Here is a 112,108-nt window from a genome sequence, read left to right as displayed (position 1 = left end):
CTGAAACCCTATTGTAGGAAGCAGAAGATTCCAGGAGACATTCTACAAATGAAGGACTCTAAACCCTGTGGTTGGAAAAGGAATTCTGGAAGGAAGGTATCCTCACCCAAGGAGAGCAGGTTCCTATACTTCTCTAACATCACACCCCTGTACAATTCCCATTGATCTTGGTCCAGGCATTGTCACTCCTCTTGAGAGAAATCTATGGCCACATCCTGGAATGGCAGCAGTCCCTGAAATTAAAAGTACACATGCCATGTGGCCACGGGAAGAGTTCATAATGTGACCCAAGAAGAAAACAGCAAGTTAAGAGAAGTGCTTTTAATTTAGAAGACTGTCTTCAATTATCCACTAATATATATATATTTACAAAGTAACTTTCTCTACCTTATTTGTAACTACAAGAAAAGAGTATGGCATGTGATCCACAAAACCAGTGTAGAGACTATACTTATCTGGAAAAGAAATGATAAAATGATGGTTTCAACACAGGCATATGCATTTTTGAGTGTTTTATTTATATCAAACTGGATAAAATGTGTGTATTTCTCAGACAGAAAAGACATGTCGAGGTAGAAATGTACCTTTCAACTATTCATGGGTACCCAAGTACACTGGGGAGATTGTAAAAGTGCAGATCGTGATTCAGTAGGTCTGGTGGGCCTGAGTTCTATTTTTTCCTCAAGCTCATTTTTAACTAGTGATGCCACAGTCTCTGATTCATTAACCACAGTTGGGAATAGCAGAGACATAATTAGAAAGGTAAAAATTCGTATTTAACTTTGAACTTAAAGTGTTTTATGGATTTTACACCTTTAATAGAATAGTAAGCACAGCAGCAACAATCATTTGTGAATATTTACTATAGACTGTATCTTTCTTTCTTGTGTAGGATTCCAGGAAAAAGGCCTGGGCTGCGGCCACAGTGGGCGGGGCCCCCAGGCCGGGCCGCCCCTCCAGGACCCCCGGAAGGGCTCCTGGAGGCTCCAGGCGGCTCCTCCCCCGGCGCCGCCCTCCCTCCCGGAAGGCCTGGGGGCAGAGCGGTCCCACCTCCTCGCCCAGAACGATCCCGCGTTTCCGCAGAGCTGGAACTCCCGGCTCGGGGTCTCTTGCCTCCGCCGTCACTAAAGTGCCCCGGAGCCCGAGGGGAGGGCGGCCTCACTGAGGCTGCCGGCTCTGGAGGGGCCCCGGCCGCCAAAGCCGCGACAGTCCTGGGGACCGCGGGCCGGGTAAGTGGGCGCCAACCCTCCTCCTGGTCTGGTGCCCGGGCGTCAGTGCAAGACCAGCTTCTGAGGGGCAGGGGTTCGCTGCCACCCACCGCTGCTGTGCAGAAAGAGCAGCCCCTAGCGTTCTGGTCCCGGGGAACGTCGGTCCCTTCTCTCGCCCCTGCCCTCGGCCTGGCTCGCGGGGCCTGGTGGGCGTGGGGAGTGGGTCGGCCTGAGCGTCCTGAGGGGAAACGGGGAAAGGGAGGCCCAGGGTCCGGTTGGAGCGTCAGCGCCCCTCCTCCTGACTGCGGGGAAAGCGGCTGAAAACGCATCCCCAGGCTCGGAGGTCCCTTGTTCAGCCGAGTCTCTCTGCGCTCCTTCCTCCCTGAGCTAAAGTACTGGGGGGAGGGGACAGGGGAGGGGAATGGCGCAGGTAATGGGGAACATCAAAAGGTGATTGTTAACTAAGGAAAACCAGCTCTCCCAAGGTGAGGAATGTAGCGCTTTTCTTTGTATGGGAAGATGCAAGCGTCTGGGCTCACTGAAATCCTTCCTTTGATATGCACCTCAGCTCTCTGGGGCCAGCATTCTGTATTTGCATATCCTGAGTTCCTCAGGGCCCACCGGCTCACATTGGAGGGCTGCAAGTGCTGATGACTGTGACATCCTTTTTTTACTGATATGGCAAGAAATATTCCATTTCTTACAGGCTTGAGGGGCAGAGAGTGAAAAAGAGTAGGAGAATCTCACTCAGCATGTAATTTGGCATATATATATATATATATATATATATATATATATATATATATATATATATATAAAATATTTATATTTAACTGTGCTAATAGAGGCTCTCAATTCCAATCAATTTGTACTACTGCCCTCTATGTATTAATTTCATCAATATCATATGATAAATGCCTATAAAGTTGACGTAATCCATTTAAACAGGATAATGATTTTTAAAGGAAACATAATAGAAATATAACAACAAAACCCTTACCACCAAAGGCTGTGTGTGGAACAACCTAAATACATGTTCCATTGTTAAAATATTGAAAGATGTATTCAGTAGAAATATCAACAAAATGAAAAATAATAAGGGCAACGGAATGCTGAAATGTTGTATCTTTATCATTAAAGTGGCAGAAAATCATTTATTAGTAGGCAGTGAGGGCAGAGGATGCCTGATTTTTATATCTTTTTCATATTTGTGCAGTTGTTTCAGCAAGTAACTTAAAGACAAAATGGAAAAACAAGGAGGTTTGTGCCTGAGATCATGTTGATGTGAAACCAGGGATGGCCACCTTGTGCCAGGTGCGTGAAGTTTACCTGGCCAGGTAGACCGCAGAGCTCCTGAGAAGCCAGGGTTGGAATTCTTCTGCTGGGTGCCCCTTAGCTTCTGTGACTTGATTGATTTTGAGTCATGTTGGGGGATAGACCTGATCACAGGAAATGGGTGGAAATAGAGTGATTTGGGGAGCAGCTAACGACATTCATCACAGCTCATGGCCTGATTGAATTTTAAAGAAACAGGAAAACAAATGCTTCTTATGGAATCAGAGAATGTGAGGGCTGGACAATCCCAGAAAATGAGAAACACCCATCCCATTTTCCAGATGAGAAAACAGAGGCCCAGCAAGGTGAAATCCCTCACCTAAGTTGCACCTGTCTCTCCTCCCCACTACATGGTTCATGAAAGTAGGACTCTTCCTGTCTTGATCACTGCTGAACTCCAAACAGGGCCAGGCATCTAGCAGCTGCTTCAAAAATTTTGGTTGGGCTTCCCTGGTGGTGCGGTGGTTGAGAATCTGCCTGCCAATGCAGGGGACGCGGGTTCGAGCCCTGGTCTGGGAAGATCCCACATGCCGCGGAGCAACTCGGCCTGTGAGCCACAATTACTGAGCCTGCATGTCTGGAGCCTGTGCTTGGCAACGAGAGGCCACGATCGTGAGAGGCCCGCGCACAGCGATGAAGAGTGGCCCACGCTTGCCACAACTAGAGAAAGCCCTCGCACAGAAACGAGGACCCAACACAGCCATACATACATACATACATACATACATAAAAAGAATGTAAGCAGACAAGAATAGCATTAAAAAAATAAAAAATAAAAAAAAAATTTTGGTTGACTGGATGAACAACGCTATTTCTTTCTTTCTCACTCTTATTCAGGACTGTGCCAAGAACTCCCCAGGTTGCAATGTAATTTGATAAATGTAAATATTAATTGAGTTTTGTTGTGATGAGGGCTTAGGCTTTGAAGGTTACAGACTTGGTTCAGATCCTGGTTCTGCCACTCAATAGCTGTTTGGCTTTGGGAAAATTACTAAACCTCTCTGAGCTTACTTCCTCCTTTGTAAAGTGGGGATAAAACTATCTGAGCCAGCAGAGCACCTGCATCAGGGATGTGTACTAAGTATTGGTCTTTCTCACTCTCCCACTCCTTCCCTCTGTTCTTCCCCAAGAAGATGTATAGAAGGATATAGTAGTTTTTTAAAAAAATTAATTATTTTTGGCTGCGTTTGGTCTTCGTTGCTGCGTGTGGGCTTTCTCTAGTTGCAGTGAGCGGGGGTTACTGTTTGTTGCGGTGCGCGGGCTTCTCATTGTGGTGGATTCTCTTGTTGCGCTTGTTGTGGAGCACCGGCTTTAGGCACGCAGGCTTCAGTAGTTGTGGCCTCCAGGCTCAGTAGTTGTGGCACATGGGCTTAGCTGCTCCGCAGCATTTGGGATCTTCCCTGACCAGGACTCGAGCCCAGGTCCCCTGCCTTGGCAGGCAGATTCTTAACCACTGCGCCACCAGGGAAGTCCAATATAGTACTTTTTAAAAAGGGGTTTTAATTTATTTCAGAAAATATACATTTTTCTTGTAGAAAAGTTTATTCCCCTATAGAAACATAAACACGCAAACCACTCCAAATGCTGTATTCTATGGGTTAGATATTATCAGTCACATTTTATAAGTAATTGGGCAAATGCCAAAGCACTAGCTACTGGGGAGTAAGAAGACTCAAATCTGGGGTGCCCCCCACCCCAATTTCAAGAGCATGGTGTGTTTTTCAAATCCATGTTTCATCTGGTCTTTGTTTCTCATCCATATTCTGTGTCTGCCTTTCTCCAGAAGGCTCAGATCCTCCTCTTTCACACCCTCCCGGCTGGCTGTGCCCCAGCTCCCGCCCTGGAACCTCTGCATGCCTGGGTGTGCCTGCTCCCCCTGTGCATCACCAGCTTTGCCAGGGAGCTGCTGTATCGTGCACTGCTTGCTGTGCCCAGAGTACCTGGACCCTTCTGGTACATGAAGTACACCCTCATCACCATGTGTGCACGCCCATCCCCTTACCTTATATCCTGCCTCTAAGCCAGGGTTGGGGGTGACTACAGTGTGCATTCAGCTGTGTGAGGTGCTGGGATCAAAGTGAAGTTCCCAACTTTTGAAGTTGCAGGCTTGAGGGGCATACAGTGATTTAAAATCAGGTCACCTGACTTAAAGGGGGGACTGATTGATTTAAAGCCAAGGCAGCTGACTTAAAGCCTGCGTCCCTCAGCTGCAAGACGAGACCAGCTTTGGCGGTGCACGGGTTCGCTCCAAGCCAGGACTGCTGTTCAGGAAGAGCTTCCAGTAGTGCCTTAGTGCAGGGGGACTTGGTCCGTGGTCTTGCCCCTGCCCTCAGAGGGGGGCCACCTGCTCTTCTGGAGAATCAGGGAGGGGGAAGTGCAGAGTCCCAGCTGGAGTTGCGTCACCCTTGTCTGATGGCAAGGAAAGGGGGGCGGGGCTGTGTGGTGTCCTGGGGCTGGACTCACCAGGTTGACTCAGCCTCTCAGCCCCCTAACCTCCCCTCACACACCCCACAAGAGTTTTCAGTAATATGTAATTGCGCCTTAGGTTCTCCGTCTTCAAACTCATACCCAGGCTCCCAGATCCCTTGATTCAGCCTATTCCTCTGTGCTCTTTCTTCTATTACATACAGTCCGAGAGGGAGGGGCTGGGGGATGGGACTGGAGCGATCCCGGCAGCACTGGCCTCAGCTGACTAAAGAGATCCGGGGCCTGCGCTATCACACGTGTGCGAGGACCCTTAAGGCGGAATCGAGGGGGCCAGTTAGAGGCAGTGCTTGCTGCCTCAAGTGAGTATGGATCACCGTCGGGTGGGGAGCACGCTGACCCCTGAGAAGTACTGTTAGGAGGATGTGTTCCTCCTTCGGCTTCAAGGACGTGGGTGGGCTTCAGGGCTCCAGTTCCTCTCCAGGCCTCCAGGTCCGACTGCACCGCAGCGGGCTTGCAGACCTGTCTTCCTGTCCCAGAACTTGCCAGGCTCCAGGAAGAATCCAGACTGCAGAAATGGTGCCTGAGCACTCCAGCGTAAGAAGTGCTGTCCCTGGGGACCCAACAGTGGAGGGAGGAAGGGTGAAGGGACTGGGGGTTAGGGTCGGGAGGGGTGGCTGCCCTGGGAGACATTGAGAGAGAAATATCGCCCCCCACACCCCTGCCCCTGCAACTGACCCATTGATGCCATAGGATCTCAGGGCCTTTTAGTCAGAGATGCCTCTGCTTCTTTACTCCTGTGTTCAAAACTATGCAAAACCAACTCTTCATCCTCTTGCTGCCTTGCCAGGACTTTTAAAGCACTGTTCTTTTGAAGCACTCGTTCCCTAAACTGCAGTTTGGAGCTGTCCCAGCTATTTAAAAGTGTTCTCCTTAAACTGAGACTAAATCCTACTCTTTTGGGAAAATGTCCTTAACTTCATTGGAGATCATCTTTTCTGCCCATTTCTTCCTTCTACTGCCCTCTTAAGAACCCCTGTGCTCAAAGAGCTTGGTGATTTATTTTTTGCTTGATGTCAAAAAGAAACCTTCCCCATGCACCCCAAAAAGCTTTCCTGGATCATAGGTGTTTCACAACCATGACAGTGTTTTGCAGTTAGTATACACTGGGTAGAGTGCCTAGCAATCCCTCCAAGAGCCAGAGGTGAGCAACACCTTTGCTTAGTTGATTGGATGTCCTTCAAGTTTAGGAAGGTACCATTCTTATGACCCAGGAGATAAGACAGAGCCCTGGATGGCTGTGGCTGTGATTAGATAACTTCTGATGATTTTATTTCCCTTACTGAGCTGCTGCTTCTAGGTTAATTTCATTTCATTACCTGTCCATTTTTAAAGAAAGACTGACAAAGTCACTGGAATAGGTCAGGAGTCTGAGCTCAGGGTTGGTCAAAGGTACTCACAGGGAGGAAGGTGGATAAAAATAGGTGGGTAAATAGGAGGGTTGGCAAGTACAGCCAGGACACCCGTGTTCATCGTGCATACTAATAAAGGCCAGAATCTCCTCATTTATCTCTGGTGGGAAGTTCTGATGGTTTCACAGGATCAAATTCAAGTCATATTCAAACTAGGGGCTTTCCCTGAGCATAAAAGGAAGTATCCATCCCTAGCAGGAGTCGCTGCAGAGGAATAAAGACGTAGCTGTAGAGAATGGACTTAAGGACACAGGGAGGGGCAAGGGTAAGCTGGGATGAAGTGAGAGAGTGGCATGGACATATATACACTACCAAAGGTGAAATAGATAGCTATTGGGAAGCAGCTGCATACAGCACAGGGAGATCAGCTCAGTGCTTTGTGACCACCTAGAGGGGTGGGTTAGGGAAGGTGGGAAGGAGACACAAGAGGGAGAGGATATGGGAATATATGTATACGAATAGTTGATTCACTTTGTTATACAGCAGAAGCTAACACAACAAGGTAAAGTAATTATACTCCAAGAAATATGTTAACAATAGCAACAACAAAAAAACCCAAATCTAAGTCAATCAAGCCAACGGAGACATTGTATGTGTTTATAGTTCAAGAAATCCACAAGAGAATCCTTTATTCTGTAGGCAATGAATTGTCCATTCGAAAAGAAAAAAACTTTCTAAAATGTTGTTTTTCCATTTATTGTTCAGAACATCCTTTTTATACCTCTGAATTTCTTACTATTCAAAGCCAAGTCACGTGAGTTACAGGGAAGCAGCTGATTGATTTAAAGTTGGGTCATGTGATTTAAAAACCAGTGGCAGTTGTTTGATTTAAATCCCAGTTAAATGACATGAGGAAGGGGTGCTAGAAACTGCTTTTTCATCTCTGGCTCAGAATATCATATTTACCTTGGTTCTTCTTATGATTTAGAAAACTTGTGCTGTCTCTCCTTGGAATCATCAGGAGAAAAATACAGTATTTCAGGTTCATTCTTGATACCAACTTCTCACAGTTAAGGTGTATTGACTAAAAGATCTTCCTTCTTCAAGAGATTCCAAACTTCTGTAAGACACTTCATTGTAATTGGAGAAAAAAGAAGAATGAAATCAGGCCAGCAGCTGCAGGAGACCAAGGCAGCCCTCATGACTAGGGAAGGAGAAGGAAGGGCTGAGAGTTGGCTTTAGAGCAGACAACCTCCAGAGGGCGCTGAAGCACGGGCAGAGCCCAACTGCCACTCCCAGTTTGGCACTCCAGGGTCAGATTTGGGTTTGGAGATGGGGTTGCTGTAACCCCAAGGAGGTGAGCAGAGAGGAGGAGTTGATTACCTCTGATTATCCTCTGACTCTCTGATTTGATTATCCTCTGACTCTCTGGCCCAAATTGCCTGACGTCACAGGGGGGGGGCAGAGTTTTGCTTTCAGCAACTGATGGGACACTTCCAGGCTGGTCGGGTCGCCCAGTGGCCCGACAGCCTGACAGGCTGACTGCGGTATGATCGCCCTTCTTTTCTCCAGAATCTGTACATCAGGAGGTGCATGGGTGTGGGAGCCCATTCACCGCCACCCCCCACCCCCAGGGGGGATGGCACCTTCCCTGGCTGTACCCTATGATCACCAGGTGCTTGAAATGAATGCAAGATTTTTGACTTCAAGGAAAAGCTCACGTAACCACTTCTGCCTCATAATGTGTGGGATTTACTATAATGGAAGGACATTATAAAGAACAGGTAGAAAACTCACCTGTTGGTCTCCATGTAGGAGTTAATTTTGCATGAATCCCTCCTACATGAGTAGATAGCAGAGGTTTATTTTTGTTCCCGTGTGTGTAGTTGTGTCAGAGGATGTAGGTATGGTGATTTGAAGCCGTCAAAGAAATATTCTCAGAACTCTCAAGACTTCTCTTGATTGGAACCGAAAGAGACCTGGAAAAGGAGGAAAAGAAAAGGAGGAGGGAGAAAGAATGACTGTTTCTCAGTAAATTCACCTTCCTGGTTGATTGTTCTCTCTTCTCATTTCTTTTAACTTCCATGTATGTCTAGTGGAATAATGTAGAAAGGCTGATTTTTATGCTTTAAAAGATTTTACATCACAAAGAAACTAGAAGTGGCTAACAGAACTTATTCAAATCAATTTTACCTAGAGACTTTGATATTAAATTTGTATACTGAAATGGGTTTATCCAAATTTTCTCTTTCTTTTTGAGTGAATATTTGTAACATATTTTTGTAGATAATAATTTATCCTAGATATACAAAATTGTGAGAATGGGTACCATTTTTTACCACTTAAATGATTTCTTTTAAATGAATAGATTGTACACTTTAAATGCCAATGTTGTGTCTTACATGTTGTGTTTTAATTCCTGATTTCCAAAACTTGTGTTTATTTAATTGATTTCTATCTAATAATCTGTCTCCCCTTTATTGTTTCTTACTTTATATTTTATTGATCTATAGTTAATTTACATTATTATATTAGTTTCAGAGGTACAACAGTGATTCATAAATGTTTAGGTTCTTCTCCATTTATAGTTATTATAAAAGAGTGGCTATATTCCCCATGCTATACAGTACACCACTGTAGATTATTGATTTTATACATAGTGGATTGTACCTCAAAATCTCCTACCACTATTTTGCTCCTCCACCCTATCTCTCCCTGCTGGTAACCACTAGTCTGTTCTTTAATCTGTGAGTCTGTTTTTTTGTTGTTGTTGTTTGTGTTGTATTCAAATTTTTAGATGCCACGTGTAAATGATAACATACCATGCTTGTTTTCTCATAACATACCATGCTTTTTTTCTCATAACATACCATGCTTGTTTTCTCTGCGGCTTATTTTACTAAGCATAATACCCTCCAAGTCCATCCATGTTCTTGCAAATGGCAAAATTTCATTTTTTGCTGAAGTCATCATAAAAAATCTTTTTTATCCACTAAGCTATTGATGAACACTTACTTTGACTCTGTATCTTGGCTATGGCAAATAACACTGTTATGAACATTGGGGTGCAGTTATTTTTTTGAAATAGTGTTTTTGTTTTCTTCTGATATACCCAAGAGTGAAACGGCTGGATATTATGGTAGTTCTATTTTTAGTTTTTTGTGGAACCTCCATTCTGCTTTCCACAGTAGCTGCACTAATTCACATTCAAATCAAGAGTGTACAAGAGTTTCCCTTTCTCCACATCCTCACTAACCTTTGTTACTTGTGATCTTTTTGATGACAGCCATTCTGACAAGACTGAGGTGATATATCTCATAGTTTTGATTTGCATTTTACTGCCGATTAGCTATGTTTAGCATCTTTGTGAGTTCTGGCTGTCTATCTGTATATTTTCCTTGGAAAAGTGTCTATTTAGGTCTTCTCATTTAAAAAAAAAGATTTTGGGTGTTTTTTTGATACTGAGTTGTATGTGCTCTTTCTGTAGTTTAGCTATGAACCCTTGCTTAGTCATCTTTTTGGTGTTAACCTCTTATCATGTGCAAATATTTTCTCTCCTTCAGCAGGTTGTCTTTTCATTTTGTCTTTGGTTACCTTTGCTGTGCAAAATCTTTTAAGTTTAGTGAAGTCCCATTTTTTTAGTTTTGCTTTTGTTTCATTTGCCTTAGTAGATTGAACTTAAAACTGTTGCTATCATTTATGTTGAAGAATGTTCTATATTTTCCTCTAGGGGTTTTATGGTTTCTGGTCCTACATTTAGGTGTTTATTCAGTTTTGCATTTATTTTATATATGGTGTTCTAAAATAATCTAATTTTATTCTTTTCCATGTAGCTGACCAGTTTTCCTAGTACCACTTATTGAAGAGACAGTTTTTTCTCCATATTGCCTGCTTTGTCATAAATCAATTAAATATAAGTGTGTGGGCTTATTTCTGGGATCTCTGTTCTCTTCCAGTGATCTTTGTGTCTGTTTTTGCTCTGGTACGATTCTCTCTGATTACTGTCACTTTGCAGTATAGTCTGAAGTCAAGGTGCGTGATGCCTCCAGCTCTGTTCTTTCTCAAGATTGTTTGGCTATTTGGGGCCTTTGTGTTTCTATACAAATTTTAAAATTACTTTTTCAAGTTCTGTGCAAATGCTTTGGTATTCTGATAGGGATTGCATTAAATCTGTTGCATTAAGACTGTCTTTGGTAGTATGGTTATTTTAAGAGTATTAATTCTTCCAGTCCATGCACATGCTATGTTTTTCCATCTTTTTGTGTTGCCTTCAACTTCTTTCACCAATGGCTGATAGATTTCTGAGCACATGTCTTTTTTTTATAGTGATTTCTTTAATTTATTTATTACTTATTTATTATTTATTTTTTGGCTGTGTTGGGTCTTCGTTTCTGTGCGAGGGCTTTCTCCAGCCGCGGCAAGCGGGGGCCACTCTTCATCGCGATGCGTGGGCCTCTCACTATCGTGGCCTCTCCTGTTGCGGAGCACAGGCTCCAGACGCGCAGGCTCAGTAGTTGTGGCTCACGGGCCCAGCTGTTCCGCAGAATGTGGGATCTTCCCAGACCAGGGCTCGAACCCGTGTCCCCTGCATTGGCAGGCAGACTCTCAACCACTGCGCCACCAGGGAAGCCCTGAGCACATGTCTTTTACCTGCTTAGGTGTGTTTATTCCTAGGTATCTTATTCTTTTTGATGTGATTGCATATGGCATAGTTTTCTTAATTTTTCTTTCTGACAGCTTTGGGTTTTGTTTTTTCTTCTTTTTCTAATTCCTTCAGGTGTAGTGTTAGGTTGTTTATTTGATATTTTTCTTGTTTCCTAAGAAAAAGCTTGTATCACTATAACTTCCCCCGTGAACTGCGTTGGCTGTGTCCCATAGATTTTGGATCATTGTGTGTTCATTTTCATTTGTCTTGGGTATTTTTAGAATCCCTCTTTAATTTCTTCAGTGTTCCTTTCTTCCCTGTTTATTCCCTTCATCTGTGACGTGAGGACTATCTTTAATATTATGTTTGGATTTCTTTCAGTTTTGTGTGAGTGTGTATGTGTGTGATTATTTAAGTTGCTGAGCTCTTAATTTCACATGGACACTACCAACCATGCATTGTTACTCTCCTCCCCCACAGTTACTGAATTTGACCTTATATTTTACATCTACTTGTTTTGTGTGTCCCTTAACTTCTTATTGTGAATATAGATGGTTTTATTGCTGTTTTCTTTCATCCTTCCTATTAGCTGTGTACATGGTTGATTTACTACCTTTGTTGAATATTTGCCTTAACCAATGAGGTTTTTCCTTTAGTAAGTTTCCTTTCCTAATTTTTATGTTTCAGTCGTGGCCTTTTCTTTTTCACTTAGAAAAGCCCCCTTAAGATTTCTCATAAAGCTGGTTTGGCGATGCTGAGCTCTTTTAGTTTTGCTTCTCTGTAAAACTTTAGATCTCTCCATCAAATCTGAAGGAGAGCCTTGCTGGGTAGAGTATTTTTGGTTATGGGCTTTTCCCTTTCATGACTTTAAATATACCATGCCACTCCCTTCTGGCATGCAGAGGTTATCCTGAAAAGTCAGCTGATAACTTTATGCAAGTTCCCATGTTTGTAACTTGTTGCTTTTCCTTTGCTCCTTTTAATAGTGTCTTTTTATCTTTATTTTTTTTGCCATTTTAATTACAGTGAGTCTTGGTGTGGTCCTCTTTGGGTTGATCCTGTTTTGGCCTTACTGTGTTTACTGGCCTTGGATGTCTGTTTTCTTTCCCAGGTTACGGAAGTTTTCAGCTCGTATGTCTTCAGGTAGGTTCTACACTGCTTTCTCTTCCCTTTTGCTTCTGGGACCAGTATAATGCAAATATTAGTACACTTGATGTTGTTTCACAAGTCTGTTCAACTTTCCTCATTTCATTTTAATCTATTGTTTTACCGTTCATCTTCAGTGATTGCCAGTGCTCTGTCCTTCAGTTTTCTGATTCATTCCTCTGTATCATTTAGTCTACAGTAGTTTCCTTTTAGTGTATTTTTCATTTCAGTTATTGCATTCCTCATCTCTGTTTTGTTGTTCTTTAATGGTCTAACTCTTTTTTAAAAACTTCTAACTTCTTGCTCTGGTCGTCCATTCTTCTCCTGAGTTCTTTGATCATCTTTACCGTCATTACCTTGAACTCTTTCTTGAGTAGATTGGCTATCTCCACTTCACTTATATCTTCTTCTGAGTTCTTATCTTGTTCCTTCATTTGGATCGTGTTTCTGTGTCACCTCATTTTTCTTAACTTGCTGTTTTTATTGCTATGTATGTAGTAGGTTCGTTACATTTCCTGACCTTGGAGAAGTGGCCTTTTGTAGGAGAGGTCCTATGTGTCCCAGCAACCCAGTGTCCCCTGGTCACTAGAACTATATGTTCTAGGTGTACCCCCTATGTGGGCTGCTTGGGCTCTTCTGTTGTGGTGGGCTGACTACTGTGGGTGGTCTGGTAGGCTTGGCTGCCCCCAGACTGCTCGTTTGCCAGGCTCTGCCTAGTATGGAGGCTGTCTGTGCTGCTTGGTGAGACTAAATCATAAGGCAGCTGGCTGCACAACTCTGGGGGACACCAAATCTAGTGCTGGTTCACTTATGGGTAGAACTGCAGTCCAGGTGATAATCAGGGCTAGTGCCCAGTCACTGGTCCTGGGGCTATGCTGGCTACTGGGAGGAAGAGACAGGTCCTGAGTTCTGGCTGCAGGGCCCAGGAGTCGCAAAGTTGGTGTTGGATCACTGTTCCTGACACAGCTATCTCCAGGGTCTGGGGTATCCCTAATCTTGTGTTGGCATTCTGGTGGGCAGGGTCAGGACCCAGCTGAGTCCATGGCTGCTTCTGGCCTGCAAGTGAGTGTTCTGGTCACACAGGCTGCTGAGCTGTGGTATTCCTGGAGCTGGTGTGTGCCTGTTGGTGTATGAGGCTGATCCCAATGCTAGAGCAGGTTTGCTGTTGGGTAGGTCCAAGCTCCATCCAGTCCCTGTGCAGTTATCACCTGCCGATGGTGAGGCTGACTCCAAGGCCAGAGTAGGCTCACTTGTCAGAGGGGCCAGGGACTCTGGGGCTGGTGCCTGTCCACTGAGGTGTGGAGGCTGGTCCTGGGGCTTTTGGTGGCTGGGCCCATGTCCAGGGGCAGCTGTGCATTGAGAGGGTCTGAAGGCAGCCTGTTTGCCGGTGGGTGGGGCTATGCCCCTGCTCAGTTAGTTGCTTGGCCTGCAGCATCCTAGTACTTGTGTCTCTAGTCTGGTGGAAATGGGTAGGGCTAGGTCTTGAGGCTAAAAAGATAGAGGGAGGATTCTGAAATTATGCTTGCTGGTACCAGTGTCCACGAGGTAGAAGGAGCTCCCCCGAATGGCTGCTGCCAGTGTCTCTGTCCCTGAGGCTGTGCTGTAGTTGCCTCTTGCCTCTCTGGGAGACTCTCCAAGATCAGGAGGTAGGTGTGACCCGGGATCCTTTCAAATGACTGCTTCTGTTCTGATTCTCGGATCATGTGGGATTTTGTGAGCATCTTTTAAGAGTGGAATCTCTATTTCCCACAACCCTCTGGCTCTCTGGAAAATAAGTACTACTGGTCTTCAAAGCCCAACTTTCTAGGAACTCTTCTTTCCAGAACAGGATCCCTGGGCTTGGGAGCCTGATGTTGGCTTCATACCCCTTGCTACCTGGGAGCACCTCTGAAATTGTAATTATTCTCCCATTTGTGGGCCACCCACCTGGTGGTATGGGTCTTGACTCTACTGAGATTTTGCCCTTCCTTCCTGTCTTGTCGAGGTGCCGTCCTTATGTCTTTAGCTGTAAAACATCTTTTACGGTAGGTCCCGGTTTTTTTCATCAATTGCTGTTCTGTAAACTGTTGTGACTTTGGTGTGCCCATGAGAGGCATCAAGCTCTGGGTCTTTGAATGCTACCATATTGGACAATCTGTCCACTTCATTCTTAAATCATATTATTTAATTTTTCTTAGTATCTTATTTGATTAGCGACAGTTTGAAATTTATTATCACTCATGTTTACTTCGCCTGTTTAAAGAAATTGAATAGTGCATTCATTCATTTTGAAATGAAGGTAGTGACCTGTGAATTTCCATACCTCAAAAATCAAGGATAGGACAAAAGCCTTTTCTACCTGTGTTACCCTCAAACTCTGCACCCCACCCCAGCCTGGGGATTAACCTCTTGCACCCATGCTCACTTTCTTTTTTTGGACCATTAACCATCATTGCATCTGTATGTGTGTTGACAAAGTGAACTCTAGTCTTTCGAGTTTTTGAGTTTTGTTTTTTGGTTTAGGGAAGAGTCCTACTATGAATGTACATTTAGTGGTCTGCTGGAGTTCATATATAAACCTGTCAAGCACATTACTAGAATTGGAATTGCTTGTATATACACTTTGATAAATTTTAGAGACAATGGTAGAACAGAAGTGAATTGTATTTCAAATCCCACAGTATTTTCACACCATGAAAACCCTTCCCTGTTTAATATATTTGTGTGTAGTTTATCTTTATGCCCATACTATATTTCCCAGAGATGGGTAAGTGTTATGTTTCTTGCTAGCACATTTACCGTATTGTTCAAAGTCAGGCGTTTAGTGGTTTTAGCATGATCCTATTTCCATGAACTCGCAAATACAAGACCTTCTCTCACACTGTCTTTTACTCCCTGCTGTTTTATATTGCCCTCCTAATTCTCAGTCCTGGTCTTTCTTTATGTTCTTCATCAACCTGGATAGGTTATACTATTTTCTCCCTTATTTAAGACCAATAGAATAGAATAGAACACCCAGAAATAAACCCTGATATATGGCCATATGATTTTTGACAAGTTGCCAAGACTTTTCAAAGTAGAAAGGATAGTATTTTCAACAAATGGTGCTGAGAAGTCATGTTGTCAACATGCAAAAGTAGGAAGATGGACCCATACCTAACATCATATGCAAAAATTAATGAAAACGTATCAAGAAACTAACTATAAGACCTAATAAAATAAAAAGTCTTATTAGAAGATACAGGACAAGGGCTTTATGACATTGGATTTGGCAGTGTTTTCCTCAATATGAAACGACGGAACAACAAAGGTACAGCTAACAAAACAATTAAAAATGTGCAGTACATAATTTAAAAAAAAATGTGTATCAAAGAAATGTAAACAGAATAAAATGGCAACCCACAAGATGGGAGAAAATATTTGATAGCCATGTATCTGACAAGAGATTTCTATTCAGAATATACAGAGAATTCCTACATCTCAACAAAAAGCAAACACCCTGATTCAAAAATGGATAAAAGACTTGAATGGATGGTTCTTCAAAAAGATGTACAAATGACTAAGCACTTGAATAGATGCTCCATATCACTAAATGCATGTTTATATATTTGTGTGCATGCATACACACACAAGCACACACACGCATACACAAGCAGAAAGCAAGTATTGGTGAGGATGTGAGGGAGTTGGAACCATTGTGCTATGTCAGTGGGCATGTAGAATGATACAGCTGCTTTGCAAAAGAATATGGCAATTTTTCAGATATTGAAAAATAGAATTACTACATGATCCAAGAATTTTACTATGAGGTATACCCAAAGGAATTGAAATCAGAGTCTTAAATATTTGTACTCCAGTGTTTAGAGCAGTAATAATCACAGTAGCTAAAATATGAAAGCAACCTAAGTGTTCATCCACTAGTTCCTGGATAAGCAAAGTGTGGTATAACCATATAACACAATATTATTCAGCCTTAAGAAGGAAAAGATCTAGGAATATGCTACAACATGGATGAATCTTGAGGAAATTTAGCTACCAAAAATGCCATTTTTTGTGACTTTTAGTGAGTCATAACAATATAACTACTTATTTCAATTATATGGGGTACTTAGTGTAGTCAAAACCATAGAAATTGGGGGGGTAATGATGCTTTTCAGGTGGTTATGGAACAAAAAGGAAAGTTATGTTTAAAGGATACAGAGTTACAGTTTTAAAACGTAGAAAAGAATTAGAAAGATAAATGGTGATGTTGATCACCCAATAATATGAATGTATTTAATATAACTGAACGGTGCACTTTATAATAATTAACATGTTATATTTTATGTTATTTGATTTTACCAACATACACAATTGGGAAAGAATGTAATATCAGGAAAGGGAGTGGACCTGGGGTAGAGCAGAGAGTAATCAGAAGGGTGAGACCCTGCATATGTTGAAGAAGAAGAACTGAGAGTCTTCATTGGCCAGAAGAGACTTTATAAAAAAAAATTACTCTGAGGGTGTATTAAATAGATATCTATGGGTACACTGCTATCTCCCATGGGTTATCTTAAAGAGTCTTTAATAAAGTCCATAAGGCTTGCTGAGGCTTTTTTAAAAACTGGATTCCCTAGGAGATAATTAGATGGTGGTACTTAAGTCTATGTCTAGGTTGACAGATTTTGCAGGGAAGACGAACTTGAGAACAGTGAAGGTCCTGAGAGTGTAAGTACATGGAAATTAGAAAAAAATAATAAAGGGAATTAGGAAAACTGTGGACTTCGAAGGTCATGTATTAGTGAGTCAGACCTGAGGTTTCTAAGGAGTTATATACACAGTTGCTATTTGGATTACTTGTTGATAAAGATAAGTGGAAAAACTAGAGTCGTTTCCAAGTGTAGGTAAGATATAATGAGAGGATGGAGGTGGAAAGTAGGGAGGCCCAGAGAGAAGTGGGAAGGTCATATTGGGCCAAGATGGTGGTAATATCCAGCAGAACAGATGGTAGGGCAGACTATGGGTTCATCTTTTTCATTTCGGCCCCCCACCTCATCCGTAATAATTCTTTGGGAATATTTCATGGCTCTGTGATGCAGGTACAGAATTCGAGTGAGGAGACTACACCCTCAGTGTCCAGCTGTCTGAGTCCTCAGTGTGCTTCAAATGATGGAGAACTATTGTTTCTTTATGAGAAGAGTTAGTACCTCGTAGCTAAGCTTAAGCTGGAGCTTATGCAATATTGATTCCATTTTATATATACTGTTGGCATGGAGGTTCCTCCTCCTCTTTTCTTGACCATTATGAAATGAATCTATATTTCTCAATATTTGGGTATATCAGGTAAATACATTAAGTAAAGGAATCTTATATATTGCTCCCTGCATAATTTGCTCTTTCTTTTTTATTTTAAAGAAATTCACGTTATTAATTAATTAATTAATTAATTAATTAATTAATTAATTATGACTGTGTTGAGTCTTTGTTTCCGTGCGAGGGCTTTCTCCAGTTGTGGCAAGTGGGGACCACTCTTCATCGCGGTGCGCGGGCCTCTCACCATCGCGTCCTCTCTTGTTGCGGAGCACAGGCTCCAGACGCGCAGGCTCAGTAATTGTGGCTCATGGGCCCAGTTACTCCGCGGCATGTGGGATCTTCACAGACCAGGGCTCAAACCCGCATCCCCTGCATTGGCAGGCAGACTCTCAACCACTGCGCCACCAGGGAAGCCCGTTTGCTCTTTCTTGTTTCTCTTTTACCTTTACTAAATTAGCACAGGGAGAGACCTTGAAATGTTCTAATCAGGAGACATTAGAACATCATATTTCTAGAGAGGTTGGTTGGACAGAGCAGGGGTCCCAGTGAAAATCAAAGCTTCTGTTTCTACTTAGAAGTGTACCTGTATAGAGTAGAGGGCTCCAGGAAATATCCTAGAATATTCCAATGTCCCTGCAGGAGATCATTAACAGAGGTAGGATCTGGTACCAGATCAGTGTACTATGACATGTTTGTCAGTCATCTGATGTGAGATTCTCAGAGCCAATCCCATATGGTAGGGCTGAGTGCAGAATGATGAAGAACCTGTGAAAGCCTTTGATTTCATGTTAAAGATGAAGCTCTGATTTCGGGTAGAATTTTCTTACCTGACTGAATGTCACCCTTCTGTGGTGATGAGATTCTGTGCTTTACCTCCGTTGGTGACCACTGACTGAAAATCATTAGAGAGTCATGTCTAGAAAGCATTCTTTATTTAATTTCTGAAAGAAGAAAACATAGAAAACATTTTTATCCACTTTCAAATTGAGGATCAAAGGGAATGACATCAGTGAAAATGTCAGAGTAAGGAGCTCTGGCTTGTGTCCACCCCCAGAAACACTAACATACGTGGTACAACCTGTCAAAATGATCTTATCAACACATGTAAGTTTTCTTTTCTTTTCGCCCTGTAGATTTATCTTTCATTGAAACTTTGCTTACTAGAGGATGTGGAGAATAAACAGGGAAGTAGAAACTGTATTTCCTGATGAGAGAATCACTAAGTCACATTAGCTGTTCTGAGCTACGTCTTACTCACCGTGACTGTAATTAAAACAAACAAACAAAACACTTTTTTTTGGTAAGTCAGTTCTGACATTTCCTCGTTAAAGACATGGTAACATGGTAACATGGTAACAGATACAGACTTAGACATTTGCCTGCCTCTGTCTTTCCGATTCTTGTGGTCTTAGGTAATAGGCCCAAAAGGTGCCCTGCCGCATCATCTGGTAGCTCAATTTTTACCTTTTCAAGCAGCTCCATTCAGTTTTTGTTAGTGCTGTTACCACTTTACATCCCAGCAGCAGCTAGAAGGTACAGAGTTCTCTAAAACCCCTTCAACATTTATAGTTTGTAGACTTTTGCTGATGGTCATTTGACTGGTGTGAGCTGAAACCTTTTTCGACATTGGATTTGCATATGGCTAATAATTCCTTATACTAAGCTTTAGGCATGTCCTTTTTTTCTTTTCCTTTTTTTTGAAGAGTGACTACAACTTCCCTCTTCTTATTGACTTCTTGAAAAATTTGTCTTGTGTTGAATTTTCTTGCGTATTCCCTACCGCAGAGCATTTTTTGAGGGCAGGTGTCATTTACAGCCCTGCAGTCCTTGTGACTATTAAGCAAACATTAGCACTTTGTTTAAAGCTGCTGTTGTGGGAAACAGCCACAAGGCGGCAGCATCATTACGTTCTCAACTCTTGTTACTAGTGCAAAAGAGTCTTCCTGGAGGTAGTGTTCCAAGGTTGTAAATTAGAGTGGAATGTGCTGGGACAAGCCCCCAGAAGTTTATTTCTCCTTACTTATGTTTGCTTTTTAAATTGAATTTCTATTTCTTATCGGAGTAAACTTGATTAGAGTTTTGTGATTGTCTGGCTGTACAGAATCTGCTCAATGATTCATACATATGTCTGTTCATGTTCGGATCCTGTTACCAGGTATGTTATTACAGAATGTTGAGTAGACCTCCCTTGGTATTTGGTAGGTGTTTTGTCATTATATATTTTATATGTATTGGTGACTATATAATTCATATAGTTTATATGTTACATGTTTATATATATTTAACATATATTAGTATATCTATGTTAGCCCCATAGTCTTAATTTATCCATCCTCCCACCTTTCATTTTGGCTAACCATTAGTTTGTTGTATAAGTCTGTGAGTGTCTGTTTCTGTGGAAATATGTTCATTGGTAGTAATCTTAGGATAACATGTACACATGATATCATAGGATATTTGTCATTCCCTTTTGACTTGCTTAACCTAATATGATTATTTCTAGGCTCATCTGTAGTCCTGAAAACAGCATTGTTCATTTTTTTCCCGAGGCTACTATTCCATTTGGTATGTGTACCACTTCTTCTTTGTCCATTTATCTGTTGATGGACATTTTGTTTGCTTCCATGTCTTGGCTATTGTAAATACTGCTGCAATACACGATTTTCCATCCCGTGTCTTTTTTTTTTTAAGATTTTTTTTAAATTAATTAATTTATTTATTTATTTATTTTTGGCTGTGCTGGTTCCTTGTTTCTGTGCGAGGGCTTTCTCCAGTTGCGGCAAGTGGGGGCCACTCCTCATCACGGTGCGCGGGCCTCCCACCATCGCGGCCTCTCCCGCTGCGGAGCACAGGCTCCAGATGCGCAGGCTCAGCAGCTTTGGCTCACGGGCCCAATTGCTCCGCGGCATGCGGGATCCTCCCAGACCAGGGATCGAACCCGTGGCCCCTGCCTTGGCAGGCAGACTCTCAACCACTGCACCACCAGGGAAGCCCCATCCCGTGTCTTTTTGATTCTGACTTTCACAGGTGAAAGGCCCAATAGTGGGACTTCCGGATCATATGGTGACTCAATTTTTACCTTTAAATGCGCTGCCATTCTGTTCCTATTATTGGCCGTTACCAGTTTACATCCCACTTAGACCGAGAGGTTACGCTATTCTCCACAACTTCTTCAACATCTATTGTTTGTAGACTTTTTGCTGATGGTCATTCTGACTGGTGTGAGGTGATACCTTTGTGTAGATTGGATTTGCATGCGTCTCATATTTCCTGATGTTTTGCGTTTATCAGTGTCCTTTTCACTTTTTTTTTAAGATTGAGCGAAACGTACAACTTCTAACTGCCTTCTTGAAAAATTTGCTGCGTTTGGATTTTTTTGGCCATTCCCTTCCCCAGGACATTTTTTGAGGGCATGAGTCATTTACAGCCCTGCAGTCCTTGTGAATATTAGTGACCATTAGCAGTAGATTTAAAGCTGCTGTTTGAGGAAACGGCTTTTGGGTGGCAGGATTTCTACGTTGCCAACTCTGCTTGCTAGGGAAACAGAACTTCGCTGCAAGTTGTGGTTTTAGGTTGCAGATTAGAGTGGAATGTGCCAGGACAAACCCCCATAAGTTTAACCTCCGTAATTCTTGTCTGTCTCTTTAAGTTGTAGTTTTTATCAGAGCAAATTTGATTGAAAAAAAATTTTTTTTTGTAGGAGTACAGAATCTTGTTCATTTACACATATACCTATATTTATTGATCTTTGGGTCCTTTTCCATGTAGGTTGTTACAGAGTGTTGAGTAGACCACTCTTGGTATTCCATAGGTCTTTGGGGATTATATATTTTATATGTATTAGTATATGTGTGTTAACCCCAATATCCTAATTTATCCATTCCTCACACGTTTTCTTTGGCTTAACCATAAGTTTGTCTTCTCAATCTGAGATTGCCTTTCTCTATGGAAATATGTTCATTTTTATGAATTTTCAGATAACATAAGGGACATCATAGGGCATTTGTCTTTCTCATTCTGACTTACTTCACGTTGTGTGATTATCTCTAGGCTCCTCTGTGGTGCTGCATATGCCATTCTTTTATTTTTTTCCGTGACGGATATTCCATTCTGTCCATATTACCACTTCTTCTTTGTCCATTCATCTGATTATGGACCTTTTTTGTGTTTCCATGTCTTGGCTATTTCAGTATTGCTGCAGTGCACATTTGCCTGCCTCTGTCTTTCCGATTCTTGTGGTCTTAGGTTATAGGCCCAAAAGGTGCCCTGCCGCATCATATGGTAGCTCAATTTTTACGTTTTAAAGCAGCTCCGTTCAGTTTTCGTTAGTGCTGTTACCACTTTACATTCCACCAGCATCTAGAAATTACAGAGTTCTCTAAAAGCCCTTAGCATTTATAGTTTGTAGACTTTTTGCTGATGGTCATTTGACTGGTGTGAGCTGAAACGTTTTCACGTTGGATTTGCATGTGGCTAATAATTCCTTATACTGAACTTTAGGCATGTCCTCTTTTTTCTTTTCCTTCTTTTTTAAAGAGTGACTACAACTTCCCTCTTCGTATTGACTTCTTGAAAAAGTTGTAATGTGTAGAATTTTCTTGCCTATTCCCTACCCCAGGGCATTTGTTGAGGGCAGGTGTCATTTACAGCCCTGCAGTCCTTGTGACTATTAAGCAACCATTAGCACTTGGTTTAAAGCTGCTGTTATGGGAAACAACCACAAGGCGGCAGCATTATTACGTTCTCAACGCTTGTTACTAGTGCAAAAGAGTCTTCCTGAAAGTAGTGTTCCAAGGTTGTAAATTAGAGTGGAATGTGCTGGGACAAGCCCCCAGAAGTTTATGTCACCTTACTTATGTTTGTTTTTTAAATTTAATTTCTATTTCTTATCGGAGTAAATTTGATTAGAGTGTTGTGGTTTTCTGGCTGTACAGAATCTGCTCAATGATTCATACATATGTCTGTTCATCTTCGGATCCTGTTACCTTGTATGTTATTACAGAAAGTTGAGTAGACCTCCCTTGGTATTTGGTAGGTGTTTTGTCTTTATATATTTTATATGTATTGGTGAGTATATAATTCATATGGTTTATATGTTATATGTTTATATACATTTAACATACATTAGTATATCTATGTTAGCCCCATAGTCCTAATTTATCCATCCTCCCACCTTTCATTTTGGCTAACCATTAGTTTGTTTTATAAGTCTGTGAGTGTCTTTTTCTGTGAAAATATGTTTATTGGTAGCAACCTTAGGCTAACATGTATACAAGATATCATAGGATATTTATCATTCCCTCTTGACTTACTTAAGCTAATATGATTATTTCTAGGCTCATGTGTAGTCCTGAAAACGGCATTGTTCATTTTTTTCCCGAGGCTACTCTTCCATTCGGTATGTGTACCACTTCTTCTGTGTCCATTTATCTGTTGATGGACATTTTGTTTGCTTCCATGTCTTGGCTATTGTAAATACTGCTGCAATACACGATTTTCCATCCCGTGTCTTTTTTTTTTTAAGATTTTTTTTTAAATTAATTAATGAATTTATTTATTTATTTTTGGCTGTGCTGGTTCCTTGTTTCTGTGCGAGGGCTTTCTCCAGTTGCGGCAAGTGGGGGCCACTCCTCATCACGGTGCGCGGGCCTCCCACCATCGCGGCCTCTCCCGCTGCGGAGCACAGGCTCCAGATGCGCAGGCTCAGCAGCTTTGGCTCACGGGCCCAATTGCTCCACGGCATGCGGGATCCTCCCAGACCAGGGATCGAACCCGTGGCCCCTGCCTTGGCAGGCAGACTCTCAACCACTGCACCACCAGGGAAGCCCCATCCCGTGTCTTTTTGATTCTGACTTTCACAGGTGAAAGGCCCAATAGTGGGACTTCCGGATCATATGGTGACTCAATTTTTACCTTTAAATGCGCTGCCATTCTGTTCCTATTATTGGCCGTTACCAGTTTACATCCCACTTAGACCGAGAGGTTACGCTATTCTCCACAACTTCTTCAACATCTATTGTTTGTAGACTTTTTGCTGATGGTCATTCTGACTGGTGTGAGGTGATACCTTTGTGTAGATTGGATTTGCATGCGTCTCATATTTCCTGATGTTTTGCGTTTATCAGTGTCCTTTTCACTTTTTTTTTAAGATTGAGCGAAACGTACAACTTCTAACTGCCTTCTTGAAAAATTTGCTGCGTTTGGATTTTTTTGGCCATTCCCTTCCCCAGGACATTTTTTGAGGGCATGAGTCATTTACAGCCCTGCAGTCCTTGTGAATATTAGTGACCATTAGCAGTAGATTTAAAGCTGCTGTTTGAGGAAACGGCTTTTGGGTGGCAGGATTTCTACGTTGCCAACTCTGCTTGCTAGGGAAACAGAACTTCGCTGCAAGTTGTGGTTTTAGGTTGCAGATTAGAGTGGAATGTGCCAGGACAAACCCCCATAAGTTTAACCTCCGTAATTCTTGTCTGTCTCTTTAAGTTGTAGTTTTTATCAGAGCAAATTTGATTGAAAAAAAATTTTTTTTTGTAGGAGTACAGAATCTTGTTCATTTACACATATACCTATATTTATTGATCTTTGGGTCCTTTTCCATGTAGGTTGTTACAGAGTGTTGAGTAGACCACTCTTGGTATTCCATAGGTCTTTGGGGATTATATATTTTATATGTATTAGTATATGTGTGTTAACCCCAATATCCTAATTTATCCATTCCTCACACGTTTTCTTTGGCTTAACCATAAGTTTGTCTTCTCAATCTGAGATTGCCTTTCTCTATGGAAATATGTTCATTTTTATGAATTTTCAGATAACATAAGGGACATCATAGGGCATTTGTCTTTCTCATTCTGACTTACTTCACGTTGTGTGATTATCTCTAGGCTCCTCTGTGGTGCTGCATATGCCATTCTTTTATTTTTTTCCGTGACGGATATTCCATTCTGTCCATATTACCACTTCTTCTTTGTCCATTCATCTGATTATGGACCTTTTTTGTGTTTCCATGTCTTGGCTATTTCAGTATTGCTGCAGTGCACATTTGCCTGCCTCTGTCTTTCCGATTCTTGTGGTCTTAGGTTATAGGCCCAAAAGGTGCCCTGCCGCATCATATGGTAGCTCAATTTTTACGTTTTAAAGCAGCTCCGTTCAGTTTTCGTTAGTGCTGTTACCACTTTACATTCCACCAGCATCTAGAAATTACAGAGTTCTCTAAAAGCCCTTAGCATTTATAGTTTGTAGACTTTTTGCTGATGGTCATTTGACTGGTGTGAGCTGAAACGTTTTCACGTTGGATTTGCATGTGGCTAATAATTCCTTATACTGAACTTTAGGCATGTCCTCTTTTTTCTTTTCCTTCTTTTTTAAAGAGTGACTACAACTTCCCTCTTCGTATTGACTTCTTGAAAAAGTTGTAATGTGTAGAATTTTCTTGCCTATTCCCTACCCCAGGGCATTTGTTGAGGGCAGGTGTCATTTACAGCCCTGCAGTCCTTGTGACTATTAAGCAACCATTAGCACTTGGTTTAAAGCTGCTGTTATGGGAAACAACCACAAGGCGGCAGCATTATTACGTTCTCAACGCTTGTTACTAGTGCAAAAGAGTCTTCCTGAAAGTAGTGTTCCAAGGTTGTAAATTAGAGTGGAATGTGCTGGGACAAGCCCCCAGAAGTTTATGTCACCTTACTTATGTTTGTTTTTTAAATTTAATTTCTATTTCTTATCGGAGTAAATTTGATTAGAGTGTTGTGGTTTTCTGGCTGTACAGAATCTGCTCAATGATTCATACATATGTCTGCTCATCTTCGGATCCTGTTACCTTGTATGTTATTACAGAAAGTTGAGTAGACCTCCCTTGGTATTTGGTAGGTGTTTTGTCTTTATATATTTTATATGTATTGGTGAGTATATAATTCATATGGTTTATATGTTATATGTTTATATACATTTAACATACATTAGTATATCTATGTTAGCCCCATAGTCCTAATTTATCCATCCTCCCACCTTTCATTTTGGCTAACCATTAGTTTGTTTTATAAGTCTGTGAGTGTCTTTTTCTGTGAAAATATGTTTATTGGTAGCAACCTTAGGCTAACATGTATACAAGATATCATAGGATATTTATCATTCCCTCTTGACTTACTTAAGCTAATATGATTATTTCTAGGCTCATGTGTAGTCCTGAAAACGGCATTGTTCATTTTTTTCCCGAGGCTACTCTTCCATTCGGTATGTGTACCACTTCTTCTGTGTCCATTTATCTGTTGATGGACATTTTGTTTGCTTCCATGTCTTGGCTATTGTAAATACTGCTGCAATACACGATTTTCCATCCCGTGTCTTTTTTTTTTTAAGATTTTTTTTTAAATTAATTAATGAATTTATTTATTTATTTTTGGCTGTGCTGGTTCCTTGTTTCTGTGCGAGGGCTTTCTCCAGTTGCGGCAAGTGGGGGCCACTCCTCATCACGGTGCGCGGGCCTCCCACCATCGCGGCCTCTCCCGCTGCGGAGCACAGGCTCCAGATGCGCAGGCTCAGCAGCTTTGGCTCACGGGCCCAATTGCTCCGCGGCATGCGGGATCCTCCCAGACCAGGGATCGAACCCGTGGCCCCTGCCTTGGCAGGCAGACTCTCAACCACTGCACCACCAGGGAAGCCCCATCCCGTGTCTTTTTGATTCTGACTTTCACAGGTGAAAGGCCCAATAGTGGGACTTCCGGATCATATGGTGACTCAATTTTTACCTTTAAATGCGCTGCCATTCTGTTCCTATTATTGGCCGTTACCAGTTTACATCCCACTTAGACCGAGAGGTTACGCTATTCTCCACAACTTCTTCAACATCTATTGTTTGTAGACTTTTTGCTGATGGTCATTCTGACTGGTGTGAGGTGATACCTTTGTGTAGATTGGATTTGCATGCGTCTCATATTTCCTGATGTTTTGCGTTTATCAGTGTCCTTTTCACTTTTTTTTTAAGATTGAGCGAAACGTACAACTTCTAACTGCCTTCTTGAAAAATTTGCTGCGTTTGGATTTTTTTGGCCATTCCCTTCCCCAGGACATTTTTTGAGGGCATGAGTCATTTACAGCCCTGCAGTCCTTGTGAATATTAGTGACCATTAGCAGTAGATTTAAAGCTGCTGTTTGAGGAAACGGCTTTTGGGTGGCAGGATTTCTACGTTGCCAACTCTGCTTGCTAGGGAAACAGAACTTCGCTGCAAGTTGTGGTTTTAGGTTGCAGATTAGAGTGGAATGTGCCAGGACAAACCCCCATAAGTTTAACCTCCGTAATTCTTGTCTGTCTCTTTAAGTTGTAGTTTTTATCAGAGCAAATTTGATTGAAAAAAAATTTTTTTTTGTAGGAGTACAGAATCTTGTTCATTTACACATATACCTATATTTATTGATCTTTGGGTCCTTTTCCATGTAGGTTGTTACAGAGTGTTGAGTAGACCACTCTTGGTATTCCATAGGTCTTTGGGGATTATATATTTTATATGTATTAGTATATGTGTGTTAACCCCAATATCCTAATTTATCCATTCCTCACACGTTTTCTTTGGCTTAACCATAAGTTTGTCTTCTCAATCTGAGATTGCCTTTCTCTATGGAAATATGTTCATTTTTATGAATTTTCAGATAACATAAGGGACATCATAGGGCATTTGTCTTTCTCATTCTGACTTACTTCACGTTGTGTGATTATCTCTAGGCTCCTCTGTGGTGCTGCATATGCCATTCTTTTATTTTTTTCCGTGACGGATATTCCATTCTGTCCATATTACCACTTCTTCTTTGTCCATTCATCTGATTATGGACCTTTTTTGTGTTTCCATGTCTTGGCTATTTCAGTATTGCTGCAGTGCACATTTGCCTGCCTCTGTCTTTCCGATTCTTGTGGTCTTAGGTTATAGGCCCAAAAGGTGCCCTGCCGCATCATATGGTAGCTCAATTTTTACGTTTTAAAGCAGCTCCGTTCAGTTTTCGTTAGTGCTGTTACCACTTTACATTCCACCAGCATCTAGAAATTACAGAGTTCTCTAAAAGCCCTTAGCATTTATAGTTTGTAGACTTTTTGCTGATGGTCATTTGACTGGTGTGAGCTGAAACGTTTTCACGTTGGATTTGCATGTGGCTAATAATTCCTTATACTGAACTTTAGGCATGTCCTCTTTTTTCTTTTCCTTCTTTTTTAAAGAGTGACTACAACTTCCCTCTTCGTATTGACTTCTTGAAAAAGTTGTAATGTGTAGAATTTTCTTGCCTATTCCCTACCCCAGGGCATTTGTTGAGGGCAGGTGTCATTTACAGCCCTGCAGTCCTTGTGACTATTAAGCAACCATTAGCACTTGGTTTAAAGCTGCTGTTATGGGAAACAACCACAAGGCGGCAGCATTATTACGTTCTCAACGCTTGTTACTAGTGCAAAAGAGTCTTCCTGAAAGTAGTGTTCCAAGGTTGTAAATTAGAGTGGAATGTGCTGGGACAAGCCCCCAGAAGTTTATGTCACCTTACTTATGTTTGTTTTTTAAATTTAATTTCTATTTCTTATCGGAGTAAATTTGATTAGAGTGTTGTGGTTTTCTGGCTGTACAGAATCTGCTCAATGATTCATACATATGTCTGTTCATCTTCGGATCCTGTTACCTTGTATGTTATTACAGAAAGTTGAGTAGACCTCCCTTGGTATTTGGTAGGTGTTTTGTCTTTATATATTTTATATGTATTGGTGAGTATATAATTCATATGGTTTATATGTTATATGTTTATATACATTTAACATACATTAGTATATCTATGTTAGCCCCATAGTCCTAATTTATCCATCCTCCCACCTTTCATTTTGGCTAACCATTAGTTTGTTTTATAAGTCTGTGAGTGTCTTTTTCTGTGAAAATATGTTTATTGGTAGCAACCTTAGGCTAACATGTATACAAGATATCATAGGATATTTATCATTCCCTCTTGACTTACTTAAGCTAATATGATTATTTCTAGGCTCATGTGTAGTCCTGAAAACGGCATTGTTCATTTTTTTCCCGAGGCTACTCTTCCATTCGGTATGTGTACCACTTCTTCTGTGTCCATTTATCTGTTGATGGACATTTTGTTTGCTTCCATGTCTTGGCTATTGTAAATACTGCTGCAATACACGATTTTCCATCCCGTGTCTTTTTTTTTTTAAGATTTTTTTTTAAATTAATTAATGAATTTATTTATTTATTTTTGGCTGTGCTGGTTCCTTGTTTCTGTGCGAGGGCTTTCTCCAGTTGCGGCAAGTGGGGGCCACTCCTCATCACGGTGCGCGGGCCTCCCACCATCGCGGCCTCTCCCGCTGCGGAGCACAGGCTCCAGATGCGCAGGCTCAGCAGCTTTGGCTCACGGGCCCAATTGCTCCGCGGCATGCGGGATCCTCCCAGACCAGGGATCGAACCCGTGGCCCCTGCCTTGGCAGGCAGACTCTCAACCACTGCACCACCAGGGAAGCCCCATCCCGTGTCTTTTTGATTCTGACTTTCACAGGTGAAAGGCCCAATAGTGGGACTTCCGGATCATATGGTGACTCAATTTTTACCTTTAAATGCGCTGCCATTCTGTTCCTATTATTGGCCGTTACCAGTTTACATCCCACTTAGACCGAGAGGTTACGCTATTCTCCACAACTTCTTCAACATCTATTGTTTGTAGACTTTTTGCTGATGGTCATTCTGACTGGTGTGAGGTGATACCTTTGTGTAGATTGGATTTGCATGCGTCTCATATTTCCTGATGTTTTGCGTTTATCAGTGTCCTTTTCACTTTTTTTTTAAGATTGAGCGAAACGTACAACTTCTAACTGCCTTCTTGAAAAATTTGCTGCGTTTGGATTTTTTTGGCCGTTCCCTTCCCCAGGACATTTTTTGAGGGCATGAGTCATTTACAGCCCTGCAGTCCTTGTGAATATTAGTGACCATTAGCAGTAGATTTAAAGCTGCTGTTTGAGGAAACGGCTTTTGGGTGGCAGGATTTCTACGTTGCCAACTCTGCTTGCTAGGGAAACAGAACTTCGCTGCAAGTTGTGGTTTTAGGTTGCAGATTAGAGTGGAATGTGCCAGGACAAACCCCCATAAGTTTAACCTCCGTAATTCTTGTCTGTCTCTTTAAGTTGTAGTTTTTATCAGAGCAAATTTGATTGAAAAAAAATTTTTTTTTGTAGGAGTACAGAATCTTGTTCATTTACACATATACCTATATTTATTGATCTTTGGGTCCTTTTCCATGTAGGTTGTTACAGAGTGTTGAGTAGACCACTCTTGGTATTCCATAGGTCTTTGGGGATTATATATTTTATATGTATTAGTATATGTGTGTTAACCCCAATATCCTAATTTATCCATTCCTCACACGTTTTCTTCGGCTTAACCATAAGTTTGTCTTCTCAATCTGAGATTGCCTTTCTCTATGGAAATATGTTCATTTTTATGAATTTTCAGATAACATAAGGGACATCATAGGGCATTTGTCTTTCTCATTCTGACTTACTTCACGTTGTGTGATTATCTCTAGGCTCCTCTGTGGTGCTGCATACGCCATTCTTTTATTTTTTTCCGTGACGGATATTCCATTCTGTCCATATTACCACTTCTTCTTTGTCCATTCATCTGATTATGGACCTTTTTTGTGTTTCCATGTCTTGGCTATTTCAGTATTGCTGCAGTGCACATTTGCCTGCCTCTGTCTTTCCGATTCTTGTGGTCTTAGGTTATAGGCCCAAAAGGTGCCCTGCCGCATCATATGGTAGCTCAATTTTTACGTTTTAAAGCAGCTCCGTTCAGTTTTCGTTAGTGCTGTTACCACTTTACATTCCACCAGCATCTAGAAATTACAGAGTTCTCTAAAAGCCCTTAGCATTTATAGTTTGTAGACTTTTTGCTGATGGTCATTTGACTGGTGTGAGCTGAAACGTTTTCACGTTGGATTTGCATGTGGCTAATAATTCCTTATACTGAACTTTAGGCATGTCCTCTTTTTTCTTTTCCTTCTTTTTTAAAGAGTGACTACAACTTCCCTCTTCGTATTGACTTCTTGAAAAAGTTGTAATGTGTAGAATTTTCTTGCCTATTCCCTACCCCAGGGCATTTGTTGAGGGCAGGTGTCATTTACAGCCCTGCAGTCCTTGTGACTATTAAGCAACCATTAGCACTTGGTTTAAAGCTGCTGTTATGGGAAACAACCACAAGGCGGCAGCATTATTACGTTCTCAACGCTTGTTACTAGTGCAAAAGAGTCTTCCTGAAAGTAGTGTTCCAAGGTTGTAAATTAGAGTGGAATGTGCTGGGACAAGCCCCCAGAAGTTTATGTCACCTTACTTATGTTTGTTTTTTAAATTTAATTTCTATTTCTTATCGGAGTAAATTTGATTAGAGTGTTGTGGTTTTCTGGCTGTACAGAATCTGCTCAATGATTCATACATATGTCTGGTCATCTTCGGATCCTGTTACCTTGTATGTTATTACAGAAAGTTGAGTAGACCTCCCTTGGTATTTGGTAGGTGTTTTGTCTTTATATATTTTATATGTATTGGTGAGTATATAATTCATATGGTTTATATGTTATATGTTTATATACATTTAACATACATTAGTATATCTATGTTAGCCCCATAGTCCTAATTTATCCATCCTCCCACCTTTCATTTTGGCTAACCATTAGTTTGTTTTATAAGTCTGTGAGTGTCTTTTTCTGTGAAAATATGTTTATTGGTAGCAACCTTAGGCTAACATGTATACAAGATATCATAGGATATTTATCATTCCCTCTTGACTTACTTAAGCTAATATGATTATTTCTAGGCTCATGTGTAGTCCTGAAAACGGCATTGTTCATTTTTTTCCCGAGGCTACTCTTCCATTCGGTATGTGTACCACTTCTTCTGTGTCCATTTATCTGTTGATGGACATTTTGTTTGCTTCCATGTCTTGGCTATTGTAAATACTGCTGCAATACACGATTTTCCATCCCGTGTCTTTTTTTTTTTAAGATTTTTTTTTTAAATTAATTAATGAATTTATTTATTTATTTTTGGCTGTGCTGGTTCCTTGTTTCTGTGCGAGGGCTTTCTCCAGTTGCGGCAAGTGGGGGCCACTCCTCATCACGGTGCGCGGGCCTCCCACCATCGCGGCCTCTCCCGCTGCGGAGCACAGGCTCCAGATGCGCAGGCTCAGCAGCTTTGGCTCACGGGCCCAATTGCTCCGCGGCATGCGGGATCCTCCCAGACCAGGGATCGAACCCGTGGCCCCTGCCTTGGCAGGCAGACTCTCAACCACTGCACCACCAGGGAAGCCCCATCCCGTGTCTTTTTGATTCTGACTTTCACAGGTGAAAGGCCCAATAGTGGGACTTCCGGATCATATGGTGACTCAATTTTTACCTTTAAATGCGCTGCCATTCTGTTCCTATTATTGGCCGTTACCAGTTTACATCCCACTTAGACCGAGAGGTTACGCTATTCTCCACAACTTCTTCAACATCTATTGTTTGTAGACTTTTTGCTGATGGTCATTCTGACTGGTGTGAGGTGATACCTTTGTGTAGATTGGATTTGCATGCGTCTCATATTTCCTGATGTTTTGCGTTTATCAGTGTCCTTTTCACTTTTTTTTTAAGATTGAGCGAAACGTACAACTTCTAACTGCCTTCTTGAAAAATTTGCTGCGTTTGGATTTTTTTGGCCATTCCCTTCCCCAGGACATTTTTTGAGGGCATGAGTCATTTACAGCCCTGCAGTCCTTGTGAATATTAGTGACCATTAGCAGTAGATTTAAAGCTGCTGTTTGAGGAAACGGCTTTTGGGTGGCAGGATTTCTACGTTGCCAACTCTGCTTGCTAGGGAAACAGAACTTCGCTGCAAGTTGTGGTTTTAGGTTGCAGATTAGAGTGGAATGTGCCAGGACAAACCCCCATAAGTTTAACCTCCGTAATTCTTGTCTGTCTCTTTAAGTTGTAGTTTTTATCAGAGCAAATTTGATTGAAAAAAAATTTTTTTTTGTAGGAGTACAGAATCTTGTTCATTTACACATATACCTATATTTATTGATCTTTGGGTCCTTTTCCATGTAGGTTGTTACAGAGTGTTGAGTAGACCACTCTTGGTATTCCATAGGTCTTTGGGGATTATATATTTTATATGTATTAGTATATGTGTGTTAACCCCAATATCCTAATTTATCCATTCCTCACACGTTTTCTTCGGCTTAACCATAAGTTTGTCTTCTCAATCTGAGATTGCCTTTCTCTATGGAAATATGTTCATTTTTATGAATTTTCAGATAACATAAGGGACATCATAGGGCATTTGTCTTTCTCATTCTGACTTACTTCACGTTGTGTGATTATCTCTAGGCTCCTCTGTGGTGCTGCATACGCCATTCTTTTATTTTTTTCCGTGACGGATATTCCATTCTGTCCATATTACCACTTCTTCTTTGTCCATTCATCTGATTATGGACCTTTTTTGTGTTTCCATGTCTTGGCTATTTCAGTATTGCTGCAGTGCACATTTGCCTGCCTCTGTCTTTCCGATTCTTGTGGTCTTAGGTTATAGGCCCAAAAGGTGCCCTGCCGCATCATATGGTAGCTCAATTTTTACGTTTTAAAGCAGCTCCGTTCAGTTTTCGTTAGTGCTGTTACCACTTTACATTCCACCAGCATCTAGAAATTACAGAGTTCTCTAAAAGCCCTTAGCATTTATAGTTTGTAGACTTTTTGCTGATGGTCATTTGACTGGTGTGAGCTGAAACGTTTTCACGTTGGATTTGCATGTGGCTAATAATTCCTTATACTGAACTTTAGGCATGTCCTCTTTTTTCTTTTCCTTCTTTTTTAAAGAGTGACTACAACTTCCCTCTTCGTATTGACTTCTTGAAAAAGTTGTAATGTGTAGAATTTTCTTGCCTATTCCCTACCCCAGGGCATTTGTTGAGGGCAGGTGTCATTTACAGCCCTGCAGTCCTTGTGACTATTAAGCAACCATTAGCACTTGGTTTAAAGCTGCTGTTATGGGAAACAACCACAAGGCGGCAGCATTATTACGTTCTCAACGCTTGTTACTAGTGCAAAAGAGTCTTCCTGAAAGTAGTGTTCCAAGGTTGTAAATTAGAGTGGAATGTGCTGGGACAAGCCCCCAGAAGTTTATGTCACCTTACTTATGTTTGTTTTTTAAATTTAATTTCTATTTCTTATCGGAGTAAATTTGATTAGAGTGTTGTGGTTTTCTGGCTGTACAGAATCTGCTCAATGATTCATACATATGTCTGGTCATCTTCGGATCCTGTTACCTTGTATGTTATTACAGAAAGTTGAGTAGACCTCCCTTGGTATTTGGTAGGTGTTTTGTCTTTATATATTTTATATGTATTGGTGAGTATATAATTCATATGGTTTATATGTTATATGTTTATATACATTTAACATACATTAGTATATCTATGTTAGCCCCATAGTCCTAATTTATCCATCCTCCCACCTTTCATTTTGGCTAACCATTAGTTTGTTTTATAAGTCTGTGAGTGTCTTTTTCTGTGAAAATATGTTTATTGGTAGCAACCTTAGGCTAACATGTATACAAGATATCATAGGATATTTATCATTCCCTCTTGACTTACTTAAGCTAATATGATTATTTCTAGGCTCATGTGTAGTCCTGAAAACGGCATTGTTCATTTTTTTCCCGAGGCTACTCTTCCATTCGGTATGTGTACCACTTCTTCTGTGTCCATTTATCTGTTGATGGACATTTTGTTTGCTTCCATGTCTTGGCTATTGTAAATACTGCTGCAATACACGATTTTCCACCCCGTGTCTTTTTTTTTTTAAGATTTTTTTTTAAATTAATTAATGAATTTATTTATTTATTTTTGGCTGTGCTGGTTCCTTGTTTCTGTGCGAGGGCTTTCTCCAGTTGCGGCAAGTGGGGGCCACTCCTCATCACGGTGCGCGGGCCTCCCACCATCGCGGCCTCTCCCGCTGCGGAGCACAGGCTCCAGATGCGCAGGCTCAGCAGCTTTGGCTCACGGGCCCAATTGCTCCGCGGCATGCGGGATCCTCCCAGACCAGGGATCGAACCCGTGGCCCCTGCCTTGGCAGGCAGACTCTCAACCACTGCACCACCAGGGAAGCCCCATCCCGTGTCTTTTTGATTCTGACTTTCACAGGTGAAAGGCCCAATAGTGGGACTTCCGGATCATATGGTGACTCAATTTTTACCTTTAAATGCGCTGCCATTCTGTTCCTATTATTGGCCGTTACCAGTTTACATCCCACTTAGACCGAGAGGTTACGCTATTCTCCACAACTTCTTCAACATCTATTGTTTGTAGACTTTTTGCTGATGGTCATTCTGACTGGTGTGAGGTGATACCTTTGTGTAGATTGGATTTGCATGCGTCTCATATTTCCTGATGTTTTGCGTTTATCAGTGTCCTTTTCACTTTTTTTTTAAGATTGAGCGAAACGTACAACTTCTAACTGCCTTCTTGAAAAATTTGCTGCGTTTGGATTTTTTTGGCCGTTCCCTTCCCCAGGACATTTTTTGAGGGCATGAGTCATTTACAGCCCTGCAGTCCTTGTGAATATTAGTGACCATTAGCAGTAGATTTAAAGCTGCTGTTTGAGGAAACGGCTTTTGGGTGGCAGGATTTCTACGTTGCCAACTCTGCTTGCTAGGGAAACAGAACTTCGCTGCAAGTTGTGGTTTTAGGTTGCAGATTAGAGTGGAATGTGCCAGGACAAACCCCCATAAGTTTAACCTCCGTAATTCTTGTCTGTCTCTTTAAGTTGTAGTTTTTATCAGAGCAAATTTGATTGAAAAAAAATTTTTTTTTGTAGGAGTACAGAATCTTGTTCATTTACACATATACCTATATTTATTGATCTTTGGGTCCTTTTCCATGTAGGTTGTTACAGAGTGTTGAGTAGACCACTCTTGGTATTCCATAGGTCTTTGGGGATTATATATTTTATATGTATTAGTATATGTGTGTTAACCCCAATATCCTAATTTATCCATTCCTCACACGTTTTCTTCGGCTTAACCATAAGTTTGTCTTCTCAATCTGAGATTGCCTTTCTCTATGGAAATATGTTCATTTTTATGAATTTTCAGATAACATAAGGGACATCATAGGGCATTTGTCTTTCTCATTCTGACTTACTTCACGTTGTGTGATTATCTCTAGGCTCCTCTGTGGTGCTGCATACGCCATTCTTTTATTTTTTTCCGTGACGGATATTCCATTCTGTCCATATTACCACTTCTTCTTTGTCCATTCATCTGATTATGGACCTTTTTTGTGTTTCCATGTCTTGGCTATTTCAGTATTGCTGCAGTGCACATTTGCCTGCCTCTGTCTTTCCGATTCTTGTGGTCTTAGGTTATAGGCCCAAAAGGTGCCCTGCCGCATCATATGGTAGCTCAATTTTTACGTTTTAAAGCAGCTCCGTTCAGTTTTCGTTAGTGCTGTTACCACTTTACATTCCACCAGCATCTAGAAATTACAGAGTTCTCTAAAAGCCCTTAGCATTTATAGTTTGTAGACTTTTTGCTGATGGTCATTTGACTGGTGTGAGCTGAAACGTTTTCACGTTGGATTTGCATGTGGCTAATAATTCCTTATACTGAACTTTAGGCATGTCCTCTTTTTTCTTTTCCTTCTTTTTTAAAGAGTGACTACAACTTCCCTCTTCGTATTGACTTCTTGAAAAAGTTGTAATGTGTAGAATTTTCTTGCCTATTCCCTACCCCAGGGCATTTGTTGAGGGCAGGTGTCATTTACAGCCCTGCAGTCCTTGTGACTATTAAGCAACCATTAGCACTTGGTTTAAAGCTGCTGTTATGGGAAACAACCACAAGGCGGCAGCATTATTACGTTCTCAACGCTTGTTACTAGTGCAAAAGAGTCTTCCTGAAAGTAGTGTTCCAAGGTTGTAAATTAGAGTGGAATGTGCTGGGACAAGCCCCCAGAAGTTTATGTCACCTTACTTATGTTTGTTTTTTAAATTTAATTTCTATTTCTTATCGGAGTAAATTTGATTAGAGTGTTGTGGTTTTCTGGCTGTACAGAATCTGCTCAATGATTCATACATATGTCTGGTCATCTTCGGATCCTGTTACCTTGTATGTTATTACAGAAAGTTGAGTAGACCTCCCTTGGTATTTGGTAGGTGTTTTGTCTTTATATATTTTATATGTATTGGTGAGTATATAATTCATATGGTTTATATGTTATATGTTTATATACATTTAACATACATTAGTATATCTATGTTAGCCCCATAGTCCTAATTTATCCATCCTCCCACCTTTCATTTTGGCTAACCATTAGTTTGTTTTATAAGTCTGTGAGTGTCTTTTTCTGTGAAAATATGTTTATTGGTAGCAACCTTAGGCTAACATGTATACAAGATATCATAGGATATTTATCATTCCCTCTTGACTTACTTAAGCTAATATGATTATTTCTAGGCTCATGTGTAGTCCTGAAAACGGCATTGTTCATTTTTTTCCCGAGGCTACTCTTCCATTCGGTATGTGTACCACTTCTTCTGTGTCCATTTATCTGTTGATGGACATTTTGTTTGCTTCCATGTCTTGGCTATTGTAAATACTGCTGCAATACACGATTTTCCACCCCGTGTCTTTTTTTTTTTAAGATTTTTTTTTAAATTAATTAATGAATTTATTTATTTATTTTTGGCTGTGCTGGTTCCTTGTTTCTGTGCGAGGGCTTTCTCCAGTTGCGGCAAGTGGGGGCCACTCCTCATCACGGTGCGCGGGCCTCCCACCATCGCGGCCTCTCCCGCTGCGGAGCACAGGCTCCAGATGCGCAGGCTCAGCAGCTTTGGCTCACGGGCCCAATTGCTCCGCGGCATGCGGGATCCTCCCAGACCAGGGATCGAACCCGTGGCCCCTGCCTTGGCAGGCAGACTCTCAACCACTGCACCACCAGGGAAGCCCCATCCCGTGTCTTTTTGATTCTGACTTTCACAGGTGAAAGGCCCAATAGTGGGACTTCCGGATCATATGGTGACTCAATTTTTACCTTTAAATGCGCTGCCATTCTGTTCCTATTATTGGCCGTTACCAGTTTACATCCCACTTAGACCGAGAGGTTACGCTATTCTCCACAACTTCTTCAACATCTATTGTTTGTAGACTTTTTGCTGATGGTCATTCTGACTGGTGTGAGGTGATACCTTTGTGTAGATTGGATTTGCATGCGTCTCATATTTCCTGATGTTTTGCGTTTATCAGTGTCCTTTTCACTTTTTTTTTAAGATTGAGCGAAACGTACAACTTCTAACTGCCTTCTTGAAAAATTTGCTGCGTTTGGATTTTTTTGGCCGTTCCCTTCCCCAGGACATTTTTTGAGGGCATGAGTCATTTACAGCCCTGCAGTCCTTGTGAATATTAGTGACCATTAGCAGTAGATTTAAAGCTGCTGTTTGAGGAAACGGCTTTTGGGTGGCAGGATTTCTACGTTGCCAACTCTGCTTGCTAGGGAAACAGAACTTCGCTGCAAGTTGTGGTTTTAGGTTGCAGATTAGAGTGGAATGTGCCAGGACAAACCCCCATAAGTTTAACCTCCGTAATTCTTGTCTGTCTCTTTAAGTTGTAGTTTTTATCAGAGCAAATTTGATTGAAAAAAAATTTTTTTTTGTAGGAGTACAGAATCTTGTTCATTTACACATATACCTATATTTATTGATCTTTGGGTCCTTTTCCATGTAGGTTGTTACAGAGTGTTGAGTAGACCACTCTTGGTATTCCATAGGTCTTTGGGGATTATATATTTTATATGTATTAGTATATGTGTGTTAACCCCAATATCCTAATTTATCCATTCCTCACACGTTTTCTTTGGCTTAACCATAAGTTTGTCTTCTCAATCTGAGATTGCCTTTCTCTATGGAAATATGTTCATTTTTATGAATTTTCAGATAACATAAGGGACATCATAGGGCATTTGTCTTTCTCATTCTGACTTACTTCACGTTGTGTGATTATCTCTAGGCTCCTCTGTGGTGCTGCATACGCCATTCTTTTATTTTTTTCCGTGACGGATATTCCATTCTGTCCATATTACCACTTCTTCTTTGTCCATTCATCTGATTATGGACCTTTTTTGTGTTTCCATGTCTTGGCTATTTCAGTATTGCTGCAGTGCACATTTGCCTGCCTCTGTCTTTCCGATTCTTGTGGTCTTAGGTTATAGGCCCAAAAGGTGCCCTGCCGCATCATATGGTAGCTCAATTTTTACGTTTTAAAGCAGCTCCGTTCAGTTTTCGTTAGTGCTGTTACCACTTTACATTCCACCAGCATCTAGAAATTACAGAGTTCTCTAAAAGCCCTTAGCATTTATAGTTTGTAGACTTTTTGCTGATGGTCATTTGACTGGTGTGAGCTGAAACGTTTTCACGTTGGATTTGCATGTGGCTAATAATTCCTTATACTGAACTTTAGGCATGTCCTCTTTTTTCTTTTCCTTCTTTTTTAAAGAGTGACTACAACTTCCCTCTTCGTATTGACTTCTTGAAAAAGTTGTAATGTGTAGAATTTTCTTGCCTATTCCCTACCCCAGGGCATTTGTTGAGGGCAGGTGTCATTTACAGCCCTGCAGTCCTTGTGACTATTAAGCAACCATTAGCACTTGGTTTAAAGCTGCTGTTATGGGAAACAACCACAAGGCGGCAGCATTATTACGTTCTCAACGCTTGTTACTAGTGCAAAAGAGTCTTCCTGAAAGTAGTGTTCCAAGGTTGTAAATTAGAGTGGAATGTGCTGGGACAAGCCCCCAGAAGTTTATGTCACCTTACTTATGTTTGTTTTTTAAATTTAATTTCTATTTCTTATCGGAGTAAATTTGATTAGAGTGTTGTGGTTTTCTGGCTGTACAGAATCTGCTCAATGATTCATACATATGTCTGGTCATCTTCGGATCCTGTTACCTTGTATGTTATTACAGAAAGTTGAGTAGACCTCCCTTGGTATTTGGTAGGTGTTTTGTCTTTATATATTTTATATGTATTGGTGAGTATATAATTCATATGGTTTATATGTTATATGTTTATATACATTTAACATACATTAGTATATCTATGTTAGCCCCATAGTCCTAATTTATCCATCCTCCCACCTTTCATTTTGGCTAACCATTAGTTTGTTTTATAAGTCTGTGAGTGTCTTTTTCTGTGAAAATATGTTTATTGGTAGCAACCTTAGGCTAACATGTATACAAGATATCATAGGATATTTATCATTCCCTCTTGACTTACTTAAGCTAATATGATTATTTCTAGGCTCATGTGTAGTCCTGAAAACAGCATTGTTCATTTTTTTCCCGAGGCTACTCTTCCATTCGGTATGTGTACCACTTCTTCTGTGTCCATTTATCTGTTGATGGACATTTTGTTTGCTTCCATGTCTTGGCTATTGTAAATACTGCTGCAATACACGATTTTCCATCCCGTGTCTTTTTTTTTTTAAGATTTTTTTTTAAATTAATTAATGAATTTATTTATTTATTTTTGGCTGTGCTGGTTCCTTGTTTCTGTGCGAGGGCTTTCTCCAGTTGCGGCAAGTGGGGGCCACTCCTCATCACGGTGCGCGGGCCTCCCACCATCGCGGCCTCTCCCGCTGCGGAGCACAGGCTCCAGATGCGCAGGCTCAGCAGCTTTGGCTCACGGGCCCAATTGCTCCGCGGCATGCGGGATCCTCCCAGACCAGGGATCGAACCCGTGGCCCCTGCCTTGGCAGGCAGACTCTCAACCACTGCACCACCAGGGAAGCCCCATCCCGTGTCTTTTTGATTCTGACTTTCACAGGTGAAAGGCCCAATAGTGGGACTTCCGGATCATATGGTGACTCAATTTTTACCTTTAAATGCGCTGCCATTCTGTTCCTATTATTGACCGTTACCAGTTTACATCCCACTTAGACCGAGAGGTTACGCTATTCTCCACAACTTCTTCAACATCTATTGTTTGTAGACTTTTTGCTGATGGTCATTCTGACTGGTGTGAGGTGATACCTTTGTGTAGATTGGATTTGCATGCGTCTCATATTTCCTGATGTTTTGCGTTTATCAGTGTCCTTTTCACTTTTTTTTTAAGATTGAGCGAAACGTACAACTTCTAACTGCCTTCTTGAAAAATTTGCTGCGTTTGGATTTTTTTGGCCATTCCCTTCCCCAGGACATTTTTTGAGGGCATGAGTCATTTACAGCCCTGCAGTCCTTGTGAATATTAGTGACCATTAGCAGTAGATTTAAAGCTGCTGTTTGAGGAAACGGCTTTTGGGTGGCAGGATTTCTACGTTGCCAACTCTGCTTGCTAGGGAAACAGAACTTCGCTGCAAGTTGTGGTTTTAGGTTGCAGATTAGAGTGGAATGTGCCAGGACAAACCCCCATAAGTTTAACCTCCGTAATTCTTGTCTGTCTCTTTAAGTTGTAGTTTTTATCAGAGCAAATTTGATTGAAAAAAAATTTTTTTTTGTAGGAGTACAGAATCTTGTTCATTTACACATATACCTATATTTATTGATCTTTGGGTCCTTTTCCATGTAGGTTGTTACAGAGTGTTGAGTAGACCACTCTTGGTATTCCATAGGTCTTTGGGGATTATATATTTTATATGTATTAGTATATGTGTGTTAACCCCAATATCCTAATTTATCCATTCCTCACACGTTTTCTTTGGCTTAACCATAAGTTTGTCTTCTCAATCTGAGATTGCCTTTCTCTATGGAAATATGTTCATTTTTATGAATTTTCAGATAACATAAGGGACATCATAGGGCATTTGTCTTTCTCATTCTGACTTACTTCACGTTGTGTGATTATCTCTAGGCTCCTCTGTGGTGCTGCATACGCCATTCTTTTATTTTTTTCCGTGACGGATATTCCATTCTGTCCATATTACCACTTCTTCTTTGTCCATTCATCTGATTATGGACCTTTTTTGTGTTTCCATGTCTTGGCTATTTCAGTATTGCTGCAGTGCACATTTGCCTGCCTCTGTCTTTCCGATTCTTGTGGTCTTAGGTTATAGGCCCAAAAGGTGCCCTGCCGCATCATATGGTAGCTCAATTTTTACGTTTTAAAGCAGCTCCGTTCAGTTTTCGTTAGTGCTGTTACCACTTTACATTCCACCAGCATCTAGAAATTACAGAGTTCTCTAAAAGCCCTTAGCATTTATAGTTTGTAGACTTTTTGCTGATGGTCATTTGACTGGTGTGAGCTGAAACGTTTTCACGTTGGATTTGCATGTGGCTAATAATTCCTTATACTGAACTTTAGGCATGTCCTCTTTTTTCTTTTCCTTCTTTTTTAAAGAGTGACTACAACTTCCCTCTTCGTATTGACTTCTTGAAAAAGTTGTAATGTGTAGAATTTTCTTGCCTATTCCCTACCCCAGGGCATTTGTTGAGGGCAGGTGTCATTTACAGCCCTGCAGTCCTTGTGACTATTAAGCAACCATTAGCACTTGGTTTAAAGCTGCTGTTATGGGAAACAACCACAAGGCGGCAGCATTATTACGTTCTCAACGCTTGTTACTAGTGCAAAAGAGTCTTCCTGAAAGTAGTGTTCCAAGGTTGTAAATCAGAGTGGAATGTGCTGGGACAAGCCCCCAGAAGTTTATGTCACCTTACTTATGTTTGTTTTTTAAATTTAATTTCTATTTCTTATCGGAGTAAATTTGATTAGAGTGTTGTGGTTTTCTGGCTGTACAGAATCTGCTCAATGATTCATACATATGTCTGGTCATCTTCGGATCCTGTTACCTTGTATGTTATTACAGAAAGTTGAGTAGACCTCCCTTGGTATTTGGTAGGTGTTTTGTCTTTATATATTTTATATGTATTGGTGAGTATATAATTCATATGGTTTATATGTTATATGTTTATATACATTTAACATACATTAGTATATCTATGTTAGCCCCATAGTCCTAATTTATCCATCCTCCCACCTTTCATTTTGGCTAACCATTAGTTTGTTTTATAAGTCTGTGAGTGTCTTTTTCTGTGAAAATATGTTTATTGGTAGCAACCTTAGGCTAACATGTATACAAGATATCATAGGATATTTATCATTCCCTCTTGACTTACTTAAGCTAATATGATTATTTCTAGGCTCATGTGTAGTCCTGAAAACGGCATTGTTCATTTTTTTCCCGAGGCTACTCTTCCATTCGGTATGTGTACCACTTCTTCTGTGTCCATTTATCTGTTGATGGACATTTTGTTTGCTTCCATGTCTTGGCTATTGTAAATACTGCTGCAATACACGATTTTCCATCCCGTGTCTTTTTTTTTTTAAGATTTTTTTTTAAATTAATTAATGAATTTATTTATTTATTTTTGGCTGTGCTGGTTCCTTGTTTCTGTGCGAGGGCTTTCTCCAGTTGCGGCAAGTGGGGGCCACTCCTCATCACGGTGCGCGGGCCTCCCACCATCGCGGCCTCTCCCGCTGCGGAGCACAGGCTCCAGATGCGCAGGCTCAGCAGCTTTGGCTCACGGGCCCAATTGCTCCGCGGCATGCGGGATCCTCCCAGACCAGGGATCGAACCCGTGGCCCCTGCCTTGGCAGGCAGACTCTCAACCACTGCACCACCAGGGAAGCCCCATCCCGTGTCTTTTTGATTCTGACTTTCACAGGTGAAAGGCCCAATAGTGGGACTTCCGGATCATATGGTGACTCAATTTTTACCTTTAAATGCGCTGCCATTCTGTTCCTATTATTGGCCGTTACCAGTTTACATCCCACTTAGACCGAGAGGTTACGCTATTCTCCACAACTTCTTCAACATCTATTGTTTGTAGACTTTTTGCTGATGGTCATTCTGACTGGTGTGAGGTGATACCTTTGTGTAGATTGGATTTGCATGCGTCTCATATTTCCTGATGTTTTGCGTTTATCAGTGTCCTTTTCACTTTTTTTTTAAGATTGAGCGAAACGTACAACTTCTAACTGCCTTCTTGAAAAATTTGCTGCGTTTGGATTTTTTTGGCCGTTCCCTTCCCCAGGACATTTTTTGAGGGCATGAGTCATTTACAGCCCTGCAGTCCTTGTGAATATTAGTGACCATTAGCAGTAGATTTAAAGCTGCTGTTTGAGGAAACGGCTTTTGGGTGGCAGGATTTCTACGTTGCCAACTCTGCTTGCTAGGGAAACAGAACTTCGCTGCAAGTTGTGGTTTTAGGTTGCAGATTAGAGTGGAATGTGCCAGGACAAACCCCCATAAGTTTAACCTCCGTAATTCTTGTCTGTCTCTTTAAGTTGTAGTTTTTATCAGAGCAAATTTGATTGAAAAAAAATTTTTTTTTGTAGGAGTACAGAATCTTGTTCATTTACACATATACCTATATTTATTGATCTTTGGGTCCTTTTCCATGTAGGTTGTTACAGAGTGTTGAGTAGACCACTCTTGGTATTCCATAGGTCTTTGGGGATTATATATTTTATATGTATTAGTATATGTGTGTTAACCCCAATATCCTAATTTATCCATTCCTCACACGTTTTCTTTGGCTTAACCATAAGTTTGTCTTCTCAATCTGAGATTGCCTTTCTCTATGGAAATATGTTCATTTTTATGAATTTTCAGATAACATAAGGGACATCATAGGGCATTTGTCTTTCTCATTCTGACTTACTTCACGTTGTGTGATTATCTCTAGGCTCCTCTGTGGTGCTGCATACGCCATTCTTTTATTTTTTTCCGTGACGGATATTCCATTCTGTCCATATTACCACTTCTTCTTTGTCCATTCATCTGATTATGGACCTTTTTTGTGTTTCCATGTCTTGGCTATTTCAGTATTGCTGCAGTGCACATTTGCCTGCCTCTGTCTTTCCGATTCTTGTGGTCTTAGGTTATAGGCCCAAAAGGTGCCCTGCCGCATCATATGGTAGCTCAATTTTTACGTTTTAAAGCAGCTCCGTTCAGTTTTCGTTAGTGCTGTTACCACTTTACATTCCACCAGCATCTAGAAATTACAGAGTTCTCTAAAAGCCCTTAGCATTTATAGTTTGTAGACTTTTTGCTGATGGTCATTTGACTGGTGTGAGCTGAAACGTTTTCACGTTGGATTTGCATGTGGCTAATAATTCCTTATACTGAACTTTAGGCATGTCCTCTTTTTTCTTTTCCTTCTTTTTTAAAGAGTGACTACAACTTCCCTCTTCGTATTGACTTCTTGAAAAAGTTGTAATGTGTAGAATTTTCTTGCCTATTCCCTACCCCAGGGCATTTGTTGAGGGCAGGTGTCATTTACAGCCCTGCAGTCCTTGTGACTATTAAGCAACCATTAGCACTTGGTTTAAAGCTGCTGTTATGGGAAACAACCACAAGGCGGCAGCATTATTACGTTCTCAACGCTTGTTACTAGTGCAAAAGAGTCTTCCTGAAAGTAGTGTTCCAAGGTTGTAAATCAGAGTGGAATGTGCTGGGACAAGCCCCCAGAAGTTTATGTCACCTTACTTATGTTTGTTTTTTAAATTTAATTTCTATTTCTTATCGGAGTAAATTTGATTAGAGTGTTGTGGTTTTCTGGCTGTACAGAATCTGCTCAATGATTCATACATATGTCTGGTCATCTTCGGATCCTGTTACCTTGTATGTTATTACAGAAAGTTGAGTAGACCTCCCTTGGTATTTGGTAGGTGTTTTGTCTTTATATATTTTATATGTATTGGTGAGTATATAATTCATATGGTTTATATGTTATATGTTTATATACATTTAACATACATTAGTATATCTATGTTAGCCCCATAGTCCTAATTTATCCATCCTCCCACCTTTCATTTTGGCTAACCATTAGTTTGTTTTATAAGTCTGTGAGTGTCTTTTTCTGTGAAAATATGTTTATTGGTAGCAACCTTAGGCTAACATGTATACAAGATATCATAGGATATTTATCATTCCCTCTTGACTTACTTAAGCTAATATGATTATTTCTAGGCTCATGTGTAGTCCTGAAAACGGCATTGTTCATTTTTTTCCCGAGGCTACTCTTCCATTCGGTATGTGTACCACTTCTTCTGTGTCCATTTATCTGTTGATGGACATTTTGTTTGCTTCCATGTCTTGGCTATTGTAAATACTGCTGCAATACACGATTTTCCATCCCGTGTCTTTTTTTTTTTAAGATTTTTTTTTAAATTAATTAATGAATTTATTTATTTATTTTTGGCTGTGCTGGTTCCTTGTTTCTGTGCGAGGGCTTTCTCCAGTTGCGGCAAGTGGGGGCCACTCCTCATCACGGTGCGCGGGCCTCCCACCATCGCGGCCTCTCCCGCTGCGGAGCACAGGCTCCAGATGCGCAGGCTCAGCAGCTTTGGCTCACGGGCCCAATTGCTCCGCGGCATGCGGGATCCTCCCAGACCAGGGATCGAACCCGTGGCCCCTGCCTTGGCAGGCAGACTCTCAACCACTGCACCACCAGGGAAGCCCCATCCCGTGTCTTTTTGATTCTGACTTTCACAGGTGAAAGGCCCAATAGTGGGACTTCCGGATCATATGGTGACTCAATTTTTACCTTTAAATGCGCTGCCATTCTGTTCCTATTATTGGCCGTTACCAGTTTACATCCCACTTAGACCGAGAGGTTACGCTATTCTCCACAACTTCTTCAACATCTATTGTTTGTAGACTTTTTGCTGATGGTCATTCTGACTGGTGTGAGGTGATACCTTTGTGTAGATTGGATTTGCATGCGTCTCATATTTCCTGATGTTTTGCGTTTATCAGTGTCCTTTTCACTTTTTTTTTAAGATTGAGCGAAACGTACAACTTCTAACTGCCTTCTTGAAAAATTTGCTGCGTTTGGATTTTTTTGGCCGTTCCCTTCCCCAGGACATTTTTTGAGGGCATGAGTCATTTACAGCCCTGCAGTCCTTGTGAATATTAGTGACCATTAGCAGTAGATTTAAAGCTGCTGTTTGAGGAAACGGCTTTTGGGTGGCAGGATTTCTACGTTGCCAACTCTGCTTGCTAGGGAAACAGAACTTCGCTGCAAGTTGTGGTTTTAGGTTGCAGATTAGAGTGGAATGTGCCAGGACAAACCCCCATAAGTTTAACCTCCGTAATTCTTGTCTGTCTCTTTAAGTTGTAGTTTTTATCAGAGCAAATTTGATTGAAAAAAAATTTTTTTTTGTAGGAGTACAGAATCTTGTTCATTTACACATATACCTATATTTATTGATCTTTGGGTCCTTTTCCATGTAGGTTGTTACAGAGTGTTGAGTAGACCACTCTTGGTATTCCATAGGTCTTTGGGGATTATATATTTTATATGTATTAGTATATGTGTGTTAACCCCAATATCCTAATTTATCCATTCCTCACACGTTTTCTTTGGCTTAACCATAAGTTTGTCTTCTCAATCTGAGATTGCCTTTCTCTATGGAAATATGTTCATTTTTATGAATTTTCAGATAACATAAGGGACATCATAGGGCATTTGTCTTTCTCATTCTGACTTACTTCACGTTGTGTGATTATCTCTAGGCTCCTCTGTGGTGCTGCATACGCCATTCTTTTATTTTTTTCCGTGACGGATATTCCATTCTGTCCATATTACCACTTCTTCTTTGTCCATTCATCTGATTATGGACCTTTTTTGTGTTTCCATGTCTTGGCTATTTCAGTATTGCTGCAGTGCACATTTGCCTGCCTCTGTCTTTCCGATTCTTGTGGTCTTAGGTTATAGGCCCAAAAGGTGCCCTGCCGCATCATATGGTAGCTCAATTTTTACGTTTTAAAGCAGCTCCGTTCAGTTTTCGTTAGTGCTGTTACCACTTTACATTCCACCAGCATCTAGAAATTACAGAGTTCTCTAAAAGCCCTTAGCATTTATAGTTTGTAGACTTTTTGCTGATGGTCATTTGACTGGTGTGAGCTGAAACGTTTTCACGTTGGATTTGCATGTGGCTAATAATTCCTTATACTGAACTTTAGGCATGTCCTCTTTTTTCTTTTCCTTCTTTTTTAAAGAGTGACTACAACTTCCCTCTTCGTATTGACTTCTTGAAAAAGTTGTAATGTGTAGAATTTTCTTGCCTATTCCCTACCCCAGGGCATTTGTTGAGGGCAGGTGTCATTTACAGCCCTGCAGTCCTTGTGACTATTAAGCAACCATTAGCACTTGGTTTAAAGCTGCTGTTATGGGAAACAACCACAAGGCGGCAGCATTATTACGTTCTCAACGCTTGTTACTAGTGCAAAAGAGTCTTCCTGAAAGTAGTGTTCCAAGGTTGTAAATCAGAGTGGAATGTGCTGGGACAAGCCCCCAGAAGTTTATGTCACCTTACTTATGTTTGTTTTTTAAATTTAATTTCTATTTCTTATCGGAGTAAATTTGATTAGAGTGTTGTGGTTTTCTGGCTGTACAGAATCTGCTCAATGATTCATACATATGTCTGGTCATCTTCGGATCCTGTTACCTTGTATGTTATTACAGAAAGTTGAGTAGACCTCCCTTGGTATTTGGTAGGTGTTTTGTCTTTATATATTTTATATGTATTGGTGAGTATATAATTCATATGGTTTATATGTTATATGTTTATATACATTTAACATACATTAGTATATCTATGTTAGCCCCATAGTCCTAATTTATCCATCCTCCCACCTTTCATTTTGGCTAACCATTAGTTTGTTTTATAAGTCTGTGAGTGTCTTTTTCTGTGAAAATATGTTTATTGGTAGCAACCTTAGGCTAACATGTATACAAGATATCATAGGATATTTATCATTCCCTCTTGACTTACTTAAGCTAATATGATTATTTCTAGGCTCATGTGTAGTCCTGAAAACGGCATTGTTCATTTTTTTCCCGAGGCTACTCTTCCATTCGGTATGTGTACCACTTCTTCTGTGTCCATTTATCTGTTGATGGACATTTTGTTTGCTTCCATGTCTTGGCTATTGTAAATACTGCTGCAATACACGATTTTCCATCCCGTGTCTTTTTTTTTTTAAGATTTTTTTTTAAATTAATTAATGAATTTATTTATTTATTTTTGGCTGTGCTGGTTCCTTGTTTCTGTGCGAGGGCTTTCTCCAGTTGCGGCAAGTGGGGGCCACTCCTCATCACGGTGCGCGGGCCTCCCACCATCGCGGCCTCTCCCGCTGCGGAGCACAGGCTCCAGATGCGCAGGCTCAGCAGCTTTGGCTCACGGGCCCAATTGCTCCGCGGCATGCGGGATCCTCCCAGACCAGGGATCGAACCCGTGGCCCCTGCCTTGGCAGGCAGACTCTCAACCACTGCACCACCAGGGAAGCCCCATCCCGTGTCTTTTTGATTCTGACTTTCACAGGTGAAAGGCCCAATAGTGGGACTTCCGGATCATATGGTGACTCAATTTTTACCTTTAAATGCGCTGCCATTCTGTTCCTATTATTGGCCGTTACCAGTTTACATCCCACTTAGACCGAGAGGTTACGCTATTCTCCACAACTTCTTCAACATCTATTGTTTGTAGACTTTTTGCTGATGGTCATTCTGACTGGTGTGAGGTGATACCTTTGTGTAGATTGGATTTGCATGCGTCTCATATTTCCTGATGTTTTGCGTTTATCAGTGTCCTTTTCACTTTTTTTTTAAGATTGAGCGAAACGTACAACTTCTAACTGCCTTCTTGAAAAATTTGCTGCGTTTGGATTTTTTTGGCCGTTCCCTTCCCCAGGACATTTTTTGAGGGCATGAGTCATTTACAGCCCTGCAGTCCTTGTGAATATTAGTGACCATTAGCAGTAGATTTAAAGCTGCTGTTTGAGGAAACGGCTTTTGGGTGGCAGGATTTCTACGTTGCCAACTCTGCTTGCTAGGGAAACAGAACTTCGCTGCAAGTTGTGGTTTTAGGTTGCAGATTAGAGTGGAATGTGCCAGGACAAACCCCCATAAGTTTAACCTCCGTAATTCTTGTCTGTCTCTTTAAGTTGTAGTTTTTATCAGAGCAAATTTGATTGAAAAAAAATTTTTTTTTGTAGGAGTACAGAATCTTGTTCATTTACACATATACCTATATTTATTGATCTTTGGGTCCTTTTCCATGTAGGTTGTTACAGAGTGTTGAGTAGACCACTCTTGGTATTCCATAGGTCTTTGGGGATTATATATTTTATATGTATTAGTATATGTGTGTTAACCCCAATATCCTAATTTATCCATTCCTCACACGTTTTCTTTGGCTTAACCATAAGTTTGTCTTCTCAATCTGAGATTGCCTTTCTCTATGGAAATATGTTCATTTTTATGAATTTTCAGATAACATAAGGGACATCATAGGGCATTTGTCTTTCTCATTCTGACTTACTTCACGTTGTGTGATTATCTCTAGGCTCCTCTGTGGTGCTGCATACGCCATTCTTTTATTTTTTTCCGTGACGGATATTCCATTCTGTCCATATTACCACTTCTTCTTTGTCCATTCATCTGATTATGGACCTTTTTTGTGTTTCCATGTCTTGGCTATTTCAGTATTGCTGCAGTGCACATTTGCCTGCCTCTGTCTTTCCGATTCTTGTGGTCTTAGGTTATAGGCCCAAAAGGTGCCCTGCCGCATCATATGGTAGCTCAATTTTTACGTTTTAAAGCAGCTCCGTTCAGTTTTCGTTAGTGCTGTTACCACTTTACATTCCACCAGCATCTAGAAATTACAGAGTTCTCTAAAAGCCCTTAGCATTTATAGTTTGTAGACTTTTTGCTGATGGTCATTTGATTGGTGTGAGCTGAAACCTTTTTACGTTGGATTTGCATGTGGCTAATAATTCCTTATACTGAACTTTAGGCATGTCCTTTTTTTTCTTTTTCTTTTTTTTTAAAGAGTGACTGCAACTTCCCTCTTCATATTGACTTCTTGAACAATTTTCATGTGTTGAATTTTCTTGCCTATTCCCTACCCCAGGGCATTTTTTGAGGATAGGTGTCATTTACAGCCCTGCAGTCCTTGTGACTATTAAGCAACCATTAGCACCTGGTTTAAAGCTGCTGTTGTGGGAAACAGCCACAAGGCGGCAGCATTATTACGTTCTCAACTCTTTTTACTAGTGCAAAAGATCTTCCTGGAGGTAGTGTTCCAAGGTTGTAAATTAGAATGGAATGTGTTGGGACAAGCCCCCAGAAGTTTATGTCACCTTACTTTTGTTTGTTTTTTAAATTTAATTTCTATTTCTTATCGGAGTAAATTTGATTAGAGTGTTGTGGTTTTCTGGCTGTACAGAATCTGCTCAATGATTCATACATATGTCTGTTCATCTTCGGATTCTGTTACCTTGTATGTTATTACAGAATGTTGAGTAGACCTCCCTTGGTATTTGGTAGGTGTTTTGTCATTATATATTTTAAATGTATTGGTGAGTATATAATTCATATAGTTTATATGTTATATGTTTATATACGTTTAACATACATTAGTATATCTATGTTAGCCCCATAGTCCTAATTTATCCATCCTCCCACCTTTCATTTTGGCTAAGCATTTGTTTGTTTTATAAGTCTGTGAGTGTCTTTTTCTGTGGAAATATGTTTATTGGTAGCAATCTTAGGATAACATGTATACATGGTATCATAGGATATTTGTCATTCCCTCTTGACTTACTTAACCTAATATGATTATTTCTAGGCTCATCTGTAGTCCTGAAAACGGCATTGTTCATTTTTTTCCCGAGGCTACTATTCCATTTGGTATGTGTACCACTTCTTCTTTGTCCATTTATCTGTTGATGGACATTTTGTTTGCTTCCATGTCTTGGCTGTTGTAAATACTGCTGCATTACACGGTTTTCCATCCTGTTCCTTTTTGATTCTGGCTTTCACAGGTGACAGGCCCAATAGTGGGCCTTCCAGATCATATGGTGACTCAATTTTTACCTTTAAATGCACTGCCGTCCTGTTCCTATTATTTGGCCGTTACCAGTTTACATCCCACTTAGACCGAGAGGTTACGCTTTTCTCCACAACTTCTTCAGCACCTATTGCTTGTTGACATTTTTTTTCACACACACACAGTGTATTTTATTTTTACAAGAGATAAATAGACTGACACTAAGCATTGTACATGGATGACCACAACAAAAGCAACAATGATTGCAATTACCAAACCTGAAACACACTCATACTATGTCATAATATTGACATTCAGTCCAGTAATCCTCCACTGTAACAGCTCCTTTACTTTGCAGTGAAAATTGATTTGTATATTCTTTGCCTCTGAGTCCTTGTGGGATTTTTTTTTAAATTCAGACAGAAAGTCACAAAAATTATACTCATCCTCATCAGTTCACTCAGTCCCATGTAATTAAATTTTTTTTCATCTTGATCTTTTGTTAGCACTTTTTTGAGTTCATCAGTTTTTCATTAGAGTTCTGAAAATGCTTATTCATTCAGTTCAGCAGTACAGTCAGTTACCAGAAACCTGTACTTGTCAGAGTCTTTTCCATGAATTTCTTGAAGATGAAACCCTTTAATAGGAACATATTTGCAAAAGCATCAGACTACACCCAGAACTGTCTGTAAATGAGAAAAGATTTAAAAATGACCACACTTAAAGATGTGATGAAAGTTCATAATAATGCAGTTGACAAGAAAATTAGTTATTTCTGAGATATACATTTTAAAGTAATAACTAGGATTATTACTTATAACATTATACCAGAACATATAAGATTTTTAGAAATTTCATGTAATGTCTGAAACATTTATATTAACATATTTCCATACATATTTCCATACAAATACAAATATAAGATTTTTAGAAATTTCATGTAATGTCTGAAACATTTATATTAACATATTTCCATACAAATAACCCAATGAAAGTTTAGTATTAGTTGTTTTGTTTGTTTGTTTTTTTATACTGCAGGTTTTTATTAGGCATCAATTTTATACACATCAGTGTATACATGTCAATCCCAATCGCCCAATTCAGCACACCACCATCCCCACCCCACTGCAGTTTTCCCCCCTTGGTGTCCATATGTCCATTCTCTACATCTGTGTCTCAACTTCTGCCCTGCAAACCAGCTCATCTGTACCATTTTTCTAGGTTCCACATACATGCATTAATATACGATATTTGTTTTTCTCTTTCTGACTTACTTCACTCTGTATGACAGTCTCTAGATCCATCCACTTCTCAACAAATGACTCAATTTCGTTCCTTTATATGGCTGAGTAATATTCCATTGTATATATGTACCACAACTTCTTTATCCATTCGTCTGTTGATGGGCATTTAGGTTGCTTCCATGACCTGGCTATTGTAAATAGTGCTGCAATGAACATTCGGGTGCATGTGTCTTTTTGAATTACGGTTTTCTCTGGGTATATGCTCAGTAGTGGGATTGCTGGGTCATATGGTAATTCTATTTTTAGTTTTTTAAGGAACCTCCATATTGTTCTCCATAGTGGCTGTATCAATTTACATTCCCACCAACAGTGCAAGAGGTTTCCCTTTTCTCCACACCCTCTCCAGCATTTGTTGTTTGTAGATTTTCTGATGATGCCCATTCTAACAGGAGTGAGGTGATACCTCCTTGTAGTTTTGATTTGCATTTCTCTAATAATTAGCGATGTTGAGCATCTTTTCATGTGCTTCGTGGCCGTCTGTATGTCTTCTTTGGAGAAATGTCTATTTAGGTCTTCTGCCCATTTTTGGATTGGGGTGTTTGTTTCTTTAATATTGAGCTGAATGAGCTGTTTATATATTTTGGAGATTAATCCTTTGTCCGTTGATTCGTTTGCAAATATTTTCTCCCATTCCGAGGGTTGTCTTTTCGTCTTGTTTATGGTTTCCTTTGCTGTGCAAAAGCTTTGAAGTTTCATTAGGTCCCATTTGTTTATTTTTGTTTTTATTTCCATTACTCTAGGAGGTGGATCAAAAAAGATCTTGCTGTGATTGATGTCAAAGAGTGTTCTTCCTATGTTTTCCTCTAAGAGTTTTATAGTGTCCAGTCTTATATTTAGGTCTCTAATCCATTTTGAGTTTATTTTTGTGTATGGTGTTAGGGAGTATTCTAATTTCATTCTTTTACATGTAGCTGTCCAGTTTTCCCAGCACCACTTATTGAAGAGACTGTCTTTTCTCCATTGTATATCTTTGCCTCCTTTGTCATAGATTAGTTGACCATAGGTGCGTGGGTTAATCTCTGGGCTTTCTATCTTGTTCCATTGATCTATGTTTCTGTTTTTGTGCCAGTACCATATTGTCTTGATTACTGTAGCTTTGTAGTATAGTCTGAAGTCAGGGAGTCTGATTCCTCCAGCTCCATTTTTATCCCTCAAGACTGCTTTGGCTATTCAGGGTCTTTTGTGTCTCCATACAAATTTTAAGATGATTTGTTCTAGCTCCGTAAAAAATGCCATTGGTAATTTGATAGGGATTGCATTGAATCTGTAGATTGCTTTGGGTAGTATACTCATTTTCACAATGTTGATTCTTCCAATCCAAGAACATGGTATATCTCTCCATCTGTTGGTATCATCTTTAATTTCTTTCATCAGTGTCTTATAGTTTTCTGCATACAGGTCTTTTGTCTCCCTAGGTAGGTTTATTCCTAGGTGTTTTATTCTTTTTGTTCCAATGGTAAATGGGAGTGTTTCCATAATTTCTCTTTCAGATTTTTCATCATTGGTGTATAGGAATGCAAGAGATTTCTGTGCATTCATTTTGTATCCTGCAACTTGACCATATTCATTCATTAGCTCTAGCAGTTTTCTGGTGGCAGTTTTAGGATTCTCTATGTATAGTATCATGTCATCCGCAAACAGTGACAGTTTTACTTCTTCTTTTCCAATTTGTATTCCTTTTATTTCTTTTTCTTCTCTGATTGCCGTGGCTAGGACTTCCAGAACTATGTTGAATAATAGTGGTGAGAGTGGACATCGTGTCTCGTTCCTGATCTTAGAGGAAATGCTTTCAGTTTTTCACCATTGAGAATGATGTTTGCTGTGGGTTTGTCATATATGGCCTTTATTATGTTGAGGTAGGTTCCCTCTATGCCCACTTTCTGGAGAGTTTTTATCATAAATGGGTGTTGAATTTTGTCAAAAGCTTTTTCTGCATCTATTGAGATGATCATATGGTTTTTCTTCTTCAATTTGTTAATATGGTGTATCACATTGATTGATTTGCGTATATTGAAGAATCCTTGCATCCCTGGGATAAATCCCACTTGATCGTGGTGTATGATCCTTTTAATGTGTTGTTGGATTCTGTTTGCTAGTATTTTGTTGAGGATTTTTGCATCTATATTCATCAGTGATATTGGTCTGTAATTTTCTTTTTTTGTAGTGTCTTTGTCTGGTTTTGGTATCAGGGTGATGGTGGCCTCATAGAATGAGTTTGGGAGTGTTCCTTCCTCTGCAATTTTTTGGAAGAGTTTGAGAAGGATAGGTGTTAGCTCTTCTCTAAATGTTTGATAGAATTCACCTGTGAAGCCATCTGGTCCTGGACTTTTGTTTGTTGGAAGATTTTTAATCACAGTTTCAATTTCATTACTTGTGATTGGTCTGTTCATATTTTCTGTTTCTTCCTGGTTCAGTCTTGGAAGGTTATACCTTTCTAAAAATGTGTCCATTTCTTCCAGGTTGTCCATTTTATTGGCATAAAGTTGCTTGTAGTAGTCTCTTAGGATGCTTTGTATTTCTGCGGTGTCTGTTGTAACTTCTCCTTTTTCATTTCTGATTTTATTGATTTGAGTCCTCTCCCTCTTTTTCTTGATGAGTCTGGCTAATGGCTTATCAATTTTGTTTATCTTCTCAAAGAACCAACTTTTAGTTTTATTAATCTTTGCTATTGTTTTCCTTGTTTCTATTTCATTTATTTCTGCTCTGATCTTTATGATTTCTTTCCTTCTGCTAACTTTGGGTTTTGTTTGTTCTTCTTTCTCTAGTTTCTTTAGGTGTAAGGTTAGATTGTTTACTTGAGATTTTTCTTGTTTCTTGAGATAGGCTTGTATAGCTATAAACTTCCCTCTTAGAACTGCTTTTGCTGCATCCCATAGGTTTTGGGTCGTCGTGTTTTCATTGTCATTTGTCTCTAGGTATTTTTTGATTTCCTCTCTGATTTCTTCAGTGATCTCTTTGTTATTTAGTAACGTATTGTTTAGCCTCCATGTGTTTGTCTGTTTTACGTTTTTTTCCCGGTAATTCATTTCTAATCTCATAGCGTTGTGGTCCGAAAAGATGCTTGATATGATTTCAATTTTCTTAAATTTACTGAGGCTTGATTTGTGACCCAAGATGTGATCTATCCTGGAGAATGTTCCGTGCGCACTTGAGAAGAACGTGTAATCTGCTGTTTTTGGATGGAATGTCCTATATATATCAATTAAATCTAACTGGTCTATTGTGTCATTTAAAGCTTCTGTTTCCTTATTCATTTTCATTTTGGATGATCTGTCCATTGGTGTAAGTGAGGTGTTAAAGTCCCCCACTATGATTGTGTTACTGTCGATCTCCTCTTTTATAGCTGTTAGCAGTTGCCTTATGTATTGAGGTGCTCCTATGTTGGGTGCATATATATTTATAATTGTTATATCTTCTTCTTGGATTGATCCCTTGATCATTATGTAGTGTCCTTCCTTGTCTCTTGTAACATTCTTTATTTTAAAGTCTATTTTATCTGATATGAGTATAGCTACTCCAGCTTTCTTTTGATTTCCATTTGCATGGAATATCTTTTTCCATCCCCTCACTTTCAGTCTGTATGTGTCCCTAGGTCTAAAGTGGGTCTCTTGTAGACAGCATATATATGGGTCTTGTTTTTGTATCCATTCAGCCAGTCTGTGTCTTTTGGTTGGGGCATTTAATCCATTCACGTTTAAGGTAATTATCGATATGTATGTTCCTATGACCATTTTCTTAATTGTTTGGGGTTTGTTTTTGTAGGTCCTTTTCTTCTCTTGTGTTTCCCACTTAGAGAAGTTCCTTTAGCATTTGTTGTAGAGCTGGTTTGGTGGTGCTGAATTCTCGTAGCTTTTGCTTGTCTGTAAAGCTTTTGATTTCTCCATCAAATCTAAATGAGATCCTTGCCGGGTAGAGTAATCTTGGTTGTAGGTTCTTCCCTTTCATCACTTTAAGTATATCATGCCACTCCCTTCTGGCTTGTAGAGTTTCTGCTGAGAAATCAGCTGTTAAGCTTATGGGAGTTCCCTTGTATGTTATTTGTCGTTGTTCCCTTGCTGCTTTCAATAATTTTTCTTTGTCTTTAATTTTTGCCACTTTGATTACTATGTGTCTCGGCGTGTTTCTCCTTGGGTTTATCCTGTATGGGACTCTCTGCGCTTCCTGGACTTGGGTGGCTATTTCCTTTCCCATGTTAGGGAAGTTTTCGACTATAATCTCTTCAAATATTTTCTCTGGTCCTTTCTCTCTCTCTTCTCCTTCTGGGACCCCTATAATGCGAATGTTGTTGCGTTTAATGTTGTCCCAGAGGTCTCTCAGGCTGTCTTCATTTCTTTTCATTCTTTTTTCTTTATTCTGTTCCGCAGCAGTGAATTCCACCATTCTGTCTTCCAGGTCACTTATCCGTTCTTCTGCCTCAGTTATTCTGCTATTGATTCCTTCTAGTGTAGTTTTCATTTCAGTTATTGTATTGGTCATCTCTGTTTGTTTGTTCTTTAATTCTTCTAGGTCTTTGTTAATCATTTCTTGCATCTTCTCGATCTTTGCCTCCATTCTTATTCCGAGGTCCTGGATCATCTTCACTATCATTATTCTGAATTCTTTTTCTGGAAGGTTGCCTATCTCCACTTCATTTAGTTGTTTTTCTGGGGTTTTTTCTTGTTCCTTCATCTGGTACATAGCCCTCTGCCTTTTCATCTTGTCTATCTTTCTGTAACTGTGGTTTTTGGTCCACAGGCTGCAGGATTGTAGTTTTTCTTGCTTCTGCTGTCTGCCCTCTGGTGGTTGAGGCTATCTAAGAGGCTTGATGGGAGGCTCTGGTGGTGGGTAGAGCTGATTGTTGCTGTGGCGGTCAGAGCTCAGTAAAACTTTAATCCACTTGACTGTTGATGGGTGGGGCTGGGTTCCCTCCCTGTTGGTTGTTTTGCCTGAGGCAACCCAACACTGGAGCCTACCTGGGCTCTTTGGTGGGGTTAATGGCAGACTCTGGGAGGGCTCACGCCAAGGAGCACTTCCCAGAACCTCCGCTGCCAGTGTCCTTGTCCCCACGGTGAAACAGAGCCACCCCCCGCCTCTGCAGGAGACCCCCCAACACCAGCAGGTAGGTCTGGTTCAGTCTCCCCCAGGGTCACTGCTCCTTCCCCTGGGTCCCGATGCGCACACTACTTTGTGCGTGCCCTCCAATAGTGGGGTCTCTGTTTCCCCCAGTCCTGTAGAAGTCCTGCAATCAATTCCCACTAGGCTTCAACGTCTGATTCTCTAGGAATTCCTCCTCCCGTTGCAGGACCCCCAAGTTGGGAAGCCTGACGTGGGGCTCAGAACCTTCACTCCAGTGGGTGGACTTCTGTGGTATAAGTGTTCGCCAGTCTGTGAGTCACCCACCCAGCAGTTATGGGATTTGATTTTACTCTGATTGCGCCCCTCCTACCATCTCACTGTGGCTTCTCCTCTGTCCTTGGACGTGGGGTATCCTCCTTGGTGAAGTCCAGGGTCTTCCTGTCAGTGATTGTCCAGCAGCCAGTTGTGATTCTGGTGCTCTCGCAAGAGGGAGTGAGAACACGTCCTTCTACTCCGCCATCTTGGTTAATGCTCTGTTTGTTGACATTTTGCTGATGGTCATTCTGACTGGTGTGAGGTGATACCTTTGTGTAGATTGGATTTGCATGTGTCTCATAATTCCTTATGTTTTGCGTTTATCAATGTTCTTTTCATTTTTTTTTAAGATGGAGCTAAAGTTACAAATTCAAATTGCCTTCTTGAAAAATTTGCCACGTTTGGATTTTTTTGGCCATTCCCTACCCCAGGACATTTTTTGAGGGCATGAATCATTTACAGCCCTGCAGTCCTTGTGAATATTAGTGACCATTAGCAGTAGATTTAAAGCTGCTGTTTGAGGAAAAAGCCTTAGGGTGGCAGCATTTCTACGTTGCCAGCTCTGCTTGCTAGGGAAACAGAACCTTGCTGCAAGTTGTGCTTTTAGGTTGCAGATTAGAGTGGAATGTGCCAGGACAAACCCCCATAAGTTTTAGCCTCCGTAATTCTTGTCTGTGTCTTTAAGTTGTAGTTTTTATCAGAGTAAAATTGATTAAAAAATGTCTTTTTTTCTAGGTGTACAGAATCTTGTTCATTTACACATATACATATATCTATTGATCTTCGGGTCCTTTCCCATGTAGGTTGTTACAGAGTGTTGAGTAGACCACTCTTGGTATTCCATAGGTCTTTGGGGATTATATATTTTATATGTATTAATATATGTGTGTTAACCCCAATATCCTAATTTATCCATTCCTCACACGTTTTCTTTGGCTTAACCATAAGTTTGTCTTCTCAATCCGAGATTGCCTTTCTCTAGGAAATATGTTCATTTTTATGAATTTTCAGATACCATAAGGGACATCATAGGGCATCTGTCTTTCACATTCTGACTTACTTCACGTTGTGTGATTATCTCTAGGCTCCTCTGTGGTGCTGCATATGCCATTCTTTTATTTTTTTCCGTGACGGATATTCCATTCTGTCCATATTACCACTTCTTCTTTGTCCATTCATCTGATTATGGACCTTTTTTGTGTTTCCATGTCTTGGCTATTTCAGTATTGCTGCAGTGCACATTTGCCTGCCTCTGTCTTTCCGATTCTTGTGGTCTTAGGTTATAGGCCCAAAAGGTGCCCTGCCGCATCATATGGTAGCTCAATTTTTACGTTTTAAAGCAGCTCCGTTCAGTTTTCGTTAGTGCTGTTACCACTTTACATTCCACCAGCATCTAGAAATTACAGAGTTCTCTAAAAGCCCTTAGCATTTATAGTTTGTAGACTTTTTGCTGATGGTCATTTGACTGGTGTGAGCTGAAACGTTTTCACGTTGGATTTGCATGTGGCTAATAATTCCTTATACTGAACTTTAGGCATGTCCTCTTTTTTCTTTTCCTTCTTTTTTAAAGAGTGACTACAACTTCCCTCTTCGTATTGACTTCTTGAAAAAGTTGTAATGTGTAGAATTTTCTTGCCTATTCCCTACCCCAGGGCATTTGTTGAGGGCAGGTGTCATTTACAGCCCTGCAGTCCTTGTGACTATTAAGCAACCATTAGCACTTGGTTTAAAGCTGCTGTTATGGGAAACAACCACAAGGCGGCAGCATTATTACGTTCTCAACGCTTGTTACTAGTGCAAAAGAGTCTTCCTGAAAGTAGTGTTCCAAGGTTGTAAATTAGAGTGGAATGTGCTGGGACAAGCCCCCAGAAGTTTATGTCACCTTACTTATGTTTGTTTTTTAAATTTAATTTCTATTTCTTATCGGAGTAAATTTGATTAGAGTGTTGTGGTTTTCTGGCTGTACAGAATCTGCTCAATGATTCATACATATGTCTGTTCATCTTCGGATTCTGTTACCTTGTATGTTATTACAGAATGTTGAGTAGACCTCCCTTGGTATTTGGTAGGTGTTTTGTCATTATATATTTTATATGTATTGGTGACTATATAATTCATATAGTTTAGGTACATGTAGCATACATTAGTATATGTATGTTAGCCCCATAGTCCTAATTTATCCATCCTCCCACCTTTCATTTTGGCTAACCATTAGTTTGTTTTATAAGTCTGTGATTGTCTTTTTCTGTGGAAATATGTTCATTGGTAGCAATCGTAGGATAACATGTATAAATGATATCATAGTATATTTGTCATTCCCTCTTGACTTACTTAACCTAATATGATAATTTCTAGGCTCATTTGTAGTCCTGAAAACGGCATTGTTCATTTTTTTCCCAAGTCTACTATTCCATTCTGTCCATATACCACTTTTTCTTTGTCCATTCATCTGTTTATGGAACTTTTTTTTGCTTCCATGTCTTGGCTATTTCAGTATTGCTGCAGTGCACATTTGCCTGCCTCTGTCTTTCCGATTCTGGTGGTCTTAGGTTATAGGCCCAAAAGGTGCCCTGCTGCATTATATGGTAGCTCAATTTTTACCTTTTAAAGCAGCTCCATTCAGTTTCCGTGAGTGCTGTTACCACTTTACATCCCAGCAGCAGCTAGAAGGATGACAGTTCTCTAAAACCCCTTCAGCATTTATAGTTGGTAGACTTTTTGCTGATGGTCATTTGACTGGTGTGAGCTGAAACCTTTTTCACGTTGCCTTTGCATGTGGCTAATAATTCCTTATACTGAGCTTTAGGCATATCCTTTTTCTTCTTTTCCCTTTTTTTTAAAGAGTGATTACAACTTCCCTCTTCCTATTGACTTCTTGAAAAATTTGTCATGTGTTGAATTTTCTTGCCTATTCCCTATCGCAGGGCATTTTTTTTTTTAAATTTTATTTATTTATTTATGACTGTGTTGGGTCTTCATTTCTGTGCGAGGGCTTTCTCTAGTTGCGGCATTGGGGGCCACTCTTCATCGCGTTGCGCGGGCCTCTCACTATCGTGGCCTCTCCCGTTGCGGAGCACAGGCTCCAGACGCGCAGGCTCAGCAATTGTGGCTCACGGGCTCAGTCGCTCCGCGGCATGTGGGATCTTCCCAGACCAGGGCTCGAACCCGTGTCCCCTGCGTTGGCAGGCAGATTCTCAACCACTGCGCCACCAGGGAAGCCCCCCAGGGCATTTTTTGAGGACAGGTGTCATTTACAGCCCTGCAGTCCTTGTGACTATTAAGCAACCATTAGCACTTGGTTTAAAGCTGCTGTTGTGGGATACAGCCACAAGGCAGCAGCATTATTACTTTCTCAGCCCTTGTTACTAGTGCAAAAGAATCTTCCTGGAGGTAGAGTTCCAAGGTTGTATATTAGAGTGGATTGTGCTGGGAAAGGCCCCCAGAACTTTATGTCTCCTTACTTATGTTTGCTTTTTAAATTTAATTTCTATTTCTTATCGGAGTAAACTTGATTAGAGTGTTGCGGTTTTCTGGCTGTACAGAATCTGCTCAATGATTCATACATATGTCTGTTCATCTTCAGGTCCTGTTACCATGTATGTTAATACAGAATGTTGAGTAGACCTCCCTTGGTATTTGGTAGGTTTTTGTCATTATATATTTTATATGTATTGGTGACTATATAATTCATAGTGTTTATATGTTATATGTTTATATACATTTAACATACATTAGTATATGTATGTTAGCCCCATAGTCCTAATTTATCCATCCTCCCACCTTTCATTTTGGCTAAGCATTTGTTTGTTTTATAAGTCTGTGAGTGTCTGTTTCTGTGGAAATATGTTCATTGGTAGCAATCTTAGGATAACATGTATACATGATATCATAGGATATTTGTCATACCCTTTTTACTTACTTAATGTTATATGATTATTTCTAGGCTCATCTGTAGTCCTGAAAATGGCATTGTTAATTTTTTTCCCGAGGCTACTATTCCACTCGGTATGTATACCACTTCTTCTTTGTCCATTTATCTTTGATGGACATTTTGTTTGCTTCCATGTCTTGGCTATTGTAAATACTGCTGCAATACACGATTTTCCATCTTGTGTCTTTTTGATTCTGGCTTTCACAGGTGACAGGCCCAATTGTGGGCCTTCCGGATCATATGGTGAGTCAATTTTTACCTTTAAACGTGCTGCCATTTTGTTCCTATTATTGGCCGTTATCAGTTTACATCCCACTTAGACCGAGAGGTTACGCTATTCTCCACAACTTCTTCAGCATCTATTGTTTGTTGACTTTTTGCTGATGGTCATTCTGACTGGTGTGACGTGATACCTTTGTGTAGATTGGATTTGCCTGCGTGTAATAATTCCTGATGTTTTGCATTTATCAATGTGCTTTTCATTTTTTTTAAGATAGAGCTAATGTTACAACTTCAAATTGCCTTCTTGAAAAATTTGCCGCGTTTGGATTTTTTTGGCCTTTCCCTACCCCAGGACATTTTTTGAGGGCATGAGTCATTTACAGCCCTGCAGTCCTTGTGAATATTAGTGACCATTAGCAATAGATTTAAAGCTGCTGTTTCAGAAAACGGCCTTAGTGTGGCAGCATCTCTACGTTGCCAACTCTGCTTGCTAGGGAAACAGAACCTTGCTGCAAGTTGTGCTTTTAGGTTGCAGATTAGAGTGGAATGTGCCAGGACAAACCCCCATAAGTTTTAGCCTCCGTAATTCTTGTTTGTGTCTTTAAGTTGTAGTTTTTATCAGAGCAAATTTGATTGAAAAATGTCTTTTTTTTCTAGGTGTACAGAATCTTGTTCATTTACAGATATACATATATCTATTGATCTTTGGGTCCTTTTCCATGTACGTTGTTACAGAGTGTTGAGTAGACCACTTTTGGTATTCCATAGGTCTTTTGGGATTATATATTTTATATGTATTAGTATATGTGTGTTAACCCCAATATCCTAATTTATCCATTCCTCACACCTTTTCTTTGGCTTAACCATAAGTTTGTCTTCTCAGTCTGAGATTGCCTTTCTCTATGGAAATATGTTCATTTTTATGAATTTTCAGATAACATAACGGACCTCATAGGGCATTTGTCTTTCGCATTCTGACTTACTTCACGCTGTGTGATTATCTCTAGGCTCCTCTGTGGTGCTGCATATGCCATTCTTTTATTTTTACTCGTGACTGAGATTCCATTCTGTCCATATACCCCTTCTTCTTTGACCATTCATCTTATTATGGACCTGTTTTTTGCTTCCATGTCTTGGCTATTTCAGTATTGCTGCAGTGCACATTTGCCTGTCGCTGTCTTTCCGATTCTGGTCGTCTTATGATATAGGCCCAAAAGGTGCCCTGCCGTATCATATGTAGCTCAGTTTTAACCTTTTAAAGCAGCTCCATTCAGTTTTTGTTAGTGCTGTTACCACTTTACATCCCACCAGCAACTAGAAGGTACACAGTTCTGTAAAACCCCTTCAGAATTTATAGTTTTTAGACTTTTTGCTGATGGTGATTTGACTGGTGTGAGCTGAAACCTTTTTTTTTTAAACATCTTTATTGAAGTATAATTGCTTTACAATGGTGTGTTAGTTTCTGCTTTATAACAAAGTGAATCAGTTATTCATATACATATGTTCCCATATCTCTTCCCTCTTGCATCTCCCTCCCTCCCACCCTCCCCATCCCACCCCTCTAGGTGGTCACACAGCACCGAGCTGATCTGCCTGTGCTATGCGGCTGCTTCCCACTAGCTATCTATTTTACATTTGGTAGTGTATATATGTCCATGACACTCTCTCACCCTGTCACATCTCACCCGTCCCCTTCCCCATATCCTCAAGTCCATTCTCTAGTAGGTCTGTGCGTTTATTCCCGTCTTGCCACTAAGTTCTTCATGGCCTTTTTTTCCCCTTAGATTCCATATATATGTGTTAGCATACTGTATTTGTTTTTCTCTTTCTGACTTACTTCACTCTGTATGACAGACTCTAACTCCATCCACCTCATTACAAATACCTCCATTTCATTTCTTTTTATGTCTGAGTAATATTCCATTGTACATATGTGCCACATCTTCTTTATCCATTCATCCGATGATGGACACTTAGCTTGCTTCCATGTCCTGGCTATTGTAAATAGAGCTGCAATGAACATTTTGGTCCATGACTCTTTTGGAACTATGGTTTTCTCAGGGTATATCCCCAGTAGTGGGATTGCTGGCTCGTATGGTAGTTCTATTTGTAGTTTTTTAAGGAACCTCCCTACTGTTCTCCATAGTGGCTGTATCAATTTACATTCCCACCAACAGTGCAAGAGTGTTCCCTTTCCTCCACACCCTCTCCAGCATTTATTGTTTCTAGATTTTTTGATGATGGCCATTCTGACCGGTGTGAGATGATATCTCATTGTAGTTTTGATTTGCATTTCTCTAGTGATTAATGATGTTGAGCATTCCTTCATGTGTCTGTTGACAACCTGTGTATCTTCTTTGGAGAAATGTCTATTTAGGTCTTCTGCCCATTTTTGGATTGGGTTTTTCGTTTTTTTTGTTATTGAGCTGCATGAGCTGCTTGTAAATCTTGGAGATTAATCCTTTGTCAGTTGCTTCATTTGCAAATATTTTCTCCCATTCTGAGGGTTGTCTGTTGGTCTTGTTTATGGTTTTCTTTGCTGTGCAAAAGCTTTTAAGTTTCATTAGGTCCCATTTGTTTGTGTTTTTATTTCCATTTCTCTAGGAGCTGGGTCAAAAAGAATCTTGCTGTGATTTATGTCATAGAGTGTTCTGCCTATGTTTTCCTCTAAGAGTTTGATAGTGTCTGGCCTTACACTTAGGTATTTAATCCATTTTGAGTTTATTTTTGTGTATGGTGTCAGGAAGTGTTCTAATTTCATACTTTTACATGTATCTGTCCAATTTTCCCAGCACCACTTATTGAAGAGGCTGTCTTTTCTCCACTGTATATGCTTGCCTCCTTTATCAAAGATAAGGTGACCATATGTGCGTGGGTTTATCTCTGGGCTTTCTATCCTGTTCCATTGATCTATATTTCTGTTTTTGTGCCAGTACCAAACTGTCTCGATTACTGTAGCTTTGTAATATCGTGTGAAGTCAGGGAGCCTGATTCCTCCAGCTCCATTTTTCGTTCTCAAGATTGCTTTGGCTATTCGGGGTCTTGTGTTTCCATACAAATTGTGAAATTTTTTGTTCTAGTTCTGTGAAAAATGCCAGTGGTAGTTTGATAGGGATTGCATTGAATCTGTAGATTGCTTTAGGTAGTAGACTCATTTTCACAATGTTGATTCTTCCAATCCAAGAACATGATATATCTCTCCATCTATTTGTATCATCCTTAATTTCTTTCACCAGTGTCTTATAATTTTCTGCATACAGGTCTTTTGTCTCCTTAGGTAGGTTTATTCCTAGATATTTTATTCTTTTTGTTGCAGTGGTAAACGGGAGTGTTTTTTTAATTTCACTTTCAGATTTTTCATCATTAATGTATAGAAATGCAAGAGATTTCTGTGCATTAATTTTGTATCCTGCTACTTCCCCAAATTCATTGATTAGCTCTAGGAGTTTTCTGGTAGCATCTTTAGGATTCTCTATGTATAGTATCATGTCATCTGCAAACAGTGACAGCTTTACTTCTTCTTTTCCGATTTGGATTCCTTTTATTTCTTTTTCTTCTCTGATTGCTGTGGCTAACACTTCCAAAACTATGTTGAATAATAGTGGTGAGAGTGGGCAACCTTGTTTTGTTACTGATCTTAGTGGAAATGGTTTCAGTTTTTCACCATTGAGGACAATGTTGGCTGTGGGTTTGTCATATATGGCCTTTATTATGTTGAGGAAAGTTCCCTCTATGCCTACTTTCTGCAGGGCTTTTATCATAAATGGGTGTTGAATTTTGTCGAAAGCTTTCTCTGCATCTATTGAGATGATCATATGGTTTTTCTCCTTCAGTTTGTTAATATGATGTATCACGTTGATTGATTTGCGTATATTGAAGAATCCTTGCATTCCTGGAATAAACCCCACTTGATCATGGTGTATAATCCTTTTAATGTGCTGTTGGATTCTGTTTGCTAGTATCTTGTTGAGGATTTTTGCATCTATGTTCATCAGTGATATTGGCCTGTAGTTTTCTTTCTTTGTGACATCTTTGTCTGGTTTTGGTATCAGGGTGATGGTGGCCTCATAGAATGAGTTTGGGAGTGTTCCTCCCTCTGCAATTTTTTGGTAGAGCTTGAGAAGGATGGGTGTTAGCTCTTCTCTAAAAGTTTGATAGAATTCACCTGTGAAGCCATCTGGTCCTGGGCTTTTGTTTGTTGGAAGGTTTTTAATCACAGTTTCAATTTCAGTGCTTGTGATTGGTCTGTTGATATTTTCTATTTCTTCCTGTTTCAGTCTCAGCAGGTTGTGCATTTCTAAGAATCTGTCCATTTCTTCCAGGTTGTCCATTTTATTGGCATAGAGTTGCTTGTAGTAATCTCTCATGATCGTATGTATTTCTGCAGTGTCAGTGGTTACTTCTCCTTTTTCATTTCTAATTCTATTGATTTGAGTCTTCTCCCTTTTTCTCTTGATGAGTCTGGCTAATGGTTTATCAACTTTGTTTATCTTCTCAAAGAACCAGCTTTTAGTTTCATTGATTTTTGCTATTGTTTCCTTCATTTCTTTTTCATTTATTTCTGATCTGATCTTTATGATTTCTTTCCTTCTGCTAGCTTTGGGGTTTTTTTGTTCTTCTTTCTCTAATTGCTTCAGGTGCAAGGTTAGGTTGTTTATTCGAGATGTTTCCTGTTTCTTGAGGTAGGCTTGTATTGCTATAAACTTCCCTCTTAGCACTGCTTTTGCTGTGTCCCATAGGTTTTGGGTCGTCGTGTCTCCATTGTCATTTGTTTCTAGGTATTTTTTGATTTCCCCTTTGATTTCTTCAGTGATCACTTCGTTATTAAGTAGTGTATTGTGTAGCTTCCATGTGTTTGTATTTTTTACAGATCTTTTCCTGTAATTGATATCTAGTCTCATAGCGTTGTGGTTGGAAAAGATACTTGATACGATTTCAATTTTCTTAAGTTTACCAAGGCTTGATTTGTGACCCAAGATATGATCTATCCTGGAGAATATTCCATGAGCACTTGAGAAAAATGTGTATTCTGTTGTTTTTGGGTGGAATGTCCTATAAATATCAATTAAGTCCATCTTGTTTAATGTATCATTTAAAGCTTGTGTCTCCTTATTTATTTTCATTTTGGATGATCTGTCCATTGGTGAAAGTGGGGTGTTAAAGTCCCCTACTATGATTGTGTTGCTGTCGATTTCCCCTTTTATGGCTGTTAGTATTTGCCTTATGTATTGAGGTGCTCCTATGTTGGGTGCATAAACATTTACAATTGTTATACCTTCCTCTTGGATCGATCCCTTGATCATTATATAGTGTCCTTCTTTGTCTCTTGTAATAGTCTTTATTTTAAAGTCTATTTTGTCTGATATGAGAATTGCTACTCCAGCTTTCTTTTGATTTCCATTTGCATGGAATATCTTTTTCCATCCCCTCACTTTCAGTCTGTATGTGTCTCTAGGTCTGAAGTGGGTCTCTTGTAGACAGCATATATATGGGTCTTGTTTTTGTATCCATTCAGCCAGTCTGTGTCTTTTGGTGGGAGCATTTAATCCATTTACATTTAAGGTAATTATCGATATGTATGTTCCTATTCCCATTTTCTTAAATGTTTTGGGTTTGTTATTGTAGGTGTTTTCCTTCTCTTGTGTTTCTTGCCTAGAGAAGTTCCTTTAGCATTTGTTGTAAAGCTGGTTTGGTGGTGCTGAACTCTCTCAGCTTTTGCTTGTCTGTAAAGGTTTTAATTTCTCCATCAAATCTGGATGAGATCCTTGCTGGGTAGATTAATCTTGGTTGTAGGTTTTTCTCCTTCATCACTTTAAGTATATCCTGCCACTCCCTTCTGGCTTGCAGAGTTTCTGCTGAAAGATCAGCTGTTAACCTTATGGGGATTCCCTTGTGTGTTATTTATTGTTTTTCCCTTGCTGCTTTTAATATGTTTTCTTTATATTTAATTTTTGACAGTTTGATTAATATATATCTTGGCGTGTTTCTCCATGGATTTATCCTGTATGGGACTCTCTGTGCTTCCAGGACTTGATTAACTATTTCCTTTCCCACATTAAGGAAGTTTTCAACTATAATCTCTTCAAATATTTTCTCAGTCCCTTTCTTTTTCTCTTCTTCTTCTGGGACCCCTATAATTCGAATGTTGGTGTGTTTAATGTTGTCCCAGAGGTCTCTGAGAGTGTCCTCAGTTCTTTTCATTCTTTTTTCTTTATCCTGCTCTGCAGTAGTTATTTCCACCATTTTATCTTCCAGGTCACTTATCCATTCTTCTGCCTCAGTTATTCTGCTATTGATCCTACCTAGAGTATTTTTAATTTCATTTATTGTGTTTTTCATCATTGCTTGGTTCCCCTTTAGTTCTTCTACATCCTTGTTAAATGTTTCTTGCATTTTGTCTATTCTATTTCCAAGATTTTGGATCATCCTTACTATCATTATTCTGAATTCTTTTTCAGGTAGACTACCTATTTCCTCTTCATTTGTTAGGTCTGGTGTGTTTTGACCCTGCTCCTTCATCTGCTGTGTGTTTTTCTGTTGCCTCATTCTGCTTATCTTACTGTGTTTGGGGTCTCCTTTTCACAGGCTGCAGGTTCGTAGTTCCCGTTGTTTTTGGTATCTGTCCCCAGTGGCTAAGGTTGGTTCAGTGGGTTGTGTAGGCTTCCTGGTGGAGGTAACTAGTGCCTGTGTTCTGGTGGATGAGGCTGGATCTTGTCTTTCTGGTGGGCACGTCCACGTCTGGTGGTGTATTTTGGGGTGTCTGTGACCTTATTATGATTTTAGGCAGCCTCTCTGCTAATGGATGGGGCTGTGTTCCTGTCTTGCTAGTTGTTTGGCATAGGGTGTCCAGCCCTGTAGCTTGCTGGTCGTTGAGTGAAGCTGGGTCTTGATGTTGAGATGGAGATCTCTGAGAGATTTTTGCCGTTTGGTATTACGTGGAGCTGGGAGGTCTCTTGTGGACCAGTGTCCTGAAGTTGGCTCTCCCACCTCAGAGGCACAGCCCTGATGCCTGGCTGGAGCACCAAGAGCCTTTCATCCACATGGCTCAGAGTAAAAGGGAGAAAAAATAGAAAGAAAGAGGATAAAATATAGTGAAGTAAAATAAAGCTATTATAAAGCAAAGCTATACAGACAAAATCTCACCCAGAAGTATATACATATACACTCACAAAAAAAGGAAAAGGGGAAAAATTAATATATCCTGCTCCCAAAGTCCACCTCCTGAATTTGGGATGATTCATTGTCTATTCAGGTATTCAACAGATGCAGGCACATCAAGTTGTTCGTGGAGTTTTAATCCGCTGCTTCTGAGGCTGCTGGGAGAGATTTCCCTTTCTCTTCTTTGTTCGCACAGCTCCCGGGGTTCAGCTCTGGATTTCGACCCGCCTCTGCGTGTAGGTCGCCTGAGGGCGTCTGTTCCCCGTCCAGACAGAACGGGGTTAAAGGAGCAGCTGCTTCGGGGGCTCTGGCTCACTCAGGCCGGGGTGAGGGAGCGGTACGGAGGAGGCGGGGTGAGACTGTGGTGGCAGAGGCCGGAGTGACGTTGCAGCAGCCTGAGACGCGCCGTGCGTTCTCCCGGGGAAGTTGTCCCCGGATCACGGGAGCCTGGCCGTGGCGGGCTGCACAGGCTCCTGGGAGGGGCGGTGTGGAGACTGACCTGTGCTCGCACACAGGCTTTTTGGTGGCGGCAGCAGCAGACTTAGCGTCTCATGCCCGTCTCTGGGGCCCGCGCTGATCGCCGCGGCTCACGCCCGTCTCTGGAGTTCATTTAGGTGGCGCTCTGAATCCCCTCTCCTTGCACGCCGCGAAACAAAGAGGCAAGAAAAAGTCTCTTGCCTCTTCGGCAGCTGCAGACTTTTTCCCGGACTCCCTCCTGGCCAGCTGTGGTGCGCTAACCCCTTCAGGCTGTGTTCACGCCGCCAACCCCAGTCCTCTCCCTGCAATCCGACTGAAGCCCGAGCCTCAGCTCCCAGCCCCCGCCTGCCCTGGCGGGCGAGCAGACAAGCCTCTCGGGCTGGTGAGTGCTGCTTGGCGCTGATCTTCTGTGCTGGAATCTCTCTGCTTTTCCCTCTGCGCCCCTGTTGCTGTGGGGTCCACACTGATAGCCGTGGCTCGCGCCCGTCTCTGGAGCTCGTTTAGGTGGCGCTCTGAATACCCTCTCCTCGCGCACCAGGAAACAAAGAGGGAAGAAAAAGTCTCTTGCCTCTTCGGCAGCTGCAGACTTTTTCCTGGACTCCCTCCCGGCTAGCTGTGGTGCGCTAACCCCTTCAGGCTGTGTTCACGCTGCCAACCCCAGTCCTCTCCCTGCGATCCGACCAAAGCCCGAGCCTCAGCTCCCATCCCCTGCCCACCATGGCGGGTGAGCAGACAAGACTCTCTGGCTGGTGAGTGCTGCTCGGAGCCGAGCCTCTGTGCGGGAGTCTCTCTGCTTTGCCCTCCGCACCCCTGTGGCTGCACTCTCCTCCGTGGCTCTGAAGCTTCCCTCCTCTGCCACCCACAGTCTCTGAACACGAAGGGGCTTCCTAGTGCGTGGAAACCTTTCCTCCTTCATGGCACCCTCCCACTGGTGCAGGTCCCGTCCCTATTCTTTTGGCTCTGTTATTTCTTTTTTCTTTTGCCCTACCCAAGTCCGTAGGGAGTTTCTTGCCTTTTAGGAGGTCTGACGTTTTCTGCCAGCGTTCAGTGAGTGTTCTGTAGGAGCAGTTCCACGTGTAGATGTATTTCTAATGTATCTGTGGGAAGGAAGGTGATCTCCGCATCTTAATCTTCTGCCATCTTCTTTACCTCTCTGAAACATTTTTGGAGGTTGGATTTGCATGTGGCTAATAATTCCTTATACTGAGCATTAGGCATGTCCTTTTTTTTCTTTTCCTTCTTTTTTTAAAGAGTGAGTACAACTTCTCTCTTCATATTGACTTCTTGAAAAATTTGTCATGTGTTGAATTTTCTTGCCTATTCCCTAACCCAGGGCATTTTTTGAGGGCAGGTGACATTTACAGCCCTGCACTCCTTGTGACTATTAAGCAACCATTAGCATTGGGTTTAAAGCTGCTGTTGTGGGAAACAGCCACAAGGGGGCAGCATTATTATGTTCTCAATTCTTGTTACTAGGGCAACAGAGTCTTCCTGGAGGTAGTATTCTGAGGTTGTAAATTAGAGAGGAATGTGCTGGGACAATCCCCCAATAGTTTATGTCTCCTTACTTAGGTTTGTTTTTAAAATTTAATTTCTATTTCTTATCAGAGTAAATTTGATTAGAGTGTTGTGATTGGCTGTACAGAATCTGCTCAATGTTTCATACATATGTCTGTTCATCTTCGGATCCTGTTACCGTGTATGTTATTACAGAACGTTGAGTAAACCTCCCTTGGTATTTGGTAGGTGTTTTGTCATTATATATTTTATATGTATTGGTGACTATATAATTCATATAGTTTATATGTTATATGTTTATATACATTTAACATATATTAGTATATGTATGTTAGCCCCATAGTCTTAATTTATCCATCCTCCCACCTTTCATTTTGCCTAACCATTAGTTTGTTTTATAAGTCTGTGAGTGTCTTTTTCTGTGGAAATATGTTCATTGGTAGCAATCTTAGGATAACATGTATAAATGATATCATAGGATATTTGTCATTCCCTTTTGACTTACGTAACCTAATATGATTATTTCTAGGCTCATCTGTAGTTCTGAAAACGGCATTGTTCATTTTTCTCCCGAGGCTACTATTCCGTTCGGTACGTGTACCACTTCTTCTTTGTCCATTTATCTGTTGATGGACATTTTGTTTGCTTCCATGTGATGGCTATTGTAAATACTACTGCAATACACGATTTTCCATCCCGTGTCTCTTAGATTCTGGCTTTCTCAGGTGACAGGCCCTATAGTGGGCCTTCCGGATCATATGGTGACTCAATTTTTCCTTTAAACGCACTGCCATTCTGTTCCTATTATTGCCTGTTACCGGTTTACATCCCAGTTAGACCGAGAGGTTACGCTATTCTCCACAACTTCTTCAACATCTATTGTTTGTTGACTTTTTGCTGATGGTCATTCTGACTGGTTTGACCTGATACCTTCCTGTAGATTGGATTTGCATGTGTCTAATAATTCCTGATGTTCTGCGTTTATCAATGTCCTTTTCATGTTTTTTAAGATTGAGCTAAACTTACAACTTCAAATTGCCTTTTTGAAAAATTTGCCGCATTTGGATTTTTTTGGCCATTCCCTACGCCAGGACATTTTTTGAGGGCATGAGTCATTTACAGCCCTGTGAATATTAGTGATCATTAGCAGTAGATTGAAAGCTGCTGTTTGTGGAAACGGCCTTAGGGTGGCAACATTTCTACGTTGCCAACTCCGCTTGCTAGGGAAACAGGACTTTGCTGCAAGTTGTGCTTTTAGGTTGCAACTTAGAGTGGAATGTGGCCAGACAAACCCCCATAAGTTTTAGCCACCTTAATTCTTGTTTGTGTCTTTAAGTTGTAGTTTTTATCAGAGCAAATTTGATTGAAAAATGTCTTTTGTTCTAGGTGTACAGAATATTGTTCATTTAGACATATACATATATCTATTGATCTTTGGGTCCTTTTCGATGTAGGTTATTACAGAGTGTTGAGTAGACCACTCTTGGTATTCCATAGGTCTTTGGGGATTAAATAGTTTATATGTATTAGTATAAGTGTGTTAACCCCAATATCCTAATTTATCCATTCCTCACACTTTTTCTTTGGCTTAACCGTAAGTTTGTCTTCTCAATCTGAGATTGCCTTTCTCTATGGAAATATGTTCATTTTTATGAATTTTCAGATAACATAAGTGATATCATAGGGCATTTGTAAGTTTAGCTCAATCTTAAAAAAATGAAAAGGACATTGAAAAATGCAAAACATCAGGAAATATTAGACGCATGCAAATCCAATCTACACAAAGGTATCATCTCACAGCAGTCAGAATGACCATCAACAAAATGTCAACAAACAATACATGTTGAAGAAGTTGTGGAGATTAGCGTAAATTCTCGGTCTAACTGGGAGGTATACTGGTAACAGCCAATAATAGGAACAGAATGGCAGTGCGTTTAAAGGTAAAAACTGAGTCACCATATGATCCGGAAGGCCCACTATTGGGACTGTCACATGTGGGAGCCAGAATCAAAGAGACAGGGGATGAAAAATCGTGTATTGCAGCAGTATTTACAATAGCCAAGACATGGAAGGAAACAAAATGTCCATCAACAAATAAATGGACAAAGAAGAAGTGGTATACACACCGAATGGAATAGTAGCCTCGGGGAAAAAATGAACAATGCCGTTTTCAGGACTACAGATGAGCCTAGAAATAATCATATAAGGTTAAGTAACTCAAAAGGGTATGACAAATATCCTATGATATCATTTATACATGTTATCCTAAGATTGCTACCAATGAACATATTTCCACAGAAAAAGACACTCACAGACTTATGAAATAAACTAATGGTTAGCCAAAATGAAAGGTGGGAGGATGGGTAAATTAGGACTATGGGGTTAACATACATATACTAATGTATGTTAAATGTATATAAACATATAACAGATAAACTATATAAATTATATAATCACCAATACCTTTAAAATATACATTCTGTAATCACATACATGGTAACAGGATCCAAAGATGAACAGATATAGGTATGAATCATTGAGCAGATTCTGTACAGCCAGACAATCAAAACACTCAAATCAAATTTACTCCGATAAGAAATAGAAATTAAATTTAAAAACAAACATAAGTAAGGAGACATAAACTTCTGGGGGCTTGTCCCAGCACATTCCACTCTAATTTACAACCTCGGAACACGACCTCCAGGAAGACTCTGTTGCCCAAGTAACAAGAGTTGAGGACGTAATAATGCTGCCGCCTTGTGGCTGTTTTCCACAAACGCAGCTTTAAACCCAGTGCCAATGGTTGCTTATATAGTCACAAGGACTGCAGGGCTGTAAATGAGACACGCCCTCAACAATGCCCTGGGGTAGGGACTAGGAAAGAAAATTCAACACATGAGAAATTTTTCAAGAAGTCAATAAGAGGAGGGAAGTTGTACTCACTCTTTAAAAAAAGGAAAAGAAAAGAAAGGACATGCCTAAAGCTCAGTATAAGGAATTATTAGCCACATGCAAATTCAAATTCAAAAAGGTTTCAGCTCACACCAGTCATTTCCATCAGCAAAAAGTCTACAAACTATAAATGCTGAAGGGGTTTTAGAGAACTGTGTACCTTCTAGCTGCTGGTGGGATGTAAACTGGTAACAGCACTAACACAAACTGAATGGAGCTGCTTGAAAAGGTAAAAATTGAGCTACCATATGATGCGGCAGGGCACCTTTTGGGCCTATAACTTAAGACCACCAGAATCGGAAAGACAGATGCAGGCAAATGTGCACTGCAACAATATTGAAATACGAAGACATGGAAGGAAAAAAAAAGTCCATAAACAGATGAATGGACAAAGAAGAAGAGGTATATCGACAGAATGGAAGAGTAGCCTGAGGAAAAAAATGAACAATGCCGTTTTCAGGACTACAGTTGAGCCTAGAAATAATCATATAAGGTTAAGTAAGTCAAAAGGGTATGACAATAATCCTATGATATCATTCATACATGTTATCCTAAGATTGCTACCAATGAACATATTTCCACAGAAAAAGACACTCACAGACTTATCAAATAAACTAATGGTTAGCCAAAATGAAAGGTGGGAGGATGGGTAAATTAGGACTATGGGGTTAACATACATATACTAATGTTATGTTAAATGTATATAAACATAAAACAGATAAACTATATGAATTATATCATGACCAATACCTTTAAAATATACATTCTGTAATCACATACATGGTAACAGGATCCGAAGATGAACAGACATATGTAGGAATCTTTGAGCAGATTCTGTACAGCCAGACAATCAAAACACTCTAATCAAATTTACTCTGATAAGAAATAGAAATTAAATTTAAAAAACAAACATAAGTAAGGAGACATAAACTTCTGGGGGCTTGTCCCAGCACATTCCACTCTAATTTACAACCTTGGAACACTACCTCCAGGAAGACTCTATTGCTGTAGTAACAAGAGTTGAGAACGTAATAATGCTGCCGCCTTGTGGCTGTTTCCCACAACAGCAGTTTTAAACCCAGTGCTAATGGTTGCTTAATAGTCACAACGACTGCAGGGGTCTAAATGACACCTGCCCTCAAAAATTGCCCTGGGGTAGGGAATAGGCAAGAAAATTCAACACATGAGAAATTTTTTAAGAAGTCAATATGAAGAGGGAAGTTGTATTCACTCTTTAACAAAAAAAGGAAAAGAAGAAAAAGGATATGCCTAAAGCTCAGTATAAGGAATTATTAGCCACATGCGTATCCAACCTCCAAAAAGGTTTCAGCTCACACCAGTCAAATGGCCATCAGCAAAAATCTACAAACTCTAAATGCTGAAGGGGTTTTAGAGAACTGTGTAACTCCTAGATGCTGGTGGGATGTAAAGTGGTAACAGCACTAACAAAAACTGAATGGAGCTGCTTTACAAGGTAAAAATTGAGCTACCATATGATGCGAAAGGGTACCTTTTGAGCCTATAAACTAAGACCACCAGAATCAGAAAGACAGAGGCAGGCAAATGTGCACTGCAGCAATACTAAAATAGCCAAGACATGGAAGCAAAAAAAGGTCCATAAACAAATGAATGGACAAAGAAGAAGTGGTATATAGACAGAATGGAATAGTAGCCTCGGGAAAAAAATGAACAATGCCGTTTTCAGGACTACAGTTGAGCCTAGAAATAATCATATAACGTTAAGTAAGTAAAAAGGGTATGACAAATATCCTGTGATATCATTTATACATGTTATCCTAAGATTGCTACCAATGAACATATTTCCACAGAAAAAGACACTCACAGACTTATCAAATAAACTAATGGTTAGCCAAAATGAAAGGTGGGAGGATGGGTAAGTTAGGACTATGGGGTTAACATACATATACTAATGTATGTTAAATGTATATAAACATATAACATATAAACTATATGAATTATATAATCACCAATACCTTCAAAATATACCTTGTGTAATCTCATACATGGTAACAGGATCCAAAGATGATCAGATATATGTGTGACTCTTTGAGCAGATTCTGTACAGCCAGACAATCGAAACACTCGAATCAAATTTACTCCGATAAGAAATAGAATTTAAACTTAAAAAACAAACATAAGTAAGGAGACATAAACTTCTCGGGGCTTGTCCCAGCACATTTCACTCTAATTTACAACCTCGGAACACGACCTCCAGGAAGACTCTGTTGCACTACTAACAAGAGTTGAGAACGTAATAATGCTGCCGCCTTGTGGCTGTTTCCCACAACAGCAGCTTTAAACCCAGTGCTAATGGTTGCTTATATAGTCACAAGGACTGCAGGGCTGTAAATGACACACGCCCTCAAAAATGCCCTGGGGTAGGGAATAGGCAAGAAAATTCAACACATGAGAATTTTTTCAAGAAGTCAATAAGAGGAGGGAAGTTGTACTCACTCTTTAAAAAAAAAGGAAAAGAAAAAAAGGACATGCCTAAAGCTCAGTATAAGGAATTATTAGCCACATGCAAATTCAAAGTCAAAAAGGGTGCAGCTCACACCGGTCATGACCATCAGCAAAAAGTCTACAAACGATAAATGCTGAAGGGGTTTTAGAGAACTGTGTACTTTCTAGCTGCTGGTAGGATGTAAAGTGGTAACAGCACTAACGCAAACTGAATCGAGCTGCTTGAAGAGGTAAAAATTGAGCTACCATATGATGCGGCAGGGCACCTTTGGGCCTATAACCTAAGACCAACAGAATCGGAAAGACAGATGCAGGCAAATGTGCACTGAAACAATATTGAAATAGCCAAGACATGGAAGGAAAAAAAATGTCCGTAAACAGATGAATGGACAAAGACGAAGTGGTATGTACCATATGGAATAGTAGCTTCGCGAAAAAAATGAACAATGCCGTTTTTACGACTACAGTGGAGCCTAGAAATAATCATATAAGGTTAAGTAAGTCAAAAGGGTATGACAAATATCCTATGATATCATTTATACATGTTATCCTAAGATTGCTACCAATGAACATATTTCCACAGAAAAAGACACTCACAGACTTATCAAATAAACTAATGGTTAGCCAAAATGAAAGGTGGGAGGATGGGTAAATTAGGACTATGGGGTTAACATACATATACTAATGTATGTTAAATGTATATAAACATATAACAGATAAACTGTATGAATTATATAATCACCAATACCTTTAAAATATACATTCTGTGATCACATACATGGTAACAGGGTCCGAAGATGAACAGACATATGTAGGAATCATTAAGCCGATTCTGTACAGCCAGACAATCAAAACACTCCAATCAAATTTACCCCGATAAGAAATAGAAATTATATTTAAAAAACAAACATAAGTAAGGAGACATAAACTTCTGGGGGCATGTTCAAGCACATTCCACTCTAATTTACAACCTCGGAACCCTACCTCCAGGAAGACTCTGTTGCCAAAGTCACAAGAGTTGAGAACGTAATAATGCTGCCGCCTTGTGGCTGTTTCCCACAAGAGCAACTTTAAACCCAGTGCCAATGGTTGCTTATATAGTCACAAGGACTGCAGGGCTGTAAATGACTCAGGCCCTCAAAACATACCCTGGCGTAGGGAATAGGCAAGAAAATTCAAGACATGAGAAGTTTTTCAAGAAATCAATCAGAGGAGGGAAGTTGTACTCACTCTTTAAAAAAAAAGGAAAAGAAAAAAAAGGACATGCGTAAAGCTCAGTATAAGGAATTATTAGCCACATGCAAATTCAAATTCAAAAAGGTTTCAGCTCACACCAGTCAGGACCATCAGCAAAAAGTCTACAAACTATAAATGCTGAAGGGGTTTTAGAGAACTGTGTACCTTCTAGCTGCTGCTGGGATTTAAAGTGGTAACAGCACTAACGCAAACTGAATGGAGCTGCTTGAAAAGGTAAAAATTGAGCTACCATATGATGCGGCAGGGCAACTTTTGGGCCTATAAACTAAGACCACCAGAATCAGAAAGACAGAGGCAGGCAAATGTGCACTGCAGCAATACTGAAATAGCCAAGACATGGAAGCAAAAAAAGGTCCATAAACAGATGAATGGGCAAAGAAGAAGTTGTATATGGACAGAATGGAATGCTAGCCTTGGGAAAAAATGAAGAATGCCGTTTTCAGGACTACAGTTGAGCCTATAAATATTCATATAACTTTAAGTAAGTAAAAAGGGTATGACAAATATCCTATGATATCATTTATACATGTTATCCTAAGATTGCTACCAATGAACATATTTCCACAGAAAAAGACACTCACAGACTTATCAAATAAACTAATGGTTAGCCAAAATGAAAGGTGGGAGGATGGGTAAATTAGGACTATGGGGTTAACATACATATACTAATGTTATGTTAAATGTATATAAACATATAACAGATAAACTATATTAATTATATAATCACCAATACCTTTAAAATATACATTCTGTAATCACATACATGGTAACAGGATCCGAAGATGAACAGACATATGTAGGAGTCTTTTAGCAGATTCTGTACAGCCAGACAATCAAAACACTCTAATCAAATTTACTCTGATAAGAAATAGAAATTAAATTTAATAAACAAACATAAGTAAGGAGACATAAACTTCTGGGGGCTTGTCCCAGCACATTCCACTCTAATTTACAACCTTGGAACACTACCTCCAGGAAGACTCTATTGCTGTAGTAACAAGAGTTGAGAACGTAATAATGCTGCCGCCTTGTGGCTGTTTCCCACAACAGCAGTTTTAAACCCAGTGCTAATGGTTGCTTAATAGTCACAACGACTGCAGGGGTCTAAATGACACATGCCCTCAAAAATTGCCCTGGGGTAGGGAATAGGCAAGAAAATTCAACACATGAGAAATTTTTCAAGAAGTCAATATGAAGAGGGAAGTTGTATTCACGCTTTAACAAAAAAAGGAAAAGAAGAAAAAGGATATGCCTAAAGCTCAGTATAAGGAATTATTAGCCACATGCGTATCCAACCTCCAAAAAGGTTTCAGCTCACACCAGTCAAATGGCCATCAGCAAAAATCTACAAACTCTAAATGCTGAAGGGGTTTTAGAGAACTGTGTAACTCCTAGATGCTGGTGGGATATAAAGTGGTAACAGCACTAACAAAAACTGAATGGAGCTGCTTTACAAGGTAAAAATTGAGCTACCATATGATGCGAAAGGGTACATTTTGAGCCTATAAACTAAGACCACCAGAATGAGAAAGACAGAGGCAGGCAAATGTGCACTGCAGCAATACTAAAATAGCCAAGACATGGAAGCAAAAAAAGGTCCATCAACAGATGAATGGAAAAAGAAGAAGTGGTATATGGACAGAATGGAATAGTAGCCTCAGGAAAAATATGAACAATGCCGTTTTCAGGACTACAGTTGGACCTAGAAATAATCATATAACGTTAAGTAAGTCAAAAGGGTATGAGAAATATCCTATGATATCATTTATACATGTTATCCTAAGATTGCTACCAATGAACACATTTCCACAGAAAAAGACACTCACAGACTTATCAAATAAACTAATGGTAAGCCAAAATGAAAGGTGGGAAAATGGGTAAATTAGGACTATGGGGTTAACATACATATACTAATGTATGTTAAATGTATATAAACATATAACAAATAAACTATATGTATTATATAATCACCAAGACCTTTAAAATATACATTTTGTAATCACATACATGGTAACAGGATCCGAAGATGAACAGACATATGCATGAATCATTGAGCAGATTCTGTACAGCCAGACAATGAAAACACTCTAATCAAATTTACTCCGATAAGAAATAGAATTTAAACTTAAAAAACAAACATAAGTAAGGAGACATAAACTTCTGGGGGCTTGTCCCAGTACATTCCACTCTAATTTACCACCTCGGAACACGACCTCCAGGAAGACTCTGTTGCACTACTAACAAGAGTTGAGAACGTAATAATGCTGCCGCCTTGTGGCTGTTTCCCACAACAGCAGCTTTAAACCCAGTGCTTATGGTTGCTTATATAGTCACAAGGACTGCAGGGCTGTAAATGACACACGCCCTCAAAAATGCCCTGGGGTAGGGAATAGGCAAGAAAATTCAACACATGAGAATTTTTTCAAGAAGTCAATCAGAGGAAGGAAGTTGTACTCACTCTTTAAAAAAAAGGAAAAGACAAAAAGGACATGCCTAAAGCTCAGTATAAGGAATTATTAGCCACATGCAAATTCAAAGTCAAAAAGAGTGCAGCTCACACCGGTCATGACCATAAGCCAAAAGTCTACAAACGATAAATGCTGAAGGGGTTTTAGAGAACTGTGTACTTTCTAGCTGCTGGTGGGATGTAAAGTGGTAACAGCACTAACTCAAACTGAATCGAGCTGCTTGGAGAGGTAAAAATTGAGCTACCATATGATGCGGCAGGGCACCTTTGGGCCTATAACCTAAGACCACCAGAATCGGAAAGACAGATGCAGGCAAATGTGCACTGAAACAATATTGAAATAGCCAAGGCATGGAAGGAAAAAAAATGTCCATAAACAGATGAATGGACAAAGAAGAAGTGGTAAATGTACCATATGGAATAGTAGCTTCGCGAAAAAAATGAACAATGCCGTTTTTACGACTACAGTGGAGCCTAGAAATAATCATATAAGGTTAAGTAAGTCAAAAGGGTATGACAAATATCCTATGATATCATTTATACATGTTATCCTAAGATTGCTACCAATGAACATATTTCCACAGAAAAAGACACTCACAGACTTATCAAATAAACTAATGGTTAGCCAAAATGAAAGGTGGGAGGATGGGTAAATTAGGACTATGGGGTTAACATACATATACTAATGTATGTTAAATGTATATAAACATATAACAGATAAACTATATGAATTATATAATTACCAAGACCTTTAAAATATACATTTTGTAATCACATACATGGTAACGGGATCCGAAGATGAACAGACATATGCATGAATCATTGAGCAGATTCTGTACAGCCAGACAATCAAAACACTCCAATCAAATTTACCCCGATAAGAAATAGAAATTAAATTTAAAAAACAAACATAAGTAAGGAGACATAAACTTCTGCGGCTTGTCCCACCACATTCCACTCTAATTTACAACCTTGGAACACTACCTCCAGGAAGAGTCTGTTGCCCTAGTAACAAGAGATGAGAACGTAATAATGCTGCCGCCTTGTGGCTCTTTCCCACAAGAGCAGCTTTAAACCCAGTGCCAATGGTTGCTTATATAGTCACAAGGACTGCAGGGCTGTAAATGAGACACGCCCTCAACAATGCCCTGGGGTAGGGAATAGGAAAGAAAATTCTACACATGAGAAATTTTTCAAGAAGTCAATAAGAGGAGGGAAGTTGTACTCACTCTTTAAAAAAAGGAAAAGAGAAAAAAGGACATGCCTAAAGCTCAGTATAAGGAATTATTAGCCACATGCAAATTCAAATTCAAAAAGGTTTCACCTCACACCAGTCATTTCCATCAGGAAAAAATCTACAAACTATAAATGCTGAAGGGGTGTTAGAGAACTGTGTACCTTCTAGCTGCTGGTGGGATGTAAAGTAGTAACAGCACTAACACAAACTGAATGGAGCTGCTTGAAAAGGTAAAAATTGTGCTACCATATGATGCGGCAGGGCACCTTTTGCGCCTATAACTTAAGACCACCAGAATCGTAAAGACAGATGCAGGCAAATGTGCACTGCAACAATATTGAAATACGAAGACATGGAAGGAAAAAAAAAGTCCATAAACAGATGAATGGACAAAGAAGAAGAGGTATATGGACAGAATGGAAGAGTAGCCTCAGGAAAAAAATGAACAATGCCGTTTTCAGGACTACAGATGAGCCTAGAAATAATCATATAAGGTTAAGTAAGTCAAAAGGGTATGACAATTATCCTATGATATCATTCACACATGTTATCCTAAGATTGCTACCAATGAACATATTTGCACAGAAAAAGACACTCACAGACTTATCAAATAAACTAATGGTTAGCCAAAATGAAAGGTGGGAGAATGGGTAAATTAGGACTATGGGATTAACATACATATACTAATGTATGTTAAATGTATATAAACATATAACATATAAACTATATGAATTATATAATCACCTATACCTTCAAAATATACATTCTGTAAACAAACACATTGTAACAGCATCTGAAGATGAACTGACATATGTATGAATCATTGAGCAGATTCTGTACAGCCAGACAATGAAAACACTCTAATCAAATTTACTCCGATAAGAAATAGAATTTAAACTTAAAAAACAAACATAAGTAAGGAGACATAAACTTCTGGGGGCTTGTCCCAGCACATTCCACTCTAATTTACCACCTCGGAACACGACCTCCAGGAAGACTCTGTTGCACTACTAACAAGAGTTGAGAACGTAATAATGCTGCCGCCTTGTGGCTGTTTCCCACAACAGCAGCATTAAACCCAGTGCTAATGGTTGCTTAATAGTCACAAGGACTGCAGGGCTCTAAATGACACCTGCCCTGAAAAATGCCCTGGGGTAGGGAATAGGCAAGAAAATTCAACACATGAGAAATTTCTCAAGAAGTCAATAAGAGGAGGGAAGTTGTACTCACTCTTTAAAAAAAAAGGAAAAGAAAAAAAAGGACATGCCTAAAGCTCAGTATAAGGAATTATTAGACACATGCAAATTCAAATTCAACAAGGTTTCTGCTCACACCAGTCATTTCCATCAGCAAAATGTCTATAAACTATAAATGCTGAAGGGGTTTTAGAGAACTGTGTACCTTCTAGCTGCTGGTGGGATGTAAAGTGGTAACAGCACTAACGCAAACTGAATGGAGCTGCTTGAAAAGGTAAAAATTAAGCTACCATATGATGCGGCAGGTCACCTTTTGGGCCTATAACCTAAGACCACCTGAATCGGAAAGACACAGGCAGGCAAATGAGCACTGCAGCAATATTGAAATAGCCAAGACATGGAAGCAGAAAAAAGGTTCATAAACAGATGAATGGACAAAGAAGAAGTGGTATACGTACCAAATAGAATAGTAGCCTCGGGAAAAAAATGAACAATGCCGTTTTCAGGACTACAGTTGAGCCTAGAAATAATCATATAAGGTTAAGTAACTCAAAAGGGTACGACAAATATCCTATGATAACATTTATACATGTTATACTAAGATAGCTACCAATGAACATATTTCCACAGAAAAAGACACTCACAGACTTATGAAATAAACTAATGGTTAGCCAAAATGAAAGGTGGGAGGATGGGTTAACTAGGACTATGGGGTTAACATACATATACTAATGTATGTTAAGTGTATAAAAACATATAACAGATAAACAGTATGAATTATATAATCACCAATACCTTTAAAATATACATTTTGTAATCACATAAATGGTAACAGGACCCGAGGATGAACAGACATATGTATGAATCATTGAGCAGATTCTGTACAGCCAGGCAATCAAAACACTAAAATCAAATTTACTCCGATAAGAAATAGAAATTAAATTTAAAAAACAAACATAAGTAAGGAGACATAAACTTCTGGAGGCTTGTCCCAGCACATTCCACTCTAATTTACAACCTCGGAACACTACCTCCAGGAAGACTCTGTTGCCATAGTAACAAGAGTTGAGAACGTAATAATGCTGCCGCCTTGTGGCTGTTTCCCACAACAGCAGCTTTAAACCCAGTGCTAATGGTTGCTTAATAGTCAAAACGACTGCAGGGGTCTAAATGACACCTGCCCTCAAAAAATGCCCTGGGGTAGGGAATACGCAAGAAAATTCAACACATGAGAAATTTTTCAAAAAGTGAATATGAAGAGGGAAGTTGTACTCACACTTTAACAAAAAAAGGAAAAGAAGAAAAAGGATATGCCTAAAGATCAGTATAAGGAATTATTCGCCACATGCGTATCCAACCTCCAAAAAGGTTTCAGCTCACACCAGTCAAATGGCCATCAGCAAAAGTCTACAAACTATAAATGATGAAGGGGTTTTAGAGAAATGTATACCTTCTATCTGCTGCTGGGATGTAAAGTGGTAACAGCACTAACGCAAACTGAATGGAGCTGCTTGAAAAGGTAAAAATTGAGCTACCATATGATGCGGCAGGGCACCTCTTCGGCTTATAACCTAAGACTACCAGAATCGGAAAGACACAGGCAGTCAAATGTGCACTGCAGCAATATGGAAATAGCAAAGACATGGAAGCAAAAAAAATGTCCATAAACAGATGAATGGACAGAGAAGAAGTGGTATATGGACAGAATGCAATAGTAGCCTCGGGGAAAAAATGAACAATGCCGTTTTAAGGACTAGAGTTGAGCCTAGAAATAATCATATAAGGTTAAGTAAGTCAAAAGGGTATGACAAATATCCTATGATATCATTTATACATGTTATCCTAAGATTGCTACCAATGAACATATTTCCACAGAAAAAGACACTCACAGACTTATGAAATAAACTAATTGTTAGCCAAAATGAAAGGTGGGAGGATGGGTAAATTAGGACTATGGGGTTAACATACATATACTAATGTATGTTAAGTGTATAAAAACATATAACAGATAAACTGTATGAATTATATAATCACCAATACCTTTAAAATATACATTCTGTAATCACATACATGGTAACAGAATCCGAAGATGAACAGACATATGTAGGAATCATTGAGCAGTTTCTGTACAGCCAGACAATCAAAACACTCTAATCAAATTTACTCCGATAAGAAATAGAAATTTAATATAAAAAACAAACCTAAGTAAGGAGACATAAACTTCTGGGGGCTTGTCCCAGCACATTCCACTCTAATTTACAACCTCGGAACACTACCTCCAGGAAGATTCTGTTGCCCTAGTAACAAGAGATGAGAACGTAATAATGCTGCCGCCTTGTGGCTCTTTGCCACAACAGCAGCTTTAAACCCAGTGCTAATGGTTGCTTAATAGTCACATGGACTGCAGGGCTCTAAATGACACCTGCCCTGAAAAATGCCCTGTGGTAGGAAATAGGCAATAATATTCAACACATGAGAAATTTTTCAAGAAATCAATAAGAGGAGGGAAGTTGTACTCACTCTTTAAAAAAAAAGGAAAAGAAAAAAAAGGACATGCCTAAAGCTCAGTAGAATGAATTATTGGACACATGCAAATTCAAATTCAAAAAGGTTTCAGCTCACACCAGTCGTTTCCATCAGCAAAATGTCTACAAACTATAAATGCTGAAGGGGTTTTAGAGAACTGTGTACCTTCTAGCTGCTGGTGGGATGTAAAGTGGTAACAGCACTAACACAAACTGAATGGAGCTGCTTGAAAAGATAAAAATTGAGCTACCATATGATGCGGCAGGTCACCTTTTGGGCCTATAACCTAAGACCACCTGAATCGGAAAGACACAGGCAGGCAAATGAGCACTGCAGCAATATTGAAATAGCCAAGACATGGAAGCAGAAAAAAGGTTCATAAACAGATGAATGGACAAAGAATAAGTGGTATACGTACCAAATAGAATAGTAGCCTCGGGAAAAAAATGAACAATGCCGTTTTCAGGACTACAGTTGAGCCTAGAAATAATCATATAAGGTTAAGTAACTCAAAAGGGTACGACAAATATCCTATGATAATATTTATACATGTTATCCTAAGATTGCTACCAATGAACATATTTCCCACAGAAAAAGACACTCACAGACTTATGAAATAAACTAATGGTTAGCAAAATGAAAGGTGGGAGGATGGGTAAATTAGGACTATGGGGTTAACATACATATACTAATGTATGTTAAGTGTATAAAAACATATAACAGATAAACTGTATGAATTATATAATCACCAATACCTTTAAAATATACATTTTGTAATCACATACATGGTAACAGGACCCGAAGATGAACAGACATATGTATGAATCATTGAGCAGATCCTGTACAGCCAGGCAATCAAAACACTCTAATCAAATTTACACTGATAAGAAATAAAAATGAAATTTAAAAACAAACATAAGTAAGGAGACATAAACTTCTGGGGGCTTGTCCCAGCACATTCCACTCTAATTTACAACCTCAGAACACTACCTCCATGAATATTCTGTTGCCCTAGTAACAAGAGTTGAGAAAGTAATAATGCTGACGCCTTGTGGCTGTTTCCCACAACAGCAGCTTTAAACCCAGTGCTAATGGTTGCTTAATAGTCACAACGACTGCAGGGGTCTAAATGACACCTGCCCTCAAAAAGTGCCCTTGGGTAGGGAATAGGCAACAAAATTCAACACATGAGAAATTTTTCAAAAAGTGAATATGAAGAGGGAAGTTGTACTCACACTTTAACAAAAAAAGGAAAAGAAGAAAAAGGATATGCCTAAAGATCAGTATAAGGAATTATTCGCCACATGCGTATCCAACCTCCATAAAGGTTTCAGCTCACAACAGTCAAATGGCCATCAGCAAAAGTCTACAAACTATAAATGCTGAAGGTGTTTTAGAGAAATGTGTACCTTCTATCTGCTGCTGGGATGTAAAGTGGTAACAGCACTAACGCAAACTGAATGGAGCCGCTTGAAAAGGTAGAAATTGAGCTACCATATGATGCGGCAGGGCACCTCTCGGGCTTATAACCTAAGACCACCAGAATCGGAAAGACACAGGCAGTCAAATGTGCACTGCAGCAATACTGAAATAGCCAAGACATGGAAGCAAAAAAAGGTCCATAAACAGATGAATGGACAGAGAAGAAGTGGTATATGGACAGAATGGAATAGTAGCCTCGGGGAAAAAATGAACAATGCCGTTTTCAGGACTACAGTAGAGCCTAGAAATAATAATATAAGGTTAAGTAAGTCAAAAGGGTATGACAAATATCCTATGATATCATTTGTACATGTTATCCTAAGATTGCTACCAATGAACATATTTCCACAGAAAAAGACACTCACAGACTTATGAAATAAACTAATGGTTAGCCAAAATGAAAGGGGGGAGGATGGGTAAATTAGGACTATGGGATTAACATAAATATACTAATGTATGTTACATGCATATAAACATATAACAGATAAACTATATGAATTATATAATCACCAATACCTTTAAAATATACATTCTGTATTCACATACATGGTAACAGAATCCGAAGATGAACAGACATATGTAGGAATCATTGAGCAGATTCTGTACAGCCAGACAATCAAAAAACTCTAATCAAATTTACTCCAAAAAGAAATAGAATTAAATTTAAAAAACAAACATAAGTAAGGAGACATAAACTTCTGGGGGCTCGTCCCAGCACATTCCACTCTAATTTACAACCACAGAACACTACCTCCAGGAAGATTCTGTTGCCCTAGTAACAAGAGATGAGAACGTAATAATGCTGCCGCCTTGTGGCTGTTTCCCACAACAGCAGCATTAAACCCAGTGCTAATGGTTGCTTAATAGTCACAAGGACTGCAGGGCTCTAAATGACACCTGCCCTGAAAAATGCCCTGGGGTAGGGAATAGGCAAGAAAATTCAACACATGAGAAATTTTTCAAGAAGTCAATAAGAGGAGGGAAGTTGTACTCACCCTTTAAAAAAAAAGGAAAAGAAAAAAAAGGACATGCCTAAAGCTCAGTATAAGGAATTATTAGACACATGCAAATGCAAATTCAACAAGGTTTCAGCTCACACCAGTCATTTCCATCAGCAAAATGTCTATAAACTATAAATGCTGAAGGGGTTTTAGAGAACTGTGTACCTTCTAGCTGCTGGTGGGATGTAAAGTGGTAACAGCACTAACGCAAACTGAATGGAGCTGCTTGAAAAGGTAAAAATTGAGCTACCATATGATGCGGCAGGGCACCTCTTCGGCTTATAACCTAAGACTACCAGAATCGGAAAGACACAGGCAGTCAAATGTGCACTGCAGCAATATGGAAATAGCAAAGACATGGAAGCAAAAAAAATGTCCATAAACAGATGAATGGACAAAGAAGAAGTGGTATACGTACCAAATAGAATAGTAGCCTCGGGAAAAAAATGAACAATGCCGTTTTCAGGACTACAGTTGAGCCTAGAAATAATCATATAAGGTTAACTAACTCAAAAGGGTACGACAAATATCCTATGATAACATTTATACATGTTATACTAAGATAGCTACCAATGAACATATTTCCACAGAAAAAGACACTCACAGACTTATGAAATAAACTAATGGTTAGACAAAATGAAAGGTGGGAGGATGGGTAAACTAGGACTATGGGGTTAACATACATATACTAATGTATGTTAAGTGTATAAAAACATATAACAGATAAACTGTATGAATTATATAATCACCAATACCTTTAAAATATACATTCTGTAATCACATACATGGTAACAGAATCCGAAGATGAACAGACATATGTAGGAATCATTGAGCAGTTTCTGTACAGCCAGACAATCAAAACACTCTAATCAAATTTACTCCGATAAGAAATAGAAATTACATTTAAAAAACAAACCTAAGTAAGGAGACATAAACTTCTGGGGGCTTGTCCCAGCACATTCCACTCTAATTTACAACCTCGGAACACTACCTCCAGGAAGATTCTGTTGCCCTAGTAACAAGAGATGAGAACGTAATAATGCTGCCGCCTTGTGGCTCTTTCCCACAACAGCAGCTTTAAACCCAGTGCTAATGGTTGCTTAATAGTCACATGGACTGCAGGGCTCTAAATGACACCTGCCCTGAAAAATGCCCTGGGGTAGGGAATAGGCAAGAATATTCAACACATGAGAAATTTTTCAAGAAGTCAATAAGAGGAGGGAAGTTGTACTCACTCTTTAAAAAAAAGGAAAAGAAAAAAATGGACATGCCTAAAGCTCAGTAGAATGAATTATTAGACACATGCAAATTCAAATTCAAAAAGGTTTCAGCTCACACCAGTCGTTTCCATCAGCAAAATGTCTACAAACTATAAATGCTGAAGGGGTTTTAGAGAACTGTGTACCTTCTAGCTGCTGGTGGGATGTAAAGTGGTAACAGCACTAACGCAAACTGAATGGAGCTGCTTGAAAAGATAAAAATTGAGCTACCATATGATGCGGCAGGTCACCTTTTGGGCCTATAACCTAAGACCACCTGAATCGGAAAGACACAGGCAGGCAAATGAGCACTGCAGCAATATTGAAATAGCCAAGACATGGAAGCAGAAAAAAGGTTCATAAACAGATGAATGGACAAAGAAGAAGTGGTATACGTACCAAATAGAATAGTAGCCTCGGGAAAAAAATGAACAATGCCGTTTTCAGGACTACAGTTGAGCCTAGAAATAATCATATAAGGTTAAGTAACTCAAAAGTGTACGACAAATATCCTATGAAAACATTTATACATGTTATCCTAAGATTGCTACCAATGAACATATTTCCACAGAAAAAGACACTCACAGACTTATCAAATAAACTAATGGTTAGCCAAAATGAAAGGTGGGAGGATGGGTAAATTAGGACTATGGGGTTAACATACATATACTAATGTATGTTAAGTGTATAAAAACATATAACAGATAAACAGTATGAATTATATAATCACCAATACCTTTAAAATATACATTTTGTAATCACATAAATGGTAACAGGACCCGAGGATGAACTGACATATGTATGAATCATTGAGCAGATTCTGTACAGCCAGGCAATCAAAACACTAAAATCAAATTTACTCCGATAAGAAATAGAAATTAAATTTAAAAAACAAACATAAGTAAGGGGACATAAACTTCTGGAGGCTTGTCCCAGCACATTCCACTCTAATTTACAACCTCAGAACACTACCTCCATGAATATTCTGTTGCCCTAGTAACAAGAGTTGAGAAAGTAATAATGCTGACGCCTTGTGGCTGTTTCCCACAACAGCAGCTTTAAACCCAGTGCTAATGGTTGCTTAATAGTCACAACGACTGCAGGGGTCTAAATGACACCTGCCCTCAAAAAGTGCCCTTGGGTAGGGAATAGGCAAGAAAATTCAACACATGAGAAATTTTTCAAGAAGTCAATAAGAGGAGGGAAGTTGTACTCACCCTTTAAAAAAAAAGGAAAAGAAAAAAAAGGACATGCCTAAAGCTCAGTATAAGGAATTATTAGACACATGCAAATGCAAATTCAACAAGGTTTCAGCTCACACCAGTCATTTCCATCAGCAAAATGTCTATAAACTATAAATGCTGAAGGGGTTTTAGAGAACTGTGTACCTTCTAGCTGCTGGTGGGATGTAAAGTGGTAACAGCACTAACGCAAACTGAATGGAGCTGCTTGAAAAGGTAAAAATTGAGCTACCATATGATGCGGCAGGGCACCTCTTCGGCTTATAACCTAAGACTACCAGAATCGGAAAGACACAGGCAGTCAAATGTGCACTGCAGCAATATGGAAATAGCAAAGACATGGAAGCAAAAAAAATGTCCATAAACAGATGAATGGACAAAGAAGAAGTGGTATACGTACCAAATAGAATAGTAGCCTCGGGAAAAAAATGAACAATGCCGTTTTCAGGACTACAGTTGAGCCTAGAAATAATCATATAAGGTTAACTAACTCAAAAGGGTACGACAAATATCCTATGATAACATTTATACATGTTATACTAAGATAGCTACCAATGAACATATTTCCACAGAAAAAGACACTCACAGACTTATGAAATAAACTAATGGTTAGACAAAATGAAAGGTGGGAGGATGGGTAAACTAGGACTATGGGGTTAACATACATATACTAATGTATGTTAAGTGTATAAAAACATATAACAGATAAACTGTATGAATTATATAATCACCAATACCTTTAAAATATACATTCTGTAATCACATACATGGTAACAGAATCCGAAGATGAACAGACATATGTAGGAATCATTGAGCAGTTTCTGTACAGCCAGACAATCAAAACACTCTAATCAAATTTACTCCGATAAGAAATAGAAATTACATTTAAAAAACAAACCTAAGTAAGGAGACATAAACTTCTGGGGGCTTGTCCCAGCACATTCCACTCTAATTTACAACCTCGGAACACTACCTCCAGGAAGATTCTGTTGCCCTAGTAACAAGAGATGAGAACGTAATAATGCTGCCGCCTTGTGGCTCTTTCCCACAACAGCAGCTTTAAACCCAGTGCTAATGGTTGCTTAATAGTCACATGGACTGCAGGGCTCTAAATGACACCTGCCCTGAAAAATGCCCTGGGGTAGGGAATAGGCAAGAATATTCAACACATGAGAAATTTTTCAAGAAGTCAATAAGAGGAGGGAAGTTGTACTCACTCTTTAAAAAAAAAGGAAAAGAAAAAAATGGACATGCCTAAAGCTCAGTAGAATGAATTATTAGACACATGCAAATTCAAATTCAAAAAGGTTTCAGCTCACACCAGTCGTTTCCATCAGCAAAATGTCTACAAACTATAAATGCTGAAGGGGTTTTAGAGAACTGTGTACCTTCTAGCTGCTGGTGGGATGTAAAGTGGTAACAGCACTAACGCAAACTGAATGGAGCTGCTTGAAAAGATAAAAATTGAGCTACCATATGATGCGGCAGGTCACCTTTTGGGCCTATAACCTAAGACCACCTGAATCGGAAAGACACAGGCAGGCAAATGAGCACTGCAGCAATATTGAAATAGCCAAGACATGGAAGCAGAAAAAAGGTTCATAAACAGATGAATGGACAAAGAAGAAGTGGTATACGTACCAAATAGAATAGTAGCCTCGGGAAAAAAATGAACAATGCCGTTTTCAGGACTACAGTTGAGCCTAGAAATAATCATATAAGGTTAAGTAACTCAAAAGTGTACGACAAATATCCTATGAAAACATTTATACATGTTATCCTAAGATTGCTACCAATGAACATATTTCCACAGAAAAAGACACTCACAGACTTATCAAATAAACTAATGGTTAGCCAAAATGAAAGGTGGGAGGATGGGTAAATTAGGACTATGGGGTTAACATACATATACTAATGTATGTTAAGTGTATAAAAACATATAACAGATAAACTGTATGAATTATATAATCACCAATACCTTTAAAATATACATTTTGTAATCACATACATGGTAACAGGACCCGAAGATGAACAGACATATGTATGAATCATTGAGCAGATTCTGTACAGGCAGGCAATCAAAACACTCTAATCAAATTTACTCTGATAAGAAATAGAAATTAAATTTAAAAAACAAACATAAGTAAGGAGACATAAACTTCTGGGGGCTTGTCCCAGCACATTCCACTCTAATTTACAACCTCAGAACACTACCTCCATGAATATTCTGTTGCCCTAGTAACAAGAGTTGAGAAAGTAATAATGCTGACGCCTTGTGGCTGTTTCCCACAACAGCAGCTTTAAACCCAGTGCTAATGGTTGCTTAATAGTCACAACGACTGCAGGGGTCTAAATGACACCTGCCCTCAAAAAGTGCCCTTGGGTAGGGAATAGGCAACAAAATTCAACACATGAGAAATTTTTCAAAAAGTGAATATGAAGAGGGAAGTTGTACTCACACTTTAACAAAAAAAGGAAAAGAAGAAAAAGGATATGCCTAAAGATCAGTATAAGGAATTATTCGCCACATGCGTATCCAACCTCCATAAAGGTTTCAGCTCACAACAGTCAAATGGCCATCAGCAAAAGTCTACAAACTATAAATGCTGAAGGTGTTTTAGAGAAATGTGTACCTTCTATCTGCTGCTGGGATGTAAAGTGGTAACAGCACTAACGCAAACTGAATGGAGCCGCTTGAAAAGGTAGAAATTGAGCTACCATATGATGCGGCAGGGCACCTCTCGGGCTTATAACCTAAGACCACCAGAATCGGAAAGACACAGGCAGTCAAATGTGCACTGCAGCAATACTGAAATAGCCAAGACATGGAAGCAAAAAAAGGTCCATAAACAGATGAATGGACAGAGAAGAAGTGGTATATGGACAGAATGGAATAGTAGCCTCGGGAAAAAAATGAACAATGCCGTTTTCAGGACTACAGTAGAGCCTAGAAATAATAATATAAGGTTAAGTAAGTCAAAAGGGTATGACAAATATCCTATGATATCATTTGTACATGTTATCCTAAGATTGCTACCAATGAACATATTTCCACAGAAAAAGACACTCACAGACTTATGAAATAAACTAATGGTTAGCCAAAATGAAAGGGGGGAGGATGGGTAAATTAGGACTATGGGATTAACATAAATATACTAATGTATGTTACATGCATATAAACATATAACAGATAAACTATATGAATTATATAATCACCAATACCTTTAAAATATACATTCTGTATTCACATACATGGTAACAGAATCCGAAGATGAACAGACATATGTAGGAATCATTGAGCAGATTCTGTACAGCCAGACAATCAAAAAACTCTAATCAAATTTACTCCAAAAAGAAATAGAATTAAATTTAAAAAACAAACATAAGTAAGGAGACATAAACTTCTGGGGGCTCGTCCCAGCACATTCCACTCTAATTTACAACCACAGAACACTACCTCCAGGAAGATTCTGTTGCCCTAGTAACAAGAGATGAGAACGTAATAATGCTGCCGCCTTGTGGCTGTTTCCCACAACAGCAGCATTAAACCCAGTGCTAATGGTTGCTTAATAGTCACAAGGACTGCAGGGCTCTAAATGACACCTGCCCTGAAAAATGCCCTGGGGTAGGGAATAGGCAAGAAAATTCAACACATGAGAAATTTTTCAAGAAGTCAATAAGAGGAGGGAAGTTGTACTCACCCTTTAAAAAAAAAGGAAAAGAAAAAAAAGGACATGCCTAAAGCTCAGTATAAGGAATTATTAGACACATGCAAATGCAAATTCAACAAGGTTTCAGCTCACACCAGTCATTTCCATCAGCAAAATGTCTATAAACTATAAATGCTGAAGGGGTTTTAGAGAACTGTGTACCTTCTAGCTGCTGGTGGGATGTAAAGTGGTAACAGCACTAACGCAAACTGAATGGAGCTGCTTGAAAAGGTAAAAATTGAGCTACCATATGATGCGGCAGGGCACCTCTTCGGCTTATAACCTAAGACTACCAGAATCGGAAAGACACAGGCAGTCAAATGTGCACTGCAGCAATATGGAAATAGCAAAGACATGGAAGCAAAAAAAATGTCCATAAACAGATGAATGGACAAAGAAGAAGTGGTATACGTACCAAATAGAATAGTAGCCTCGGGAAAAAAATGAACAATGCCGTTTTCAGGACTACAGTTGAGCCTAGAAATAATCATATAAGGTTAACTAACTCAAAAGGGTACGACAAATATCCTATGATAACATTTATACATGTTATACTAAGATAGCTACCAATGAACATATTTCCACAGAAAAAGACACTCACAGACTTATGAAATAAACTAATGGTTAGACAAAATGAAAGGTGGGAGGATGGGTAAACTAGGACTATGGGGTTAACATACATATACTAATGTATGTTAAGTGTATAAAAACATATAACAGATAAACTGTATGAATTATATAATCACCAATACCTTTAAAATATACATTCTGTAATCACATACATGGTAACAGAATCCGAAGATGAACAGACATATGTAGGAATCATTGAGCAGTTTCTGTACAGCCAGACAATCAAAACACTCTAATCAAATTTACTCCGATAAGAAATAGAAATTACATTTAAAAAACAAACCTAAGTAAGGAGACATAAACTTCTGGGGGCTTGTCCCAGCACATTCCACTCTAATTTACAACCTCGGAACACTACCTCCAGGAAGATTCTGTTGCCCTAGTAACAAGAGATGAGAACGTAATAATGCTGCCGCCTTGTGGCTCTTTCCCACAACAGCAGCTTTAAACCCAGTGCTAATGGTTGCTTAATAGTCACATGGACTGCAGGGCTCTAAATGACACCTGCCCTGAAAAATGCCCTGGGGTAGGGAATAGGCAAGAATATTCAACACATGAGAAATTTTTCAAGAAGTCAATAAGAGGAGGGAAGTTGTACTCACTCTTTAAAAAAAAAGGAAAAGAAAAAAATGGACATGCCTAAAGCTCAGTAGAATGAATTATTAGACACATGCAAATTCAAATTCAAAAAGGTTTCAGCTCACACCAGTCGTTTCCATCAGCAAAATGTCTACAAACTATAAATGCTGAAGGGGTTTTAGAGAACTGTGTACCTTCTAGCTGCTGGTGGGATGTAAAGTGGTAACAGCACTAACGCAAACTGAATGGAGCTGCTTGAAAAGATAAAAATTGAGCTACCATATGATGCGGCAGGTCACCTTTTGGGCCTATAACCTAAGACCACCTGAATCGGAAAGACACAGGCAGGCAAATGAGCACTGCAGCAATATTGAAATAGCCAAGACATGGAAGCAGAAAAAAGGTTCATAAACAGATGAATGGACAAAGAAGAAGTGGTATACGTACCAAATAGAATAGTAGCCTCGGGAAAAAAATGAACAATGCCGTTTTCAGGACTACAGTTGAGCCTAGAAATAATCATATAAGGTTAAGTAACTCAAAAGTGTACGACAAATATCCTATGAAAACATTTATACATGTTATCCTAAGATTGCTACCAATGAACATATTTCCACAGAAAAAGACACTCACAGACTTATCAAATAAACTAATGGTTAGCCAAAATGAAAGGTGGGAGGATGGGTAAATTAGGACTATGGGGTTAACATACATATACTAATGTATGTTAAGTGTATAAAAACATATAACAGATAAACAGTATGAATTATATAATCACCAATACCTTTAAAATATACATTTTGTAATCACATAAATGGTAACAGGACCCGAGGATGAACTGACATATGTATGAATCATTGAGCAGATTCTGTACAGCCAGGCAATCAAAACACTAAAATCAAATTTACTCCGATAAGAAATAGAAATTAAATTTAAAAAACAAACATAAGTAAGGGGACATAAACTTCTGGAGGCTTGTCCCAGCACATTCCACTCTAATTTACAACCTCAGAACACTACCTCCATGAATATTCTGTTGCCCTAGTAACAAGAGTTGAGAAAGTAATAATGCTGACGCCTTGTGGCTGTTTCCCACAACAGCAGCTTTAAACCCAGTGCTAATGGTTGCTTAATAGTCACAACGACTGCAGGGGTCTAAATGACACCTGCCCTCAAAAAGTGCCCTTGGGTAGGGAATAGGCAAGAAAATTCAACACATGAGAAATTTTTCAAGAAGTCAATAAGAGGAGGGAAGTTGTACTCACCCTTTAAAAAAAAAGGAAAAGAAAAAAAAGGACATGCCTAAAGCTCAGTATAAGGAATTATTAGACACATGCAAATGCAAATTCAACAAGGTTTCAGCTCACACCAGTCATTTCCATCAGCAAAATGTCTATAAACTATAAATGCTGAAGGGGTTTTAGAGAACTGTGTACCTTCTAGCTGCTGGTGGGATGTAAAGTGGTAACAGCACTAACGCAAACTGAATGGAGCTGCTTGAAAAGGTAAAAATTGAGCTACCATATGATGCGGCAGGGCACCTCTTCGGCTTATAACCTAAGACTACCAGAATCGGAAAGACACAGGCAGTCAAATGTGCACTGCAGCAATATGGAAATAGCAAAGACATGGAAGCAAAAAAAATGTCCATAAACAGATGAATGGACAAAGAAGAAGTGGTATACGTACCAAATAGAATAGTAGCCTCGGGAAAAAAATGAACAATGCCGTTTTCAGGACTACAGTTGAGCCTAGAAATAATCATATAAGGTTAACTAACTCAAAAGGGTACGACAAATATCCTATGATAACATTTATACATGTTATACTAAGATAGCTACCAATGAACATATTTCCACAGAAAAAGACACTCACAGACTTATGAAATAAACTAATGGTTAGACAAAATGAAAGGTGGGAGGATGGGTAAACTAGGACTATGGGGTTAACATACATATACTAATGTATGTTAAGTGTATAAAAACATATAACAGATAAACTGTATGAATTATATAATCACCAATACCTTTAAAATATACATTCTGTAATCACATACATGGTAACAGAATCCGAAGATGAACAGACATATGTAGGAATCATTGAGCAGTTTCTGTACAGCCAGACAATCAAAACACTCTAATCAAATTTACTCCGATAAGAAATAGAAATTACATTTAAAAAACAAACCTAAGTAAGGAGACATAAACTTCTGGGGGCTTGTCCCAGCACATTCCACTCTAATTTACAACCTCGGAACACTACCTCCAGGAAGATTCTGTTGCCCTAGTAACAAGAGATGAGAACGTAATAATGCTGCCGCCTTGTGGCTCTTTCCCACAACAGCAGCTTTAAACCCAGTGCTAATGGTTGCTTAATAGTCACATGGACTGCAGGGCTCTAAATGACACCTGCCCTGAAAAATGCCCTGGGGTAGGGAATAGGCAAGAATATTCAACACATGAGAAATTTTTCAAGAAGTCAATAAGAGGAGGGAAGTTGTACTCACTCTTTAAAAAAAAAGGAAAAGAAAAAAATGGACATGCCTAAAGCTCAGTAGAATGAATTATTAGACACATGCAAATTCAAATTCAAAAAGGTTTCAGCTCACACCAGTCGTTTCCATCAGCAAAATGTCTACAAACTATAAATGCTGAAGGGGTTTTAGAGAACTGTGTACCTTCTAGCTGCTGGTGGGATGTAAAGTGGTAACAGCACTAACGCAAACTGAATGGAGCTGCTTGAAAAGATAAAAATTGAGCTACCATATGATGCGGCAGGTCACCTTTTGGGCCTATAACCTAAGACCACCTGAATCGGAAAGACACAGGCAGGCAAATGAGCACTGCAGCAATATTGAAATAGCCAAGACATGGAAGCAGAAAAAAGGTTCATAAACAGATGAATGGACAAAGAAGAAGTGGTATACGTACCAAATAGAATAGTAGCCTCGGGAAAAAAATGAACAATGCCGTTTTCAGGACTACAGTTGAGCCTAGAAATAATCATATAAGGTTAAGTAACTCAAAAGTGTACGACAAATATCCTATGAAAACATTTATACATGTTATCCTAAGATTGCTACCAATGAACATATTTCCACAGAAAAAGACACTCACAGACTTATCAAATAAACTAATGGTTAGCCAAAATGAAAGGTGGGAGGATGGGTAAATTAGGACTATGGGGTTAACATACATATACTAATGTATGTTAAGTGTATAAAAACATATAACAGATAAACTGTATGAATTATATAATCACCAATACCTTTAAAATATACATTTTGTAATCACATACATGGTAACAGGACCCGAAGATGAACAGACATATGTATGAATCATTGAGCAGATTCTGTACAGGCAGGCAATCAAAACACTCTAATCAAATTTACTCTGATAAGAAATAGAAATTAAATTTAAAAAACAAACATAAGTAAGGAGACATAAACTTCTGGGGGCTTGTCCCAGCACATTCCACTCTAATTTACAACCTCAGAACACTACCTCCATGAATATTCTGTTGCCCTAGTAACAAGAGTTGAGAAAGTAATAATGCTGACGCCTTGTGGCTGTTTCCCACAACAGCAGCTTTAAACCCAGTGCTAATGGTTGCTTAATAGTCACAACGACTGCAGGGGTCTAAATGACACCTGCCCTCAAAAAGTGCCCTTGGGTAGGGAATAGGCAACAAAATTCAACACATGAGAAATTTTTCAAAAAGTGAATATGAAGAGGGAAGTTGTACTCACACTTTAACAAAAAAAGGAAAAGAAGAAAAAGGATATGCCTAAAGATCAGTATAAGGAATTATTCGCCACATGCGTATCCAACCTCCATAAAGGTTTCAGCTCACAACAGTCAAATGGCCATCAGCAAAAGTCTACAAACTATAAATGCTGAAGGTGTTTTAGAGAAATGTGTACCTTCTATCTGCTGCTGGGATGTAAAGTGGTAACAGCACTAACGCAAACTGAATGGAGCCGCTTGAAAAGGTAGAAATTGAGCTACCATATGATGCGGCAGGGCACCTCTCGGGCTTATAACCTAAGACCACCAGAATCGGAAAGACACAGGCAGTCAAATGTGCACTGCAGCAATACTGAAATAGCCAAGACATGGAAGCAAAAAAAGGTCCATAAACAGATGAATGGACAGAGAAGAAGTGGTATATGGACAGAATGGAATAGTAGCCTCGGGAAAAAAATGAACAATGCCGTTTTCAGGACTACAGTAGAGCCTAGAAATAATAATATAAGGTTAAGTAAGTCAAAAGGGTATGACAAATATCCTATGATATCATTTGTACATGTTATCCTAAGATTGCTACCAATGAACATATTTCCACAGAAAAAGACACTCACAGACTTATGAAATAAACTAATGGTTAGCCAAAATGAAAGGGGGGAGGATGGGTAAATTAGGACTATGGGATTAACATAAATATACTAATGTATGTTACATGCATATAAACATATAACAGATAAACTATATGAATTATATAATCACCAATACCTTTAAAATATACATTCTGTATTCACATACATGGTAACAGAATCCGAAGATGAACAGACATATGTAGGAATCATTGAGCAGATTCTGTACAGCCAGACAATCAAAAAACTCTAATCAAATTTACTCCAAAAAGAAATAGAATTAAATTTAAAAAACAAACATAAGTAAGGAGACATAAACTTCTGGGGGCTCGTCCCAGCACATTCCACTCTAATTTACAACCACGGAACACTACCTCCAGGAAGATTCTGTTGCCCTAGTAACAAGAGATGAGAACGTAATAATGCTGCCGCCTTGTGGCTGTTTCCCACAACAGCAGCATTAAACCCAGTGCTAATGGTTGCTTAATAGTCACAAGGACTGCAGGGCTCTAAATGACACCTGCCCTGAAAAATGCCCTGGGGTAGGGAATAGGCAAGAAAATTCAACACATGAGAAATTTTTCAAGAAGTCAATAAGAGGAGGGAAGTTGTACTCACCCTTTAAAAAAAAAGGAAAAGAAAAAAAAGGACATGCCTAAAGCTCAGTATAAGGAATTATTAGACACATGCAAATGCAAATTCAACAAGGTTTCAGCTCACACCAGTCATTTCCATCAGCAAAATGTCTATAAACTATAAATGCTGAAGGGGTTTTAGAGAACTGTGTACCTTCTAGCTGCTGGTGGGATGTAAAGTGGTAACAGCACTAACGCAAACTGAATGGAGCTGCTTGAAAAGGTAAAAATTGAGCTACCATATGATGCGGCAGGGCACCTCTTCGGCTTATAACCTAAGACTACCAGAATCGGAAAGACACAGGCAGTCAAATGTGCACTGCAGCAATATGGAAATAGCAAAGACATGGAAGCAAAAAAAATGTCCATAAACAGATGAATGGACAAAGAAGAAGTGGTATACGTACCAAATAGAATAGTAGCCTCGGGAAAAAAATGAACAATGCCGTTTTCAGGACTACAGTTGAGCCTAGAAATAATCATATAAGGTTAACTAACTCAAAAGGGTACGACAAATATCCTATGATAACATTTATACATGTTATACTAAGATAGCTACCAATGAACATATTTCCACAGAAAAAGACACTCACAGACTTATGAAATAAACTAATGGTTAGACAAAATGAAAGGTGGGAGGATGGGTAAACTAGGACTATGGGGTTAACATACATATACTAATGTATGTTAAGTGTATAAAAACATATAACAGATAAACTGTATGAATTATATAATCACCAATACCTTTAAAATATACATTCTGTAATCACATACATGGTAACAGAATCCAAAGATGAACAGACATATGTAGGAATCATTGAGCAGTTTCTGTACAGCCAGACAATCAAAACACTCTAATCAAATTTACTCCGATAAGAAATAGAAATTACATTTAAAAAACAAACCTAAGTAAGGAGACATAAACTTCTGGGGGCTTGTCCCAGCACATTCCACTCTAATTTACAACCTCGGAACACTACCTCCAGGAAGATTCTGTTGCCCTAGTAACAAGAGATGAGAACGTAATAATGCTGCCGCCTTGTGGCTCTTTCCCACAACAGCAGCTTTAAACCCAGTGCTAATGGTTGCTTAATAGTCACATGGACTGCAGGGCTCTAAATGACACCTGCCCTGAAAAATGCCCTGGGGTAGGGAATAGGCAAGAATATTCAACACATGAGAAATTTTTCAAGAAGTCAATAAGAGGAGGGAAGTTGTACTCACTCTTTAAAAAAAAAGGAAAAGAAAAAAATGGACATGCCTAAAGCTCAGTAGAATGAATTATTAGACACATGCAAATTCAAATTCAAAAAGGTTTCAGCTCACACCAGTCGTTTCCATCAGCAAAATGTCTACAAACTATAAATGCTGAAGGGGTTTTAGAGAACTGTGTACCTTCTAGCTGCTGGTGGGATGTAAAGTGGTAACAGCACTAACGCAAACTGAATGGAGCTGCTTGAAAAGATAAAAATTGAGCTACCATATGATGCGGCAGGTCACCTTTTGGGCCTATAACCTAAGACCACCTGAATCGGAAAGACACAGGCAGGCAAATGAGCACTGCAGCAATATTGAAATAGCCAAGACATGGAAGCAGAAAAAAGGTTCATAAACAGATGAATGGACAAAGAAGAAGTGGTATACGTACCAAATAGAATAGTAGCCTCGGGAAAAAAATGAACAATGCCGTTTTCAGGACTACAGTTGAGCCTAGAAATAATCATATAAGGTTAAGTAACTCAAAAGTGTACGACAAATATCCTATGAAAACATTTATACATGTTATCCTAAGATTGCTACCAATGAACATATTTCCACAGAAAAAGACACTCACAGACTTATCAAATAAACTAATGGTTAGCCAAAATGAAAGGTGGGAGGATGGGTAAATTAGGACTATGGGGTTAACATACATATACTAATGTATGTTAAGTGTATAAAAACATATAACAGATAAACTGTATGAATTATATAATCACCAATACCTTTAAAATATACATTTTGTAATCACATACATGGTAACAGGACCCGAAGATGAACAGACATATGTATGAATCATTGAGCAGATTCTGTACAGGCAGGCAATCAAAACACTCTAATCAAATTTACTCTGATAAGAAATAGAAATTAAATTTACAAAACAAACATAAGTAAGGAGACATAAACTTCTGGGGGCTTGTCCCAGCACATTCCACTCTAATTTACAACCTCGGAACACTACCTCCAGGAAGACTCTGTTGCCGTAGTAACAAGAGTTGAGAACGTAATAATGCTGCGGCCTTGTGGCTGTTTCCCACAACAGCAGCTTTAAACCCAGTACTAATAGTTGCTTAATAGTCACAAGGACTGCAGGGCTCTAAATGACACCTGTCCTCAAAAAATGCCCTGGGGTAGGGAATAGGCAAGAAAATTCAACACATGAGAAATTTTTCAAGAAGTCAATAAGAGGAGGGAAGTTGTACTCACTCTTTAAAAAAAAGGAAAAGAAAAAAATGGACATGCCTAAAGCTCAGTATAAGGAATTATTAGACACATGCAAATTCAAATTCAAAAAGGTTTCAGCTCACACCAGTCATTTCCATCAGCAAAATGTCTATAAACTATAAATGCTGAAGGGGTTTTAGAGAACTGTGTACCTTCTAGCTGCTGGTGGGATGTAAAGTGGTAACAGCACTAACGCAAACTGAATGGAGCTTCTTGACAAGGTAAAAATTGAGCTACCATATGATGCAGCAGGTCACCCTTTGGGCCTATAACCTAAGACCACCTGAATCGGAAAGACACAGGCAGGCAAATGAGCACTGCAGCAATATTGAAATAGCCAAGACATGGAAGCAGAAAAAAGGTTCATAAACAGATGAATGGACAAAGAAGAAGTAGTATACGTACCAAATAGAATAGTAGCCTGGGGAAAAAAATGAACAACGCCGTTTTCAGGACTACAGTTGAGCCTAGAAATAATCATATAAGGTTAACTAACTCAAAAGGGTACGACAAATATCCTATGATAATATTTATACATGTTATCCTAAGATTGCTACCAATGAACATATTTCCACAGAAAAAGACACTCACAGACTTATCAAATAAACTAATGGTTAGCAAACTGAAAGGTGGGAGGATGGGTAAATTAGGACTATGGGGTTAACATACATATACTAATGTATGTTAAGTGTATAACAACATATAACAGATAAACTGTATGAATTATATAATCACCAATACCTTTAAAATATACATTTTGTAATCATATACATGGTAACAGGACCCGAAGATGAACAGACATATGTATGAATCATTGAGCAGATCCTGTACAGCCAGGCAATCAAAACACTCTAATCAAATTTACGCTGATAAGAAATAGAAATGAAATTTAAAAAACAAACATAAGTAAGGAGACATAAACTTCTGGGGGCTTGTCCCAGCACATTCCACTCTAATTTACAACCTCAGAACACTACCTCCAGGAAGATTCTGTTGCCCTAGTAACAAGAGTTGAGAACGTAATAATGCTGCCGCCTTGTGGCTGTTTCCCACAACAGCAGCTTTAAACCCAGTGCTAATGGTTGCTTAATAGTCACAACGACTGCAGGGGTCTAAATGACACCTGCCCTCAAAAAGTGCCCTTGGGTAGGGAATAGGCAAGAAAATTCAACACATGAGAAATTTTTCAAAAAGTGAATATGAAGAGGGAAGTTGTACTCACACTTTAACAAAAAAAGGAAAAGAAGAAAAAGGATATGCCTAAAGATCAGTATAAGGAATTATTCGCCACATGCGTATCCAACCTCCATAAAGGTTTCAGCTCACAACAGTCAAATGGCCATCAGCAAAAGTCTACAAACTATAAATGCTGAAGGTGTTTTAGAGAAATGTGTACCTTCTATCTGCTGCTGGGATGTAAAGTGGTAACAGCACTAACGCAAACTGAATGGAGCCGCTTGAAAAGGTAGAAATTGAGCTACCATATGATGCGGCAGGGCACCTCTCGGGCTTATAACCTAAGACCACCAGAATCGGAAAGACACAGGCAGTCAAATGTGCACTGCAGCAATACTGAAATAGCCAAGACATGGAAGCAAAAAAAGGTCCATAAACAGATGAATGGACAGAGAAGAAGTGGTATATGGACAGAATGGAATAGTAGCCTCGGGAAAAAAATGAACAATGCCGTTTTCAGGACTACAGTGGAGCCTAGAAATAATAATATAAGGTTAAGTAAGTCAAAAGGGTATGACAAATATCCTATGATATCATTTGTACATGTTATCCTAAGATTGCTACCAATGAACATATTTCCACAGAAAAAGACACTCACAGACTTATGAAATAAACTAATGGTTAGCCAAAATGAAAGGGGGGAGGATGGGTAAATTAGGACTATGGGATTAACATAAATATACTAATGTATGTTACATGCATATAAACATATAACAGATAAACTATATGAATTATATAATCACCAATACCTTTAAAATATACATTCTGTATTCACATACATGGTAACAGAATCCGAAGATGAACAGACATATTTAGGAATCATTGAAAAGATTCTGTACAGCCAGACAATCAAAAAACTCTAATCAAATTTACTCCAAAAAGAAATAGAATTAAATTTAAAAAACAAACATAAGTAAGGAGACATAAACTTCTGGGGGCTCGTCCCAGCACATTCCACTCTAATTTACAACCACGGAACACTACCTCCAGGAAGATTCTGTTGCCCTAGTAACAAGAGATGAGAACGTAATAATGCTGCCGCCTTGTGGCTGTTTCCCACAACAGCAGCATTAAACCCAGTGCTAATGGTTGCTTAATAGTCACAAGGACTGCAGTGCTCTAAATGACACCTGCCCTGAAAAATGCCCTGGGGTAGGGAATAGGCAAGAAAATTCAACACATGAGAATTTTTTCAAGAAGTCAATCAGAGGAGGGAAGTTGTACTCACTCTTTAAAAAAAAGGAAAAGAAAAAAAGGACATGCCTAAAGCTCAGTATAAGGAATTATTAGCCACATGCAAATTCAAAGTCAAAAAGGGTGCAGCTCACACCGGTCATGACCATCAGCAAAAAGTCTACAAACGATAAATGCTGAAGGGGTTTTAGAGAACTGTGTACTTTCTAGCTGCTGGTGGGATGTAAAGTGGTAACAGCACTAACGCAAACTGAATCGAGCTGCTTGAAGAGGTAAAAATTGAGCTACCATATGATGCGGCAGGGCACCTTTGGGCCTATAACCTAAGACCACCAGAATCGGAAAGACAGATGCAGGCAAATGTGCACTGAAAGAATATTGAAATAGCCAAGACATGGAAGGAAAAAAAATGTCCATAAACAGATGAATGGACAAAGAAGAAGTGGTAAATGTACCATATGGAATAGTAGCTTCGCGAAAAAAATGAACAATGCCGTTTTTACGACTACAGTGGAGCCTAGAAATAATCATATAAGGTTAAGTAAGTCAAAAGGGTATGACAAATATCCTATGATATCATTTATACATGTTATCCTAAGATTGCTACCAATGAACATATTTCCACAGAAAAAGACACTCACAGACTTATCAAATAAACTAATTGTTAGCCAAAATGAAAGGTGGGAGGATGGATAAATAGGACTATGGGGTTAACATACATATACTAATGTTATGTTAAATGTATATAAACATATAACAGATAAACTATATGAATTATATACTCACCAATACCTTTAAAATATACATTCTGTAATCACATACATGGTAACAGGATCCGAAGATGAACAGACATATGTAGGAGTCTTTTAGCAGATTCTGTACAGCCAGACAATCAAAACACTCTAATCAAATTTACTCCGATAAGAAATAGAAATTAAATTTAATAAACAAACATAAGTAAGGAGACATAAACTTCTGGGGGCTTGTCCCAGCACATTCCACTCTAATTTACAACCTTGGAACACTACCTCCAGGAAGACTCTATTGCTGTAGTAACAAGAGTTGATAACGTAATAATGCTGCCGCCTTGTGGCTGTTTCCCACAACAGCAGCTTTAAACCCAGTGCTAATGGTTGCTTATATAGTCACAAGGACTGCAGGGCTGTAAATGACACACGCCCTCAAAAATGCCCTGGGGTAGGGAATAGGCAAGAAAATTCAACACATGAGAATTTTTTCAAGAAGTCAATCAGAGGAGGGAAGTTGTACTCACTCTTTAAAAAAAAGGAAAAGAAAAAAAGGACATGCCTAAAGCTCAGTATAAGGAATTATTAGCCACATGCAAATTCAAAGTCAAAAAGGGTGCAGCTCACACCGGTCATGACCATCAGCAAAAAGTCTACAAACGATAAATGCTGAAGGGGTTTTAGAGAACTGTGTACTTTCTAGCTGCTGGTGGGATGTAAAGTGGTAACAGCACTAACGCAAACTGAATCGAGCTGCTTGAAGAGGTAAAAATTGAGCTACCATATGATGCGGCAGGGCACCTTTGGGCCTATAACCTAAGACCACCAGAATCGGAAAGACAGATGCAGGCAAATGTGCACTGAAACAATATTGAAATAGCCAAGACATGGAAGAAAAAAAATGTCCATAAACAGATGAATGGACAAAGAAGAAGTGGTAAATGTACCATATGGAATAGTAGCTTCGTGAAAAAAATGAACAATGCCGTTTTTACGACTACAGTGGAGCCTAGAAATAATCATATAAGGTTAAGTAAGTCAAAAGGGTATGACAAATATCCTATGATATCATTTATACATGTTATCCTAAGATTGCTACCAATGAACATATTTCCACAGAAAAAGACACTCACAGACTTATCAAATAAACTAATGGTTACCAAAATGAAAGGTGGGAGGATGGGTAAATTAGGACTATGGGGTTAACATACATATACTAACGTATGTTAAATGTATATAAACATATAACAGATAAAGTATATGAATTATATAATTACCAAGACCTTTAAAATATACATTTTGTAATCACATACATGGTAACAGGATCCGAAGATGAACAGACATATGCATGAATCATTGAGCAGATTCTGTACAGCCAGACAATCAAAACACTCCAATCAAATTTACCCCAATAAGAAATAGAAATTAAATTTAAAAAACAAACATAAGTAAGGAGACATAAACTTCTGCGGCTTGTCCCACCACATTCCACTCTAATTTACAACCTTGGAACACTACCTCCAGGAAGAGTCTGTTGCCCTAGTAACAAGAGATGAGAACGTAATAATGCTGCTGCCTTGTGGCTCTTTCCCTCAAGAGCAGCTTTAAACCCAGTGCCAATGGTTGCTTATATAGTCACAAGGACTGCAGGGCTGTAAATGAGACACGCCCTCAACAATGCCCTGGGGTAGGGAATAGGAAAGAAAATTCAACACATGAGAAATTTTTCAAGAAGTCAATAAGAGGAGGGAAGTTGTACTCACTCTTTCAAAAAAGGAAAAGAGAAAAAAGGACATGCCTAAAGCTCAGTATAAGGAATTATTAGCCACATGCAAATTCAAATTCAAAAAGGTTTCACCTCACACCAGTCATTTCCATCAGCAAAAAGTCTACAAACTATAAATGCTGAAGGGGTGTTAGAGAACTGTGTACCTTCTAGCTGCTGGTGGGATGTAAAGTAGTAACAGCACTAACACAAACTGAATGGAGCTGCTTGAAAAGGTAAAAATTGAGCTACCATATGATGCGGCAGGGCACCTTTTGCGCCTATAACTTAAGACCACCAGAATCGTAAAGACAGATGCAGGCAAATGTGCACTGCAACAATATTGAAATACGAAGACATGGAAGGAAAAAAAAAGTCCATAAACAGATGAATGGACAAAGAAGAAGAGGTATATGGACAGAATGGAAGAGTAGCCTCAGGAAAAAAATGAACAATGCCGTTTTCAGGACTACAGTTGAGCCTAGAAATAATCATATAAGGTTAAGTAAGTCAAAAGGGTATGACAATTATCCAATGATATCATTCACACATGTTATCCTAAGATTGCTACCAATGAACATATTTGCACAGAAAAAGACACTCACAGACTTATCAAATAAACTAATGGTTAGCCAAAATGAAAGGTGGGAGGATGGGTAAATTAGGACTATGGGGTTAACATACATATAGTAATGTATGTTAAATGTATAGAAACATATAACATATAAACTATATGAATTATATAATCACCTATACCTTCAAAATATACATTCTGTAAACAAACACATTGTAACAGCATCTGAAGATGAACTGACATATGTATGAATCATTGAGCAGATTCTGTACAGCCAGACAATGAAAACACTCTAATCAAATTTACTCTGATAAGAAATAGAAATTAAATTTAAAAAACAAACATAAGTAAGGAGACATAAACTTCTGGGGGCTTGTCCCAGCACATTCCACTCTAATTTACAACCTCAGAACACTACCTCCAGGAAGACTCTGTTGCCGTAGTAACAAGAGTTGAGAACGTAATAATGCTGCCGCCTTGTGGCTGTTTCCCACAACAGCAGCTTTAAACACAGTACTAATAGTTGCTTAATAGTCACAAGGACTGCAGGGCTCTAAATGACACCTGCCCTGAAAAATGCCCTGGGGTAGGGAATAGGCAAGAAAATTCAACACATGAGAAATTTTTCAAGAAGTCAATAAGAGGAGGGAGGTTGTATTCACTCTTTAAAAAAAAAGGAAAAGAAAAAAAAGGACATGCCTAAAGCTCAGTATAAGGAATTATTAGACACATGCAAATTCAAATTCAAAAAGGTTTCAGCTCACACCAGTCATTTCCATCAGCAAAATGTCTATAAACTATAAATGCTGAAGGGGTTTTAGAGAACTGTGTACCTTCTAGCTGCTGGTGGGATGTAAAGTGGTAACAGCACTAACGCAAACTGAATGGAGCTTCTTGAAAAGGTAAAAATTGAGCTACCATATGATGCAGCAGGTCACCCTTTGGGCCTATAACCTAAGACCACCTGAATCGGAAAGACACAGGCAGGCAAATGAGCACTGCAGCAATATTGAAATAGCCAAGATATGGAAGCAGAAAAAAGGTTCATAAACAGATGAATGGACAAAGAAGAAGTAGTATACGTACCAAATAGAATAGTAGCCTGGGGAAAAAAATGAACAACGCCGTTTTCAGGACTACAGTTGAGCCTAGAAATAATCATATAAGGTTAAGTAACTCAAAAGGGTACGACAAAGATCCTATGATAATATTTATACATGTTATCCTAAGATTACTACCAATGAACATATTTCCACAGAAAAAGACACTCACAGACTTATGAAATAAACTAATGGTTAGCAAAATGAAAGGTGGGAGGATGGGTAAATTAGGACTATGGGGTTAACATACATATACTAATGTATGTTAAGTGTATAAAAACATATAACAGATAAACTGTATGAATTATATAATCACCAATACCTTTAAAATATACATTTTGTAATCACATACATGGTAACAGGACCCGAAGATGAACAGACATATGTATGAATCATTGAGCAGATCCTGTACAGCCAGGCAATCAAAACACTCTAATCAAATTTACGCTGATAAGAAATAGAAATGAAATTTAAAAAACAAACATAAGTAAGGAGACATAAACTTCTGGGGGCTTGTCCCAGCACATTCCACTCTAATTTACAACCTCAGAACACTACCTCCAGGAAGATTCTGTTGCCCTAGTAACAAGAGTTGAGAACGTAATAATGCTGCCGCCTTGTGGCTGTTTCCCACAACAGCAGCTTTAAACCCAGTGCTAATGGTTGCTTAATAGTCACAACGACTGCAGGGGTCTAAATGACACCTGCCCTCAAAAAGTGCCCTTGGGTAGGGAATAGGCAAGAAAATTCAACACATGAGAAATTTTTCAAAAAGTGAATATGAAGAGGGAAGTTGTACTCACACTTTAACAAAAAAAGGAAAAGAAGAAAAAGGATATGCCTAAAGGTCAGTATAAGGAATTATTCACCACATGCGTATCCAACCTCCATAAAGGTTTCAGCTCACAACAGTCAAATGGCCATCAGCAAAAAGTCTACAAACTATAAATGCTGAAGGGGTTTTAGAGAAATGTGTACCTTCTATCTGCTGCTGGGATGTAAAGTGGTAACAGCACTAACGCAAACTGAATAGAGCCGCTTGAAAAGGTAGAAATTGAGCTACCATATGATGCGGCAGGGCAACTCTCGGGCTTATAACCTAAGACCATCAGAATCGGAAAGACACAGGCAGTCAAATGTGCACTGCAGCAATACTGAAATAGCCAAGACGTGGAAGCAAAAAAAGGTCCATAAACAGATGAATGGACAGAGAAGAAGTGGTATATGGACAGAATGGAATAGTAGCCTCGGGAAAAAAATGAACAATGCCGTTTTCAGGACTACAGTTGAGCCTAGAAATAATCATATAAGGTTAACTAACTCAAAAGGGTATGACAAATATCCTATGATATCATTTATACATGTTATCCTAAGATTGCTACCAATGAACATATTTCCACAGAAAAAGACACTCACAGACTTATCAAATAAACTAATGGTTAGCCAAAATGGAAGGTGGGAGGATGGGTAAATTAGGACTATGGGGTTAACATACATATACTAATGTTATGTTAAATGTATATAAACATATAACAGATAAACTATATGAATTATATAATCACCAATACCTTTAAAATATACATTCTGTAATCACATACATGGTAACAGGATCCGAATATGAACAGACATATGTAGGAGTCTTTTAGCAGATTCTGTACAGCCAGACAATCAAAACACTCTAATCAAATTTACTCTGATAAGAAATAGAAATTAAATTTAATAAACAAACATAAGTAAGGAGACATAAACTTCTGGGGGCTTGTCCCAGCACATTCCACTCTAATTTACAACCTTGGAACACTACCTCCAGGAAGACTCTATTGCTGTAGTAACAAGAGTTGAGAACGTAATAATGCTGCCGCCTTGTGGCTGTTTCCCACAACAGCAGTTTTAAACCCGGTGCTAATGGTTGCTTAATAGTCACAACGACTGCAGGGGTCTAAATGACACATGCCCTCAAAAATTGCCCTGGGGTAGGGAATAGGCAAGAAAATTCAACACATGAGAAATTTTTCAAGAAGTCAATATGAAGAGGGAAGTTGTATTCACTCTTTAACAAAAAAAGGAAAAGAAGAAAAAGGGTATGCCTAAAGCTCAGTATAAGGAATTATTAGCCACATGCGTATCCAACCTCCAAAAAGGTTTCAGCTCACACCAGTCAAATGGCCATCAGCAAAAATCTACAAACTCTAAATGCTGAAGGGGTTTTAGAGAACTGTGTAACTCCTAGATGCTGGTGGGATATAAAGTGGTAACAGCACTAACAAAAACTGAATGGAGCTGCTTTACAAGGTAAAAATTGAGCTACCATATGATGCGAAAGGGTACATTTTGAGCCTATAAACTAAGACCACCAGAATGAGAAAGACAGAGGCAGGCAAATGTGCACTGCAGCAATACTAAAATAGCCAAGACATGGAAGCAAAAAAAGGTCCACCAACAGATGAATGGAAAAAGAAGAAGTGGTATATGGACAGAATGGAATAGTAGCCTCGGGAAAAAAATGAACAATGCCGTTTTCAGGACTACAGTAGAGCCTAGAAATAATAATATAAGGTTAAGTAAGTCAAAAGGGTATGACAAATATCCTATGATATCATTTATACATGTTATCCTAAGATTGCTACCAATGAACACATTTCCACAGAAAAAGACACTCACAGACTTATCAAATAAACTAATGG

At 39.4% G+C, this 112,108-nt stretch overlaps 1 protein-coding gene and 6 long non-coding RNA genes across 7 annotated transcripts; 6 read left to right on the top strand and 1 right to left on the bottom strand.

Annotated features, from left to right (window-relative positions):
• The first annotated feature begins 8 nt into the window (after positions 1–8).
• Positions 9–3,310, top strand: LOC309622112 (uncharacterized protein). The gene is made up of 3 exons (XM_082409278.1): positions 9–119; positions 893–1,229; positions 2,425–3,310. Exons 1-3 carry the CDS (start codon positions 49–51, stop codon positions 2,443–2,445), a joined length of 429 nt encoding a protein of 142 aa, XP_082265404.1. The 5' UTR covers positions 9–48; the 3' UTR covers positions 2,446–3,310.
• Positions 3,311–17,582: 14,272 nt separating this feature from the next.
• Positions 17,583–51,284, top strand: LOC309622115. The gene is made up of 2 exons (XR_014240523.1): positions 17,583–20,006; positions 51,117–51,284. It is a non-coding gene; the product is annotated as an uncharacterized lncRNA (long non-coding RNA).
• A 9,038-nt stretch (positions 51,285–60,322) lies between these two features.
• On the bottom strand, positions 60,323–71,932 carry LOC309622116. The gene is made up of 2 exons (XR_014240524.1): positions 70,940–71,932; positions 60,323–60,744 (listed from the first exon to the last, which is right to left on the bottom strand). It is a non-coding gene; the product is annotated as an uncharacterized lncRNA (long non-coding RNA).
• Positions 71,933–83,240: 11,308 nt separating this feature from the next.
• On the top strand, positions 83,241–85,019 carry LOC309622113. The gene is made up of 2 exons (XR_014240521.1): positions 83,241–83,429; positions 84,675–85,019. It is a non-coding gene; the product is annotated as an uncharacterized lncRNA (long non-coding RNA).
• Positions 85,020–85,495: 476 nt separating this feature from the next.
• LOC309622114 lies at positions 85,496–87,503 on the top strand. The gene is made up of 2 exons (XR_014240522.1): positions 85,496–85,915; positions 87,159–87,503. It is a non-coding gene; the product is annotated as an uncharacterized lncRNA (long non-coding RNA).
• A 4,186-nt stretch (positions 87,504–91,689) lies between these two features.
• Positions 91,690–93,710, top strand: LOC309622111. The gene is made up of 2 exons (XR_014240520.1): positions 91,690–92,121; positions 93,366–93,710. It is a non-coding gene; the product is annotated as an uncharacterized lncRNA (long non-coding RNA).
• Positions 93,711–97,897: 4,187 nt separating this feature from the next.
• Positions 97,898–99,918, top strand: LOC309622110. Its single transcript, XR_014240519.1, has 2 exons — positions 97,898–98,329; positions 99,574–99,918. It is a non-coding gene; the product is annotated as an uncharacterized lncRNA (long non-coding RNA).
• Positions 99,919–112,108: the final 12,190 nt, after the last annotated feature.

Source organism: Balaenoptera borealis (genome assembly GCF_965194805.1).
Source record: "Balaenoptera borealis genome assembly, contig: HAP1_SCAFFOLD_1584, whole genome shotgun sequence".
In the NCBI taxonomy this organism is placed as follows: domain Eukaryota; kingdom Metazoa; phylum Chordata; class Mammalia; order Artiodactyla; family Balaenopteridae; genus Balaenoptera; species Balaenoptera borealis.
This window is presented reverse-complemented; position numbering and strand designations above follow the sequence as displayed.

Bases quoted from the DNA above. Each gene is read 5' to 3' on its own strand.
- LOC309622112 (XM_082409278.1), top strand. From the start codon at position 49: ATGAAGGACTCTAAACCCTGTGGTTGGAAAAGGAATTCTGGAAGGAAG. The intron at 120-892 runs GTTCCTATACTT...TTTCTTGTGTAG, and splicing joins TCCTCACCCAAGGAGAGCAG to GATTCCAGGAAAAAGGCCTG. The intron at 1,230-2,424 runs GTAAGTGGGCGC...ATATTTGTGCAG, and splicing joins TCCTGGGGACCGCGGGCCGG to TTGTTTCAGCAAGTAACTTA.